The sequence below is a fragment of the Ochotona curzoniae genome, unplaced genomic scaffold (assembly GCF_017591425.1).
Source record: "Ochotona curzoniae isolate NIBS_2020 unplaced genomic scaffold, NIBS_Ocur_1.0 scaffold_3208, whole genome shotgun sequence".
NCBI lineage: Eukaryota > Metazoa > Chordata > Mammalia > Lagomorpha > Ochotonidae > Ochotona > Ochotona curzoniae.
In genome coordinates, this window is record NW_024467106.1 from 44060672 (window position 1) to 44204850 (window position 144179).

The 144179-nt window shown below is 40.9% G+C and overlaps 1 protein-coding gene and 1 pseudogene across 1 annotated transcript; both read right to left on the bottom strand.

Moving 5' to 3' along the window:
• Window positions 1-29885: 29885 nt before the first annotated feature.
• On the bottom strand, window positions 29886-82100 carry SH3GL2 (SH3 domain containing GRB2 like 2, endophilin A1). The gene is made up of 11 exons (XM_041004591.1): window positions 82096-82100; window positions 75168-75178; window positions 66997-67002; window positions 64850-64918; window positions 55666-55738; window positions 43053-43196; window positions 42013-42146; window positions 40162-40320; window positions 37170-37273; window positions 33226-33356; window positions 29886-31392 (listed from the first exon to the last, which is right to left on the bottom strand). The coding sequence occupies exons 4-11, from the start codon at window positions 64856-64858 to the stop codon at window positions 31193-31195; spliced, it is 954 nt and encodes a 317-aa protein (XP_040860525.1). The 5' UTR covers window positions 64859-64918; window positions 66997-67002; window positions 75168-75178; window positions 82096-82100; the 3' UTR covers window positions 29886-31192.
• A 29909-nt stretch (window positions 82101-112009) lies between these two features.
• Window positions 112010-112103, bottom strand: LOC121145182 (annotated as a pseudogene).
• Between the last annotated feature and the right edge of the window lie 32076 nt (window positions 112104-144179).

A 144179-nucleotide genomic window follows, 5' to 3' on the forward strand; every position in this document is an offset into this window, starting at 1 on the left:
AAAAAGACAATAAAATGGGTTCAGCCGTCTCCCAGGATAAATTGGACACTGAGCTTGAAGAACTTCTACATAAAATGGGGAACACTGTTGGTCAGAACAGGCTGACCAGAGAGTTAAGCAATTCAAGCAAGGTAGATTCAAAATAAAAGAAAAAAAGAAAAAAAAAGAGTAAGAAAGAAAAACAAAAAAAAATGAAAGAAAGACACGTGTTCTGTAACTTAATTTAACAAAAATAATCTGATGTAGAGTGGTCCACTGTTGAATCAACCTAAAGCATGAAATGAACCTAAGTACTTGTTTTATAAAATGTCTCCAGGTTAAAGTATGTCAAAGAAGAGGTTGGAAATCGCAAAGTGTTTAAGAGTTATATGTCTCTGTTCTGATGTGTTTGGTGTTTGTGCATATGTTTAGTCATTATTGTTGGTGTTCTATTATTTTTGTCCGGACAAAAACTAGATTTTGTTTTAACATTCTTTCTCCAGTTCTGTCTTTGTCTTGAATTGTTAAGTTGTTCTTGTTCAGAACTGGGTGCGTGTGTGACTGACTGACAGACAAGATGGGATGGACGATGACCTACCCCTTTTTCTCTCCTGGTAAATAATTTTAGAGAGGTCTAACAATTTAACAAGACCTGGCCAGACCAGACTCCCCACCTCCACTGGGAAAAGTTCATATGATGTTTTCTTCTAATGTTTGATCCTCAGCTTACAGTGTTGTCCTGGTATTGAGTCAAGTCTAATGCAAAGTTTTTTAACTTATTTAGTCCTCTAAATTCTTCAGAATTCTAAACCAAGTCTCATGACTTTGAGCGTTCTAGTAGGATCCCTGGAACTCTCAAAGATTGAGACAAAAATTTGAGTAGTGTAATTGTCATTCAAAATAATTTGGATTATCAGATGTTTCCTAATTATGAAACTGGCCCTGATTGTGAATTATTTATATTCTTATTTACAAAGAAGTATGAGATTTTGCCTTACAGGAAAACAACAAATTCATTTAAATTGTATAGTGAAATTGGTTATGATGTGTATGATTTCTGAATTCTGCTTTTAAGACCATGGAGTTGGAGTCTGATTCCTTGTGAGAAACAACAGTGTTTTAACATCTCTTTTAAAGTTATTTTCACCTTATTGTTAACTAACTTCAGTAAATTCCTAGGTAATCTCCCAAGACAATAGCCAAATTGAAGTTTTTTTCAGCTCTCTTGACTTCAAGAAAACAAAAAACTAAGGAAGAGCTTCTGGCCCTCCAGCCACAAAACAAGGGAGGGGCATGCATGGAGTCTGCCCTTCCAAGAATTTGAGACCTTGTTCTTGTCCCTGTTGTAATGATTCTTATCTGCCTTCATTTGAATGGGGGTAAATTGCCAATTCAGAAGAAGGTTGTTTGAAAAAACTTCTCTTTCCCAACTTTAAGGCCGGTTTGTGTTAAAATGTGTTTCCATGAATTGGGAGAAATGGTTGAAAATTGCTTAAGGCCATTGTATTTAAAATTTTGAAAGGTGTTAAAAAATTGAAGCATTGAACTTTAGATAGTCTCTGTTTAATTGGAAACTTTATCAAATGTCTATCCAGGTTCAGTAAGCTCTATTCTTGTTCTAACCTTTGAACTTGGTAAAATTCTTAAAAAGTTATAAGAGCTGTGTTTTCAAGGATATTCTCTGTTATGTATTTATTTTGAAATATTTGGGTGATCATTTACATGTGATAAAAATTTCTGATATGTCGCTGTTCAAATCAGTTTGGGTATTTTAACGCTTCTTGGCATATTTAATAGACTTAACTCTTCTGGTTTTGGGATTTCTAGATGGGCCCCTAGCAGCCTCAAAGTCAGAAGAATGTTTCCAAGGTTGTATCTTTCAGTTGGAAAAGTTAATTGTAGGACAAACAACTGATTCAATCTGTTAAGAAAAAAAAAAAATGGGGGGCATTGTTAAAGTTTAATAGTAAACTATAGGTATGGTTTATTCAAATTATTAAGAGTAAAATGTAATTCTAAACAATTGGTAACTTTAACATACTTAAGAGAAATCTCAAGTAGCTGTTACAAAAGCAGTTTGTTTTATAATGTGTTATCTGATATACATGTACATGTTTATGTGGCAAGCTATGTAGTCTATCTTAGTTGGCTTACAGATGAGAATATTTATAAATGTCAATTGCTAACCTAAATCCTTTTGAAAATAATGTATGGATACACAGTTAAGCTCTTGGAGAGGCATGTCTGTTTCTGTTTTCTCAGCACCTACAAAGTCTGTTCAGCTGAATGGTTCTGAATGAATTCAGATGGACTTACTACTCAGGATTTCAACAAAGAGAAGTCTCAAGTGCCAGGACGTACATCAAACACCTGATGACTTCTGCCTTCCATCAGGAATCACTAGATGGACTGACCCCCAACTGCTGCTGTTACCCAACTGCAGCCCCCACTCAGCAGGAAGAAGCTAAGACCAGATGACTACGCCCCTTTTCCCTAAGAACTTTTGGGGTCCATTTCTGTTTGGAAATGTAAGAGCCAGATGGGATGATAGGTAGTTGGGGTCTCCGGTTCCTGCTAAAACTGTTTGTGGTATACATGTAACATTTTAGCTCTGTGAGATTCTTGATTGTTAGTATTTTCAACAATACTTGTACATTGTTAAGACCCGAGTTCCCCTCATGTCAAGGGAAGTTATTGTAAATGGCATTAGACTGGCAGCATGGATGTTTAAGGAAGGGAGTGGAGTCTTAGCCATGGGACTAATGGCTACAGCCATGATTGCAGTACTGTTTACTCTTCTTTGCCACCTATGCAGGCAACAAGCCCGGGAGCAGGTCATCATTTGACAAACTATGATGACTTTAGCTGTGGAAAACCCTAGAGCTCGAGTCCGGTTGAGCATGATGTGTGATGGGCAGCCAGAGACGGGTAAGATCTGGCAGAGCTGATGACCAACCTAAGACAGGGATCCCACATGCCCCGGGTGGGGCTCCCCATGACGGGTAAGGCGTCAACTGACTGCTGGACAACCTAAGACGGGCGTCCATTAAAAAAAAAAAACAAAAAAGGGGGACATGTAGGCCCCGGTCTCCCAAGGGTTAACTCCACAGCTTAACTTCTTTATCAAGGTGTAACAGAATGGGCAATCATGGCCTGATACATTTAGCCTGTGGCTTGACTGCAATCTCCTTCCTTCCTGCTTCCCCTTGTTGCATGTCCTTGGGGGAGCTTAGGTGTGGCTTAGCAATCTCCCTCCTTCTTGCTTCCCCTTGTTGCATGTCCTCGGGGGAGCTTAGGTATGGCTTAATCACTGGGAGGATCCTGGGAGGGGCCAAGCAGACTATAAAAGATGCAGCTTGACTTCAAATAAATTGGCATTCTCCTCACACGAATGACCCACTGTGTGTTGTGTGTTGTCTGTCTTGTCTGTCTCATAACCCTAGTCCCTCCGCTCGACTCGGAGCTCGGGGTACGTGGCGACGCGGGCGTTGCCAACACCCAGCCTCATTTCCTACTTCTCCCTGCCTTTCACCTCTCTGTGTCTTTCCCTATTTCCTTTTTTTTTTTCATCCCCTTCCTGGCATTCCACATTTTATAGAAAAGTTAAAATATCAGTAATTATTAAATAGGAAGCTTACCCATCAGACAAGCATATTCTCCTGAAGCAAAGAATGGAGTTTGCACTCCATTCTTAAGGTTGATCTTGATTTGAGTTTATGACATTGACATTGCTTTACTTAATTGAAGAATTACAGTGAGGAGGTATCACCCACATACCCCTGCTAGCTTTGCTATGTTTAGTGCAAACTGTTTCTGGATAAAGCAATTGCTAATCACCCTTTCCAGTGAAAAATAAGAAAATAATGGCAAAAGCTAACTTTAAAGCAGTCGCATGATCTCTTGTAGGAGCCTCCAGGATTTCTGTCGTACTGCTCTATTATCAATGCAACACCATGCATCTGGAATGTCCTGCTTCGTTGGGCATGCTCAGGGTTCTCTTTCCTTGAGACCTGGCTCAGATTCTGAAGCTCCAAGTTGTCAAACAGGGGGGAAGAGATTGGCTGTGTCCAGCTTTATGTGGAAATGGTACTTGGCCATATATGTTTAGAACTGTTCTGTAGGCTCTGCTTCTCTCGACACTATCCCCAGGCCATTCATTTTGTGCTAAAATTTTTCTAACTCCAAAACTTCTAAAACATTATATATTTTCTCAGTTATTATTGAGTAGCATTCTACTGATTTTTAAACTTTTTCTCTAATTTGATTTTTCCTTTTTTAAAAATAAAATATCCAAGCAAAAAAGAGAACATCATATCCAACTTCCTTTGGGGAGTACAGACATGAGGAAACAATGGGAGCTTTATATCCTGGAGAAATGCAAGGAATCCTGAAGATGGACACTGGCTGCCTGAACTAAGTGCTTTTTTATAACACAAAACACAACAGCAATGAGAGTGGCATGAATCCACTCTGTTCAACCAGGAAAAATAGACTCTGAGATAACTGTGGGTTGAAGCCAGGAAGGAACTGGTACAGAGAGCAGATAGAGCACCTTAATTCCTTAAATATGTTGATTTTATGAAATCATAGTGAGAAATATATAAAACACAGACCTATAAAAGGTAAAAAGCTTAGTACAATGAAAACCCATGGCATTTTCCATACTTATTACATTGTCATATGCATTTTCATATTCACCCTGAGGGCTTTCATTTCTAAATATTTCAATCTTTATTTCCAAAAAATAAAATCATTTGTAACCTAGTAATACTTTTATTACTCTTAAAATCAACAACAAGTCCATAATGTATGTAACATTCTATTGCCTAGTAAATAGTCCAGTACTAAAAATAAGTTATTTAAGTTGTATTCAATGACAGCATGCCAACTATCTGAATAACAATAACATTCATTGTGCATTTGTCTGATTGCTTCATCTTCGTGTTATTTCACTTATCTCTCATCCATGAATTTCTTTGCATAGATATAAATTATTGATTAGAATCAGGTTCAAGATTATTATGCATGTTTTAAAAGCAATGTTGTATGGTTCATATTACAAACAGTGAGGAGGCATATAGTATCTGATTTTATCATTAGTGGCACTAAGTTTGATCCTTTGGTAAAGTGCAGTCAGTCCTATGGTAACACCACATTTACTTTCTTTATGACTGGGGGAATAGAAAGGGAGAGAAGGAAAAGGAAGAGGAGGAGACAAAAAGATTGTATCTGCTAGTTCACCTCCCAAATTCCCATGATCCCTCAGGGCTAGACCAAAGACAAAGTTCGGAGCTGACAACTCAGTCCAGGTCTCCCAAGTGGGTGGTGGAAACCCAACTACTTGGGTCATCATCACCTGCTGTCCCTTAGGGTCTGTATTAGCAGGAAGATGGAGCCAAGAGCCAGAGTCAGATACTAAATACAGATATAGGTTGCAGGTATCTTACCATCATCTTAACCACAAAGCCAAATTCTAAGCACACGCATCCTAACAGTCACTGTGGTATACAGAACTGCACCTTACAAACTACAAGACTTACAAGGAAAACATGGGGTTCGGAGTACAAGACTCAATAGCTTTACTAATGACAAATTATCCATGAGTGCCATAAGGAATGTGACACTTCCCTTTGGAAAACGTCTTAAGTTGTCTTGTAGAAGTAGACATCAGAAAAGTTGCAACTTCAGTGTTATCATAAAATGATGCAGGAAAGATCAACTGAATTTGGATGGCAAGTTTCAATACCAAATATGAATGTTTCATCACACAAGCAGATGAAGATAGGTATGTGCACATGCATGAATTTAACTTATTCTTACTTAGTTCATTTGGGTGAAGTTCTTTGTCCTTTGTGTATTTTTTTAAATAAAGTGTCTGCCCTACAGATACATGAAAATTCATTATTCTCCAAGTATTTCCTAGTATATTAACCATTCTTGGGATTTATGTTTCATATTAAATGTATCAGATTTGATTAGGTAATTTAAGCTTTTTTAAAAAAATAAGTCTAGCTTGAAATGTATGGATTTTATTGATCTTGTCAAAGAGCAAGTTATTGATTTTACTGAATTTCTCAGTTCTTATACTCTGGTTTATTGACTGTGGTATTTATTATCTCCTTATAGCTACTTAAATCAGACTTGATTTTTTTTCAGCTTGAATCAAGTAGAGGTTTTGTTTACCTATTGTAGATAATTTGTTAGTTTTTGTAACATTATATGATTATATAGCTCACAAATTCTGATAGCTTATGTTTTCAACAGCACTGAGTTCAAAATATGCTCTATTTCCAAATCTGCAAAGAAGAACTAGTTACATATTGCCCCTATCTTTCATTTAATGCAGACAAAAATCCTGAATATTTTGTAAAAAAAAAAAAAATCAGAAAACTCTGGAAGGTGGAGACCAAAGGGCAAACAGGCTAGGACATCCCACAGAATGACACCACAGCTTTATTCAGGATATCAGCAGAGGCATGGAGGGGATCATTAACCCCAATTCCTGCCCAGCAGTGAGGAGGAGGCACTCATCCCAGCCTGGAGCTGGAGGAAGGGAACCTGTGAAACCTGAACTTTCCTTTCTCTTCCCCTGCTTCATCCATTAGCAATTAACCCATGCCTGATTTTCCCCATTAGACCAGAGTCAGAGCAAAACAGTTAAACAGAATACATTAATTGAATAACATCAGGAATCTTGTAATAGCCAGATGTTCATATTTCAATTGAAAAACACTTGTCATACCACTAATTAGGAAAACCTTCTTGAGACGAGACAAGCAACAGACGTCAGCATCAGGAAGATACGGGGGTCAGGCTATCTGACACTTGGAAGCTGCCATCATAAAAAATGCTTAAGCAAGAAATTCTGAACACCTGAGAGAGAAATGGAAAACAGAAAATCCATGCTAAGTAAGAAAATTACTCAACAAATAAATGTAAGTTATAAAGAAGGACCAAATGAGCACTGTAGAATCAAAAACACAACAATTGAAATTAAAAGAGTCAGCAAATGGGTTCAATGGAAGAAAGAAGAAGACAGAAAATAATTAGTGAGGTTGAAGATACAACAGCGAACTTACCCATCTGAACAACAGAGAAAAACAATGGTGAGGGCCTGGGAGAATATGTGCTACTTTCACAAAAGATATAATAATCATGTCACTGGGTCTCAGAAGGAGAGAAGAAAATTTTGAGACTAAAAAAGTACTCGAAGGAATAATGACTGGAAATTTCTCCAGTCCAAAAAAACTTAATGAGTATCAAACATGATGCCAGCGCACGTCACAGTCAATCTTATGTAAACCCAAGGGAAACAGAAATTCTTGAAAGCGGTTAAAAAGAAATACCACCTTACCAATTTCAAGAAAACAATTCAAAGCAAACTTCTCGTAAAAGCCATGAAAGCCAGAAGGAAGTGACACAGAATTTTAAGTGCTGAAAGAAAAAGTTGCTGTCAGCAAAGAATATTATATCCAGTGAACATATCTTCCAAAAACCAAGGGGAAATCAAGACACTGTCAGCTGAAGGAAAACCATGGGAATCTGTCAACAGAGAATTACCTTAAAAGACTGTGTAAGGGAGAGTCACTAAACAGAAAGTAACCATACAGCGGAGGAATCTTGGAACATCAAGAAAGAAGACAGAGCCTTGGAAACAGCAAGAATGTAGGTGAAGGAAACTTCACTTTTCCTCCTTGTTCTCTAAATTGTGACAGTTGAGGCGAAAATAATATCTCCTGATGTGATTCCCAATACATGTAAATAATTTTTAATTTATTATTAATTTAGGACACTGATAAGTGGAAGAAGATAAATGATGCAAAGTGGAGGTTTCTACACTAAAACTGGTAAAATATTGAAAACAGTAGACTATGATATGAGGTCTAGATATTTGCATAAGTATATTCTCTTAAGTATATACAAATTTCTAAGTAACCTCAAAGTTGAAGTACTTTATGATATTATAGCTGGACTTAATTTTTTTTTATTTTAGAAAGCAAATGTATGTTGAACATCTGTCTGTGATTAATCTCTTGATTTCCTTAAAGTCTGTAGAAATCAGATTGATAAAGCTCAAAACAAGACTACAAATGTGGGATGTCTTTGAAAGATTCATGGAAACTAAAGGCTTTCAAAAACAAATATCAAATGAATTTCATAATTTCACAACAAAATACTCATGTTGTGATTTTAACTTCCTCAAAGCAATTTTGAAGATTACTCAAACAAGTTGGTAAATAGATTAATTCCTATGTATTCAGAAAGGAGAATATGTGCTTAATCAAGTTCAGAGGAAGTTCCATCAAAGTTAAAGGATAGAAAGTGAGACTAAGAAATGGTTGAACTTTAGCAAAAAAAGCAGGGAGAAAGGCAGTGAATTGGAGGATTTAATTGGAGTATAGGTACACAATGAAATATTACTCAGTTATAAAAAAGAAAAATCTGTCTTTCACAGTAAAATGGATGCAACTGGAGAACATAATGCTCAATGAAATAAATCAACCCTACAGGGCAAATGGCACATATATTTTTTCTGATTCATGTTGACAAACAGAAAATATAATAATGTGTATAAGTGGAATTGTTAGCTTGAGATGATTATTGATAATAGACCTTGTTTCTATGCCCAAGGAATAGTTCGTTCTACTTACTAGTTTTTAAATTCTCTATTTAGTCAAGGATTAAACTTGTTGCTATAAATTCAATTATGTCATCAAAAAATTAAATTAAGACTGGAAGGAGAGGGAGGGTGAGAAGTACCCTTATGTTCTTAAAATTGCAAACATATAAAACACATGATAACTGTTCCCTTTATGCTAATTAATTAATCAATTAACTATTTTTAAAAGCATCTATTTTCAAAGGAAGAATGCCATGACCCAATGCAGCTCCCAACCGCTACTGACCATCAGACAGGCTTGGAAAAATGTAGATTTATAGAGTCACCCAGAAAGTTCCTCAAGTGTTTCCATTGAGTAATTAGGTATAGTAGCAAAAGCATAGAATGTATTTAGCATAACTCAGTAACTGTGTAACAACATTTGGGTGTTTCCATGAAATTATTTGGCTTCTATAAAACAAAGTCTATAAAATCGCTATAGATACAACACCAAGTATGGATAATGGATTATATATTAACTATGTCTCCCACTTAAAGTGAGTCTAGGGACAATATATTAATGAAAATATCTTATATGAAAACACACCATTTCTGTTTCCTTATTTCAAGTGGCAGCTTTAGCTTTCATTTTGTTTCCGTTAACTCCCATCCTGGTAGCCCAGAGGGAGTCTGGGAGTGTGTACTCAGTCTGTGCTCTTCTTCAGATGAATGGAAGATATCCTGAACACAAAGTTTCATTTAGCATCTGGCCCTTTTTCTCTCTTGGGATCCTTTTCCTTGAAATAGCCCTCCTTCCTCCATATGGATAAGTTTCTGACATGTGAGATCTCAGCATGAACCTGTGGAAAGGGACCCCAGGACATCTCCACACCAGCTATGGCATTAACCCTTCACATGGTACACTCTAAGGATAGCCTGAGTCCATGACACCTGCACAGCCAGACACCAGCTTTGGCCAGAGCAGGTCCTCACCTGGAATCTTTTCTGTCTTTCCTTGGTTCCACAGGGATCACGGCAGGGGCCATATGTGGTCTGAAGTTTGTGGGTCACTGAATCATTTACACATCTCTCTCCTCAAGCAGCAAGTCCCTTAGTGTCTTGCAGATGCACAGAGACAAGCAAAACTCATTGAATTCTTAATAGTCATAATTAAATAATTTAAAGCTAACCACTTTAAAGTGCTTAGAATAGCAGGCTAATCGTAATGTGCTGAAAAGCAGTTGTTCGGGCCTGGCAGCGTGGTCTAGTGGCTAAAGTCCTCACCTTGAACACACTGGGATCCCATATGGGCGCCGGTTCTAATCCCAGCAGATCCACTTGCCATCCAGCTCCCTGCTTGTGGCCTGAGAAAGCAGTCAAGGATGGCCCAAAGCTTTGGGACCCTGCACCCGCATGGGAGACCAGGAAGATATTCCTGGATCCTGGCTTCGGATTGGCAGAGCATCGACCGTTGCACTCACTTGGGGAGTGAATCATTGGATGGAAGATCTTCCTCTCTGTCTCTCTTGTCTCTCTGTATATCTGACTTTCCAATAAACAAATAAATCTTTAAAAAAAAAAGTTGTTCCACTCCAGTACATGCTAAAATAACTACAATATGATAAGGTGTCTTCATCATGTTGGAATCGGAAAAACTTGCCAAATAACTTCCAATAGTCCTAGAAACAAGAACAGAGCTCCTTGTTGTATTTTTTGGCCAACAGAGCCCTCATTCAGGGATTCTCAATACCCAATCCATAAGGTAAGTTATCTCCAATTTACTTAGGAAACGCCATGCTTTTCATCAGAAAAAACAAACAAACAAACAAACACACGTTTTCAAAGTTCTCTCCACTGGCATCCAGTCTCAAGGAGACTGGGTCTGAATGTGTAAAGGAACTCCACAAAGCTCTCTTCTTGCATTCTCTCACATGTTTGCCTAGATTTTGGAGTTATGTTTTCAAAACCAATTTGTACTCACAAATGTTTTAATGATGGTAATGTTAACAAGGCTATAATAAAACAAAGCAAGTCAACAAAAAGTTACTGATAATTTGTGCAATCCGTTCTGAATTTCATTTTAGCCACCCATACAAGCCATGTGTTTTTTGACCACGCATTGCTTTACATTCCTTTTGTCCCACCTATTCCTGATGTTTGGAACTCATTTGAATTCTTGGATGAAGGAGCTGATTTAGAGGTGAGCAATGCTTTGATCTAACCTCAGGGCTGTGGGAGGCTGAGCTGCAAATAGGGCATATTTGGAAGCAAAATGCAAAAATGCAGTCTTGGTCTCACACCCACTACAGAGCCTTGTCAACCATGGATTCTTTCCTGCCCATCCTACATAAATAATCAATTACTGTTAATTTTACATCTTTAAGATGCAGGGGTTATGCAGGCTGTAAACAATTTCAGAGAATGAGGAAACGTTCCACAGAAAGCAACATGTGGAGTCCCACGTCAGTGGCAAAGCAAGTCCTGATGCATTCATCTACCCATGCATATATAAATTCATTTACTCACTCATCAAGATTTGATTATAAAGCAGCAATGCAGGTTTTAACTTAGGTTCCAGATTTACCAAAGTGAATGATAGGTGCTTTTTATCTTTCAGCAAGTTCATAATCCAGCCAGTGAGACATGTGATACAACACCGCAATCATAGCCATAGATGCCACTTCTAACACGGGCACACACCGGATTGGCCTGGAAAGTCAAGTCTGCTATAAGACCTGGGCACCACAACTTACAAAGATTTTGGTGTGTAGGTGTGTTTTCTTTCAATTCTTATGCTTCCTTAATGCTTACATAAATAGGGCTCGGCGTGGAGGCTAAAGTCCCTCACCTTGCACAGGCCAGGATTCCATATGGGCGCCAGTTCATGTTCTGGCAGTCCCACTTTCCATCCAGCTCCATACCTGTGGCCTGTGAAAGCAGTAAATGATGACCCAAAACCTTGGATCCCTGCACCCACATGGGAGACCCAAAAGAAGTTCCTGGTTCCTGCCTTCAGATCGGCTCGGCTCCAGCCACTGTGGCCATGTGGGAAGTCAATGAGTACATGGAAGATCCTCCTGTCTCTCCTCCTGTCTATGTATCTGACTTTTCAATAAAAATAAATACATCTTTAGAAAATGCTTATGTAAATAATCTAACTCTGGCTTCTCTTGGGCACCAAGGAAAAGCCGTGCATCTTCATGGCCCCTGCAGCTTCTCGTGTCCCTCCTCCCCAGGTGATCACAGAGGTGCTCCTGGGGCCAAGGATGTTTCTCTTTGCTTGCCTGTTGAAGGTCTTCCTTTGGCAGCTGCTGTACATTTTCTCTACCATAATCCTATTCTCAAGAAGTCAGGGAGGGCTTTCTTTTACACATATTTCTGGCTTCCTTCTAGACTTCCGGACAGGAATATGCTCCTTCTGGTATTTTAATCCCTTGTCTTGGAGAATTTCAGTCCATCGTTCCTGAGGTTGGTTTGGAAAGCCATTTAAATGCTATTGTCTAGTTTTACATAAAAATTAATTTCTGTCCTGGTCCTGAAATAGAGCACACTATTTTGGCTTTCGGTATCTGCCAATTCAGGGTACCAGCCCAGAAGGAAGTATTAATTTTGATCTCCCCCTATCATCTAAGAGTCTTAACTGAGGTATCAGACACCTTACTAGATTTCTATCAAGCAATGTATCACCTAACCACTTACACTTTCTTGGCCTTCGCTTTTTCCCTGCCACGCAGTTCCCATAGAAACATGGAGAGCAGCCTCTTCACTCTGCAGAAACACCAAGCAGGTGTTCCCAGAGGTTTCATCTTTCTGAGTCTAAAGCAGCAGGAGAAGCAAGCTGAACCCTGGCATTCCCCTACATTTGTAACTTTGCATATTCCAGAAGAGTACATAGAAAATCCTAGCAAGCCTTGAAACCTTTCAGAGCAAAGGGAAGACATTTTACCTGTGCTCTATTTTTAACACTAAAATTCTAATATCATAACAAGTAATTTAATTAAATTTCCTCCATTATCTAAAACATGTTAAGTCTACAATCAATGCGAAAAGGACAGAAATGCGCTTGCTAGAACACAGGAGTGATGTGGCTTGTTTCCGTGACTGAGGCATGACTTGGTTTATAAAGTGAAGCATTCTCCAAACTAGTTCTGGCAAAATGGACATTTTTTCCCTATCTTTTCCTTATTCTTACACAGAATCTTCAGGGAGAGCTTTCATATTCATCAGGAAGTGACCAGATCCAACAAAATCAAAAAGTATTTGCTTCAAAGGGCAATTCAGTGGTATCTAGCACCCCCGTGAACATATTACTAAGGCCCCCAAAAAACTGCAGAACAGAAACATAATTTGGAGTTCAAACATTCTCACATAGAAGACATAATTCGTAGCAAAGTAAACAGAAAAGGCCCTAAGGAGCTCCTGGCTCCCGGAAATCCCTTCACACAGTGGCTTCAGTGGTAGCTTGTGTGCCGGCTTTATTTTGCTTTGCTTTGTCTTTTACTTTCAATTTTTATGACCTTGAAAAAATCACTTTATTTGTGCATATTTTGATGGATATTTGGATAGGAAGTTTTGGGTTAATACAAAAATGTGCTCTAAATTTTCATATAGGTTTCCTTGCTGCTTTGTAATGTTCCAAATGCTTTTTTAGAATCTTACATAGTTTACACATTTTACAATGCAAATTTAGGAGCTTAGTGATACTTGCCACCCTATCTTCCCTCTTGTCAGCACTCCCCTCCTTCCTTCCTGTTTCTTTCTGTCAATCACAGCGGGGTTTTAGGCCTTGCTAAGGCACCACAGAGAAGGCTGACTTGGGGTGAGTGAAGGACTTCAGAGCAGAACACTGGGGCCTCCATGAAGGGTTTCCCCATGAAGAGGAAAGTGTACTCCAGGCAAAAGGAACAGTAAAAGTAAATGTCAAGGCTGGAATGTACATCTTTTAATTATTTTATAAAAAAAACGATCAAACAACATATTTCATAATATAAAGTTTTAAGAGCATAATTATAAATCCCAGCCCCTCCCTCCACGCGCTTTCCTTCTTTTCTTACCTTTCCATTCATTTTTTTCAAGATATATTTTCAACTTCCTTCATGGTCACCAGCTTCACCTTCCACTAAGCACAGAATTCAGCAAACAGTAAGTAGAAAATTTGCTATTCCTCAAGAGTACAGACAAGAGCTATAAACAACAATCAAGTCTTAAAAATGTTCATTTCATTCATATACATTATTTTGTGTTATGTATATCACTAGCAAAAATCAGGGGAAACATATGCTATTAATTTGTTGGTGATTAGCTTACTTCACTAAGCATAATATCTAATTTCATACATTTTGCTATATACAGGATTTCATTTTTGTGGTTTCATATATATATACATATAAATATATACACACATATGTGTGTGTTAACAAAAGTTCTTATCTAATCATCAGTTGATGGGCATCTAGGTTGATTCCATATCTTAACTATTGTGTGTTAAGCTGCTATAAACATGTGTGTACAGAGAATTCTTTCAAATGCTGATTTAATTTCCATTGCATACATTCCCAGGAGTGGAATGGCTGGGTCATATGGTAGATCTATTTTCAGATTTCCATATTGTCTTCCATAATGGCTACAGTAGTTTATATTCCTACCAACAGCAAATTAAAGGTACCTTTTCCCCCACATCCTTACCAGAAGTCATTGCAGTTTTATTTCCTCTTTGTTTTGGGATGATGATGGCATTCAGGTGAAACTTCACTACAGTTTTTTTTTTATTTATTTACCTCATAGCATAGTGAACATAGTGAACATGAGCACCTTTTCAGTAAAAATCTCATTTGAATACTATAAGCTGCTAAATATAAAAATGAAAATAGACACAAGACAGCTGAATAGTACCCTATAACCATTTTAAGATTTATACCAGCTGGTTGTGTATATATTGATATCAAGGAAGTAGTCACAGGATGTGGTTAAGAACTTGCATTCTCTAACATATTGGTTGCTCAATAACATGTTAAGTAACTTTATGATGTTGTAAATTTCCATGTTTCTTCCTATTGTTGAAGTTGTGCAGTGGCTTTTCATTGGAGGGGATGATGTTCTGCCAGCTCTACTTTTAGACCAAGGATGGTCTCCCAATGAAACTGCTGAATTTATCTGGACAATAAGATGCTGGACTCTCCGCATGGTCCATGCCAGCAATGAAGGCATCATGACTGGTTATGAACTGTATAACTGTAACAATATGGAGGAATTCAATACGGCTGGGGGGGGGGAGGATGGATTTGGGGAGGGGCTGGAGAAATTCCAGAGCCTATGAAACTGTCATAAAATATTTAAAAAAATAAATAACAAAGAAAAAAAGAGAAGTGATTGTATTTTTCCCTCTCTTGGCTCGGTTCCGAGCCTGGGGACACTGCTCTGCTAAGCTTTGCAAGTGCATCTTGAGACAGCCCACAAACTTGTGTTGGTGGAAAGTACCCAAAGCCACTATCATCAGGACTGTCGCAGTGGTCTTACGTAATGCAACCGCGACCTTGAGGACTCACAGCACCTGCTCAGAGGTGACAAAGCTGGTTCTTGGGTTAAATGGCTAGAGTCAAGGGTAGCCTACTTTCATTAGCCGTGTGGACGCTGCTGTAGCCTCGTGGCTGGCCTGTCTGCTTTCCCGATGAACAACTCTCCCTCAGCTACTCAGGCTGTATAGATCTGACCCTGCTCAAGTCCTCCTGTGGCTTCCCACGCTGGGATGGAAATACCCACACCTTAGCAAGACCTGTGAGGCCCTCACCATTCCTCTAACCTCACCCTTCAGTCCTCTCAGCCCACCATACTACTCCAGATCCTCTAGCCTAGTGGAAAACCCTAACATAGCTTTATTGCTCTGGAGTTTTTGCACTTGCTGACCCTCGGTAGTATATGCCTTTGAAGCACCCTCTACCTTAGTCCTTCACCCCATTCCCCCCATAGTATTACCGATATTGTATTAAACATTTCCTTAATCAACCACCCATGACCCTCTCTGGAGCATAAACTCCACGAAGCACAGGACTCCGTCTGTGTCCTTTACTAGTTCTCAGTTCCCCAATAACCCCAAGCACATAGTAGGCCGACATATATTAAATGCATGAAATAATGATTGATACTCTATCCTCATCTCCAAACCCAGACCCATTCCTCCTCCATTCCTGAAACTGCACTCACCTTTGCTCTCACAGCAGCCCACCTGGCCCACTGAAATCCCACAAAGTGAGGGAATGCAACAGGTTCGGGAACAGATGACAAACCAGCACATTTTCAAGACACCACATTGTGCTCCTGGGTCCTCAACTGCTGTGCCAACTCTGCCTGAGGGAGAGAATGTAAAGTGTGTGTCTCTTTGGCAATACATTTCAGAAGATACAGTGAAGGTATTCCGTAACTCTGAATGACCTCAGTATGTTCAATGGACGCACTATATGAAGCCTTATTTTAAAGAACTAGTGCAGGGCCCGGCGCGGTGGCGCAAGTGGTTAAAGGTCCTCGCCTTGCACGCCCGGGATCCCATATGGGCACCAGTTCTAATCCCGGCAGCCCCGCTTCCCTTCCAGCTCCCTGCCTGTGGCCTGGGAAAGCAGTCGAGGACAGCCCAAAGCTTGGGGAACCTGCACCCGCGTGGGAGACCCGGAAGAGGCTCCTGGCTTCGGATCGGCATAGTATCGGCCCGTTGCGCTCACTTGGGGAGTGAATCATCAGACGGAAGATCTTCCTCTCTGCCTCTCCTCTCTGTATATCCGCCTTTCCAATAAATAATAATAAAAATAAATCTTAAAAAAAAAAAAGAACTAGTGCAAAATTTCAGACTTGTATTAAGTAACTAAAAAAATATATATAAGTGTTTTTAGTTTCTTTTGCTTTGTTTTCAAATAAAAATAAAAGCAGGTTTAATGCTGCAGGAACCAAACTAAATCTAAAAGCACTGTAACTAAAGGTTAGAGTGCCCTCTACTGGCCATTAGTAGATAACAAAATTAGGGCAGAAAGGTCACCAGCAGGAAGCAGCTTTGTATTCAAATCCATTAAAAGGATTACTTAAAAATATGTCAGTCCCTTCAAAGAAAACTGCGACTGTAATAGGGATAATGATTCAGCCTCAGTTTTCAATTGGCTTTAGTATGAGTATGAGGGACAGAAACTCGGATAGACAAAGGGCTAGAACCAAGGACAGGCAAAGCCTTTGCCCTGGTTGGGGCGCGTGGGGCCTGCCTGGGCTGAGGTGTGAAAGGGGGCTGGCAGTTGGCCAGGTGAAGGGAGTCCTGAGTCCCTGGGGAGTTGCGAATCCTCAGATGCAGAGGTGTGGGAGTGAGAGAGAATATGATTCGAGATTTCAGGAGCTGAAAGTTGTGACAATTACACCTGCTTGCCCACACATGAACCATGCCCTGCTTTGTCTTCCTTATCTTCTTTCCTCTTCGCATTTGAAAGTAGCAGACTGATTTTCTTGGCCATGTGACCCAGTCCTGGTCAATGAGATGCAAAGATACCTTTGTTTGAGGGGTTGCTGCAATAGAATCTCCTCCTTGCTAAAAAACAAAATAAAGCAAAACAAAACGAAAACATACTCCCAAAGAGAGTCCACTACCTCCTGTCTGCTGGTGTGAGTTGTTATCCTTGGCACAGTTGCAGCCATCTGATGACTCCAAGGAGGAACGTCGTCAACGCTGCGAGGACCGTCATCTCCAACAGAGTGGCGGAAGCACCTCCGGACAGCCTATCCCAGGACACCTCTTTATGAGAGAATAAACACATCTCATGTGTCCAGTGATTCTCACGAGGCATTCAGCCATCTGTAGCCGCAGCATAAAGACGGACAGATTCGCTCCTGGTCTACGACATATGGACGCAGTAGGTCCAAGAAATGCTGCAATACAATAAAATTTGCATTGCCGAAAAGTCCATTTGATGAAGCTGAATAACCTTTGAAGGGTGAGAACAGAGACAAGAAAAGCAGCAGGATACCCCCACTGTAAGCAGGGATAAGGAGAAGGGGGCAGAGGTTAGGTCCTGACCTCTGAACTCTCAGAACAAGACAGAAGAAATATAAAAAGAAAACTGGAAAGTGACATGGACAGGATTTGGTCATTCATCTCTAGAAGATGAGATAACAAATTTTTAATTTTGAAGTTTAGGCAACAAGGAAGCCTGATGAGTCACCTCTTGATGTGTAGAATTTAGGAAAAGGAGCAGCTCAGAGATGGAATGGGAATGATGGATTTTGTTTGGGACACAGCAGGTTTGAGAATCCAAGTGGATGCAGCCAATGGGGAATTTTATTATGAATTTCACAAAATCTGTACTTAATGATTTCCAACATATCGATATGTCCCTGGTAACTGAAGTCTCAAAAGTAAATCTGGTCACTCTATACAGAGTATACTACACATCTATACCTGCATATAGAGTACCAAAATAGTAAAGGAGACTACACAGAGTACAGGATTCCATAGCTGTATAGAGAGGCAGACCATAGTGTAAGGGTAAAGGTTACATGCTAAATAACATCACGAGCAGATACGAAGAAGAGCCATGTAAGACTACAAAGCAGTGAAGCAAGAGAACAAATAGAATAAAGTGGCTCCCATGGCAAAGACACAGTCCAGACAAGGAGACAGGAGGTACCTAATGTGGCCAGATGGCTGAGGTTTCAAATGAGTGGTGTAGGCTTGCAAACAAGCTCAGATCGTAGTTCTTAGGAAACAGCTTAAATCTATTGCTTTGGTAGAAAACTCACTCGCAGTTAACACCAGGCCTCTTCCCTCCACGGGAATGAAAACAAGGGTTCTAGCACTTTGTTGATCATCTGGGGATGCGGTCCAGTTGTTGATCATAGTGGCTACCATCGTTATGCTCGTTCTTCACTCCCACAGGGCTCACTCGCCTCTGTTAGATACTGGGAGGCTGTGTGCCTGGGAAGTCAGCATTATCGCATGGACAAAGCCCAGCATGCCCTACAGGACTTCCAGTAAGTCTTCATAAAGATCAGAATTCCCCCTCCACCTACAACTGCTTCCTAATGTGTAGGAATCCACTCCACTCCTACAAACGGGGGCCTTGGTCTTATTATTTATTTGGCATAAATAAGCTGCTTCTCTCCCTCAGAGCAGATGAAAAGAGCTGAAGTGAAGATGAAGCAAAGCTCTGTGACAACTCTCACCCCAACACACATACACACATTGAGAATGTCATGGAAACAACCTTCTCAAGCAAAATATCAGGGACCAAAGGGATAAGCTTTCTTGTGCTGTTGGCAGTGACGCACAGAAATGGCAGCACTAAAGATTCCAGTGATTTTAATATGAGCTGGAGAATGATAAAGTATCATTATCTCCGGCTTTGGCTGTCATCTCCTCAAAATCCCTTGTCTTATCTGGTCTCAGATGCAAGCAAACACTACAACACACAGAAGAGCCATGGCGAGTCAGCTCCATGGATCCAGATGTTCCTTCTGAAGGCTTCACTAGCAGTCTGTGGAAGAGCAGTAAGTTAATCAGTATTGGAAACCAACATCAACGATGTCTTCAGACGCGTGGACAAGGATCACTCAAGGGAACTGCTATGGCCCATAGATTAATCCGCCCCTTGTGATACCAGCATCCCATATCACAGTGCTGGGCTGAGACCCACTGGCTGGGCTTCCCATCTAGTTCTCTAGTTAACTACTAGTTCTGGAAGGCAGGGCATGAGGGCCCAAGGGCTTGGGAAGACCTGGCTCACTCCCAGCTCTTGTCAGCCGGAGAGTAAACAAGATAGAAGATTGTTCCTATATCTCTCTTTCCTTCTCTACTGTTCAAATAAATAATACATTTTTAAAAACATTCCAAAGTATTTATGCATTGAAACAGACAATGACAGCATGGCCTAGAACTCACCCAGGTAAGATTCTAGACCTCACATCATAAAATACATAGAATGCCATATTTTTAAGAGAAAGAGGAAGTTGTATTTATTTATGAAGAGAAATCTTGCTCTTTATGCATTTTGAACATTGTCCAGCAATGTCCAGTGAAGGGGAGCCTGCCTAGAGGGAAGGTGCATTCCAGGCCTCCTCATGGTGGAAATAATTGCACTGGCTCTATGAGAACACAGTGAAGCTGAACACTGCCACCAACACCCAGCTCAACTCAGGTAAGCACGCTGAGTTTATCATTTAGCTGTGTGGATTGCTCACCTACTCAAAGACCACGCACATTGGACTACGCAGTGTTTTAGCCTGTGTAATAGTTTTCCCTACCAGCTGGCATCCCACATTGCATGGCTGAATGTTTAACCAATGTTAAATAAACAAGTCCTTGCTGCTAGTCCTCCTGAGGCCTGTTACGCAGGGCTGCCCATGTGAGCAACAGCTTGCTCACACAAATCAAACCCTGAAATTTGAAGCATCTGGCCCAGTGACTTCGATTTTAGGCTTACATAGAAAAGCATGGCTTGATTGCTCCATTCATTTAGCATCTCTCACATAATCAGCAGTCCCACAGGCTTCTCATCAGACCTCAGCCTCAGCGCCACTGGAGGATAACAGCCTGTGTCTTTGAGAAGCTCCCAAGGACTTCCAAAAATAACTGGGGTGGCATTCCACAGATGTATTTAAACATAACCAAACTGTCCAACATTCCCAGCAATTTTTCTGAAGATGCATGAGGTCTTGATAAAGGAATGAGTGAGGTCAGGACTTGTGTATTGCCTTACATAGGCTGTAGTGGAATATCTTCTCATTATTGTTAATTCAGTAAACAATGTAACCCTCTAAATACCTGGGCTGTGCTCCTGAAACTTTATCTCCTGTTAAAAGGAATCAGGAATTGGCCAATTTCAGCTCCTGGGCAAGAAACCTACACTATGATTCTCACCAAGTTATATCAGAAGTATTCAGAATTCAATTTGAATGCACTCCATTGGCAAACTAAGCAGCAGTTTGACTCTCAGTAAGGATGAAGCCAATGGGTTGAGATATATTAGTGTACATATAATCCACACATTCATGATTCATTAAAAACTTATTGGTTACCGCCAAAGCTCAGTTAACTCACTGTTTTGAAAAAAGAAAAACGGAAGGCAAAAAATAGTCCACAAATGTTGTTGTGTCCCTTTATGTAAAATATACTATAGAGAAATGAAAAGAAAAAAAATTATAGATATATTGTAGTATACAAGGAAATATTCTAACAAATAAATGAATGGCTATTTAGAATATTCTTAATTTGCAGCTCCTGCAGAATGAACTTATCTAAAGAACCTATGCCTGCCAAAGTCACAAAAAGAAATGATGAAAAGTTACACTTTTTGTGGGAGAACAACCCAGCAGACATTTTTGCTAAAAACCCAACGTTCTTCTCACCTGCCAACTGGATGGAGACAGAGGATTCTGGAAGCAAATGAAGCACCATGAGACTGCAACAAGCAACACTGAGGCCACTGAGGTTGTACTAATACTCTGAACAAAATTCAAGAAAGAAAAAAAAAATTACGGACAGGAACTTGACTGAGTCTTGAGTGACATACCAACTCTTCAAATAAAAGCAAATTACAGATTCCCCTGTGTTTTCTATTGGCCCCGGAATGATATGTCCGCATTCAACCATGAAGTCAGCTTTCCCAGGACCTGAGCTACAACAACACTTACTCAGCCATCCTCATGTCCTATTTCCTGCCCCAGGGTCCTCAAGGTCTCACCACTCATTTCTCCCAGTACATTTCTACAAATTGGTACTGACATTGTGTCCTAAGTATGCTGATGTCACACACGATGTGTGTGTCAAATATATATGTGCTGATGTCAAATATAAACGTTATATCTAAGGACCAATGATATTTAAAACACAATCAAGAGCCAGAAACCCAAGAGGACCCAGACTGAAGGACAAAGAGAGAAACAGAGTATGGGCAGGATGGACAGTGATTCTGCCTGTCCAGATTCTCCTTTCAATTTTATAGAGCTGCTGCCTTTCCAACTGAAACCTTGACCTTCCTCCACAAGGGAGGTAATGGGAAAAGCTGGGATCGTAAGGCCACATGCACTTAACCACAGCAGTTGGACCATGACAGGCCTGAGTGAAGACAAGACTGAAAGGCCAGAGTTCTGTTATGACATTTGGATATTAGAGAGAAGAGACACATTTTCTATAATGATGAAGAGATGAAGTTTTTAGCAGTCATTTTCCCTATGATGAACAAAGAACTGTGTGGCAGGAGACAACTGAACTATTATTTGGTCTTCCAAGTTTGCCACCTCCAATCTTTAAAGTGCCATTGACTTTTGCCATATTATAACTTATGCTTTCTCTCTAGCCTCAGTAATAAATGAGTTCTCAATGAGTGATTTTGGATTCTCCTACACTGCAGTCTCCAAATAATCATAGCCACAAAGCCACGGTTTTACATTTTCTGAGAAGAGGTACATAAACAGTATTTGTAAAAACACATACACCTCTACATTGATTTAAATTACCATTTCAGAAATGTTTTACAGTGGCAGATTTTACAGCAAGAAAGAACAGATTCTAGGGCCTGATCTAGGAGTCTCGGTTTGGTTTAAGCTTACTCAATCATGTGGTGTGCTGCTTCTGTATCTTGAACTATTTAAAATACTTCACATATAATAACTCACTTAATCCTCAATAACTACAACAGTGAGCCTGTTCAGGAGCTCAGGAGATGCCAGAAAGAATACCTTTCCTCCAAGTCAGGTACTTCCCATGATGTGATGGAGGATTATTCTTGCAAGAGTTACATAAGCTGGGGAAAGAAGGGCAGAAATGCACTGAATAGAAGCTGCACGGTGTGGGATATGGTATACAGTGCACATCACTTTGAAACTATCTTAGCATTGTGGCATAGCTGGGAAAGCCTCTACCCATGACACCTGCATCCCATATGGGCACTGGTTCTTTTCCAGGATGCTCCACTTCTGATATAGCTCCCTGCCGATGCACTTGAGAAGAGCAGAAAATGGATCAATTGTTTAGAACCCTGTTATCATGTAAGACATCTGGATGAAGCTTCTAGCTCCTTGCTTTGGCCTCACCTAACCCTGCTCATTGCCACTGTGCAGGGAGTGAACTGATGGGTGGAATATTTATTCTCTCTCTCAAGTAAATAAAATCTTTAAATATTAGGAGTACTACAAATGATGATGGTACTAATAGTATTTACATATGCTGGCTCTGCTCCTTTTTCCAGCCAAAGCAGCAGCATCCACTTGGACCAGCTTGTCTACCCTTGGGCTAGGGGTGTCTACTTCACATGCTGAAAATCCACTTGTCCTCAGCCAAACAAAGCACAGAAGCATGGCAATGGGAGTCAATAGATAAATTCACCTTGATTTCTTCCTTCAAGTTAGTCCTTAGTATACTGCTGTGGGGTCAAACATTAGTTGCCAAATCAGAAATCTCAATAATCAGACACCTCAATAATATATCCTGTATTGGCTATTTCTGACTCTATGTGCCAGTTTGAAAACCAAAACAAAGCTACCCACTTGTAAGCCCTTGCCTCACGCTGTCAGTAACCAGAAATGACACTATAACATAATGATTTAGAATGGGATTTTGAAGCAAATTACCCTCCAGTCAGGTGACAATAATTTATGGTGGTCATTGAAGGGCACAGAACCAAAACAATTATTTAGTTTAACCGGCGGGGCTCAAGTTTAGGTAAAAGTGGATAGTGAGGAGTAAGCACAGCGCTTGAACAGTACAGGGCAATGGTAACTACAGGAATTGTGGATAACTGTTGAGTATCTTTAAAAAAAAAAAATAAGATGATGGCTATGAGTCAGCCAACCTAAAAAGGAAAATGGAGAGCTTCAGGAGAGAGCTTAGCAGACTAACATCCTGCATAGCTGTAGGGTAGATGATAGGAATCAGGCTCAGAATCTCTCAAAGCAGCACATTTACAAAGAAAATAGAAAGCACAGTCCCAGCAATTACTTCATGTCCAAGCCAGGAGGAGTGGGCCCAGAAAACTGTGATGGCATTGTCTGGGCAGAGCTCCAATCCACCCTCGTCACCACTCAACTATATGAGAGCACTCTCCCTTTGGTTGGAAAACCTAAGGCTGGCACTTCGCAGGCTCTGTCCCTGCTGCCTCTAGGCTGATCAAGTGCCAAGGTAAAGTATACCTGAGACAGAGAAATACAATCCCTGGTCTGGAAGAGGGGTCATATCCTCTACAGGAAGAGCGTGAACTGGAAAGAATGGGAGAAGACACCTGAGAGTAGATCTGCAAAGTGGTGGAGTAAGGACGGCTATGACGAATAAAAAAAGTTGAAGTGGAGAAACAAAGCATGGGGTGTTGCATCTTTCATCTTCCGCACATAGAGCCAGTCTTGGTGTGTTTTGGGGTTAGCTCCTTGAAGCTTGGCCATAACAGACTCTATTAAAGAGACAGAGATGATTCTGCTACCTTGCGTAGTGTTAAGCACAAGGTGAGAGTTATGAAGGTGAGCTTGCACTGGATGGATAGCTAATTATGCTAATATTATTTAACAACAAACCCTTTTCAGATCTAACTAGAACTGCTCCTTTCTGTACTTCAGAACATTATGATGGTACACTGGTGTATATTGTGCCTGCTTGAAACAACCGCATCCCATACCAGAGTGCTTGGGGTCATGTTCCACCTCCACTTCCAATAGCTCCCTGATACTGCACACGTGAGGCAGGAGATGTGGCCTCAGGACTCGGATTTTTGTCTCCTTCATTCTTGCAAGTACATCTATCTTAAAAAACAAATACACTATGTTCGCACGTGAATGGCTGCCTAGAGACAGGGTGGAAGCTGGGATTGGCTGTGCATGGGCACATGGTTCTGTGGTGGTGGGAAGGCTTCAGTTAAAATTCTGTGACAGTTTCACAATTCTATGAATTAACAGAAAATCAAGACTGCAATTTCGGTGGGTACATTTTATCATATGGAAATCATACCTCAACTAGATGTAGGCATTGTGAGTACTGTGCGTACCGTAACTTCTGTTACTGTCTCTGGAGATGGCATTTCTTTCAAGTTGCTATGCACCATTGAAATACTGTAACACAGTCATCTTGCTCCGCCTAATCCCAGACAATGTGGGTGAGGCCATGACACTGCAAGGCATCACGCAGTCTGAAGGGTTTGGCCAGCTTCTGTATTATACCCACGAAGCCATAGGTTTTTAACTGAGTAAATATGGCAACTGATGAACAAGTTTGCTTTTGTTACAAAAAAAAAAGCAGGAACGTTATCCCCTTCTTTGAACAATGCCAATCTGAAAAATGAGACTCACAGGTTACAGCATCAGTAGCTTCAACAGCATGTGTGCAGGAATAGGCGTATTTACATCCTGGGTGTTTATAAATCATCAGAAAGTTTGCCATATTATTAATTAATTAACTTCATCTGACCAGCAGAGGGCAATCTAGGCCCCAGGAAAAAAACTTTTTGAGTTTTTGTGTTTCTAGGAAAAAGGGGGTAATGTATAATCATCAGAAGTACCCAAACTTGTGATTGGGAATGTTATGGCAGTCAATCCAGGTCTGCTGACTTCTAAACCATGTTCTATTTCCTAAATTACTGATTGCAGAACTTTAGCTGTTTCTAAAGAGACAAATTGAGACAAGGATGTTATGGCTCATGTCAGGGGTAACATTTCAGATGCCTTTAACTGCCTCTTCAAGGAAAGCACCTGCATTACAAGGTGAAAGGAACATGGGATCCTCTTTCCTGGTTGCCAACCCACATCTATTCACTTACATTCTTCCACAGACTCAACAACCAACCAACCCCCATGTGTGAGCCAAGGCTGAAGACCATCTGTGTAAGAACTAAGGCCTGGAGCAGGATGTGCATTGAACATGGAGCTCTTGAACCTATACTGGACAACCAAATCCAAATCTCCAGGGTCAGGATCGTGCAACCTGCATTTTGCCACATGCGCATTTAGACTCTGCAATCAACTGCAGTGTATGATTCATGGATCTAAATGAGAATGAGAGAATGCTCATCTTAGGAGCTGGTTTCTAACCGTAGACATCTAATTCCCTCTGGAGACACAAGGAGTGAGTAGCAAAGCACCAAGGAATGGCCAGGAAGATGGTGGGAAGTTCAGACCCTGTACACCTCTTCTAACAACAGTAAAGTTCAGAAAAGCACCAGGAAGCCTGAGATTTGCAAGACTGCTCAGACGGAAGGTGGACATGCGTACACATAACATGGCTGAATCAACAGACATGCCAATATCTCAACTGAAGCAAAAGCAGTAAATAAGAAGTTGAGTAATAATAATGAGTAATAATGAGTAAACAATGAGTAATCAGGGCCCAGTGTGTTAGCCTAGTGGCTGAAGTTCTTACCTCGCATGTGCCAGGATCCCATATGGGTGCCAGTTCTAATCCCAACGGCCTTGCTTCTCATCCAGCTCCCTGCTTGTGGCCTGGAAAAGCAGTTGAGGACAATCAAAGGCCTTGGGACCCTGTACCCATGTGGGAGACCCAGAAGAATTTTCTAGCTCCTGGCTTTGGATTGGCACAGCTCCAGCTGGTGCAGCCGCTTGTGGAGTGAATCATCGGATGGAAGTTCTGTCTCTCCTCCTCTCTGTATATCTGACTTTCCAATAAAAGTGATCTTTTGAAAAAAAGTTGGTGAGTTATCAATTGCTACTTAAAAGTTTTGTATAGATTAGTACATCAGGATACATCCCAAACTTGCTTGTCTGGTCACTCGGGAAACTGCTATACTAACTGACTCAACTGCTTCAGCAAAGGAAAAAGCAGCCAGCAGAGCTTGAATGCAGGCTGAACCAGACCTCACATTCCCCAGCCATCATGCTCATTAGAAAGCTATATTTGGTGTGTAAGCAGAAAGAGCAATTTAGTGGGGAGGGGGGAAATTACTCAGCAGTGTATTCATGTCTTATCTCTCTCAATGCCAAAGGCAGGGCCTCCACACCTGGGAACAGCTGGGTCTCCCTGGGCAGTACCACCCCACATCAGGCCAGTAACTGGCAACTGCACCTGCCTGGATCACTGGAGAAGTACATACTGCTGGGAGTCCAGTCCGCATCTATGAAAAGATCAGAACATCTAGAGTCATAGTCAGGCCATCTGTTTTAGCAAGACTCTTTTTCAAATTCATTTTTTAAAAGCTTTCATGCTTTCAATCCTATTTTTTTTTGTCAGTTTTCAGATTACTTGTTTGATTTTTCTGTATGGAGTTCTTACACATTGTTTGTTTAGCTATTTTCTTGATCATTATTTTAAAAAGGGATTCATTAATAAATTGAAGTCTCAGGGTCACTGCAAATACATAACCACAAAACAGTTCTTTCCAATTCTCATACTAATGTGATGTTAACTCCTAGAGAACAGATTCTGTGCAGTTCATAGCTACAGTTCTAAGAATAATACTCTCCCTCTTCTTTGGGAGATTATATTTGGAATGCACATTTACAAAGGCTTTTATGCTCCACTAGATAAAGGGTTGAACCAGGAAATGGAAAAAAGCAATAGATTCAGGAAATTCTGATACACATCAGTGTCACGTGGACTGTGGTTCACTTCCTAGCCTTGTCTGATGGCAAGTACAATTCCTTAGGCCCCCTCATGGGGGATTCTGAACATCTGGTGTGCAAATCAGGAAATCCAGCAGGCACAATTACCCGGAGGTGACTTCACTATCAGGTAATTTTAGGAGACCCGAGGTGCCTTTCTGATTTCTTATCTCCATGGGTCCTAATGGAATTAGATATTCTGATAACAGATGCACTTATGAACTGCTGGTAAGAATTGTTAAGAATGGATTCTCTGACCTTCTCCCAGATTCTAGTGAGTCAGTCAGTCACCTTCCGTTTTGGACAGCATGGTACTCAGATACTGCCAGCTATCCTTGCTTCCAAAGTTCACACAATCTGCTCCATTTCTGTCAAGAATCAAAGTTCTCTCCTGCCTCAGCGGAAGGAATGCAGGCTGGCAGAGCAAGGTTAGCAAGATGGCTGTTGGCAGTTGAAGTCCTTGCCTCACACGTGCCGAGATCCCATATGGGAACTGGTTCTAATCCTAGTGGCCCCACTTCCCATCCAGCTCCCTGCTTGTGGTCTGGGAAAGCAGTCAAGGATGGCCCAAACCTTGGAACTTTGCACCCATGTGGGAGACCCAAAAGAGGCTCTGGGCTTCTGGCTTCAGACTGGCTCAGCTCCAGCTGTTGCAGTCACTTGGGGAGTGAATCATTGGACAGATCTTCCTCTGTCTCTCCTCCTCTCTGTGTATCTGACTGTCCAATAAAAATAAAATTAAAACATCTTTAAAAAACCTTTTTTTTTTTTTTTTTGCTTGACAGTTCCTTTGACCTAGGGTAGTAACAGGTCCCCAGTAGCCAAGCTTGAAATTGCTGGTTATGCCCTTGCAGGATGGTTAGAGTCTTCACATATCACCTGACATTTCCAACAGTGGCTCAGCTACATCCTCCTTCCACATAAATCCTTCCAACACCACTTTATCAACTCCAGAAGAAGTAAGGCAGTCAGCATGTGGTCATGCCATAGTCTTTAACTGCCTAACGTGTGCACTTTAAAAGTGTCCATGTGGTTCCATCCAGAACACTCAAAGTTGTCTTGAAAACCCATACTTGGGATAATTCTGATCTCCTAAGCAGTGTATGCAGAATAGGACTTGGCACATGCCAAGACTCTGTTCCAGGCAACTCTCTACTGTTGGTCACATAATTCTGATGCTCTATGTTTTCTAAAGGAATCAAAGTGTTTTCCCAGTTTTCTCTATAACATCTATTAAATCTCTTAGAAAAAAAAAAGAAATTTACATATTATTTTAATTTAGTTCTACGAGTTCGGTCTGTGAGAAAATGAAGAAAAAGCAAGTTAGAAGTTTAACTTCCAATAGTATTCCACAATTGCCTATTCTTTTCTGTATTTAAGGTTCTGTATTAAGATGCTATACATCAATAAAAACAACATGTTCAAACTGTTCTGAATTTCCTACATACATCCTTACCGATCTCCAGAACACTCCTTTAAGTAAATTTCATATTCTTCCTGGGATTGGCACTCATGGCACTTTTGTTTTGACACTGATTCATAATCCATTTGACGCAGGATCTTACTGTTAACTTCCCTTTGGAGTCATGAAAACAAATTAAATAGCCACATTTGAAATGAATGTATAACCTTAAAGATAATGGGATGACTTACTGGTCCAAATATGGTTGAATGCATGTGTTCAAAAACACAAAAACCAAATTTCAGATGTTTTGATTGAGACTGTACTGAATTCACAGGTGAACTTATGGAGAAATAATACTTCATATCCATGAATACAGAATGTCTTTTCTTAAACATGCGTCAGAGTTTTCAAGCAAGATTTAGGGTAACCTAGGTAGATCTATATGAATGACATTTTTGATTGGTAGATATTTGCAAATTATATTTTCTAAGTAATTATTTGTATACAAAAGTATTTTTATAAACATCTCAAATTTAGAAATTGTATTAAATTCATTTAACTATTTTAATAACTTATCACTGGATTCTTCTGCATTTTCTATATGCACAATGTCACTGGAAGTTTCTATTTTTAAATTGGTTTAAAGAACTGATTCATAACACACTAAAGCTCATATAGCAAGCAAAATACATTCATCCTAAACTAGCTCATACAAAGACCTTAGTAGATTAAAGCTATTCATACCAGATTAGAAAATATAAAACATTATCCTTGACACAGAAGAATACAAAGGGTCATTACAATAGAACTTGCTCATTCTCTTGGGAGTTCAGTAACTACATGGATATACTCCATGTATACCACTTCCCTGTCCCCACTTACCTCCTCCAGCACCAAACATACATATCAAGAACAAAGAATTCAGCTAGTTCTTTCTCTTGAGGAAGAAAAGAAACAGGGTGCCACATAATTCAAAATTCAAAATAAAAAATAAATATATAAGAAAAAGAAAAGAAACAGGGGCCAGCTTGACATAGTGTATTTTATTTGTCACTTTACATATTCTTCTGATGTCCCACTGATGATAATCTCACTGACGATAGTCCTTGTTAAAGGACTTTCTCTCCCCACCTTCTTAGTCCGTCTCCCAAGTTCTTTTTTCAGAGGTTACCTAGAGGATGCCAATGGTGAGGCTGGCTCAGTTCATGCTGCCGGAACTTCCCCTACATGCAGAGGTGGATTTGACATTGGAGCTATGCCTGCATCAGAGAGCAATGAGGATGAACCTTAATCCACCCATTATCGGACCCAAAGAACTGACACCAAATGAAGGGACACAGCCTGTGGTTCTGTCTTCAGCAGTATTTATTGGAAACAGCGATGCTTCCCATGGTGAGAGTTTATACATTAAGCAGTAAGATTTGCCTTTCACTCCACGTGATCCACTACCGGCAGGTGGCACATCAGAAGCAGCACATTTAAACCTCTGAAAGAGTCTGTACAGCTAGATAAATAGAACTCTGGATACCTAACAGGACTTTCATGGCTGATACAGGGGAAAAACACTGAAAGCTTACACACACCATTGTATACGAAATGGGCGTGGAAGAGGAAGGACAAATGTAAAAGTCATGACTCAACTGGGAAAGAGTTTTGCATATGCAGCTACATACCTTAAACTGCTAAGCACAAAAACCATCCTTATTTGGTCCTCATTGAGGGCAGAATACACACAAATGCTGTTCAAAGAACACGAGGTCAAGTCGGGAAGGAGACACGGACTGTCTGTGGAGTGGTGGGGAATGTTACTAGTACTCTTCTTACATCTCTGTGCCAAATGGATTCATAACACACGTGATTCATAAATAAAACCAAAGTGAAGATAGTTGTTCCCCCTTCCCTGTGCCCTTCAGACGTGGCCTAGATATATATACATGGTTTCTGTACAGCAAGAAATGTAAGCTTGGAAATCAGTTCTCTTCCCAGGTCCTCTCTTTTCAGTCCCTCCCACAGTATGCTGTCTTACTGAAAAGTAAATGGAAAGATGCTCTCTGACTTCAATACACAGGTTTGGGCAGAAACATGGCCGTACCACAAAAATAAGCAGAAGTGGGAGGAACAAGCTGGCTGTTCTCAGAGAATGTTGTGAACCCACAATGAATACTTCTCGTTCAGACCAGAAGACAATTTGCTGGTGAGAGGCTTTCTTCGACTACTCTGTGACTCACATACTTACTCGGGAAGGGAAGATGTGAAAGCAAGACCTTTCCCCTCTTTAAATGGAGAACTCGAGGCCTTGGGACAGCTCCTGGGTGATAGACAATATCTTCGGTAGGATAGTTTTGCTGTGATGTGGCTCATGGTCATATTCTAAGGAAACCACAGCCTCCTGAGAACTGTGTAAACTGTAAACAGACTACTAGCTGGTCTCAGGTGGCATTGGAAAAAGCACATGCCATGCCCACCAGGCTAGGAAGATACCATCCATCACCATGCCTCTTGTGGGAGTACACAAGTCAACCAGGACCCTGGCGAGGCTTGATGACTCGGACCACTGCAGCCTGCACTTGAGATGTGTTGTAAGCAGCGTTACCAAAGCAGTGGTTAAACGTAACTACCTGGGTCAAGAGGAGGAGAGCCAACCACGGAACTCCCTAATGGGGCAGAGCAACCAGGATTTCCACGTAATTGATGGGGAAAAAGCCCGACTGGCCATGAAGCATCCCTTCATACCAGTTTTCATCGATCTGATTAGTGAGTGTGATGATATCACCCTCCTTAAAACCCAATTCCCCTTCATTCTCAGGTTCAAAGTCGTACAGAGCTCGGCAGCAGGGCTGATCCATGGGGGCACCTAGGATTCAGAGCAGGAGAGAAGAACACAAAAGCACGTTTAACTCACAGCATCCAGCACCTGTGATACCCTCCTTTCTCTCCTCCTCACTCCTCTTCTTCCTGAGGCTTCTATTAGTGACTAAACCCCAGGGTCTGCTGCCTGGGCACCTTGCCCTCTACCAGTCTAGGAGAGCTTTCTCAGATCTTCGCAATTTCTGTTGTCAGAATGAAAAGTAGTCCTATGTATTCTTATGAAGGAAATTTTTGTAAAATTCTTACAGCAGAGCTCATTAATACTTGCCTTTATGATAACACTGACTGATGGGAGACTCAATGCCCCAAACTCTAACAAGATCTAGGTTCATAACACAGCATGGCCAGAATTCTTGCACTTTTAGGTCTCTGGGCATTTGAAATAGCACAACTAATTACATGGGTGATGCTTAGCTACGTCAGGATAATAGTTCTGTTTTCATGTAATATAAAATGTTAGCTCCAAGTTATTTTGTGTGATTCTGTACAAGGTGCTTTACTACATTTATCTAAAATTTGAAAGTAGACACTAATTCACATTATTACTGTGGCTGTTAAGCTAAATATAAAGCATATAATTTGGTAATATGTTCCATCTATAAATACGATCAGCACATTGAAACCATGGCATATAAAAATAACATATTTTATCCTGAGTAAAATACTGAAGGACAGAGTCATACCTTAAAAGACAGTTACTGTAAATGACCAGATATATTAATACAGCATGCAAAAATACATGCACATAGACTGAGACAAACGCTATAACCCCAGTACCAAGTAGACAACCTAGAACAAAACAATGGAATACATTTCTGATGTAGAGACACCAGAATATTAATGAGTCTCCCAGGCAAAGCGAAAAATGGGGTTGGTTTATGGGTCAGAAGAAGCACAAGGATAACCAAATTAACTGACTGGCCCTGGCAGCTGGCTAACTTTGTGGTTTGCACCACACACTGGGAGCTGCAGAGTGGAGCAAAAAGGACAAGAATGCCTCCTGGTGGTTCGGGCATCTCTCCTTTTGTTCTTAGGTTTCCTGAGAGCACCTTGACAAAAGTTTTCTATTATGGAACATCAAACAATGTGGAGACAGGAATCTATTATAGAACATCAAGCAATGTGGATACAGGAATAGAAACAAGCCACATCTTTAACATCCACATCTAGTTTAACACAGCTCCCACTTCAACTCGCTAAATGATAAGGTTCAAAATGTCAAGCACAAGCTTTTATTCAATCTGTGTTGTAGCAGGTGGAGCATGTGGCCACAGAAAGACTGTATCACCGGATTAGTAACAATATTTCTGATAGAAAAACATAATATAGCTACAATACAGCACAACAACCTTATGCTCCTGGTCACTCAATGTCCAACTCATGTTCCTGGAGCTACTGTCTGTGTGCCACAGGATCACATGTGGGCACATACGGCCAAAGTCTTTCATTTTGGTGCATGCTGGATTCACAAAAGGAAACAAACAGGAAGAAACAATGACGCCCTCCCAGCATCATACCTGTACGTTAAGGCGACTTACGACTGCAAATGAGGGTTAAAGGGTTAAGATGTTAGTGTGTACTGGCAACTGAGAATGAGATTAAGGGAAATACAAGGAGAGTTTGTTACAGATGTCTACAAGATGTGGGAGGTGAGGGCAAGAATTTCTTTACCATTGTACCTGATAAGCCACACTGCAAGAAATAAATTATGGTGTATTTCTTATGCAGCTAAACCTGACTGCCCCTAGGATTTCTGGAAAAGTGGCATCAGACTCACCAAAGGTGCCTGCAATGAAATCTGCAGGCCTAAGCCCCTTACCTGCTGGTTTAGGGGTGCCCGTGTGGGAGAGACCCCCATTGGGTTGAGTACTGTCTCCAGTGGGAAACTCCAGGCTCATTCGGGGTTTAGGCTGGTACTCTCTCCTAGGCTGAGATGAAGCTTGTCTTATTCTGCAGTGAAAAGAAAGAGTGGGGAGGAGGCTGAAGCCAAAGTAAAAAGAAAAGCAATACCACAACACTCGAGTCTCCCACAATCTTCCATGAACACGTGCAGGCAATTTGGGAAGGACACATCCGTGATCACAAGACGTCTCACCAGACCATACCCTTACTGCCTTCATTCTTTCTCTCCATTTCTCATTTCCTCCCACATACATATGGAGCTCTTTTTAAAAATATGTGTTTATGGGCCCAGCGCAGTGGCCTAGTGGCTAAAATTCTTTCCTTGAATGGACTGGGATCCCATATGGGCACCAGTTCTAATCCTGGCTACTCCACTTCCCATCCAGCTCCCCGCTTGTGGCCTGGGAAAGCAGTCAAGGACAATGCAAAGCCTTGGGACCCTGCACCCGTGTTGGAGACCCGGAAGAGCTCATGGCTCCTGGCTTCAGATTGGCACAGTACCGACTGTTGTGGTCTCTTGGGGAGTGAATCATCAGATGGAAGATCTTCCTCTCTTTCTCTCCTCCTATCTGTATATCTAACTTGGCAATAAAAACAAATCTTTAAAAAAATTTTTTTAATGTGTTTTCTTGAAAGGCAGAATGACAGAGATCTTCCATCCACTGATTTTTCCCCAGATGGCCACAAGAGTCAAGATCGGACCATGCTGAAGCCAAGAGCCACTTCCTTCACGGTCTCTCCTGTGGGTGTCACCATTTCTAGCACTGAGCCATCACCTGCTCTTTCCAAGGTACTTAAGCAGTTTAGACAACTTGGATTCTGATATGCAATGCAGGCATTCCAAATGGTGGCTTAAACCACTGTCACAACTCCTGCCCCTACTAAGAGTTGTTTTTGCAAATGTCTACCAGACTAGGAGCTACAAACACAAAATAAGATACATCTCCTGCCCTCAGGCAGCTTACAATCCACAGAGAAAGAGAAATGTAAACAACTGGATATCCTATGCTTAAGGAAGTTCTGTCACAGAGATGTATTTGGCAGGTACCACACAGGAACATGAAGGGTAGGGAGAGGGAGGGGTCCAGCACTTATGGGGAAGGCGTAAAAGTTTTAAAAAAAGAGAGAAAAATTACGCAGAAGTCAGAACAGAATACTAGGAAGGAGTAGGAGAACTGAGTTTAAGATACAGGGAGAGGTAGGGAATGAGGATGATAGGAGCAGAGTGGAAGGGTACAGACCAAAAAAATGTATCCTTTTAAAAAAGATCTATTTCAAATAATTTTGTAAATATTTTTATTAGAAAGAAAATCAGATGGAGAAGGAGAGAGAGAGAAAGGTTGGTTGGTTGATCTCCAAATAGCCACAATGGCTAGATCTGAGTTAATCCCAAGCCAGGAGCCAGGAGATCCTTCTAGGGCTCCCAAGTGTGTGAAGGGGCCCAAAAACCTGAGCCATCCTCCACTGCTTTCTCAGACCGTAAGCAGGGAGTTGGAAGTGAGAGCAGCGATCACTACAACTAGTGCTTACCTGGAACATTGACACTGCAGGTGGGGGAATCAGCCTACTGAGCCACCATGCTGGCTCCTTGACTGATTGGGTAGTTGGCTGGTTGGTTTATTGTTAAAGAAAAAAAAGAGAGATAGAACAACCTTCCACCTGCTTTTTCACTCCCCAAATGGTCACAAAATCCTTGATCCTGGGTCAGGATCAAGACAAATGCCAGGAGTTTCTCCAGTTCTCTCGTGTGAGTGTCAGGGACCCAAAGACTTGGGTCATCTTCTGTTGCTTTCCCAAGCATATTTCCAGAGAGCTGGATTTAAAGCGGAGGAGGCTGGCCTTGAAGCAGTGCAATGAGACCTTGGTGCTACAGGCAGTGACTTAACTCACTGTGACACAGCAACAGCAACAACAAATTCAATCTTACACATCACTAAACATCATTATGTACTTAGAACTACACCTCCAAACCATGTTGCACCTGTTAAAAACTAACTGAAAATTAAAAATTTTTTAAAAGCTCATTATTTTCCAGAATTTCAGATATTCAATAAATAAAATTCACAAGTGATCTGCAAGGATGGGGAAGGCTGAGGGCACAGTGCCTGCAGAATAGCACTGACTGTGAATTTCACGTGTGCTGTAAAGGAAGAAGAGGAAAGTGGTCCTTTCACATTTGACAGACAACACAAACACATAACACTTCCTGTGTGTTTTCATGGGTATGGTCTGAAGCTTTTTCTGGAAGCTTCAGTGCTGCGTACAGTTCCACAAGTGTGCACTGAAGGAGGTTACACAATCACAGCACTAATCCAGCAGATCCCAAGGAGAGGAGACAGCTGAGAATGCTAACAGGTGACGGTCTCAGCACAGTGGCTCTGTGTGACTAGCACCCCCATGATGTGATGAGCCATCTAATCAACCCCAGGAGTCTCATCTGACCAGGACATGACAATATCAGTCATTGAGGCAAGCCTTGGAAGTATGTTACATTTAGCAAAATCCTCCAGTTAATCTAGCTAAAGAAGATAATGCAAACTCCCAACTTAGGATGGTCTGAGTTCAGATTTTTCAATTTGATGATGGTGTGGAAGTAATACACACTCAATAGGAACTGCACATCAAACTCTGATCTTCACTGGGCTGGCAATGCACCATTGTCCTGCACTGTTATCAGGCTGAACAACAGCAGAGACCCACAGTTCTTAGCCAGCCTCACAGAAGGACAAAGCAACCGATCCTCTACAGTGTGCTAAGCTGTGCTCTACAGTAAATACAGTGTATTAACTGCATTTTGGACTTTATATTTAACAGGCTGCAAGCCTGTTGTAAGTCATGCCATATGCACATTGGGCCCCACAACTCCACAGGGCCTCATTCATGCAGAAAATGACTACAGCCTTACTGTGCAGTGTACCCAAGGAAGTGGAACAGGCATTTGGACATTACTGTCTCTGACTGTGGCAGAGTTTATCACTGTTCAGAAATACACATGGTCGAAGAGCTATAGGTGTTAAACCAGGTTATGTCTGACCCTGTGACGTGACCCTAGGCTAGCTACTTTATTTCCTGAGCCTCAGTGTGCTAATCCATTAGTTTATGCTAAAAATGTTTGGTTTGAGGTGGTTGGAGGCAGAATGGGGAGGATGAGAGGGGAAATCCCAGAGCCTATAGAACTATATCATGAAAAAATATATATTAGGGCCTGGCGTGGTATCCTAGCAGCTAAGGTCCTAAGCTAAGCACACACCAGGATCCCATGTGGGCACCAGTTTTAATCCTGGTGGCCCCACTTCCCATCCTGCTCCCTGCTTGTGGCCTGGGAAAGCAGCTGAGGATGGTCCAAAGCCTTGGGACCCTGCACCCACATAGGAGACACGGAAGAAGCTCCTGGCTTCAGATCAGCTCAGCTCTGGCTGCTGTGACCACTTGGGGAGTAAATCACTTGATGGAAGATCTTCCTGTCTCTGTCTCTCCTCTCTGTATATCAGACTTTCCAATAAAAATAATATTTTAAAAAAATTACTAGGCTTGCATGGCTAAGACTGACAATAAAATGTACTCAGCATTCACACGGAGTATCTGTTCTGCCAGCTGCGTCAGTTATTATCAGTAACATCCTGCAGCCCCACCTGTGGTAGGCAAAGGAAAATCAAAGCACAACTTTCATAAATACAAGATTAGATTCAATGTTACAAAATATAAATGGAACAAAGCACAAGTAAGTAAAAACAGCCTAGAAGATATCTTTGCAGGATCAGCAGGAACCTGGGCATTAGTTGGCCTACAACTGCATAGTCTTATTTTCATTTTTGTATCATTTTCTAATACAGAGATGAAAAAAATGAAAGTGCAAAATACCTTTCTTCCAGTCTGACAGTGACTTGCTGGAGGATCTGGACTGCCTGCTTGTGGTACTCCAGCTGGGCTTGCACCAGTGCAGAGAGCTGGCTCACCTGTTCGATCTGCAGATTGAGGGGGCAATCACTCATTAGTAACCAGGTCATGGTCTGTAAGAAGCAACTGCTGCCCTACAGTCTCCACATACATGATCCTGACACACAGCCCAGTGCCTGGGACTGCCGAGTCAGGCTAGGACAGACCCCGACACACAGCCCAGTGCCTGGGACGGCTGATGACTGCCTGCCGAGTCAGGCTAGGACAGACTGCTGGGTAAGTTCCAAACTGATTCAGAATCAGGAAGCATTCTAATTCTTAGAACTGTGTATACCGGTACATTAGTACCATGAGATGAAGCACAATTACTAAGAATCCTCACCAATATCAGTTAATCCTGTTTAAAAAGTCACATGCTTTGCTTAAATCTTGTCATTAGGAGTTGATTTCCCTAGATGATTTTTAAATTTGTATTCAAAGGTCAGATTTATACAGAAGAGAGGAAGATCATCCTTCCACTGGTTCACTCCTCAAGTGGCTGCAATGACCAGAGCTGAGCCAATAAGAGGCCAGGAATCAGGAGCCAGGAGCCTCTTCTGTGTCTCCTACGCGGGTGCAGGGTCCCAAGGCCTTGGGTCATCCTCCACTGTTTTCCCAGGCTACAAGAAGGGAACTAGATAGGAAGTGGCACCACTGGGATTAGAACTGGCATCCACATGGGATCCTGACACATGCAAGGCAAGGGCTTCAGCCATTAGGCTACCAGACCAGGCCCTGTATTCTTTTCAAACTCAGTTAACACAAGGCACAGAGAAGGCATTCTAGTATGATGGAAAAACCCGTGCTTCTGAGTGCCATTTGTTATGTCAAGACATTGAATCACGTGAATCTTGAGTTCATTCCAGTTTTTATGTTCTAAGCATCCTTGCCTACTTTTTTCGTGTATCTGTCTTGTGTTGTGACTAAGCTGAAGTGTGGCCTCCACATCAACAGAGCCGACGATGCCTCATTAGTGTGGAGTTGGGGAGCCACACTCTTAGGTCACCCTAAGACGCACAGTAATCCTCTTGAGTGGTTAGCAGGGCATGCATTCGTTCGGTTAATGCAAGTCATGCTGTTTATGCAGTATGTTCACAGGTGACACAAAAGCTATGATATGCTCAGCATGCCTCCCGTGCTACTATTACCTGGAGTCAGGTAATGTGTTGGTTAATGTTAGGTGTCAATTTGACTGGATTAATGAACACTAAAAAGATTGGTAAATTAATATCCACAAGGATACTTTCGGGAAGGAACGACATATGGAATCAACAGACCAAGTAAGAAAGATCTTTCCTTACTCAATGAGCCTGTTAAGCAAGAACTGGGTTTAAAAAAAAAAAAGCACATACTCTTGTCCACCCTCATTCTCTCCTTCCCTGTCTTGGGGCTGCTGTTCTCATCTTTTCCTGCTCTTGACCATCACAGCTCCTGGTTATCCAGCCTCGAGGCTCTCACACTTCACTAGTGTCATGCCTGACTCCAGGCTCTCAAGCTTCCACCTTCAGGTAAGTTACAGGATGAGTAATAGGCCTAGCAGTTAGGATGCTGCTTGGGGTGCCGCCTCTGGTTCTATCAGAGTGCCTGGGTTCCAATGCCACCTTCCTGTTAATGCACAGCCTAGGAAACAGCAGGTCATGATCTCCAGCAGTTGAGTCCTAGCCCCCAGTGTGGAGGACCCGGATTGAGTTCTTGGCTCACCACTGCCATGCTGAGCATTTGGGGAACAAATCATCATGTGGAAACTCTTTGTAACTCTACTTCTTTCTGTGTGTAAAAGAGAAAGAGAAAGAAAGAAAGAGGAAGAGGAAGGGAAAGAGAGATTGTGAAAGAGAGGAAGAGAAAGAGGAGGAGAAAGAGAAAGGAAAAGGAAGAGTGGGGACAAGAACCAAAGGAAGGAAGGGATAGAAGAAGGAAGGGATGGAGGGAAGGGAGAAGGGAGAGAGGAAGGTAGGCAATAAGGGGAAGGAGAGGGAAGGGAAGGTTAGAGGGAGGTTACACCTTCACGATCCCAGGTTCTGAGGCCCTCAGAGTTCAACTAGCCTGGGCCTGGCCATCAGCTCCTGTGATTCTTTCTCTAGCAGAAACCATATTGTAGGACTTCTCAGCCTCCATAGTCTGATGAGACAATTCAACTGATAATCCTGTCTTACGTATCTACATCTATATGCATATCCTCTTGGTTCCATTTCTTTGCAGAACCATGACTAACACAAATAGTAAGTAGGCTGAGGATCTCTACAGATCATGGCAGAAACTGGTCAGAAACAGATGGGGTGCGAATGGGAGATGGACAAGAGCAGGAGAGCTGCCTTAACAGGTCTTTACACAGGTCAGAAGAAACTGCCCGTAGCTTTGAAGTAAGCACTGTTTAGCATTATGTTAAACTACAGAGAGAAATGTTTACATGTAGTTTCCTGAAAATATGAAGGTAAATATTAAAGCATTTGCCACATGTAATATCCATGCTATAAGCATTTATCTCAATAAAAAGTCATTTGTCAAATGAAATGTCAATTTCTAAATAGAGAAAACCTTCATCCATGTGGCACACTCAGTTCTGAATGGATGTTCATGGGTATTCTTGGAGAATCTGGACTTTATCTGCCCTATATTTCAATAGAATATTTTTTAAAACTTTGGATTTATGGTTCATCAGAATCATTTTTAATCTTCCCACTACTATTAATATTGTAATATTGAGTAGTAGACAAAAATGGGTTAATGTGACCGATAAGAATATTTATTCTTTTTTTCAATCTCCTTTATCACTTGAAATTATTTCAAAGTACCATCTACTGAAATTTTCCTTACATACCGTAAGCAGGTATCAACATTTTCAATGAGACAATGTTTACACATTAATCTTGTACCCAAATGATAAAATTAAATTCACGGCCACAGGAGGGTTACTTACATCCATCTCCAAGAGGTTGAACATGCTTGACTCAGCAATCTCTTTGGACTCATCGAATTTCTCCAAGGCCTGACGGAGCTCTTCATCCGGAATCTTGCCTTGCCGTTTCTTCTTATAGTCAAAGTCCAGGCGACGACCTTCCAATTTCTTCAGATGATGCTAAAAAAGTCCATGGCAAGACAAAGCCTTGGGAATACTGAACAAAAAGGCCATTCACAGCTCCTTTCCCCTCATGCATATCAGCTCGTGAGATGAGGACAAGCTATATTTTACAGTATTACATCATTAGAGAAACGAAGACACCTGCATCTGTGAGGCAATTGGCTTCCAAAGGCAAAATGAGGGGAGGATCCTTAAAAACCATTAAGAACAAAAAAAAAACAATTATGGGAAATACCACTGCCCTTCTTTTCTTTGCAAGCTGGACTACACCCTTTCCAGCCCATGACATCAGCAGGCAGTATGTATAAACACCCCAAAGACACCTCAGAGGATCATACATTCCTGTCTTTGAGAGAAACAGCATATCATGAAAAGGGCAAGGAAGACACTTTCCTCACAGTCATGTGAGAAAGAGTGATATTATTACATTTTGGCTGCTAGAATGTGAAGGGACTTTAATCTTTGAAGCTGTCTATTAGAATCATGTAAATTGCTTCTGCAAAATGTAGATTCCTGACTGTGTGAATAGGAATATGCTGCTGAGCCAAGGCCTTAGGAAGCCATACTGTAGCACCTGACTGATGGGGTTTCCAGGGCACCACGGGCTACATTTAAGCTTCCCCCTCAACAGATGATGCAAATAAATCACAACTGTACATCACAAGAGCATGTCGCTAATGTTCCACACAAACATTCAATCCCTCCTGGCATCACTCACAGCCTCTTCTCAACCTCTCATGAACAGGGAGGAAAAAAGCAATAGTCGAGTATAGTGAAGAAATGAGAAAGAGGGAAGGAAAAATAGTATCCTAGGTACTTCCTCCCACTGCCCCATCCATGCCCCAACCCAGATCAACTTTTGGAAGGAAACACGTTGCTTTAAATCATCTGAACTTATTTGCAGTAATGTATAGGGCAGAGCACTGAGGTCTGGCCAGTACTTTGGATCCAGAGTATGGTCTGCACTAACCATGTGTCCCTGAAAAAAGCTGTAGGACTGGATAAAACTCAAACTAGAATAAGGAGATGTACGTTTATGGTCTGGCTGCACATTTTACAGTAATCAAATGAAATTTTATACAGGTTCAATAAACATATGTACATGACTGAGTGAATAATCAAACACCACAGGCCCAGCTACAAAGCCAGTTCAAATGTATTATTAGAAATATGAACAGCTTCATATGCTTTCAAAAGGAGATAGCTGAGTATCTTCCTAAATCCCAACAGCCAATACAGAAATTTAAAAAACATCTGCTTGTAGAGTGAAGGAGGTAGAATAGTTATTTATTTAGGCTAATAGCCAGTACAAGAAGCATTCTAGGGAGTAAAATATACCCAGGTAACCACTCTAACAGAATTTTATATTCTCAGGGGAAAAAAATACTATAATTGTGGAGAAAAAAAAGTTTGGAAAAAAAACTATTCAGTGTGAAAAATAAACTTAGAGAAGTAAAATGTAACTTTCCTACGTGGTACATCACAAGGAGCCAAAGCACACTGAATTGCTGGCTGTGGGCCCGGATGATGTTCTGCAACTACATGCCCAGCACCAAGAACAAATACAGTAGCAAAAAGCAAAAGATAAAACAAAACACACAAGAATAAAACACAGGGCTTCCAGAAGAAGCAGGCATGGCATCTGCACGACTTCAAGGGCCTGCCTCCCAGAGGACTAGCTGCACATACCTGAATTTCCCTCAGATCTTTGTCGTGAAGATTCTGAAGGGGGTCAATGAAGTTCTGCTTCACTTCCATGTCCAAAGAGTCTTTCACCTCCGAAAGTTCCCGCATAGCCTCGCCTACCTCACCAAGTGCTGGGCCTAGGAGAGGAGAAGCAAGCTTTTGGCATGAAAGAGCAAAGGTGGCAGGCATCTGCGAATTACTACATCCCTTCCCAGGCAAAAGCTCAAGACTACCACCTGTCACCCAGGAACGACAGGCAAGAGGATGCTTTAACAGTAAATGTGCAACTGCTACTCTGCATGGAGGTGAGTCCCAAAGGAGAGGAGGTGAAGGGATAAATCACATCTCCCCTGGGGCAATGGAATTAGGAACACCTCACAAGTGAGCTATGACATGAGAGAAAGCCAAGGGACACAGTTGAATCATTCTAACTGTGATGGCTCATTCTGCCTCAGTCTTTGCCTGACACACCCACAGAATGTGCCGAGGGCACCGGGATGTGTCAGCCAAAACTGTGAGGAAGACTGGGATCACAACATGGAAAAAGCAGAAAAGTCAAACTCCTAAAGCTAAATAACCCTAAGAATGATGTAAGTTTGGCCTAGAGGATAAGACCTCCACATGCCTCATTGATGTGTCTAGCTTCAAATGCTAGCTCCAGCTCTGGACTCCAGCTCTGTACTAAAACGTGTTCTGGGAAGCAGTAGTGATGGCACAAGTGGCTGGCTTCCTACCACAGATGGAGGCTCCCAGCTTTGACCCAGTCCAACCCTAACCATTTCAGGCCTTTACGGAATGAACTAGTGGATGGCACAGCACGTGAGGTTGTTCACATTCACCTTCTCTCTAGCCTCCTGCCCTCTTCAACAGTAATAAATAAATAAACAAACACATACATACAACAGTAACAGTTCTGAAAATAAAATTTTGACCCCTGTGTAAAGTTCTAAAACCTGAGAATCAAAATACAAAACCTGCTGACTCCATTCGCAGACTGATTCCTGGATGATCAACAGAATGAAAATATGAGAAACACTCCTTACCAAAGTTGCAGTCATCTCCAAGCTCTCTCCCAAACTTGAGCATGGCCTCTGCAAGCAGAGCCTCCGCCTGAGGGTAGCCTGGCCCCTTCTCCTGGCCACGGATTTTTGACATGGTGTTGATCATGCTGAGCTTAGCTCGGGAAGCTGAGGACAAACAGAACAGGCTTTTAAAGGTGGTGAAGTGACACAGTGACAGCAAGCTCCACGTGGCCCATGGAGCAGCTCAACTACCGCAGATCAGTCCACTCCCTGCAACTGTGCAGTGGAGGGTAGGGGTATGTCTACATTAACAATAGAAAGCCCAAACTTCTGTTTTCACTTGAAATCTTTTGCAGCACTAGACAGAAAGGCCAAAGCTATTTCTGATGAAAGATGCAGGTCTCTGATCTCATCACAATTTGGTCATCCCTGACCCCTTCTTAATGTAGTGATGGTGCACACCACCTCCCCCTGTGATGAATTCTGGAGAACAGTTTGAAAACTCCTGGATCATCTCTGTGGCTAATTTTCATTTTATATCTCCATTCTAACTGTCTCTGGATAGAAGAATGTGATGGTAAATACCTGCAGCGTAAGCATTACATCATTATCTATATTATAACATTATTACTTTATGCAAGTTTACATACTACTTCTCAATGAAGATTCTGATTATAAACAGACACTAAAAGCAAAAAAAAAACCCTGCATTAATTGAACATTAATTGCATCTGAAAAATTAGTTTTGCATCTAGGCATCTAACTTGCTTTCTTTAATTTTTATACAGTACCTATAAAATTTCTATAGTTTTTCATATGAGAGAAATATTTGTACCCCATTTCTGCTAGGGCTTATTTCATGATAGCTAAGATAAGGAACCAAGAAGAAGCCTGTTTCCCTACATTGCACCCATTTTCTAGATCTCATACTTCTCACTTTTCCTAATTTATAACCTCTTCCCTCTTTTCAGCAGCATTTACAGTCATAATTTTAATCCACTGGCTTAATGTGCCACTAATCATAATATTCAATAGGTAAAAAGAAAGACGACAGCACCACGTTCCGACTAGAGTATAAACATAGGATAAAATGACAAACCTATCCAAAAGTGACCATTTCATTCCTATACGATTTTATGTGTTTGATATTAGCTACACCATATCAGAGAAAACATATTTGGCTTTTGAAACTGGTTTATTTTGCTAACCCTAATGGTTTCCAATTCTATTCATTTTTTTAAAAAAAGATTTATTTATTTTTATTGGAAATGCAGATTTACAGTGAGAAGGAAAGACAGAGAAAGATCTTTAATCTTTTGGTTCACTCCTCAAATGGCCACAATGACCAGAGCTGAGTCAGTCCAAAGACAGGAGCAAGGAATTAGGAGCCAGGAGTTTCTTCTGAGTCTCCCATGCATGTGCAGGGTCCTAAAACTTTGAGCCATGCTCTACTGCTTTCCCAAGCCACAAGCAAAAAGCTGGATGGGAAGTGGAGTAGCTGCAATATGAACTGGTGCCCATTTGGGAACCTGGCACTTATAAGGTGAGGACTACCCAATTGAGCCATTGTGCTGGGCCTCATTTTATCCATTTTCTATCCATTTTGTTACAAAAGAGGATTTCATTCTGTTTCGTGGTCTAGAGTATTCCATAGTATATGTGTATAATATTTCCATTATCCAATCACCCACTGATGTATTCTTGGGTTGTTTCTATATCTTAACTATCATGAAATAAGTCCTAGCAGAAATGTGGTACAAATATTTCTCTCATATGAAAACTTTATAGGTATTTTAGGTGGGTCTCAGGATGGGGCGTCTCATGCCTGGATCCCAGACGCCAGCCACCATGTGCACATGGTAAACTATCCCCAGGTTTGTCTGGGCTCCAGGAGCTGCTCCCTTCGGGATGAGTACATGAGGGAGGAGGTCTCTGTGACTGGGCAGATCTGGAGCCCACCCGCCGACCTCATTGGGTGGTGAATGGGATTGGGGAGGGGCATGATCTTGGGCCCGGGAGTTTAAACTTCCAGCAGCCCATATGTGGGTATAGAGCAGCCATAGCTGGGCTGAAACATCCAACAGCAAGGACCAGTTTGGGTTTAAAACCAGTCAGGAAAAGCCACTGTTTCTACTAGGACAGGAGGTGAACTGAGTAGGGCTGGTCCATGGACCCACTGGTATGCGCAAAATCTGGCATGGGGAGAGGTTTTGACGGAGGAGCTCCACTGTGCTTCTAGGACTGGGCAGGACTGAGTGAACCTTAGCCCACAAGCAAAAGTAGAGACCAGGATGGAGCACAGGTCATGCCGAGCTAGGCTCTTGCACCTGCTGGTCTGTGTGAGACAGGAATGCTAAGCCACAGTGTCTGATAAAGGGGTCGGGACTTATGAGAGGCTGAGTCACAGCAACCATTGGCATGCACGTGATCTATGGCTAGGAACAGGCCTGGTTGTGGAGCTAAGGGGACACCCTAGCTGGGTGGAGGTTCCCACCAAGGGGCGCATGGGATGGAATGGGGGCTGTGTTCTGATCAGGAAATGGTTGTATCTCCTTTGGCACAAGTGTGGACTGGGACTGGATGCACCGAGCCGGGCCAGACTCCAACACCGTCTGGTGTCCTGGAGGACCAGGGTAGACATGGGATAGAATAGGCTAGGTCTCAACCCCTACTGAGCCATGTGTGAGCCATATGTGGGTATGGACAAGCCATGTCTGGGATGAAACATCCAACAGCAAGTACCAGTTTGGGTTGAAGGCCAGTCAGGAAAAGCTACTGTTCCTACTAGGACAGGAGGTGAACTGAGTAGGGCTGGTCCATGGACCCACTGGTATGCGCAAAATCTGGCATGGGGAGAGGTTTTGACGGAGGAGCCTGGGCAACTCATCTGGCAGGACACTGACCTGGCAGGTAAGCGCAAAAAACATGATAGGAAATAGCCCAGAACAGGCCATGGAAAGTTACCCACTGGCATACATTTGGCATGGGTTGGAGGCAGACCAAGCTGAATCAGTTCACATCATCCACTGGCGAATCCGAGCACCAGAACAGTGTGGGTTGAGCCAGGTTCGGTCACAACAAAAACCAGTGCACAATATGGAATGCCAAGGTGAGGTTACCTGTACAGGATGTGACCGCAGACCCCAACAAGCACTGTGAGAACCGGGAAGAGAGGGGGTGCAGCCAGCACGGGGATATGAAGGGATACCCTTGCTGGACAGCTACTCCCACTGGAGAGCATGAGCTGGGATGGCGGCAGACCAGACTAGGCAGGGCTACAACACCTGTGCGCCTCATGTGGACTTGATCAGGGAAAAGCCAGGTTGGGCTGATTACTCCTACTGGTACAAACAAAATTAGAGTGGGTGAGGGTTGTTTGGGCTTAGCCACAGCATTAGCTTGCAGAAATTGGCACTGGGGTCTAATTCTGTCAAGTCAAACCACAGAACTACCTGGAGAGTGCATAATCTGGGAGTGGGAGAGGCCTGGAAAGGAAATAGTGGGCTCCTCCCTCTTGTGTTACCACTTCCATGGGAGGGCATGAAAACTAGGACAGGGGCTGGGGTGGCTAGACAGACACCCAACAGCATTGTGTGGGCTGCATAGTGGAGCTGGTTTGGTGGAACAAAGCTTTAATATCCATCGACATATACGAGAGCCAGATGGGGTATGGGACAGACTGGACTAACATGCTACACATACTGGCACATCAGGGTAGGGGGCAGGCCTGGTCGGGTTATAGTGGGTTGCTCCAACTAGGCTGCGGCTCCCACTGGTTTATGTGAGGGCCGAGTATGTGCTGGGCAGAACCAGGCTGGACTGCAACACCCATTGGTTCCAGTGGAAGCCGGGGCTGAAAACAGAACCAACCCAGCACTTGCAACTACCAGCTGATTAGGGCGATGGACTGTGCTGGGTCCTGTAATTGCTAGTACATACAAGAATCTGGTATGAGAACACTTCAAAGTTTCTTTGGAGATATCCCCAATCAAAATGCTGCACTCAGAACCCTAACCAAGAAAAGACAGAAGACAGAACAGGTCAATCAACCATCTCAGCTATTATGTTGGCATCGAAATACGAGGCAAATAGAGACTCTATGATGGACTATGTCAATCATTGGATTCTACAAAGACTTCATCATACTTGGAGTGGCAAGATTGGCAGTAATTCAGAGCTATTCAACTATCTAAACGTCTTGAGCAGGACTCTTGGCATGCACCCCTCTTTGGGAACTCTGGGAAGGCATCAGGTGGCTGTCCTCCATCACAGGATATGGAGGCGGTTGGGAGGCTGGGTGTGGCTTCTCTCTTTGTATCCCCCTTCCCACCTAGATGCAGGTAGGAAAAAAAGACAGAAAATGTGAAAATTGTGGTCTCACCTACTTTCCTGCAGCCCTTGACCCTTTGCACCCTAATCAACTATGTAAAAAAATCATCAAAAATAGGGCCCAGCACGGTGGCGCAAGTGGTTAAGGTCCTCGCCTTGCACGCCCGGGATCCCATATGGGCGCCGGATCTAATCCCGGCAGCCCCACTTCCCATCCAGCTCCCTGCCTGTGGCCCAGGAAGTCAGTCGAGGACAGCCCAAAGCTTTGGGACCCTGCACCCGCGTGGGAGACCCAGAAGAGGCTCTTGGCTTCGGATCGGCATAGCATTGGCCGTTGCGCTCAATTGGGGAGTGAATCATCGGACGGAAGATCTTCCTCTCTGTCTCTCCTCTCTGTATATCTGCCTTTCCAATTAAAAAATAATAAAAATAAATCTTTAAAAAATCATCAAAAATAAATTTTTTCAAAGGACATATTTGCAAAGTCTTTTCCACAACAAGCCATGTCTGGACCAAGAAAGCCATTGTCTACCTTCAAGGTACTCACAGTGAAAGGAGTCATCAACATAAATAGTGGCCAAAAAATATGGTCAAGACTGACAACTAGTATGCACAAGGTACTAGAGTGAATAACAGTGCAAAAGGAATCAAACCCACACAAGATGCTAAGAGACACATAATGGAGGAATGAACAAAGATAAACAGGGATTGAAGGAACACAGAATTTAGCCCACCAGAGTTAATTCCTTGAAGTTCTGCTTTGAACAATCTACTTGCCAAAGCATGACAATTGGTTGTTAAGCTGCTTATATCTTGCTTCTGTTAGCTGCTCTCTGGTAAGTGGTAAGTGTGTGTGTGTGTATGTTTAACATATTATGATTGATCTCTAAATTCACATTAAATACTATTCAATTATGATGAGTCTTATTTTTAACCAATTATATTTTGTATGTGTTCTTTTTCAAAAGAAGAAAGAACGTCATATTCTATTATTTCTTCAAATGACCTAGAGTGCTTTTAATCCAGATTATTTTAAGAAATTGAATAGTAGGAATCAAAGAAGATCTGTAGGAAGTGTATCTACTCCTGAATAAAAGTAGGCCCCCAATAAAACTGCTAAATATTCCTAGACAGTAAAATACTTGACTCCCTACCACTGTCTCTATCTGTAACGCCATGACACACATACAGCAGGGGCTGGAGTCAAGACGATAGCTGAAGGACTATATTATGGTAAAACATGGGGACAACGGGGAGGAAAGATCAGGGAAGGAGGAAAGAGAGGGCAAAGGGAGAAACCCTATACCCATAAAACTGTAACACAGAAAATTTGAATATTTTTAAAAAGAAATTGGCTTTTAAATTCATTCAGAATCTCACTGAATTTTTACTAAAATTTTTGTTGTTAGTGAAAATTTTGTGTTCCAGAGAAAATATCAAACCTCTGCATTAACTGTCTTTTAAATATGAGCTAATTGTTTCAAGTGGTACTTTAAGAAACTGATAGTGGGCCTGGAAAATAAGAACCTATGAGAGCCAAATTCCCATGATGCAGCCTCAGCCTGGGCCAGGGCACATGCCTTTGAACGACTAAATTTTGGTCTTCTGAGTGATCCAATGCTTCACTTGTGAACTGACTTTCCCTCAGAGTTTTCTCATGTCTGAAAATCCACTGTCATTATTCCACTGTCCGTTTGCTTAGTTTCAGTTGCCCACACATGGTTTACTGCAGGCATAGACCCCTGACAGGACCTCTGCCCTAGGCTCTGAGATAAGCTCAGGTGTTCTGATGTATGGACATCCCAGTGAGGCTGGCACACAGCCGTGCACACTGGGGGGGTGGGGGGGGCTTGATGCGTATCTGCTGACAGCATGAAGTCAGCAAAGGGCAGCTATGCATGCTCACGAGCAGGCTCATGTGACTGGCAGTCTCCTGAAACAAAGCAGAGGACATGAACTATGCACATTTTGCTTCCTTGAAAAATAAAAAGGTACAGCAATGTGATAAACATTTTGAAAGAAAACACTTGGCCCTGTTGACAGCAGCACTGTACTGCAGTCACTAAGTGAACAGATAATAATTTTGAAAATTGCAATATAATCCAAGTTTAAGTATAAATGCAAATAAAACATGAAACATTTAAAAAGACTGATTGATTTGTTGATTGATTGACATTGGAAAGGCAGACTGATAGAGAGAAGGAGATAAAGATCTTCTGTCTGCTGATTCACTCCTCAAATGGTAACAATGGCCAGAGCTGAGCCAATTTCTAGGCCAGAAGCTTCTTCCAGGTCTCCTATGAGGTGCACACACCCAAAGCTATGCGCCATCCTCTTCAGCTTTCCCAGCCTACAAGTAGGGAGCTGGATGGGAAGAGGAGCAGCTGGGCCATGAACTGGCACTCATATGAGATCCCAGGATGTATAAGGCAAGAATTTAGCCACTGGGCCACTGCGCAGGGCTATAACACAAAATTTTAAAACCAACAGAATCATGGATCATAAAGTTGAGACAAATTCATCAAAAAGCAAAAAGAAACAAAAAAAGAAGCAAAGAATCATCATCAATCCTGCAGGTCTAGTAACTGAAGAACAGAAGTTATGGAGAGAAGGAATGGAGAAATAGGAATTTAAGTGACAACTTTTGATAAATTCAAGAAAACTTCCTGGAACCCAAGAACAAGTAGTTTCAGTACAGACACACCTACTAAATGTGTAGCCAAATGATAAGAAGTTCACACCAAGCACTATCAATATGAAATTTCAGAACAAGGAAGGCAAAGAGAAGTTCCTAAAATTTCTGAGAAACAGATACAAACAGCAAGAACAAGATGGTGACTGAATATGAGAAATGAATGACTAACAGAAGAAATTTTCTTAGAAAACAATAGACACAAGTCCATACACCTTAAGCAAAATAACTCCTAAGTCTATACTTATCAATAAATTATACAAGTACAATGGATTACTCTACCAAAAGAAGGCTATAAATTAGGAAAAGTGGGAAGTATGAGATTTACAAAATTGGTGCAATGTAGGGAAACAGGCCTTAGGAATCCACAAGACAATGACACAAGTAGATTTCAAGATAGTCCCTGCATATCACACGTCCAGGGCAAACACAGCAGGTACTATACACAAGTAGGTGTGTGGCTCAGGGTACTTTGAACCAAAGGGAAGCTACATGTTCCCTGCTGTATGGGATGATTCTGAGGTATGCATCATGACCCTCACTCCTCCAGAGAGATCAAGTTGCCAGTGCACACCAATGCAGCATTCATGGGCCTCCATCCATCACTGCACTCCTACCAGGGGTTTCTGGAATCACTTCTCATACCAGCCATGTGTGCTCACACTGGTGCTTCAAGCTTTGCTTCTGAAGAAACCAAGACTACCCAGAGCAAGGCAGCAACCAGTGTAGTATGAAGCATCTACGTATCTCATACATGATGAAGACCTGACATGCTGTCATGTGTGGACAGGGAAATTCATATGCATGAAAGAGGGAAGAATTCAGAGAGGTTCACAGAATTTTAAAGAAAAAAAATGAGAAAAAGATGAACTTCAGGAAAACAAAGAAGTTGTGCAAGAAAGGAAATGCAATGCTGTTCTGCACATCTCAGCTTCGAACAACACTGTCAGTGGACAAAATTTTAACACTGAAAACTACTCTAAAATATCCTACCATAACAACTTTGGCAAATATGAGTAGAGAGCCATCACTAGTCTCCAAACTAAAAAAAAAAAAAAATCATACAGACAACACCTGAAATGGGAAAAGCCTGTGGCGCAGTTTTAGGACAGGAAGCAAAGCCACCGACATTGGAAGTCTCCAACGCATCGCCTCGGGAACCGGCAACGAGGGAAGACCTGCTGCTCCATGGAGACTGCTCTTCTTAAAAACTGGCCTTGGCTGTTTCTGTCGTTTTAAATAAAATGTTCATGTCATGCCAGCTCCACGTTTTCACAACTGACACCCTGGTTACCCACCCTGGAAGGCAGAGACGATGGATCCATTATTTGAATCACTGACGCTCTTCTGTGAGGTCCAGATGTTAATGCAGGCTTTGGCCTTCCTACTGTGAGCACTGTGAGGGATGTGTTTGAGGACTGAACCAGCAGATAGAAAACATTCTTTGATCTCTCTGTCTTACTCTTTCTCCCCCACTCCCAACTTATTAAAAAAATTTTATTTTTATTGGAAAGTCAGATATACAGAGAGAAGGAAAGACAGAAAGGAAGACCTTCCATCTGTTGATTTGCTCCCCAAGTGGCTGCAATGGCTGGAGCTGAGCCAAACCGAATCCAGGAGCCTGGAGCTTCTTCTGTGTCCCCCAGACAGGTGCAGGGTCCCAAGGTTGTGGGCTGTCCTTGAATGCCTTCCCAGGGCACAAACAGGGAGCTGGATGGGAAGCGGGGTCACCGGGATTCGAACCAATGCCCATATGAGATCCTGACTCGTTGGCTGCTAGGCCACCATGCCAAGCCCCCAACTTTCTTTCAAAAGAAAACAAATAAAATTAAAAGTTAAATATTCCTCACTTCTTTTTTTCCCCTCAGAAAAACAGGCTATTTAAAATAAGAGCTAATCTGGATGTACCCTCACAGCCTGGACACTTTCTCACCTGGGGTCTTTCACCACAAAGTTTGTTCACTGTGGTAAGGACAACTGGCCAGGAAGGCAAAAGTTAACAGTGTTTATTAGCAGGTGAAATGCTCCCAAAAGAACCTGATTCTGCACCCTGGTGATTTCTGGAAGGCAATTTACTTGGTGAACTGGAACAGCAGGAAGCAATCCAAGATGACTGTACAGGGCTGACCTATTTCCCCTGAATGGACATTTACGATTTGTCTTCAGCTTTTTGACCTCAAAATCTTAAAGTCAAATAAATTGGGTGAGTAGAAGCTCAGCCTTAGTTACCTGCCAACTCCATGACCCATAGCATCTGTGATGTGTTTTCTAACTGTGGGGACAGCTGAGGTTGTACAAACCCTGGAGGAAGTAAAACAGAGGCTCTGCTCATGCTGAGTTATTTCCCTCCGACCTAAATAAAAGTGTTGTCTGTGTGAGTCACCACTCAGCTCTGCTAAAGCAGCCTATCTGGTGTGGCAACTAGCTACGAGTGCTGGAAACTCGGTATCTTGGCTATGTCTTTTATTATTAACACCACCACCATCATCATCATCGTCGATATTATTCATTCTTAATCAAGTTGAACAAACATGGAAACAAGCCACAAGATCTTGCCATTCACAGAAGCCAGAGCAGTCCAGTAAATATTAGCTTTGAACTCATTGAGAGCATAGGTAAAACTCTAAGCTATAAATCCTGCTAACCGTGTAACCATGAAATTGATCTCATTGACACAGTGAGCATCAGGATTCAATGATAAACAGCAGTCTTCCTCCCAGAGTGCAGAATGGACATCACCCACAGGGGCAGCTCGCCGCCTTCTCCCTCCCAGGCTTGCTCTCCAGGAGTATGTGCCAGTAGGTACTTGCTATGCTGGTAATATGGTTGTGCAGGGAGCTGTGTTCCCTCAAAAAATCTCTTCCCTGCAAGTTCCATGGACCAAAGAGAATTCAAGCTTGTGCAAGATTTGGGAGAGGACAGTGAGGCAGGAACCTAAATACCTGGAAGACTGTCCCTGGTTATGGTAGATCAGAGGTAGATGCAGAAGTGTTCATGAGATTGAAATTTCATCATTCCTTCCTAATGCAGACTGAATTACTTAAAGTCGTAAATTTGGGGGCTGGAGGCTTATCAGCTAGACACCAATATTCCGTATCAGAGTGCCAGGATCTGATCCTCAGCTCTGGCTCCCGAGACCAGCCTGCTGCCAATGCAGACACTGGGAGGCAGTGATAATGGCTTAATCACTGGGTTCTTGTCACTGACACAGGAGATCTGGGCTGGTTTTCCAGTCCCTAGCTTTGGCCTCCTGTCCAGTCTTGGCTGTTGTAGGCATTTGGGGAGTGAACCAGTGGATAGGGGAGTTATGCATCAAGTTCTTTTAAAAAAGTGTTTAATTCTATATAAACTTGGTATGTGTTCACCATTTTTCTAATCCCCTGAAAATATTTCATAGTTAAAACGAACAACATTACACTGGGCTCTGAAATGGAACTAGAGGCTGCTGATAAAATCTGCTCCCATCAACAACTCTGGCCTGACATGCTGTTTGGAACGGCTCACACCCCCAGCAGCTGTGCCTGCTTTCCTCTTTCCCATATTAGATGTTATGGAGTCCAAGGCTGCTTGGCCTTTCCTGGTTCTCCTGACTTATCAAAGTACAGAGTGTAGGATCCCTCTCCTCTAACCAGATGTCAGCAAACAGATTCTGAAAGAGGAAAGCCCCAGCTTCTGCTCCTAAGAAGTTAATTGCCTGGCTGGAAAAAACAGAGGGTCCTCCGCTCCCTCTTAAGGGGCACAATGTGGGCCACACTGAGGACAAGCTAATAGCGTGTATGTAACAGATTCTACCCAGTACAGCAAGGCTGGGAAAACCACTGAAATACTTAAGTTTGATGTTCTGGATGTGTAGACTGTAAAAGCAGAAAGAGAAGTCAAGAAAGGCCATTTTGGGCATCTGGAGGATTTGAGCAAAGGCACATTAAAAAAAAAAAAGATGAACTGTATCAAGTGTTCAGAGGGTGTGGAACAACTAGAACTCGTAAGTACTGCTGGTGGGAGGACAGACTGGTAGAACATCTTGGGCAACCATTTGGCCCCACTCAAGAAGGCTGAATTCACCCTGTGATTCCAGTAATTCTACTTCAAGGGGTAGATGCACCAGGAACGCACACATACATAATAGGCATGTATACAAACGTGTTACTCCGAATAAACGGAGAATAAAAACACCTAAATGCTTGCTGCTGGGAAGATAAACTGTTCTCAGGAGAGAACGCCCTACAGCACTGAGACTAAATGGAAGACAACTCTACATTACAGAAATAAAATAGAAATTGAACAAAAGAAGCCAGAGCAGAAGAGTACACGATGGATGGTTCTATTTAAGCAAAGCTCTAAAGCACACAAAGTGTACAGTGTCAGAAGGCAGTGCATTTAATGCAAACTCTTGAATTAGGTTAACTTTACAGAGAACTATCCACTTGCAGTAATCCACTGAGCAATACTTAATGCATGAAAAGCATAATACACAAACCATCAAAAAATTCAAATCCAGGAAAAAAATACACAAATGCCACCTCATGCTCACCAAGATTTTTGCAGAAATGGTTTGGCATATGCTCTGTACATCAACAGATGTTAAGGTCTCAGTGGTTCCAATATGTAATCCAGTTTGAGAGTCACTATGCTGCATTCTTACACAAAAAAAATCTGGGAGCTGATGATGCAAACTGAGGAAGAATACAAGAGACAGATGAGACTTGGAGAGGCAGAGGGTAGGTGCTTCAATTTTACAAACAGAAAGTATGGAGACCTGTCCTGTGGTGTACAGCCCTGAACAACATAGATGGGACTGGAGTGGACAAGGGGAGTTGAGTACACAGTGGCAAGAGGAGAACAGACATGGTATCCCTGGATTATCCTGAACAAGAGGAAAGTTCTCAGAGTTGTTGCATGTATATACAAATATCTGATGTTGTCTCTACTGCACCACTGAGGATTGATACAGGACAGCTTCATCCAGTCCAAAGAACACAGTTAATACAGATGAATGCAGGAAAGGTTAGAGGACTACTATGGATTAAAATATGTTTCTTCTACGTTCCTAAGTTAAAACTCTAACTCCCAATATAACTCAAAGTGGAAACAGAGTTGTCAGGAGGAAATGTCAGATAAATGAGGTTAGAAGGTTAGGTCCCCAGGCTGAAAAGGCTCACAGCTTTACAGGAACAAAGAGAGAGAAACATCTGTTACTCTCCACACACACATGCCCCAAGAGCCCACACTGGAAAGAGGTGGCAGTCTGGAGGCTGGGAAGACGTCGACAGAAATCAAACTAGCCAATGCTTCATCTTGGACTTCTACCCCACAGTTCAGAGTGCAAACAATTTCTGTGGTTTAAGCAACCTAGCTATGGTATTTGGTTATGGCAGCAGGAGCTGGCTGAAGCTATGAGCTGACTGTATGGCCACAGGCTCCATGATTGTGATGGGACATGAAATTTAATGGGGCGGAGGTACTTGTTTAGCCCATGATGTATTATCTTTAACAGACTTTACATCAAGCCAAGTTCCATTAAACTAGTTGAAACCTTATATTTGTTTAAAAAATTTTCATTTCCCAGTATAACTTACCACAAGAGATGTTCTGAGCGTGTAAGACACTCCTTACCTGGGTTAGGCTGAAGGTATTCAATTGTTTTAGTCATTATTTCCATCACGGCCCGGCTGGTGACATCCACTTTCTGAAATGAAAACGTAAACATTCTAAGTGACAAAATCTTTATCTTTGGATGCTTAGCCTCTGCTTGAGTCTCTGTGTAATCAGTGGCACAGCAGAGCAATGACTTTCAGTAGGTGCTTCGGTAGAAGCGGAAGGCATCAGAGAAGCTGCTAAAGCTGGTAAGGGTTTTGCCCTCAATGGTGTTCTAGCAAAACCTGGAAAGCTTATTTATCCATAGAGGAAGCTGATGACTTTCTTTTTATTATATATATAATTTATTTTTTAAATTATTGGTTACATTGTATTATGAGATACAGTTCCATAGGTACTGGGATTCCCTCCACCTCTCCCCCCATGGTGGATTCCTCCGCTCTGTTGTAAGACCTCAGTTCAAGATCAGTTGAGACACCTTTACCGCAAGCATATACCAAGCATAGAGTCCAGCATCTTATTATCCAGATAAGTTCATCCACTTCTTGGGGAGACCTTCCCTGGTCTGAAGGTATGGCCAAGAGAGCAAGATCCCGATCAATTAAAAGCCCCAGCAGCAATAATATATATCGTTATGGAGTTAATTGACATAGTATTGAGTAAACAATATGTTAAAATTACATATAAGTTCTTAACAACCTCCTGCGAATATTTCAATGACATTTTAACAATTGAGGTGCATAACAGGTTTAGAGGAGGTATGCAGAGAAATCTCTCATACCTTGGTGATGAGTACTTGTTCTTTATGTTCCACGTAGTAGAGTATGTGTGTGTCCTTGATGACCTATCTTTCTTTATTGTTCTCTGCTTATCTATTCCTATTTGTGTGTGTGTGTGTGTGTGTGTGTGTGTGTGTGTGTGTGTGTGTGTGTGTGTGTGTTGGGGGGGAGGGGGTTCTGGAGCAACCCTGTTGGTGATTGTAGAGGGTGGAGGCCCAGAGCTGGAACTAGGTAAGGACTGGAGAAGGCTCCTCTCCCATATCCCGAAGGAAGTTTATTGTTCTTCTGATTCTGATGACTGATCGTGGTTCCTGGCTGTTGTTCTGATGACGTTGGATCCTATGTGGAAGGACTCAGGCTTTTTTCATCTCATGTAGTTTGTCCAAAGAGAGGGGATGTCTGTCCTCTGGGTTCTTGGCCTCCGGAGGCATTCCAGTTCCCGTGTTCTTTTTGGCAGTTGTGATGACGTCCGTGGTGCCCATTCTGATAGACCTTGGTGGGAGTCCAGGAGTCCTTATGATTGGGATACAAACCTCCTCCTGTCCCGCTGCTCCGCTCTGGGGTTCTCCCCTTCTCTGTGCATATGACCCCCTGATGATAGCTTATTGGGGTCACTCCTGATTCCCCCTGTATGCCATTGTAGTTTTTACTATTGTCTAATGCTGTTCTGAATCTATCGGCTATAAGATACCTGTCCAGTTCCTGCAGGTTACACTATACGGGTTCCTCACTTTTTCAAAGGAGATGAGAGATTTTTCTGTGCTCCCACCCAGTTATTGTGTATCACAAGGAATTGGGAGTGTATTGGGTATTACAATCATTCAAAACACGTGGGATGAGACCGTATTAGTTACAGGTTCATCTGAGGAAGATTTACCATCATTGGGAATCTTTAGATTTGTTTCGTGCCCCCAAAACACTGCAGATTCGGCATGGAGCTGTCTGAGCAACATTCAGAAAACCAAATTCCCAGGGCTCCCTGGCCGGGCGGCCAGCAGGCAAAGCCAGGCACCAACTGGTGCACTGGCCACCCGGAGTGGCTCCCCGAGTGGGCGTGGGAGCCACCTGGTGCTTACCGAGTTAGAGGTGCCCTGGCCGGAGCCCCCCAGCCTCCGCATGGCACTGAGGGACCAAATCTCCGGTGCTGATGACTTTCTAAACCTTGTTTTAAAATAGACTTCATTGCCCTCTGACAACAATGAGGTGGAGATAATGCATCATATTTTCTTCTAAAGACACTGGCTAGATACCTATAGGGGGCCACACATAAGTGGCAGGTCTCACTGCCCTAAAGAAAAAAAGCATGGAACATCAACTCGTTTCATCAATAGATCGCATTTCTATTAAACTTCTAAGAAAATCCGACAGATATAAAGATCCTGAGCAAATACTTCTGGTCAGTTCAGGAAAATTCAGTTAACTCTAAGCAATAACCTTTGAGCTAGAGTCAATTCCAGCAGATTCCCCAAGTGCCACTGTGGGCCTTCAGCAGGTCGCCATGCTGTCAGGCCACTGTCTCCACAGGGAGGGCAGTGCAATGGCAAGTGTTCCATTCATCAAGTGATCTCTGTCTTCACCCACGAAATCCTCATCCTGTCAACACAAGTGCAGCGTCACGTGCAGACACTAGATGGTGCAAGCGCAAGAAATTAATTTTTTGGTGGTAGAAATTCAGGTATCAGTTATGTCCAAGGGAATTTTTTTTTAAAAATCGTTTTCCCTTTGTAGTACAACAACTCTTTCTTCCCTTAAATCAGAAAATTTTTCCACAACTTATCATACCTGCAAATAAAATCAGGCTTGCATGGAATATGTCTCCTCTGATTTTATCTTTCAGCTTTTTAATATTTAATAAGTTCCCATTCCCACAGTTATATTTGTGCATATTTGCCAATACTGGAATAAACAGCGAGTATTATTGTCTATGTGAGTCTTTTCATCCTTGCAGTGGATGCACCCAAATTTTAATTTGAATATATGTGGTATCCCCCGGAGTTGTACAATGCACATGTTGAGCAGCCATTCAGAAGAATTTCACAGTGTGTAGTCTGCTCTCACCTTTAGTTTTGCTTCTAACATTCAGTTTGTTCTTTCTTCCTTTCTTTTTTTAAGATTTATTTTTATTGGAAAGCTAGATATACAGAGAGAGACAGAGGAGGATCTTCCGTCCAATGATTCACTCCCCAAGTGGCCACAATGGCTGAAGCTGAGCTGACCTGAGGCCAGGAGCCACGAGCTTCTTCCAGGTCTCCCATGCAGGTGCAGGATCCCAAGGCTTTGGGCCATCCTCAACTGCTTTTCCAGGCTCAAGCAGTGAGCTGGATGGGAAGTTGGGCCACCGGGATGAGAACTGATACTCATATGGGATCCTAGCATGTGCAAGGTGAGGAATTTACCTGCTAGGCCACCACACCAAGCCCCTTTTATTTCTTTTCTAAAAAAGATTTACTTGAAAGAATGACAGAGAGAGTTTCCATCCACGGGTTCATTCCCCAGTCAGCCTTAAAGCCAAAGCTGGAGGTCAGATCAAACCTAGGAGCCCAGATCTTCATTCAGTTCTTCTGTATCAGTGGCAGGGAGTTAACTACTTAGACCATTATACACTATCTTTCCAGGCATGTCGGCAGAAAGTTTGACTGCAAGCAGAGTAGCTGGGAATTGTTCTGGCATCTCACTGCTGTGATGTGAGTTTCCCAAGCTATGGTCTAATCTACTGTGCAAGGCCTACTCCTACAACTCATTCTATCTCAATTGCCGTAAGGTCACTGGTATCCCAGTGTTATAGCACATGCCGTATGTCACTCATCTCCATTTATTTCATCAGGTAGGTACTGTATCATCTCCCATCATCACAAGAGGAAGGGTGAGAATGATTCCTTAAGTTGCTTTGGGAGAGACCGTACTCAAATACTTCTCATTATGGTACTTGCTATAACTGTCTTAGTTCATTATTAGCTATCGCTGTTAATGTTTCACTGTGTCTAGTATATAAAATTTATAATAGGTATTAATGTTTAGAAGTAAAACAGTACATAGAGAATAAATGAAATAAGGAAGAACAGTGGGTGGAGAATGTAGGCAGGAAGGAGGGTAGGGTGGGAACTATCATTACACTCCTAAATCTGCATTTCCATATGCATGAAATCTATCCAGTTTATATAAGTTTTAAAAAGCAAAAATCAAACCAAAGCAAAACAAAAAGCCATACATGTGGAGTTTGTTGTTATCCATTGTCTCAGACATCCATGATGAGTCATAAAATAAATCTCCTACAGATAAAGAAGGTTTTATCAGAGTATCAGTCAAGCACTATGTACTTAAGTGGTGGGATGCCTTACGCCAGGGAAGCAGAAGCAGAGGCCGCACAAAGCACATAGAAAGAGGATGAGACAGATCTCTCACTGACTCCGTGAGAGGGATTAAGGAATCTGAAAGGAAAATAAGCTCTCTAAATCCAGACAACTGATGTAAGAGTCAAAGGGTTTCTAAGAAAATGCCAGGGGGTCAATGTGAACTGTCCAAAGACTGTCACTCTAAAGTCACAAGCCATGGCAAGACTGACCAAGATCTGACTTTCTCTCCATCTTTGTTCCTCAGTATTAATGTCCAGTACGCTCCCTGCAAAACCAAACAGTGTCAGTCTGTTAGGATCCTGGTAGCCTTTTGGTGAGTATTTCCAAGGACTGCTGAGTATGTTTTTAGCCTGGTGGCAAGCAAGTACATATTCTCATTTTAACAGGACTGGTAAAATTTGCACGAAAAGAATTTCCACTGAAATAGTTTAATATACCTGGCAAAAGGTTACGACCACTTGAGAATAATAATTCAACTTTGAACTTACCAGCACAATGCTGATGGCGTCCTCAATGCCCAAATTTCCTATTTGAAAAAAGCTTTTGACACATTCGAATTTACAAATTCCATCTGCATGCATTCCTGAGCACCCTGGACACTGGGTGTCTGCCCACACAAGGCAGCTTTCCTATGTATCCTTTTGCTTCCGGGCTCATTGTCTGGTCTCTGCTTTGCACAGGCTTTGCCACCATCAACCTTCCCCAAATGGCACTCTGAGAGGTCCACCCAGTCTTGAAACAGGTACCTCTAATGTAACGTGAAATGGACCTCTTCCTTCCTAAGAGGTTCTTTTCAGCATTTTAGTTGAAGCAACAAGGTGACTAACACAACCCCGAACATATATATATAAGCACTATTTATGAAATTAAAATTTCCACATGAAATACGATTTTTTCTGAAAGTGCCAGCATTGTGACTCACTGGGGTAAACCACCACCTGGGATGCTGGCATCGTACTACAGCACAGCTCAGAGCCGTGTCCTGATTCTTCGGCTTTCCATCCATATTTTTGATAACCTGTCCATGAAGGCAACAGATAATAACCTAGGTACTCAGATCCCTGACACACAGGTGAGAAACCAAGATGATCCCAAGCTGATCTTCCTGGCTCCTGGCTCCTGGCTTTTCTGGCCTGACACAGCTCTCACTGTACTGGTCATCTTGGAGATGAACCAGCAGATGGAAGGTCTGACTCTCTGTCTTTGCCACTCAACACTTCCCACCCCTAACCCTGCAGCACTATCAAATTAGTGAATGAATCTTTTTAAATATCTTAAGCACCTATTTTTTTGTCTCTCTCCTACAATATTCTAAATGCCAAGATTTTAATAGTTTTCAATTTCAGAGTCAGAAGAACTGGAACAAATTTACATTTTTGTATAAGGAGAAAAATAGGTCAGTCAGCCTTCCTTACTTGTAACATTTTTCCTCTTCATGCTAAATCAGAAGATGACAAGCAGGAGCCTGTGAGCCAGGTCTGGGCCATATTTTTATATATTTTATAAGTGGTTGGAACGTTGCACAAAAAGTCAACATGCCCTGCTTTCTGTGGAAGCAATAGGAATGATAACAGATAACAGAAAAGATGTGTGAAATAAGACTATATGCACAATGGACTGAAATCTTTCTCTCTCAATGAAGTAAAAATCCGAATGCAGAACCATAAATATGCTCTTCAAACAGAAGCTGACTGCAGGAATACCTTAAGTTTTTTCTTTGTTTTTTAAAAGAAAAGCTTCATATACTGCTTGACAAAATAAGAAAACTAAACCCTAGGATTTAGCTTCAGGCTTAGAAAAAATGTTTGTGGGCATTTCCTGAACATACTGGACATGCAAGATTCTCTCATTTCAGTCATTTTACAAAACTGACATGGACTTTTCAGGAAAATGGGTCTCCAAAGATCTAATCAGTTGCTCCTTGATAACCTCCATTAAGTTCTCCAAAATTCCTACTTGAAAGTCTCATTAACGGTGAATCTGGCATTGTATAAATAATCAGCTTCCAAGTTACTGCTCTCACCGTGGCAGGCAATAAAAGCAAGGCTAGCACTCTGACTCTGGGCTACCAGTTGTAAATTCCTAAATACCCAAATAACCTATCATTACAAACATGGTAATAGCCACGTGGCACACTGTACATGCCACTGAGAACAAGAGGAGGAAATATGGAGCATCAGAGCATAAGGGGGGACCATGAAGAGGGAATACAGACAGCAGCTGATACAAATTAAAATAACCAGGGCCCAGCACAGTAGCCTAGTGGCTAATGTCCTGCTTTGCAACCGCCAGGATCCCATATTGGCGCTGGTTTGTGTTTTGGCTGCTCCACTTCCCATTCAGCTTCCTGCTTATGGCCTGGGAGAGCAGCAGAGGACAGCCCAAAGCCTTGGGACCCTGCACTCGTGTGGGAAACCCAGAAGAGGCTCCTGGCTCCTGGCTTTGGATCAGTTTGGCTCCAGCCAGTGCAACCACCCAGAGAGTGAACCAGCAGACAGAAGATCGTTGTCTCTCCTTCTCTGTGTAAATCTGATTTTCCAATATAAATAAACAAATCTCTAAAACAAAATTAGAAGACCCACCAAGAATGTAAACTGATGACACCATTATGGAAGACAGGGTGGGGATTCCTCAGATACTTGAAAATTTATCTGCCACTCCTGACAATTCATCCAAACATATCAGCATACAAGACAGAGAGACCTGTGCCCTCAAGTTTATTGCAGCTCAATTCACAATAGCTAAGAAATGGAACCTGGATACACACCATTGGATAAAAAAAAATATGCTGTATACATAGCCTATGAAATATAACTCAGTGATAAACAAGAATGAAATCTTGTCTTCTACACATAAATTGATCCAATTAGAAATCATTGGGCTTAGGGCAATTAGTCAATCCCCAAAACACAAGTATCACATTTTCCCTGCTCTGTGAAAATACACACAACAGAGCACATGAGTGAGACTGACAAGTGATGTGATTACAGTTTACAGCCTCTGTCCACACGCCTGAGGAATAACATGTCTTTTTTCCTCACTTACTATGTATTGACAGCTCTACCTAATAAGGTGTTACAATTGTGATTCTAAAATGAAATGGAAATTTGCCACTGTAAAAACTAAAAGAAAAAAAAATAAATAAGGAAGGAGCAGGGTGAGTGGGGAAGCCAGGTAGGAGGAAGGGTAGGGTGGGAAGTATGGCTATGCTCCTACATCTGTATCATGAACTACATGAAATCTGTTTACTTTTATAAATAAAAACAGGAAACCAAAGAGAAAAAAAAAGGGCCACTAGGCTGTTTTTAATGAGGACTGAGGAACTAAAGTAATATGAGAAGTAGCAGAATCATAGTCAAGTATGCAGAATCAGACATGGTAGAGGACAGATGGGTAGAATGTTATTTTCACAACCAGTATCAGTGGCTTCCAGCTTTGGCTGAAGGCCAGGGGTTATTCACAACCATTCAGAGCTGAGAAATAAGGGCCCAACACAGGTATCATTCCAATTACAAGTGGTTGCCAGGCATCAGGTGTAAGCTTTTGCTTCCTGAGATCGCTGCCTGGGACTCAGGACTCAAGTAGAAAGTTTGTTCATCACAGGGAAGATCAATACCAAGAACGGAGCCGGTGGCCAGCTAGCTCAATGCCATGCAGTCCCATTTCACAAGACCCTTGCCTCCTGGCAACTCCTCTTCTCCTTGGGGGCTAATGTTAGTTTCTGTTGTCTGCTTGCATGCTATTTCCTGGACCAGACACCGATCACGCTCTGCTGTTACTCTTTGTACACGTCTTTTCCTTAGTATCGGCAAGGCTCCCTGACAGCATATTTCTGGGAGAGTAGATAGAAGGTAAATTCCCTTTGCTCCAGGCATCATTAGAATCACACTTTGACAACTCTGCCAATCTCTGATTCCCACTGGACTATCAAGTTCACATACACCGAATGTAGAAGGTACAAGGCAAATATTAACTCATCAGCAAACTCAGTAGGAATAAAACACTTGCATAAGGCAATAGCATCTAGGAAGTTCTGTTGTTTGACCTTTCAATCTGACTCACACTAACACAGCGAAAATGAGGCAGCCGACAGGACTATGCAAGGCTTTTAGTAGCAACAAACTCAAAACATACAGAAATCACTTTGAATAATTATGTATAAAATACTCTTATTAAGGCATAGGTATACACACATATGTATATATACAAACACACACACACACATACACACATATATGATTGCAATATATGATTGCTCAAATACAGGATTTCAACTTCAGATCCATTAGCTCCCAGAAATTTAAAACCTAAGATATTTCTCTTCACACAATTTCAGTGTACATGCCCCATCCTAAGGCTAGAGTCTTAGAGTGAAAAAAAAGCAAAAGAGAAATGACTTAAGCCTCAAGAGAACTGAAACAAGATAGTTTGTTCACCACTTCTACTCATACTTGTTGAAAATGCAATCGTCAAGGCTGAATATTAACTGATTTTCATTATTTGTAACCATTAATAAAAATCACTCCCGAGCATGAATATTCTCATTTCACAGTTACTCTAAAAGTGCAGTCTCAAAGAAATAAATGGACTTTCACCATCAGTGGAGAAAGGGGAGTGCGGGCTCAAGTCAGGTTCCAATATGGCATTCGTTTATCCACGGCTGCTGCCTCTGACTGGCATCACCTTGTCAGCATGGCCTCCAGATGGTGACTCAGATTCTCCTGAGAACAATCAGGGCATCGTTCTCTACCATCTCCTTTCCTTTCAGCTTCACCCAAACTCAAACACCAGCTTTAGGCTCCTCCTAGTTTGGAGAAGTGAGATAGACTCCACCGAAAGTGTGTTAGTGGAAATGTGCGATGAGTCATTGTTTAGAGGACAGTAAAACGAAACAAGGGACATTTTCCATTGCATGATGTAGATACATTTAAAAAATGCAGAATACTTTTCAAAATAATATGGTATATTCTCCAATTCCAATAGAGAAGTTTTCTTCTCCCTTCCCACTTACTGTCTTCCCACGGGGCACAGGGTTATGTCACAGGGAAATTCTAAGCAGTGGGGACTTACCCTCTCCATCTCCTTGAAGTCATCATCTAGCTTGGTCCCTTCGGCTCCTCCAACCTTCTCACTCACTTTCTGTAGAAATAATCACAAAAGCAAAATTACTATAATTTCTGTGAGAATGATTTATTTAGGATTTTAAGCACTTTCACAATCATCTATTGTAATCTCACAATCTTTCTCTAACCTAAGTAGAGGGTCCCGTTTTCATAGTAGGAAACCATGGCTCAAACGATTTAAATAACTCACCAAAGGTTATGCACCCAGGGAGCACTGATATGAGAATCCCAACTTCTAACTCAAAATTTCAACCACAATGTTCTTTCTATTAGATAAATCATTTTATAACTACCTAATCACTAGCATTTTCCTGTTGAAAGTTTTAAGGGACCATAACATCATACAATCATCATTTGCCGCTGATAATTAATTGAAAATCCTAGCTAAGAAGAAAATTGCTACTTTTTCAAAGCCTATTTACTCCTCAAAGGGCTACTGAACAGAAAATTTCAAGTATTATCAAACTGGTTGTTCAAAAAAGCAGCTCTGCTGATTTTCCGCTGAAAGCTCTCGAGTCTTACAAAGTTCCTTATGGCTATTAACCACCATATGCACATTCGACAAATCACATGGAAAATCTTTAGATCATTTCTTTGCTTCACAATCATTCCCTACGATCACATATTTTACATTCACCAATTAACATACATGAGAGGTCTTAAAGTACACAGAAAATGTACATCATTTTTTGAAACCTATGTATGGATTTCAACTCCTGCAACAAAAGTAAACTTATTATTTTTAAGTCAATTATCTGCAAACATTTTGACATATCTTCAATTATCACTTTTCACATGCAAATTTCATGTTCACATAAAAGCATTATCCTAATGGACATTGGGAGGGTGACATCATCCTTGGGTCAGTGAAATCGGCAGCATTTGAGAACTATCCAAGCCACTTGGACAGAACCCTCGGAATGTGTACACACTGAAATTCTGGGTTGATATGAGGTACCAGTTCCTCATCCCTGGGTATTAGGACGTGTGGAAACTCATGAGTGGTTTCCTCCTTTGTCTCTCCCTTTCCCACGGAAACAAAAAGAAATAGTAAATTTGGAAGCAATGAATACACCCAATTTTCCCTAAACCTTGATCCTTCCCAACCTGATCAACCATGTAATCATTATAAAAAAGGAAATTTATAAAAAAAGGAAAAAATGAATTCATTCATTCTTATTTTAGAAAAAAATGAATACATTCATTTTTTTAGAAAAAAAAATCATTTATAAGAGGCAGACTATAGGGCAAGATACACAAGCTGAGTCCCCTCCCCAAATACTCAACAATGTTTGGATCTGCCTTGGTGCAAGGGCTAAAGCCAGGATCTAGAAAATTAATCAGGTCTCCCACATCCCACATTTCCCACATCACATGGGTAACCGGAAATCAACTACCTGAGCCATCACCACTGCCTCCCAGGATTTGCATTAGGAGGAAGCCAGAGTAAGGACATGAGCTGGGCCTCAAACCCAAGCACTAAAATGTAACAATGAAGGGATCACACAAAAATACTTCGGTTTTTGTCAAAGACAGGAATCTGATAAGTGCTACTGACACAAGACTTTCATCTCACCTAAAATGGTATAACTGTAAAGGTAGCTAGATACGTTTGTCTGAGATGTTACTCTATTACATAACAATTCACAGATATCAAAGCATAATTTCCCTTCATTAACCACTGAAGTTCACTGAGGTTTTCCATTATGGCCAACTTTGGAAAATCACAGCATGAGCTGGGTCATACAGGAGGCTCACTTCACTTCCTAATACTAGCACCCCTAAAGACCTTGCTCTATCTCCTGACCATGAAAGATCCGATATTCATTTGCTAGGGCCTGATCTGTTTCCCATCAGTTTTTCTTTCTGCCCTTCATTTCTGCATCAAGAAAACCTTCAGGAAAATATCATTCTTGGAAGGTAAGAGTCAGATTGTTATCACTCTGTCCCACTGCAGCATATGCCAGCCATCCCACTGCACCTGTCATTATAAAAGGAATATATTTGTAGTGGAAGAACATGTTGATGTGTATATTCCTGGTCTAGTACAGAGAATTGTTATAAAACTTACATTGCAAAAGAATTTTTAACAACCTGGGTCTGAATTTATAAGATATATATACAACAAATTCTGATTTCCTGATATGACGCAGCTATGGTATGTTGCTTCCAATATACATAAAGCATTTCTCCCAATATAACAGCATTGAAAACTGATGTGAACTTAAGTAGTGGAGATAGTGTGAGGTAACTGAGTCACAGCAGCACCCATGAAGCAATTAATGCTGGTATCACAGGCGCAGATCAGCTCCCACAACAGTGGGTTGCTACAAATAAGTGATCCTGGTCTCAGCTGACTCCTTGTTCATCATGTAGCCATGCCCTTTTGCAGGCTCCTGCTAAATGCAGCCACCTGCCATGTTGTGATGCAGCTAGGAAGTCCTTACTACATGCTGGAACCAGCAACACCAGCCAAATACACTTCTTTTCTTTAAATGTTAAACAGAATTACAGTATCTCTAACAACACAACATGAAACAGAAATCCACGCTCTTGTCAAGAAAATGAGTTATCTGCTTTGAGTACCCTAATTTCTCCTGTTTAACTGCTGTTGTATAATTGAAACGTGGTTGGTGGTTTTCTTTAACATAATACAATCTTAGGTAGAGAAGGACCAATACTTCAGAGGTAAAGGTTGACAAATACAATATTCACATCTTTAATTTTTATCATTGACACACACTTTCATTTGTACCTGGGAACTTAGGAGAACAGATGTTATTGCTGTAAATGAGAAAACTGAGGGTTCTATACATTAAACTGCCCATCCATGGAAAACACATTTGATTAGGAACAGGGGAAATTGGCACTTGAAAGCAGCATTTTTGTTTGTTTACAATTTTTATTATCATTTTATGATACGGTTCCATAGGGCTTGGAATTTCCCTTAACCCCACCAAGTACACTCCCTCCCACTGAGTTCCTCTATGTTACTACTATAGTATAGTTCTTCAAACAGTCGCATGTCCATCATTGCGGGCATGGAAATGACAGAAAGCAATATTTCTAAGATAAACCCCAGGCTTCCTCAGCTGGAAATCAAGGTTTGGGGAGCTGTCCACGGTGCTGGCCATCTCTGCTCTAAGAGTCATTAAATTCAGACTTTTTGAGGTGGATTCACTGCTTTATGTCTTGGCCACTGGCATCTGTTCTATCACTTATCCAATTCTCTGAGTGGTGCTGGCTATTACCCACAAGACCATAGGTAATTCTTACAGAGCCAGGCGTTGTCTGGCATCTATACCACCTAATTTAAATTCTGAGCCAATTGTGAATTGTCCGCCTCCTTGACTATACTTACAGATTCTTATCCAATCAGAAATTAGAAGGATTGATAAACAATTCACTTTAGAAACTCCTAATGGAAATCCAAGTGCAGGTGATCTGACCTGCGTGTTCAGGCCTAAGCTACATAAAATCAGACACAAGAGTCTCACAGAATACTAACAATTTTCACTATGAATGAACAGGCCCTTTAATTCTGCCATACCTTCTGTCTCACTTGTCTCAAGGCAAGGGCATTTTGAGTCTGATTCTCAAAGCAAATGTCATACAAGATGAAATCATACTTGCTAGTAATAGCTTAGAAAGAGAGCTGGTGGACCCAACATGATGGCTCAATTGGCTAATCCTCCCCTTGCAAGAGCTGGGATCCCATATGGATGCCAGTTCATATCCTGGCTGCTTCATTTCCTACCAAGCTCCTTGCTTGTGACCTGAGAAGGCAGAGGAGGATGGCCCAATGCCTTGGGACCCTGCACCTGTACGGAAACCAAGAAGTTGTGGCACTTAGGGAGTGAACCAGTGCATGTAAAATCTTCCTCTGACTCTCGCTCTCTCTGTAAATCTGCCTTTCCAATAAAAATATTAAGATCTTTAAAAAAAAGAAATAGTGCTGGTAACTCAGACCAACTCATCAGTACATTCGCCTTAATTATTAGGCTTACAAGTAATTGGTGTGTGTGTGTGAGAGAGAGAGAGAGAGAGAGAGCATGCACGCACACATGTGTATATGAAAGATTCGGAAGAGAAGGAGAAACAGGGAAGGATGCGTAAGTAACAGCAAAATGCTAAAGGTTAGATAATGACACCAGTCTGATTGGTGTATTGATGCAAAATTTTCTTGTTCTAATTAGATTCATGTGAAAATCATGTTCACATTGACATCTACCCTATTCTCTGAGCTATTTTTCAAAGTTTTAAAGGACATAAATATATTAAGGAACTGAATTAAACGGTGGGCTACACACAAGTTACTTGTTGCTTAGATTATGTGGCAAACGTTTCTTTCCTTGTTTTCCAATAACATCACTTATCCCACCCTAGCCAATAAAAGGTAGTTTTGTTTTCTTAACTGGTAACATTTCTTTCATGCTATTATTTGGTAGAAGCTTTCAGAAAGTTGAATGCCTGCAAATGCTGTTTAGTATACATCAACTAAATGCTTCCCATCTGAGAAATTGAAGAGAAAAAAGGGTAATGTACTTTTGCAAATATCAAGCTTAAAATGAATGAGAACTGGCATCAAGCGACACAAGTAAGACTGACACAGGACTCTGGGATGCTCTTTCAAAAGACAACATATAGGTAAAAACAAAAGGAAACAACCAACTAACAATCTAAATTAATGTCTTAATTTTGAGTCTGCAGTAGTGTCTGCCTCATGTTACTGATCTCCATATACCAAATGAGAAAAATGTCAACATGAATCAAAAGCAAGAGACAGCTTAAATGAATGACCACGATTGCTAGCCCAAAGGATGCTGCCCTGCTTTCCAATGAGTCATGCCCCTCGAGGCTGTCACCTCCAGCCAGAAGACACTTCATCCTGGATGCACCTATGATACTTTCCAGCATTGTTATCTCATTGACCGCACATTTCAGATACTGTAATGCAGTTTCAACTAAAGGTACCCTTGAAAATCACATCATCAGTTGAGTCAATAGATGGAAGACCAAACTCATTCACACTGCTTACACCAGCAAAGTTATTCACTTTTTGAATTTTCTGGTATGGCTCAGTTTCTTTTTTTTGGGGGGGGGAGGTGGAGGGTTGCTCAGTTTTACCACGCACTATCATATGGAATCATGTTTCTTTGCCATCCACCTAATGCATTGTTTATTTCTTCTGCTTTGTACCTGGACTTAGTTCCATTTGTACACTTTAAATCATGAATTATTTACACTACCACTCAGATGTCACTTTCCCCGCCATCTGTGACCACTCAAAGTTCTCAGCCTTCTTGGGCGCCCATCTGTTGGACTACCTGGAACCAAATCATAATGAATAAAACTGCTGAGGATCTGTGCTCATATAACTTGTTAGATGCTAAAGGCAGAAATCACACTGTTGCTTTTTAGAATGTGTGAAACTGAAGTAACTGACACGGTGCTAACAGAAGAGAAACATGATTATCCTGATGAATAACTGGGACCATAATCTACCGGAAGGTTAAACCAAATCCTTAGTTATTAGTCATCACTGGTTTCAGATCTCAATCCTGACAGTTAAATCTCTAATAGCCTTTGTCTCAAGTAAAACAGTTAAAATTCAAAAAATTAAATAAACACATAAGGAATTTTATTTACAGCTAAGGCTAAATAAAATTCAACGACAGCTATTCTATTCATTCATAATATTAATATAGGTACAATACTACTTTGGATAAGAATTAGTGTTAATAATATATATTGTTTCAATGAGCCACTGTGGTGGACCCAACTGAATAACCTCGAATTTCATATTCTGTAGTTAGCTTTCAATAGCAAATTTAGAATGCATACATTAACCTACCTGTATGAGTCCATTTTCTGTTACTGTGATACAAAATCTGAGAATAGATAACTTGATGAAGAAATCTGTTTAGCTCACAGTCCTGATAATTTTATGGCATGCTGCTGCCACGGGCTATTCTGGTAAAGGCCTTACAGCAGGTGTCATCATAATGACAGGAGTACATGTGGGAAAGGAATCAGGAAGCAAGAGATGGCAAAATTCTGTTGTGTACCTTTACAAGAATGCACCCTCATGCAAATGAACTCATGACAGTGCCTCCACTCACCAAATCTAGTCTCCTTAGCCCCATTAAGATAACATGATCCACCTCATGACATGATCACACTGGGAACCAAGATTCAAACACACAACTATATTCAGACTAAAGTAAGCATTCATCTATGTTCTGGAGCAGTCCAAAAATAGATTTACAGTGAGAGAAGTCCCACTGACAGAGCCATGTGAGGCCAGGTTTTTTAAAGAATGTAAGTTGGAGTTAAGACATGAATTTCAGTGCTGAAAAAGATCACCTCCTAATTTTATGGAAGAGAAAACACATAACTTCTTACTGCCTCTAGTTTTCTATCTAAGAAAACAAAAAAACAAAGTCATTAAACACCAATTTTGGGGGGACACTAAATTATAAAACATATGTAAGAGAACTCCATAACTTATCAAAACTTATTATTAAAGTAAGACACAGGGGCCTATGTGGAGGCCAGCAGATTAAGACAATCCTTGGGATGCCTGTGTCCTGGAACAGCATGCCAGGCCTTGAGTTCTGCTTCTATTTCTGCTCCAGCTTCTACAAGACAGCAGACAATGCCAATCCAAGTACTTAGGTTGCTGTCTCTTACGCAGAAGTGGTGGGCATTTGGGGAATGTCTATCTTTCAAACAAATAAAGCAAATTATGCCATAATTGGAAGTATTACTGATGAAAAAAAGGTAGAATTTTAAGTTGGCGTTTTACGTGTACCCCCTTCCCAAATTTTTAATTTGAATATATTACTAAATAACTTAGTATGCAAGCTTTTTAGAAAAAAGATAACAATTGCCCAGTGGGTCACTGTATGAATTTTGCAATATTTACAGAAAGACACTACCTCTTTCAAAAAATAGAAAGTCGTCATCTGACACATCATGAATGTTATTTTTATCATTGAAATGTAAAATATTCAATCTTATTTCAAATATTTGGAGCTAACATCAGAGGCAGAATTTCAGCAGTATTTTCTTACTACTCAAATACATGTGGATCTTGTTTCCCCAGATGGAGTATTTCCATGTATGAAAGAAAGGATGGAATTTCTTTATGGGACACATGTCTCACACTTGCTTTTCTCAGCTGTCATTAAACTGGAATGCTTAAATGTCATGATGTTTTGAAAAACATATCTAAAAATACATACATACATACATATATACTTACTTTTCCCATCCACAAATTTTTCTTACATAATGAATAGATACTCTGGTTGACTAAATAGAGCTAATTCTAACTATCACTAGCAAGATGAACTTGCAGTAATTTAGAATTTCTTTTCAATTTGGAGAAAATGGAAAAGGTTGTTTTTTATTTAATATAAAAGCCAATAATTCCCTCCATACACACACCACAATGATTCAGCAGGATGAAGATTTAGTTTCTTTGATTACCTAGAGATGAAAACTTTACACTGAGATTGCAGAGTCCTTTTTCTAGCTTTGAACCTATCTTCCCTGGTCAAATTTTATACATAAAATGCAAGAAAAAATGCATTTGTATGAAAATCCAATTGTTTTTGAAGTGGTTAATTTGGATTAAGAGTCTCATCCTTTTAAACTATTTTAGCAAAGTGAGAATTTCCTGTAGACTATGGAAGTAACTGCACACTTATTCCCCTCAAACGGGTTGGCAAAATCCATCATAAAAGCATCATGAACAATTTTCGTCCACATTCTAGAAAGATGCTTTATAACCAACATACACATTTATTTGCAACTGACCTTTTTTTTTTGCATCATTAAGAAAACGTAGATATACAATGCTCAGGACAAAACAGACAGCCACTGTATTTCTGTATATAGACTCCCTCAAATAATTAAGATATACATCAAATAAGGGGTCTTGTAAGACACTAGGTCAGCTGAATGGACAGGTATTTCTACAAACTTTTCCTATCTCTAGAAATATGAAAAATTCACATTTCTCCATAATCTACTGTGACAAACTACTCAGGATAAACCAAACACAAGATGGCAGAATATTCTGAAAATACATCCTAAGACTTGCGACTGGAACTATGTCATTTTGTTCTGCCTGAGAGAACCTGGGAATGCTAGCCTGTTCTAAAAGTTGGGTTGTGGCAGCCCCTCAATCCATAATCACAATCACATTGAACAAGTTCCTAAAAACAAAAATTGCTTCTAGGCCCAGCATAGTGCCCTAATGGCTAAAGTCCTCCCCTAGTCCGTGCCAGGATCCCATATGGGCACCATGTCCTGGCATCCCTGATTCCCTTCTAGCTCCCTTAGGACCCTGCATCCACATGGGAGACCTGGAAGAGGCTCCTGTCTTCAGATCAGATCAGCTCCGACCACTGCAACCACTTGGGGAGTGAATCAACAGACAGAAGATCTTCCTCTCTGTCTCTCCTCCTCTCTGCATATCTGACTTTCCAATAAAATAAATAGGTAAATACATCTTTAAAAGGAAGGAAGGAAGGAAGGAAGGAAGGAAGGAAGGAAGGAAGGAAGGGAGGGAGGGAGGGAGGAAGGAAGGGAGCAGTAACATAATGGCTCTGTTTTTCTAGAATAGTATCTGGTACAATAGCAATCTGCTGCAGTACTATTTATAGCACAGCAAAAGCAGGCCATAAACCAAGAAAGGAGGCAAAAAGAATATTCTGCAAAGTGCTTGAAAGGGAAGTCTTACAGCACATTTTTTTCAGATTATGTTTACTTTGTTATGAATTCCATTCTTTTAAAAACAACAACAACAAAGCATCTTTCCTTAAAATCCATCAAACAGAACAAACACAACAACACAAAATTTAAATGTCTACTAGTGTATGGCAGACTTCATGATCAATGGAGGTTTCATACACAAATAGGACAAGGTACACAGTCTTTGAAAACCATGGCAAGACCTATGAACACATTAACAACCACTCAAGTACAACAGCAAAGCACATTTTTAAAAGCACAGAGCAGAAGCTCGCATTGTGACAGAGCACCTAATGTGGGTTTGTGTCCTGGCTCTTCTACTACTGATCTGGCAATCCACAGTATTAAGTATATGGCTTATTTCACTCAGCATAATGCAACTGAGATGCATCTACATTGTTACCTGTTTCAGGAGCTCAATTTCCTTTTTATACATGCATAGCATCTACTGCCAACCATGCCAAAGTCTGCTTTTCCTCTTGCCAGTTGATAGGCATTTTTATTGCTTTCAGGCTAGGATTATTTTGCTATGAATTTTATTTTTTTAAAAAAGTCAACAAAGAGTCCTTAGATGAAGTCAATCAAACAGAACAAATACGGGGGAACAGAAATTGGATGCTGTCTAATATACAACAGACTGGTCTCCCCCTAAAGGTTTCATATGCAAATACATTAAGATACACATTCTGCAGTAACTTACACTTTGGTGGCCTGTATGAATAATGCTGCTGGAAGTATGTGCCAACAAGTTAGTGACGATATGCTTTAATTTCTTTGAGGGAGAAACCTATGAACAGAAGGGTCCTGAACTAAGTGTATATTCAATTTGATATGTAATGATCAAAATGTTTTCCACTACAGCTTACCATAAAATCATAAATTTTCATCTTAGTATTCATGGGGAACTGTAACAAGTTTTGATCTGGAAAATGACATTACTAAATTAAATGTCAAGTCATCTGATTACAGAGACGAGATGGACTTCAAGAAAACAAGAATAGGAACAAAAACACCAGCTAAAATGGTATCAAGTGAAAGATGAAGAATTTTAAGAGTAGGACAGACTCATTATATATATATAGGGTCTGGACTTCTGAGAGTGATCAGGGAAAAACACAGATATACAGACCATTGAACCATATTGAGAAGAACAGATCGGCGTGCTTAGGGCAAACAGGCGCACAGCGTGCTGCTAGGGGTCAAGGAGGACCATGGACATCACAATTAGGAGTTTGGCAGGGGAATAACCAACAAAACAGGCAAAGGCTTTCTCTTTAAAAAAGAAAGCTGGAAAATAATGAAAAGGGAAGAAAAATTAGAAAAGCAACACCAACAACAAAGCAGAATAGACAACAGGTCACGGGAAACCTGCCACACGAATGCAAGCAAGTCAGGAGGATGAGCAAGAAGGCGACAGTTCCAACATTCCCTCAGGTCTCACGCGTCAGTGCACCTGCCAACCGCCAGAGGTGTGATGTACTCTGGCGCAAGCGGCACCAAACGGCTTTAAGGACTGGACAACAGCAACTACATTCTCATATTTACTAGAAGACAGTATCTCTCACAGCTCATTGTGTGCCTACATAAGTATGACCTGAAACAAAAGGAAATACTCTTGAAAAGCACAGTAACTGACAGCCACTGAGTTCCAGCTTTGGGGCAAGTAGAGCAACACATACATCATCTCTCTCTCTCTGGTTTTTTTTTTAAGATTTATTTCATCTTTTTTGGAAAGTCAGATATACAGAGAGGAGGAGAGACAGAGAGGAAAATCTTCCATCTGATGATTCACTCCACAAGTGGCCACAATAGCTGGAGCTGAACTGATCCGAAACCAGGAGCCAGGAGCTTCCTAGGAGTCTCTGATGCAGGTGCAGGGTCCCAAGGCTTTGGACCATCCTCAGTTTCTTTCCCAAGGCCACAAACAGGAAGCTGGATGGGAAGCAGGGCCGCCTGGATTAGAACAAGCACCCATATGGGATCCCAGGACATTCAAGGTGAGGACTTTAGCCACTAGGCTCTTGTACTAGGCTCAAACATGCTCATCATTTCATCAGGATGTGAATAGTCTTTCATCCAGTCAAGGTCATTGCTGCAGCTTTGCAGAAAGCAAACTCAGGAACAAATTGCAAACCACTATATAACTGAAGACATCTGAGATATTTCTCACCAGTGTTTCATAGATCAATCAGTGTATTTAGTTCTCCTTCTACAGCATTTTGTCAAATGTGGCAGTGCACCCTGGACAAATGCCCTTCTCTTCCCCTAAGCCACAGGACACTACCGCCAGTCTCAGAGCTGCAGTCATGATCACAGGCTCTACCTGAAATAACAATAATGGAGAGACATCAGAGACCCTCATGAAAGTGAAAGGGCAACTGGTCCGTGTGTAAAAGAGGCTCCAGACATAACATGCATTAAAAAGGAAAATCATTAACCTTTTCATGAAGGAAATAAGAGCACTATTTACTGACAAAGAAATTAAATGAAGACAAGAAGAGCAGGCACATGCAACTCAGAATATTGAGTCCCTAAGGCATCACATTTGGCAAGTCCTATCTACAGACTCCTGTCTCTTAATACACAACTTTTAAGATGTTAAAAAAAACAAGCACCTGATAGGATGGGGATACACACACACATGGTGTTTCATTTATAAGCCTGAATGATGAAAACCCCCCGATGCCTGACAGCACTGTGCATTCCCAGGTTTGCCCTTCTGCTTCCACCCGGGCTCCTTGGTGTGTGCACAGCGGCTGACAGTAGCACACTCACACATCACAGAGCCAGTGACGTCAGATGAAGAGAGAAATGGAAAAGCTTCCTGGCTATATAAATTCTTGGTCTTCATCCACTGTCTCTGAGATGAGGTGTCTTCTGCTGCTGAGCAACAGAGATATGTGACAGAAAAGGTTGCTGCAACAGACATGTCACACAGTGAATAATGTCACTGCATTTCTCACCACCAAGGAGCTAACCTGACTGTTCTTTCCCAGTAGGTTTGGAATGTGTTGAACGAAGTACAAGTTTTATCTACCCCTTTCCTTGTGCCTCATTCTAGTAGCCACCGACATTCGCACATAGCATTTTATACACAATAGAGAAGCATCTGCTTTTTCTACAGGGCCACAGCTAACTGAAACTCTTACCCTGACTTGGGAACAGATCTTGTGAGCCTGTATTTAGGTTCTGGGTCTTGGCTCTATTCCTGATGCCTAGTTACTCATCAGCGACACTCTGGGAAGCAGCAGGTGCTGGGTCAAGTCCTTGGGTACCTGCCACCCACACTTGAAACCCAAACTAGATTCCTAGACCACATCTTTGGCCTGCCCCAGACCCAGCCACTGAAGGAAATACAACTGTAGATGGGAGGTTTTCCGTGTGTCTAAAAAATATTATTAAACACAGTTTAAAATTCAGGAGTAGATGACAGAAACAATTCTAGAACTCCAAACTGGCTCTAGTAGCACCTTATTCTTTTCAGATTCTGCTAAGCATTTTTTCAAACCCTGTACAAGGCTCGATCTTGAAGTGATCAGGTACAGAGCTCTGATAAAATCATACTCCAAAATGAAACTTCAAATAACCCTTCCCCCTTGTCTATGGTTTCAATTCCTGCAGTTTTAATTCCTGATATAAACATAGCATGTTAAACTGCTTTCTCTTTGTTCTTTTTATTACAAATATTTCAAATTGTTATTAAATATTTTTGTTCAGTTTTAAGATCACATTTTAAGAACTGCAACATTATATACATGACTTAAATGTAAAAATTTTAGATATCAAATTAGATATATCTTGAAGAAAGAAATCATATGTATATTGACTTCTACTACACATACATCTAAGAAAGCAATTTTGTCAAAAAAATTAAAACCACTTAACACTCCTTTAGATTATAAACTTGTCACATAGGTTTGAATTACTTCCTTACATGCCATAAATTAATAAACCATGGCTTCATTTGATCGCCAGGTCTTAAGTCTTTTGGCAGTTTCAACATAACCAAATCGCTCATGTTTTATTTTGTTTTCTTTGATTCTTTGCTTTCAGAAATTGGCTTGGTTCGCTTTAGAGCTGGTGTAAACATACATGCTATTTAATGGTACAACAATTGTATTGCTTGCTTTCCATTTCTGATGCAATTTCATGCTGTTCCTTCCACTCAACATACATGAATCACTTCTTTTTCAAGCCTAGCCATCCTGTATACACTACCTGCCCAATAGTCACTTCACCATCTGGGTTATCACACCAACTGTTAAGGTGCTGCTTGCACTTGTGCTCAAGCAACCCTTTCTCAATGTAGTGATGACCCAAACACCAGTCTAGTGATTCTGGCCTTTGGAGACACCAAAGAGAGGATATAAAATACTTTCTTTAAGTGAAAAAAAAATTCTCAAATCAATAAAGGAAAAAAACCATTATATGCTATCTTTAGTAAACATGAATGCTCTACTCATAAAATTGTGAAGAAAGAAAATATATAACTATCAATTTTGTCACATCACCACCACGGTGGCTGACAGGAATTAGTTAAGATGGGAAAATATGTTAAATTTTTATGTGTAGACAGGTTGGTATGTACATAGGGGAAGCATAGCACATATTCAGTTCAATACTATCCACTATTTAGGCATGCTCCCTTCCTTTGACTAAACATCATTTGAATGTTTCCTGTGAAGATTTCAAACCCACACTGTCCCTGAACCTAACTTTACCCAGCACTGGCTACACTGTACTTTGCACTGCCACTGCTTATTTAAATGCCTCTCCAAGTGTTCTGAGCTCTTGGGAGGCAGCGATTTTGACCTCATTCTTGCCTGTTTCTCAGGGTTTACTGCAGCCTGGTTCGTGGTTAACCGGCAGTGGGCACCCTCACAAGGCAGAAGTGAAACAGTATTCTAAACTCTGCCCTGATCAGGTCTCCTAATTTTCCTTCAACTTCCTTCTTTTTTACTCAGTTCCTTTTCATTACAATTTATTGTCTTTTCCACTTTCCCACTAACAATCATTAGTAACAGAAAATAATTAGAAGCACTTCTAGCCACATTCTCTAACAGCAGTACTTAAATTTGTTCTTTTTCCTAATGGATAATATGTTAGTGTGATTACCAGTAAGAATATGATGAAAGATAAAGTGAGAAATCGGGGTGAATGCTTACTCAGTTCCCAGGCAAAACAGTAACCATTAGGCAAGGCCTTTTCCAATTGTCACTTTTTCCATATGCCCATTTCTTTTCCTTACCAGAATCTTTCTTCTTCTTCATCACCATAAGGTTAGAACCTGGCTACCTTCTAATCTAGACCACTCATCCACTCAAAAAAATATTTACTGATGCCTTTTAGGAAGGCTCTGAAGACACGAGGAGGAGGATGTGTAAAGGTTCTGCAGTACATGAGCAAAGCACAGTTCCTTAAAGGGGCCATGGTGGATGAAGATGAGAGAGGGAGGGAGACAGCACTCAAAATGGAGCTGGAGGGGCTGGCAGAAGTCAGACCCTACAAGCCCTTGTGGACTATAATGAAGCCCTCCATCCTAGGAGCGAGCAGTAAGGAGGTAGAGCAGGAAGCTAGGGAAGCCATGACAGAAGCTGTACACTGCGTGGCTTAAACAGCACTAACTAGGTTTTCACAGTTACAGAGGCTCAAAGTCCAACATGGCAGCTCTCTTCCTGCCTTGTTCTTGGAGACATATGCTTTCTCATAGTATCTGTACATGCCCTTTCCTCTGTGCTCGAGGGGAAATCATGGCCCATCTCTCCACCCACACATCTACACACACACACACACACACACACACACACACACACACACACACACACACACCCTATCTCTTCAGTTGATAAGGACACAAATTCCCCACAAATGTCCCATCGCATCTCACTGAATTCCCTCCCCAAAGCCTAATGCCTCTCCAAAACCCTCACTTGATGGGGTATGCTTTTCAGGGTACATTAACACTTAGTCCATCACAGGTAGAAACACAACAGGATAGGTCATGCAATTTTGTAACATCAACCCAGATATACTTGGTGTAAAGTCACTTGGCTAAATGAGAGTCCAGCATCACAGCAGGAAGCAGCTCTTGGAATAGGTTGCACTCCTACCATGAAGGCTATTCTCATTTGCAGAACTACAGAATCGTGACAGTCACAAGGCTGGCATGCACAAAAGAACATATGGCTTCTTTTTGCAAAAAATCCTGCATGCCTCAAATCCCAAATTTGCTAATAAAAACATCCTGTTCTCTAAGTGCAGCAAACTCTTTATTGTTGCTGTCCTTTGAGTTTTTTCATTTTGGTTTTTTCCCTTTGGTTTGGTTCCCTGCCTTATACAACATATGACATACTCCACTGGGATTCAATTTTGCAGAATTCAAGAGAAATTTTCCCAGTAAATTGTTTTATAGTTTCCTACAAACTGTTTCCTAAATGAATTACTATCTATTTTTAAGAAATGTTTCTCAACTGAGAACATGCTTAAACCTGTCATTTAAAATTCAGGAAAACAATGTTACTAAAGAAATTCCTAGCTATCACACCACGAAGTACAAAACAAAATGGAAGAAGTACAAGTATTTTTATTCTTATTAACCGCACTAAAAATATGATGAACATGTCAAGACAGAAACCAAATTCTGTCCACAAGGCAAAGTGGCAAAAGAAGGAAGAATATCTTCATGCAAAAATCTGGCACATTATTTCAAACTCAAAAAAATTTACTGTATCTGTAAAACATTTCCTTTGATGGACAGATGACACGTATGTTATACATGTGTGTGAATGTGGAGAGAATCAGAGAGACGGCACTCCTATCCAATGGTTCATGCACCAAAAACCTGCAACATATTTTTAGAATGGATCAAAATTAGGAGACAGGAATTCAACCTCGGTCCCAGTGTGGGTGGAGAGACTTCAGTTATCACTGCTACCTGCCAGCATGCACATCAGCAGATACCTGGAATCATGAACACAGCCAGGTATCAAACCCAGGTATTTCGTATTTTATCTGTCTATGTAAAATTTGGAAATACAGAGAGGATCAGATTGGAAGAGGACGATGGAGGGAAGGAGAAGGAACAGAAGGAGAGAAGCAAAGAAGGAGAGAAGCAAAGAAGGAGAGTGAAGAAGGATGCAGGGAAAGCCAGGGAAAGAGAGAGATGTCCCATCCACTGGTTCACTTTCCAGATGGCTGCAATAACTGGGGTGAGCGAGGTCCAAGCCAGGGGCTTCTTCCAGGTCCCCCACATGGCCCGAACATTTATCCCGCCTTGCACTGTTTCCCCAAGCCATTAGCAGGTTGCTGATCAGAAGAGGACCTACTTGGACAGACTGGCAGCCACAGGGGATGCTGGCATCTCAGGCAGCAGCTTTACCCAACGTGCTGCAACGCCAGCCAGGATCCAGGCATTCTGATAAGAGACATGAACATTTAACTTCTGAGACAATGTCTGCACCTAGAGATAGTTTAATTTTAAAAATGTAATGTATATAACTTAAAACCCACTTATTCTCCCTTTCATGAGAAAAATCATTCTCCTTTCCAACTGCAGTTTTACTCTTTTATATGCTGCATGACTGATTAAGTGTGGACCCAAATGAAGGGGCAGCTGCTTCCATGCATGATGACTCAAGTAAGCCAACTCATGGACAGGAAAAGGGGAGCAGAAGCAAGGAAAGTCAAAGCCATGAAACGGTGTGCTGTACAAAGTGTGTGCCCATTGAGCTGGGCAATGTAGCTCCAAATGCTGGCATCCAGTGAGCTCCCATGTAGAGCACACCTCAGGGTGCTCCTTAGGCCAACACGGAACTATGAGCCTCAATGGCTGGTATAAGTTCTCATTGGCTGAAGGATGTCTGCAGGTGCATCAAGAAGTGAAATGGAGGAGAGACTGAAAGGCAGCCAAGAAGGATGTTTGTGGGATCACATGCATTCCCCATGAGTTAAGGAGGTGAAGCATATGTCCCACATGGCATGCACGAATCTCCTGTATTTAACCAGGATCAAGCAGAGGGAAGTAGATTAGACCCAAAATATTCCCCAAGGTAAACACAGACACATCAGCAAAATGGAGAAGCCTTATGGATTCCAAGTATTTAAGCACAGTGTGTGGCTGTATCAGCTGAAAACTAAACTACTCTAATAGAAGATGCTTCCTAGGAAGTCAGACTTACAAATAAAGCCACATTAATTTCCTGTCATCTGAATATGGTATGTCCACCCGTTCTCAAAGCTACCACAAACTGCTTCAACTCAGGACAAGCTGAACTATGAAGAACACACGTATGTAACTGCTTAGGAAAGTAAGTACAAACTGTGACCAATATACAGTTTTGGCAAACCTGATGGTGGTGTTTAATATGCATCACTAACAGATAAAAATAACTACAAAAAATTACCCATGATGCTTTGATGGAATGCAAACACACTGGTTCTTCCTCAGTAACACTGGAGGCCAGCAGGGAGTCAGCTGACATATTCAAAGTGCCAGAAGAAACTGAGGAAGAACATACACTTCTATTTTTGGAAAAATGTCTCACCAAAAAATATTTGAGAGAAATCTTTTGGGTAGTAAAAATTTTCAGGTAAAGAGTAAGATCAAGGAAGTAACAGCAAGGAAATCTTAAGAGAAGACAATAAGGAAAAAGATGATGTCCCTTGCCAAAAGATTTCTTCTGAAATACACCTTCCTACTAAGACTTAAGCAGAGAAAATGTGTCAAAAACATCTTTGGGTGCTATCAGAAATTAACAGCTCTTCCATCCCCATAGACTACCATAATATATTTCTCAAAATGGTTTGCCAGCAAATCACCCTATATTTAAGCTGATGTATAAAATCATGTTATTTGCAAAAGCAAATCATTAAATCATTAATAAATGCTTATAAGGATGTGCCATGGAAGTGACAGAGGGCAGAATTTAGTGATATGTTAATTACATAAAAAAATCCACAAAAACCCTCTCAGATATTTTATTAACAATGTACCAAATTTTGGCAAAAAGAATAAATACAGAAGATATGTGAGAAGGATCCCTGAGGGGTTGGTGCTGTAGTACACTGGATTAAGCCGCTGAGTGCAACATCAGCATCACATATAAGTGCTGGTTTAAGTCCCTGGAGCTACCTCCAATCCAGCTCTACCCTAATGTGTCTGGAGAAGCAAGGGAAGACACCCAAATATGGGGGCCTCTGCCGCCAACATGGGGTACCCACACAGAGCTCCTGGTGTTTTGCAGTGCATGAGAGATCACACTGGACCCAAGTGTAGGATGTTAGGAGCAGTCTTTATTTCCCAAGCCTGGTGACAGCAACTCCAACCACACTCCAGGAGCCACTGCACCAAGTTGCGACAAAGCCAGTGGTTTTAAGCTCTCATTCTCCAATCAGAGATTGAGAGCCATGCAGTACAAAGCTTCAGCCAGGCAGGGAGTTGCCAGAGCCCAAAGTTTTCCTATAGTTCTTGCAGTTAACTAACCTAAGGTAGCACAACAGGAGGCAGAAGGGCCAGATGGGTGGAGCCTCTGGAGTAATTTCTGCGCTGTCCATTGCTGTGAATGGTGCAGAAGGCAGGAGGGGCAGGATGCACTTTTCGTGCCTTCAATTAACTTGAACAATGTGAGAGAAGCGAGGAAGAGCGGGGAGCAGAAACAGAGCTTCTATGCCCTTTCTACTGTCAATTAACCTGACAAGAGGTGTGTGCCATCATGGTAGCACCCCATTACACTGGTTCCTGGCTTCTGCCTAGCCCAGCTGTAGCCATTGCAGCCATAGCCACTGTAGCCATCCAGGGAGTGAATCAGCAGATAGAAGAATCCTTCCTTCCCTCTTTCCTTCCTTTCTTTTCTTTCTTCTTTCCTTGCTCTCCTCCTTCCTTCTTTCCTCTCTCCCTTATTTCCTTTACTTCTCTAACTATGCATTTCAAATAAATCTTTTCTTAAAAGGGGGTTGGAGGGATTCCAAGAATGCAATACATAAGGGAAGAAAACTCTGATGCAGAAACATAAAATTCAAAATCCATAGACTGTTGATTTAAGCAAATAAAATAAGCTTGTCTTGACATCTGAGAAAACAGCTTTTTGTCTTGTTTACCGTAAGCATGTTTTACGTGTGCTGTTACTGTAGAGTGCTGTTCATGTGTTACTACTGAAGCAAAATTACATTCTTGGTCACTGTTTTAGAGAAAGGACATTTGTGATAGCAAGAGACACGGTGCCCTGGGAAGCTGATGTAAGAAGCTAGCACAAAGAACCAACTCATTCTATTTACATGCCCTGGACAAGCACTGCTGACCTATGCCATCCACATCCTGCTGGAATCCCTGTGGTTTTCATTGGATATGGACATAAATTACTGGTAGAAGAAAATGACTAACATACGAAGAAAACAAGTGGTGATGGTAGTAGCCCCATCTGTTGGTACAGGCAAGTGACCCACAGGTGTATAGATGCTAATGAGGCATTTGATAAACAGAGGGATTTTTGTAATTAACATTTACTGCATATTAATGGCCACAGGGTTTGATTACAAATATGCAATGAATGTCTTCAAGAGGAAATGAATTTTCATGACTACACTGCTAAATTGTTTTCTCCTGAGTAATAGAATATTAACTATATCCAACAAGAAAGTGAGAATAAGACACACACACACGTGTGCGCACACACATACATACATATATACACAAACACATACCCTTGTGAAGCCATGAGAGAGATTTTGCATTTGTGAATAAATGGCACTTTAATTGTAAGTAAAGACTAATAAAGATTACACACAGATTTTTCATGATCATGTTTGCTTTCTCTACACAGATATAAATGAGATCTACGCATAGCTATAATAAAAACAGGAAGTGCCCAAAGCTACTTTCTGCTTATGTCATGTTGGGCAGATTCCTCATCCATGAAATAGACTGTACAGAGGGTCCTTCCATGTGGAGGTATAGCTTTGTTATTTGCTCTTTGCTGCCACTACTGTTTCCTCCCTTGTAGTGTTCATTGGTGCAATGATTAGTGAAGTCAGATTTATGCAAAAATATCTAGTAATTTAAGGTGTCATTTTTTATATTACAGATCTGAAAAATATATAAAATTTTGTTTTGCTTAGTAAGTTAATGGAAACATGGTTTGAATATTGCCTAATGCTTGCCAAGTACTTTATGTATTTGTTAATTTGTAATCTTACCAACATTTATATTATAATGTAATCATATGACAATATTACTGCATAAAGACACAACGAAGAGTATCCTGCTCTTATTTTGCCCACAGGACTTATTATCTGAGACACCATCACCACTTGCAGGAAGTACTATCATTACTGCGATATTACTATTGGAGTCTCACCAGGTCTGCTCCAGTTTCACTGTATTACTTTTCCTTATTAGTGGTCCTATCAGTTAGTGTTCTACCAACAGGAGCTATTTAGTTAGAGAAAAATGACAAGAGATTTATTAGGGAACATGGAGGCTAAGTATCATGGCAGGCTATCTGAAAGCTAGAGAACCAGTAAGCTTAATAACAAGGTTAGGTCCAAGTCCAAAGACCTCAGAACCAAGGAACCCAATAGCACAGCTTTAAATCTAAGACCAAGGGCCTGAGAACTTGAGAAACCGCTGACCCAAGTTCCAAGATCCCAAGAGCTCTGACAGCTAAAGGCAGAAGATGGATATCCCAGTTCCAGAAGAGAGGAAGAAAATACAGCTTCACTTTTTCTTTGCATATCTCCTTGATCTAGGTCCTAAGCCTACTGAATAGTACTTATCCACACGGGGGAGAGCAGAGCTTCCATATTCACGTCACCACTAAAACAGGACCAGAAGCAAACCTAAGGCAATCAAGAAGAAATCTTTACCAGTGAACCCACTAACCCTGCATCCAGTCAAACTGACACCTAAAATTACTTACCATGTGCCCAAAGCTACCCAAACCCAACCATGAACATCTTTGTTCAGTGCATGGGCATGTGATAACACAAAAAATATACCTTTTACTTTAGTTCAGCTAGAATGGTAATAATTTTCATATAATTTTCCTAATAAAACAACGGTAAAGAACATCCAGACAGTAGGTTATATAAAGCGGTTGCAAAATGATACAGTCAGACCTGAAAAGGTAAATGCAGGTTGGGACTCAAAACTTAATCTGTAACAGCTTAACTTTTTAAAAGATTTATTTATTTTTATTGGACAGGCAGATATATAGATAGGAGAGACAGCCTAAGTTTTTAAGTTGATAATTTTGTTTGGTCTGTGAATGATGTTATAATGACCCAACATGCTGTTATAATGACCCTACTCATGCTGTTTAAAAAAAAAAGTAGTTAAGAAAACTGGACATATTCACACAGCAACTACTTAAAACATGAAAAGATATGTACCATTATGCTTAAAGAAAGAAGAAATAAGCCCTAAAACAGTATGATCCTGTTAAAAATACAAAAATCAAAGGAACAATTTTTCAATGCATCTAAGCTCCCTCTGTTGAAAGAATCATAAATTATGAAACTTTTCTTTGGTTTGCTTATTCTTTCCAAAACTAATATATATTACTTTCATAATACTAAAATACACTGTGAAATGATCAAGTTAAGTGGAAACCCATGGACTTGACCACTTCAATATTAATTCCCTAAACCAAGTAACAGGTTGGGTGGGTCTGCATTAAGCAAAATAAAAATCAAAAGCCAAGCAGCGAAGTGAATCACGCTCCCAGTCTCAAAATGCCACATGAGACAGAAACACAGCATGCCACTGAGAAAGGGCAGGATGGCAGCAAGAGGGCTGAGGGAGGAGAGCAGCTGTTCCCTGAAAGACAGACCTCCTTTTTTCATTGGATTCAACCTCTAAGTAACTTCCCCACTTTCGTGAGAAACTTTACCAGGGTCCACAATACACTGCCACTCTGTATATTCAATGTGCTGCTTCTAGAAGACAGGAGAGTGAGGACAACACATTCTACACCTCGATCAACTAACATGGACTCATTTCTAACGGATGACAAACAACAAGGCTCAAGAACATTGGTCAAGAACATTGCTCAAGAACATTGCTCAAGAACTGTTGATAAGACTACATTTTACATCTCTGAAACGATGGAGCACTTTTATAAGTTTAATCTGGAAAACTGGACAGTATATCTTTCATTCCTTACATTTCTCCTATCTCAATTCACCTGAAGTGTCCTAAGAATGAAGGAAAGTTACTTGCTTCCTTTGCCTTTTATGGAGGCAGATGATCATGCACTGAATTCACTTTCAGGATAATTTCTCTGCTGTATTTTTTATTGGGATCAATCTAACTTCATTACAGGAGAAAATGCTGCTAAAATGAAAAATTTAAACCAAAATAATTTTTTTCTATTATTGCTAAATTACAAGATTACTTTAACTGTCATTGGCAGGTTTCTGTGCTTAGTTTCATTAACTAAAATTCTATGAGCCAGATATTGAAAGTATCAAAGATCTGATAGTTTTTATGCTCAAGTACTTTAAAATGTTAAATTCTGCATATCAAAAAACATACTTTATTACATACAGATGGAACAAAAACAACAAAAACTTTGGATTTTGAAATATTTCATACTGGATTTTTGCATTAGAGTACAGTGAGAATTATGCAAAGATTTCAAAATCTGAAATATTTTTAATCCAAGTATTTCAGATAAGGAACACTCCAGGTATAGTAAACTGTATATATTAACAACAAAAATATTAAAAATGTCAAATGACTAAGCAATATATGGTTTATCTGAGCCAAAAGTTTAATTTTATAACACAAGCAAGACACACACACATAAACACATGTCTGTAACCCTGAATTTGACAAACCATGAAAAGATTGACTAGAGTTAGCCTGGAAACAGTTTCTAGAAATAGTCCAGGAATAGTAAAGTTACAGGTTCAAGACTTTAAATTTCATAGTCTAGAAAGTATTTAACTTATTTTGAAACAAGGCAGTTACTTAGCAAAAATCCTGCTAGGGACAATGAGACATTTTCCACACTGTGGTAAAGCACTTGATTTTCAGTTGTTTTTTGATAACCCCAAAGAATATGTACACTGTATTAGGTCAATTATTCCAGTAAGTTTAAAATTAACACTATTGGTCATACATGAAAGAGGCTGTATCACAAATGAGTTATGAAATCTCTAACTCACCTTTTCTGACTCCTCAGGATTCAAATCACTGATAAAAAGCAGATCTTCAGATATTACAAGGGAGACCAGAAGGACAAAAACAAAATCCCAGACAGGACAAGAAAGCAATGTTAGAGCCTAACCTATGCCTCACCCCCTGTAAACACAAGACCAGTGTTTGTTACAGTGGGATCTAGATGTACTAGAACCACCCAGAAACTATTCAAAAGTTGTGGTCTCCACTCTCTTCCAGGAATGTGCAATTTTCACATATTCCCTAAGTGTAAAAAATGATGCCAGGCTGTGTTCTCCCAAGGCTAGGCCTCAGTAACACATGACAAAAAAACCCACAGCCTTTTTGTCTCATTTATTATATTGTTGACAATGCAATGAGGGTTTTTTTTTTAATCATAGGATGAAGCTAACACCTTGTGAAGAAGGCACAGGCTGATGCACTGTTTTAAGCCATGATACCTGGATTTGTGCCTCTGCTTCCTTCTGAAAGTTGTTTTTTATTTTCCCATGTGGTAATTACTGGAGTTTTATCATTACCATCTGGAGCTGTAAAGGCATTAAACAACAAAGCAACAGTGGAGATTCACAGTGCCCCATGCTTGCAAGGTTTGCATTCAGGTAAATCTTCACTGGATATTAAATTTCCTTCTGAGACAGCCAAGACTTAGAAGAGCAGGAGGGGAATGAATGTATTGGCCTGTCTCCACTCCCTGTGGAAACCATCACATATCGTAACTCATTAATTATGTGGAATCCAGTGGTTCCAAATACAACCTTAAAACTGAAAAGGTCAAAAGCCTAACAAGCTTCAGAAAATAGAATGTGTATGATCAACTATGACACATCTTTAAACAAGATTAAAAATACCAAACTTTGATAGTTCTTTATTGTACAGAGCATGCTTCATGTACCTGCATTAATTGGTGTTCTCTAAAATCCTGTGAAATACTCAGCATGCTCTGTGCGTTTTTCCAATCTGTGTCACATGAATGAATTTCTCTTCGCCGTCTGCTTGTGAGCTACTGCAAGGCAGACAAAGCACACTGCTCTGACTCCTTAGTGCCCAGCATGATGATTTATTCATTTTAAAAAAGACTCATATACAGAAATCTCTTTCCAGTAAGTATTGTGTCTTAAAGATGAGACAAGACTCAAAAGGATCAAAGCGGTGCAGTAAAGCATGAAATATGAGTGTGGATACTGCATGTGGAGAAAGGATTATGCTAATTTCACTTGACTTCATTAGACAGAGTTGGGTACAATTCAGTGTAAGACTGACTTTAGCTGATACAGCAAAAAAAAAAAAAAAAAAAAAGCTCCTATCAATGAGAGATGTCTCAAACAGGAAGCGCATTCTTCAAAAGCAGGAGCTGCCCAACATAGGGAAACAGAAGAGAGTACAAAGGGGTTTGTGCAGTGTTGGAGAATCAGTCACATGAGTTAGAAGCTTCCTTTATGTCAACAGACTATGAATCTGTTCCTTGATATGGTCTACTGCTAGAAACTGAGAGCCACTGGATGAGACTTTCAAACTGTACCTCCATTCCTTATGGATCACAATGGATACTTCTGGTGACCACCTAGTCAAAAGATTTTTTACCAATTCAGAAGCAGAGCATTAGACTCCACTCCAAGGTAACAGATACAGAACAAATTCTTATTTTTTGAAATCAGCAGGTAGGGTGTGTGTGTGTGTGTGTGTGTGTATGTGTATCTATGTTAAGCAACAACTACTTTCCAGTCTGAGTTACAGAACACAAGTGTCTGAATAACAGGAAATAAGTGAGATTACAAAGTGTCCCGATTTACTTTCATGAGAGATTTTATAAGTCACAAGAACTGAGATCACAATTCAGGAAAACATTGGAGATGAGATTAGAATCCAAGGAGATCAAGGAACTTAGAATTTATAGGAGAGAGAACCAAAGCACCAAGTATCTCAGACAGAGAACAATAGTAACCTGCAGCCACCCTCCACTATCCAGCATGGCACTGATGAGCGCATGTGAAGAAACAGACCAAGACTTGACACAGAATCACCCAAGAAAATGGGAAACAGTACCCAGTCCTTCCACAGGTCAAGGAGTAGTGCCTATTCCTTCCAGACATGATGGAAGCTCTCAAAAATCACCTGTAATGCTGTAAAGAATTTAGGGGGCCCTATCCCAGTAGTGTGAAATAAGGTGCTTTAGCTTCACACTACACATAAAGACAAGGGAAGGGAGAGATACAATATACTCCTCCATAGGTGTCTAACCCTATATGTGAAGTATCACTATCACTGTAAGACAGACTATGCTGAGTTACATTACCTAAAGTAATGATCAAAATAACAGTAAGTACAATCAATACAGTAACAAGTGTGAGAAAAATTGGAATCACCAAGATGCTGGAGGGGAAATAAAGGAGGAAGAAGGGAATAGGAAAAGATAAACAATACATAAAGTAAGTTGAAAGTATAACGCCACTGATGGGTTTAAACATAAAGACATAATTTACTATATTAGAAGTAAATACTCAAAATGTTCCCCACTACAGAGCTGATATTCTAAAACTGCACAGAAAAGCTTACTGGAAACATAATTTAGGGGCTAGCACTGTGCTGCAATTACTCCAGCCACTGCCTGGGAAGCTCACATACGACAACAAACTGTAAGGCCAGACCTAAGTCATCCCTCAGGATCCCCAAAATCACCAACCCTGGCAAAAGTTCAACCTGCAAGAGCCCTTATGGAACCTGTGAGCTGAACATTTTACCTATATAACACACAGATCCAGTTTTGATAAGAGTGATAATCATGGCAGCCACAAAAGAACCAACAAACAATAGTATGTCGAGGCAAATGGGTCAATTTCTGAACATGGGGAAAACAATTGCATGGTCAGCCATATCTCAGAATGAAAGTAGTACTGAAGATCCCTTTCACCTAAAATACGCTGAAGAGGGTAAAACTGAGCACTTGCATTCCAGCAAAAACTAAAACGTATGGTAGCAAAGCACATGAAAAGGAAGTTCCATTTCCTTAAGCCTGATTCTTGCATTCAGGTTTCATTTGCATAGCCTAATTTCTTAAATGAGGCCATGCAGTCTCTAAATAGCATATTCTAAGCTTTCAGAAGTGGACCTTCTTCACATAGCAGATTTAAGGCACATCAAAGGGAATTGTCTCAATCACATGGGGCTAAGTAGGCCGCTAAAACCTCTCGAGATACCTGATCACGTGCCCACCATTACTTTGGGAGCAGAATCTAAGACCATCTGATCTTATTTTCTAACCATCATTTGTTGAAAACTCCCAATGAACTTAAGATTCTGCAGTTCCCACCCTCAAACTTCACATTTAAAATCTCAAGTTAGAATATTTTAAAATTGGAGTTGTTCTACTCCACGGTTGCCAAATTACTTAAGGTAGAATTTCTGCCTGAAATCGTGATGCTCAGTTAAGCTGAGGCACAATTTAGTACAGAAACCACACTCTAGCACAAGTGAAATGGCAGAAAAACAAAGGGGAGAGAAGAGGAGAGATGAATGGAGAGAGTAACAAGAATGGAAAAAAAAAAAAACAGGTGCAGCTGCTATGGAGAGAAACTGGGACCAGCAAGAGAAGATACAACAGGAGTCCCAACCTCAAGACAGACCTTTCCCTCCGCAGTCAGAGAGGCTCCAGGGGTTATCTTCAATCATAGATGATTCATAATAAAACTGCTGCTTCCTAGCATGGCAACACCAGGCATAAATCTCCAAGCTTCCACAAGGACAGATGTGAATGTGTCTTCCTGAGTCTCACCTCATATTTGAGGGTAACTGGAAGAGTAAATCCAGGTGTGTGAAATAATATGCTGTCATTTATTGTCAGTTTGTATTAGGTCAGGCAGGATGTTTACTATCAGTAGCAAGTGTCAACAGTCTGATGCACAGCCTGTACTTTACAGCTTACAAGTCGGGATTTGAGAATTAACCCCAACAGCTATAAAGTAAATGTCTGGCAACAATGATAAGTTTCATTTCCTTTGGTGAAACATGTACATTTCATTCAGAAAGTAAAGTATTTTCCACATCCATTAGTGATAGAAATGAAAGAGCTTTCATTTGAACTTCTCTTTCTAAATTCACCCGATCCACAGGTGCATCTGCACTGCACAAATATGGTACACCACCACCAAGTACAGGGAGATCACAGCAAACACAAGGTGCCTTCAGCATATGAGTATCTTGTCTGCATGTGTCAGCTTGCAGATGCACAAAAGACACCAGATTGCCCTAGAGAAACAATTGAGAGCTCAAGGGAAATTCCCTAGAGGACAGCTAGTTAGAGTGCAAATGCCTTCAGGAGGTACAGTGAGAAGCAAGAGATGAGAACTAGTGGGAGATGCATTTCAGATCAACTTCAAAGCATTATGCAACAGCAAGGGTGGACTGACAGTAGCACTTGTTTCTGTCTCATTTAATTGGGCAGGTTCCAGCCCCAGTCCTGGAGTCACCTGGGGAGTAAACCAGTGAACACTATTCTCTTTTTCCTCTCTTCCCTCGCCTCTTCTTTCCTCCCCTTCCCCCACTCCCTCTTTTGGTTGCTTTAACTCTGATTTCCAAATAAATAAATCTTAAATTTAAAGACAGCAAAGAAGATCTAAGGATTCTGAGATACCTATTGAGGTAGCTAAAAGAAGGTAATAAAATAGTACACAAATTTACCTTCATAAAACAAAGATGACTATTCACAGAAACAAAACCAGAATAATGAAACTAGAATTAAGACATGTTGTGCACATCATATAATTTAAGTTTTAATAGATTGCACTCATTTATTTTTATGACAAAGATAAATGGCCATAAAAATTTTCCTGAGAAAAATTCACAAAGAAAATAACAAGGGCTTCTACAACATCTGGCAGAACTGGTGCAGCCTGGAAGATAGGAAAGCTCATGAAAAGGTGCTAACATCACAGACAACATGGAGAAAAAGAATCTAAATTTAAAAGTGTAAAAGTGCACTCATACCTATCAACACATTCTGAAGGTCTCAGCACCCATTCAATTGAGAAGAACATCTACTGAAAAGAACAGAAACAGGAACGCTATGGAAGAGACACAGACGTGTGACAGGAAGGCCTGCAATCCAGCCCAGCACAGTGGACATTCACAGCTCCTTTAAGCCATTCCACAATAAAAGGAGTAAATTTCAAAAGATACCATTCCAGGTTTGACTCACAATATGTTATTTTGGTATCTGTGTTAAAGACATATACTACTTTGATATTGCTGCCTAGAATTGTGTATGGATTAATTTTGATAAAGCCATTAAAGATATAGTTAGTTTAGAAGGCAAGTTTTTCTACATTTTTTATTACTATTGTAAAGGCAAACAGAGAAAAAGAAAAATTCCATTTGTTGGTTCATTCTCCAAAAGCCCACAACAGACAGTGCTGTGTTTGGTGAATTCCAGCGACCAGTAACTCCATCTAGGTCACCGTGTGCATGGCACAGATGCAAATACTTGAGCCATCATCCAATTCCTCCCAGGAGACTACAACTAGAAGTGGAGCCAGGATTCAGATTGAGGCACTCAAATGTGGAAAGCAGGCATCCCATGCAATGGCTGTGACAAATGCCCATCCACATAGAAACTACCTTCCATTAGTCTTCATTTATATCTCTCCACTGCCTCCTCCCACACACCAACATACATTTCTGAGATGCTTATTGGTTTTTAATTTGTGTCTTTAAATATCTGATTAACAAGATGTCTGCACATTTTTATGGGGTACAGTGCAATATTTCACCACCTAAATCAGGCAGCCAGCTTTTCCACTTCCTTTTCTGTGAGCTAGAAGTCTGCCACATCTATTCTTTCAATTCTTTTATACAGCACATAAATTATTATCGTGAACAACAGCTGTCCCATTATGGTATGGACAGCCAGAATGTGTCACTTCGATTGGTGTCAAAATCTTTTTTTTTTTTAAGATTTATTTTTATTATTTTTTTTTATTGGAAAGGCGGATATACAGAGAGGAGAGACAGAGAGGAAGATCTTCCGTCCGATGATTCACTCCCCAAGTGAGTGCAACGGGCCGATACTATGCCGATCCGAAGCCAGGAGCCTCTTCCGGGTCTCCCACACGCGAGTGCAGGTTCCCAAAGCCTTGGGCTGTCCTCCTCTGCTTTCCCAGGCCACAGGCAGGGAGCTGGAAGGGAAGCGGGGCTGCCGGGATTAGAACCGGCACCCATATGGGATCCCGGGCGTGCAAGGCGAGGACCTTTAACCACTTGCGCCACCGCACCGGGCCCGGTGTCAAAATCTTAATCTGATTATTTTTAGAACAACATAGAATATACTGCTACATGTTATTACCAGCATGTGAAACATTTACACTCATTTTGGAACACTAATTAATGCCTATAAAATAGAAACATTTCAATTTAATCACCTAACTAGTTGGTCTCATAGCTTTTTGATATAAAAGATTAATTCAAGCTGAGTGTTACTAAAGCTACTAGATTTAGTGATTTTGCTTGAGCCATGTAAGCATTCCCTACCTGTAAAACCCAACCCATCTCATCCAGGTAAAGGGAAGGAAACCAGAGTCACCCAAGTGCTGCCTCCACATTTCATCAGAGTTAAATCTCCCTTCCAGAGCCTGGGGTTGCTGCCTGTGTCAGCTGCATGCACACCTTGAGGGATTTGCTAGAGACTGCTAGGCTGTCCTGTGCAGGAGTCCAAAGTGAAATGACTCCAGAGGGCAGGATTCAGGTCAAGTGATAGAGCCAGTTGACTGCAAAGTTCCAACACATTCTGCACAGTTTCAAAAAAATGCAGGAGGGATGTGAATCTAAATTCAGTTTAGCGGGATATCCTGCAGCATATTCCTAACTCATTATGCTTTTTAACATTCCCAAGCTATAAAACTGTGTTTTTCCATGCATAGATTTTAAAAGTGGTTATAGTATTTCTAGAAAATTCACTTTCCTATATTTAAAAATGATCACGGACATTAGAAAATTGTTCCATTTCTAGTTATGATATTGACATTTTAATGTGTTACAGAAAAGATCTTCTACACAAATACAGGTACAGGAGATAAGATCATGCAAGAGTTACCTACAAAAGAAACAACTGCCAGTCGTGAGTTTAAAATGATTGAAATTGAGGTTAGGAACACTCATGTTCAGTAGGTTTTCTCTGTTTTTCCATTTATAAGTATTTTATAACATACAAATAGGTATAAAAAGAAACCATGAAGTATGTTGATTTTGCTTCTTTAGTTTCTTGGTCTGGAGGTATAATTCATTAGTCTACTCAGGAGCAAAGCCTGAAGCCATAAAAGCATCTTACAGATTTTTTCCAATATAATCTCTTAAATTACCTGCTTGTTAAAACTGTTTTAATCTATACTTGTATGTTATATTAAATTCCACATGCATTTGGATCTCTGTATTCTAGCTCATTGCTCTATTTGTTCATCACTAACACTGTTTAAAATACTGAGAAATAAAAAAGTGTTTTCATATATATTATGGAAACTATTATCCTTCCTCATATTTTTGCTTGTAGAACTTAACCATGTTTCTAAACATTTCCATACGATTTTATCTTATACATACAGTACTTTCTGTATGTAGGTATCACACTCGATTCCTAGTTTAACTTGGAGAGAATTGACTCCCCACCCCACCAAACAGGAATATGTCATTTTTTTCTTAAGCTTTCTTCTAAACAAATATTTTACTTGTAATATTTTTATTTTTAAACAAAAACTGCATTCCTACTTTAAACTTAGGCAGTCAACTGTCTTTAATGCTACTGCTAATGACTTTTTTCCACCTAACTGGTTATTATTTTGACTATGTAAGTGATTGTTTTATGTTCAGATTTCTGTATTTAAATTGCTTACATTTTCAGTTAAACATGTTTTTTCAGATAAATAGTTAACACCACATAACAGTCTTTTTAAGAAAACAAATTAGGTTCATAAATTGATTCACTACAAATTAAGTGATAATACTGATGGTTCCGGGTGTTTAACCCTAATGGGAATGTTTTAATATTGTGGTATCAAGCTGGTTTAGGAGGTTGTAAGGCAGATAATGAAACATTCATCTATTCCCATTATGAATTATTGTAAGGGTTGAACACCAACTGTGATCAAATAACACTGGCACTTACAGAGATATCTGCATACATAACCAACAATAAATGCAGACTACATTAGTAACTTCCCTAATTCCTCAGAATAAATTCAAAAACACTTTCTTATCCAAGTTCCTAATTATTACCTATTCTTCAACTTTTCTAAAACATTATTATTAAATGTGCTATCTCTCCTACAGTGTATAACATGTTCTTGATTTCTGATCAAAGCAACATCTCTTTGGAAAGCCAGTTTAATCCAGCATTTTTATTAACTGCATACCATTATGAGCTGAAGTTTTGTTCTCCAAAACAGATGTATGCTGAAGTTCTAGCCCTTGATACTGCAAAACAGGGTCACATTTCCAATTTTGTACAGATGTCATCAAGTCAACATGAGGTCTTGATTAATCATCAAGAATGGTCTCTTCAGCAAACGTGGTTGATGTCCTTATAAGAAGAGGGTAAGAGACTTAGAGAAGCAAGCAGAATAGCACATGGCACCATAGCCAGAGACCAGAGTGAAGCTTCTAGTGATAAAGAAAGATCAGGGGTTGCCAGCCACGACAGAAGCTAAGAGAAAGGTCTGGAACCAAGGGCCTCCAAAGAGAAGCATGCTGCCTGCACCTTGATCTGACACATTCAGAGAAAAACAGAAAATGGAGCCAGAATTCATTTCTATTAGTTAGCACGACCAAGGTTTACCAACTTTTTATAAAAGCTTAGGAAAACTAAGATGCAATGGTTTGGTCTTAATTCTATCATGTCTTAGGAAATATTTTGGTTTTAAGCAGTAGGTTTTTTTTTTTTTTAACCACTGGCTCTTTTATTTTATATAATCACATACCTATACAACCTGAGTGTCCTGAATACAGAGCAGGTTGACTGACATCCACTTGCTCCTTTTAGAAAGTGCTCAAATCACTTAAGACTCTGGCCTTCCCCCAACTCCCCTCCCCCACTGCTCTAAGAACAGCTCAGATCTGAAGATCACTCTTGATTTTTTAAGCTCCTGATGTTTCTTTGCTGGCTCTGCATGAAATACACTTGTCACACTTTACCTAAAATTTCTAGGCTTTTGTAGCAAGATCAGTTAAAGCCCTCTTGTCCTTCTCACACCCCAGGAGAAGCCTGTGTGAAGTTTTCCTATGTGGACAGAGGATTCACTCACAGAACATAGGAAGTATTCCTTGCTGGACTTGGGACTCCATCTTCACAGCTTCCCTCTCTTCATCTGTTTGCTCATTTCAGTCCGCAAACCTATGGGATCATCTTCCTAATACAATGAAAGCCCAATAGGAAATGTCTGGCCCAAAGGCAGACACACTTCCTCAAATATGATGGGCCACACAGAAAGCTACATCCATCTCTTTAACACAGACCTTTGACATGAGTTCATCTGCTCTTCTGTTTGATATGGTTCTAAATAGTTAAAACAATTTGCCCAGCATTCTTTATAGCACATGTTTAAATCCTCAGAGTCTGAATCAAAATATCAGCGTAACTGCTTAATCTATAAAATATCAAGGAAACCATATGGTCTTGCTGCTGACAGGATTTTAACACTGGCCTTGGTAATTTGTAGGTGACACTTCAAATCAGTGGTAAGCATGCACTGCACAAACATTTGTAAAGACAAAGGACACCACGTTGGGAAATCCCAAAAAATTCAGAATGGTAAAAGATGGACATAACTGGTCATTTTCAGAAAAACAACTAAGCTTGTCGGTACTAGCTAACCCAACCATGGAGGGCAGGAGCCTGTGGAACAAGGAGTTGGAGGAGAACTCTCCAACTTGCAGGTGGTTCTGTGGAATTTCTGGCTGATAACTTAGTTTTAGGGTAACATATGAGAAATTTTAGCTTGGAGATCCTGAATTTGGTTTTGTTACTGAGCCAATCATAGCTATATGGAAAAATACAAACGAGTCAGAAATGCTAAGGAGGCTGAAAGCAATTTGACAACTGCATCACATACAGTGAGAGAATAAAAAATAAAGAACCCATCCGTTGACTCCAAATGGGTCAAGATGACTAATTCAACAGAAACTGAGGGGAAAAATAAAAGAAGAAAATAACAAATCTCTAACAGATGGATTCTGAACACCAAAGGAAAGCACGTTCTCTAGAGATAATCTGGCCATGTGGAGGGCCATATGTTCCTCTTCAGAGAGCATGGTAGCCAGAACTATTTCCTTCTTCCACGAAGATTATCAACAGGTGTGACTGCCAATGAAGGGCACTCTAATCCACTCTCAACAACACAAGCTCTGCATCTATCTTGGATAGCACATTTCTAATAGAGGTCAAAATGGAACAGCATACAACATAGTACTTGTGAATATTAAGAAATACAATATCTATTAAAATCCTTAAAAATACCAACAAGAAAAGAAATAAAGTATCTACTGTAATCCTCAGAAATGCAAACAGCGAATATTAACTCTAAAGAAACAAACCAATGTCCAAAAACTCATGTACCAAGTGTTCATGGTAACACCACCTATAACAAACACAGAGAATAACTAAGTGCCCACCTTCAGATGCCTGGTAAGGTAAGTGATGGCACAGGTTATTGGTGACAAGCTCTGTGACACAGTTAACCGGTCAGGCACCAAACTAAAGTTGCTGTTCATGTTCAAAGAGGCACAGGGTGTTCTATGGGAGTTCACACTTTGCAGCTTTTACAGTGACACAAGCAAGGACTGCTGGCTAGGCAAGTAGGAACAGGGTTCATTAGCAGGAAAAGGTGTCACAGAAATCACAGGGCAGGGACAGCAGCAGGAGAAACATGAATACTGAGGCTCTTCCCTGCTGTGAAACAGATCTTACTGCTATTCCTTTCTACACTATGCAAACCCCGTGGTGGAGGAAGTGGTTAAGGATCAGGGGAGCTGGAAGCTAGCACAAGACAAGACACCCCCTAGAGATCAATATGAAAATGCCCGTCAGTCTGGAAAGAACGCATTTTACTTGGAGCTACACTAGTTAGAAGAAAAATATCATACACTGTCTCTGATAAAAGGCAATGTTCATACAAAATACAGGATCAACAGATTTATAGGTAAACATCTATCTAGGGGAACAATGGAGGCAAGTATACTCTGATGTGGAGATACACTGTAGTATCTGACTTCTGAACAAAAGATGGACTCCAACTGAAACTGCAAAATATATCTTTACAATTGGATGCTGGAGTTTCGACAACTGTCTACACCTGCAATGCCAGGATGCACTTCAATAGCAAAATGATGGACTTGTGACTGCTTTTGAATGTCTATACTACTGTTATAATGTAAGGGGGAACCAAAAGGGGTAAAGAGGAAGGGGGAAATCCCGGAGCCTAATGAACTGTGTCATGAGAAATTAAAAATTTTTTAAAGGAAGAATAAAATCATGGTCTATGATTTAAAAAGAAAAACGAAAACTAAGCTAAAACAAACAAAAACCTTGAATGTTATGTAACAGCCATGCTGCTTTCACAGAATACTATCACCTTTAGCAAATGATGACTGAATCATGTACACACACACAGAAATATTTCATAGGACTGTACTTTTTCCTACCTGTATGTTTCTGTATTTGACTTTGAAATACAGCTCCCTTATACAGAACCTTTAAGAAAACAACCAAAACTAACAGGACAAAAACGACTAAACATCTCATTTGCCTTCAAGGTCAAAAACATCTTCCACAGTCCTGGTGACCCACACTAAACAGGAATCAGCAAAATGTCACCATTTCCTTTATATACATGGAGATAAAATTAGATAACTGTCCAATGCCATTTTACCCATTTGCTTTTTTTCCTATTTCTTTTCTTCTCATATACTGGCTTACTACTTGTCAACTTCAAAGTTTATATTTCAGTGAGTATTTAAAGTGAGTCAGAGGCAGACTTTCAGAAGCTCAGGAGTCTTTATCCACAGGTGCATTGTTCCATTCCACCACAAATGGAAGAGTGGAGCAGTCCTGAGCAGCTATGCTTAAGAGTTCTTAAGCAATGATCATCCAATCAAAAGAGCACTGGCACATGACACAAATCATTCAATCTACTAAACTTACATCAGTGTACACTACCAATTATCCAATCAACATAGTGGCATGGAATATGAATATCCAATCAGTTTAAGCATCATGCACTCTAAACTATCCAATCAAGAAGAGCCGCATCCCAGCTAGTAAGAACAGCAGAACCAGGCAAACATGTGGTTTCATTCACAGTAACCAAAACAAGGTCTCAGCCACAAATAAGATACTGTCTTGTGATAAGCACTCTCACCCCTTTTGGAACGTTCCAGGAACCCAAGGTTATGGTAAAGGTCACATTATGGACATATGTACCAGAATGTTTCAGAAGACCTCGCCTTACTGTTGCCATGTTCTATTGGCTGGGCTCTCAGAGCACCTGGGTCAAGCTCAGCTCTGCTGTCCACTCCAGCTTCCTGCCAATGCTGACGTCTGGAGGCAGCAGGTGATGATTGTTTCCTTGTCACTCAGGTGTAAAATATGGAATGAGGTTCTAGAACCTGGCTTTGGCCTGGCCCAACCCTGGCTGTTCCAATAGTTTAGGGAGTGAACCAGCAAGTGATAGCTTGCTCTCTCTCTCTCTCTCCTCCCCCCATCTCTCTCTGCCTTTGGAATATATGTAATTTTTAAAGAATACATATACTAGACAAGTCACATGCTTTCTATCAACACAATCTGAACTGGAACTGGCAGGCCTGTCTTCTACTGGTTTAGTAATTTTCCCTCCAATATATAAAGATAGCTTTTAAAAATCAAACAGCAGTACAGAAGGCCATTACTTACTAAAGTTATATGTAAGAAATGACCAATATTCCACGACAATTCTTTCACATAAAAACATCATTCTCCAATTTCACAGACACCAACATTTTTTTTCTCCTCCGTCTTCTTTCCATTTTAAAAAAAAAGGAATAGATTTTTCTTTGCTTATTCCTGCCAAGAAGAAATCTACTCCCAGCTCTGGATAACAGCCACCCGGGCTGCAAAAACGACTGTGATTATGTAACAGCCATTTGACCCACCATCACCACCAGGGAGCATCACACCAGAAGCGCTTTTTACAGAGAAGGTCAGAAGGTCCAGGTGAGTCTGCAGGAGTTCAGCCAACTCCTGGATTCCCTTCAAAGTCATCACCTGCGGGAGTAAACTGAAATTCAAGCCATCCATTTGTTTCCCTGAAATTATGTGACACTGAAAACCTTACTGACTGAAAATAATTCACTTGCTCCTTATGCGTACAGAGGAGTTAAGTCTGCAGCCTCTTGGCAATAAAAATCTCTAATGTCTGCTGATGCCTTGCACATGTACGCAACTATGCATCATGTAGAGGTGAGACCCCAGATCCTTGCATTCTCCTATCCTTCAGCAGGTGCTTATCATCACAGGGATGCACAGGATCACATTAAACATTGAAAGAAACAGACAACACCACTGAATCTTCCAGTATGCTTACCCAGAGGACAAAGCCATGAAAGATAGCCAGAAGATAGAATAGGATGACTTTCTTTAATTAACTCTGTTTTCTAATTATTTTCTTCCATTGGAGCCCCTCTGTTAATATGCCATCACCTTCCCCCGTAGCAATCTATAGCTATTTTCTATTCTTCCCTGCTTGCTTATTCATGTTGCAAGGTTTTTTTAAATTTTCACTGGATTTCTTGACAATTTCACATTGTGACCGCTGGGCATGCTGCTATTGCCTCTTCTACTCTATGTCCTCTCCCTCCTACCAGAACAGCTTGGCGGTAACCCCGCATCTGCAAAGATTTCAGAGGCTCTATGAACACAAAGTCTCGCATTTAGTCTGATTATTGCCATTTCCATTTTACTAAGAGAAATTTAATAATGGTTCCTAATAATTTCTCTCACTTCATCTGGAGGTGGAAATTTCCATCACCAACTGTCAAACACTCAGAACATTCACACCCTGAAATATTTGCTTTCTCCTCCGAGCTCCAGCTGTGCTTTCTCAGATGACAAGGTTAAAAAGATGGCATTTTACAAATCGAATTTGGAGGGCTGAATGACAGTCAATACTGTTAGCTGCTACAGGCACAGAATACTTAGCATGGAGCAAATCCAATGATCTGGCTGTTTATTAAACAGCAATAGCTGCTTTTAGAGGAGAAGAGAAATCTCTCAGAGAATAAGCACCTTTTTATCAGCACAAGAAATAAGCAGTCAATATCTAATTCTTGGTACATTCCAAGCTCTGTTTATCTCCACTCATTTTTAACCAGGATCTTTCCTTTCTGAATAGTATGAAAATTTCCAACTAGTTAAAGAGAAAATTGCTCAAGATGTAGAAAGAAGGTACAGAAGCTCACACAGACTTCTGTAAATGCAGATCATTAATAAACTTCCTAAGTTTCCTTTATGCATTCAGTAATAAACTCTTCTATCAAGTTGAAATATTTCTATGAAAATTCTAACCAAAAAACAAGCCATTTTATCATTCCAAATACAACACTGTTCAGAGCCTCTCCCACCAATGATTTTGCCAGGCATTCCATTCTCTGCTTGCTCATCCAACACAGAACTGAAGTTCTAGGCAACTGCAATGCAATTTTTATAAAACAGTAATATTTACTGGGGGGATTTTCAGATGACAATTTTATAGTTCTTTGGTGTACAGAGAAAGAGTCTTCCTTAAGATGGCAGATTCCACATAAATTTTCACTTTATTTGTGTGTGTTTGAAAAGTCTCTAAACAAAACATTTGTGCAAAACAATAAGAAACTTTTTTCCCATTTACACAAAAATCACAATTAAACTTCTAGGAAGCATAAATGTATATATTTAACTCATCATGTTTTGAACACAGCCCAAAGAGCACCCATTAAGTTCCTGGAGAAATGCTGAGGTTCTTATCAATGGAGGAAAACTCACCAACAACCAAAATGAGAACACCAAACCCGCTGTCCAAATATCACTTTTTCTTTGCTTAAAAACAAATATTTGTTAAATTTCTAAAATCTTTCAATATTAGTACACAAACAAATTTTCAACTTAAAAAAAGTTGTTTTGATGGTCATAAGAAAATAAAGTATCAAAACACACAGTAGAAAACATTTCTTACCCATTTCTGACTCCCAGTTGCCTTACCTCCTCATACAGTACTATCCTGTTTAGCTGTCTCTAGGCCATCCTTCCCAGGTCTCTTCAGCCCACCTCTTCTCCCACAAAAAAATGCAAACGAGAATGTCAGTGTATACCGCTTCTCTTCACACAAAAGCTAACATGAGCATGTTCTGTTTTATGCTTTCCTCTATTTCATTACACAGCAAGCACCCTGTTCTTTAACAACCTCACAGTACTCCAATGAATGAATTTACCATCACCTATTCAGCTCCCTACAACACACGTTTTCTTAAGCCTTTCACAGGTTTAGTGAGACAGACAATGCATGAAAGTAGTTAATTCAGCACTAATATCAGAGCTTTTTAAAGGTGATTAAAGCCATTTTTTGTTATTTTTTTTATTTTATGATAAATTCCATAGGCTCTGGGATTTCCCTTACCCCGTCCCCAAATTCCCTGCCATCAGCCACTGATTTCCCCTATAATATTACAACAGAATAGTACTTCATGAATAGTCATTAGTCCATTATTCTGCTATTGAAGTGTATCCTGACATTGCAGGCATGCACAATGGCAGAGAGTCCAGCATCCTATTGTCAAGATATATTTAACAGTTTCATAAGGGGTTCATCTTTGATTTGGAAGTAGAGATGCATAATGCAGTGTATCTTCACATCTGGATGTAACAGTCTCTATTACATAGCTATTATACATTCACTTAAATGAAAAGCCATAAAACAAAATCAACGGGAAGAAAGTTAAAAATATACAATGCCATGAACTTAAATAACATGCTATTGAATGATCAATGTGTTGCCTAATAAATTTTTAAAATCTTCTCAAAGATTTGTTTATTGTTATTGGAAAGCAAATTAGATTTTACAGAAAGGAAGGAGAGACAGAAAGATCTTCCACCTACCAGTTTACTCCCCAAATGGCTACAATAATTGAAGCTATGCCAATCTAAAGTCAGAAGCTTCTTCTAGGTCTCCCATGCGTGTGCAAGGTCCCAAGGCTTTGGACATCACCTACTGCTTTCCCAGGCCACAAGCAGGGATCTGGATGGAAAGTGAAGCAGCTGGGACAGGAACTGGTGCCAATATGGGATCCCAGTGTTTTCAAGGTGAGGGTTAATCCAATTGAACCACTGCACCAGACCCTATTCACATATATTTAATCTGCTTCTAATACTTAGGCATTCTGAAAATGTGGTATTCAATATCATTCAGAGAGATTCTCTCACATACAATCACCTCAGAAATGAATCATGGAAACAGACAATTGTTGAAATTTTGACAGAGTATCAGAATAGGCTCCACTCTTATTTCTTCTGATGGCTAAAATACAAAGGTTTTCAGGACATATCATCAAAATACAACAGCCCACTTAAGTGGAGTATGTTGTACTTCACAACAGCTGTCAAAAGCATAAAATTATTTAAAGTTGAAATCAAACACATCTTGTCCAATGTTTTCACTAAGAGTACTGGTAATGCTTTCTTGTTGAGAAAGTAAAATACAAGTGGATTTCTTCATATGGAATTGAAAGACAATTTAATCAAAAAGCTATAAAGCAAAGACTGGAGCAGCAAATAAAGGCAAACCAAGGGTAGGAAAAAAGATCTAGACATGATTGTCAAGAATCCACTTAATCCACAGCTCTACTGAGACATATGTCCTACAGAACAATTAACATCATGGTGCAAAACAGCAGGGGCCAAAGAGGGAACATTATGAACCAGCCTAGGCCAGGCTGTAGAAAAGTCCAAAATGTTCTCACAGAGGTGTCCTCTCTGGGACACAGGTCACATGAGTTCAAGGGCTTGGCTTTCTTCCTTGGATATGCTCAGCATGGAGAGCAATGCTTGGTAGAGCAGGTGCTCATGAGGCCTGGATCAATGACTGAATTCCTCAGAGAATGTGTGAGATACTGTGATACCTTAACTGATCTTCCTCCATCAGCATGATTTGGTAGCCATAAATTCCATTTTTGTGAAGTTCTATTTATATTTAATTGAATGACATAAGTTACAGAGAGAAGTGTCAGAGGTCTTCCTTCAGGTGGTTAACACCATAAATGGCTGCAACCAGCCAGAGAACTAAAACCAGGAACTTCTTCCCATTCTCCTGTGTGTGTGAAGAATCCAAGGACTTTGGGCCATCTTCTGCTGCTTTTCTGGTTACATTAGCAGGGAGCTGAAAAGGAAGCAAAATAACCAGTGCCCATAACGGATGCCTGTGCTGCAGGCAGCAGCTTACCTTCCTATAATGTGGCTCTGTCTCCCCCATCTTACCCCAAAATTCTATTTTTATAAGTTTATTTATTTCATCTACTTAGGAAAGGGAGAAGAAAAGAGAGGCAGAGCGAACAGGCAAGAATGATGAACAAAGAGCTGCCACCTGGCTCAATCTCCAAATACCCGGGGAATCCACAACTAGGACAAAGCTCAAGTCGAAAGACAAGACTTCCCCCTGGGTCTCCCACATGGATGGCAAAGGCCCAAGTACTTGAGTCAGCATCTATCTACCAGGCACACCAGCTGGAGACTGGCTAAGAAGCAGAGTAGCTTGTACGTGAACCTTACTTCAGAAAGGGATGTGGGCATCTCTAGCTGCAGCTTCATCCACTGCACCATCTCATTCATCTCCAAGATAAAGCTCTGCTTTATCAGAGCTTCTGCTTTCAGTGTTCAACATAATAAACCTGATCAATCACATGAAAACGCTGGCTGCTCCCATGCACCTAAATAAGGGTATTCACAAAGCCTAGAATTTAAAATTTCAATCTTGGTAGTTTAGGATGCTCATAAGAAACTGGAAAGAGGCATAAAAATTGCATTTTGAAATTTGTATCCAAATGACCTTCAATTGTGTTTTGGGGAAAAAAGCAGGGGATTGTAAATAGTTTAGATCAATTTCATCAGATGTTTTCAGAAAACAGTTTTGTCATTAACAGAGAATAGAAAATGATGAGATGTATGACAAAAGGAAATAAAATTTTGCTTCTGCTAAATTCTTTCATAGATCAAACTTGGCATCTCTGTACTCTGTTAAGAGTCTGATCCATGAAAAATTAAAAACTAAGACTAAAATTGGGTGTAAGAAATTATCCCAACAAATAAATTATCGAGAAAAGGACTTGACTGATCAAAATTCAAGTTTTTCAAGGATGAACTCCTGTTTCACAAAATTCAACTGGGTAAAACTGAGCTGCTTTTCATGATCACAAAGTTATTTGGAACCAAGGGAGACACCCAACAGGCACAGAGAGATCTAAAACAAAGGAAGGCTTGTTACAACAGAGCTCAAGGGTTCATATAAGGAGACATTCTAAAACTCTGCATCCTAAAATGAGAAACACAAAGTGTAAAGTTAGCAGACTCTAGATGGTGACCCCTCAGGGAAATTAGTTCCACTGGAAGACGGCAGGTGTGAGGAAATCTTTTAAGATTTATTTATATTTACTGGAAACTTAGAATTACACAGAGAGAAGGGGAGACAGAGAGAAAGAGCTTCCATCCACTGGGTCACTCCCCAAGTAGCTGTAACGGTGGGAGCTGAGCTGATCCTAAGCCAGGAACCAGGAGCTTCTTTCCAGTCTGCCACATGGGTGCAGGGTCCCAAGGCTTTGGGCCGTCCTCTACCGCCTTTGCAGGCTGCAAGCAGGAAGCTGGATGGGAATTATTGGCACCCATATGGGATCCTGGTGTGTGCAAGGTGAGGACTTCAACTGCTAAGCTATTGCACTGGCTGTACATGCAGAAATCTTAATCATGTGGTCACTATTGTCTCCAGAACATCAAAAGGAACAAGTCCCTTATTGGCAGAGTAAAATGATAACAGAAAAATTGACAACAAAAAACCTGGTGTGTACCCGCAGCTGCAGGGGCAGACTCATTACCTGTAAGTCTCCACCATGCATTACATGACCCTTTTTTTCATAGGAAGAGCTTATTTAAGAAGGCAGTAATTGCCAAGTCTTTGGGAATAAAGTTGGGGAGGTCAGGAGGCAGAAGTCTGCTTATATCCAACTTATTACAGGGTGTTCAGTTCACTCAGGCAAGACCTACAAGGTGGGCAGAGGGCCCAGGATTAAACTTCATGAGCAAGTGCCCTGGACTTGCACAGGGAGAGTAAATGATTCATGTTATTTGAGAATCACTTGTTTGCATTGCAAGACTTCGGTATTTTCTTCATCTAGAATTCCCCGAACGTTGCACTCTGCCTGTTATGCATTTATGTAAAGGACTGGAAAAGAAAAGGAAGGAGTAAATCTCCCATTCCACAGATTACCTCATGCAAGCAAGACACAGAAGACATGCACAGTAATTCCTCCCTACACCGAGGTGCAAGCACGCGTCTTGGGCTGCCCCTGCTATTCGAACTCAGGTGCTTCGTAACCACAAATACTGGACAAGAAAAAGTGACACCCCACCAGATAAAAAAAAAAAAACTAACAGCAATTCCTTCCATTATAGTGAGGTTATCTGATGTGGAGGACACCTAGAGCAAACGGAAGCAACAGAAAAACCCAGAAAAGTGAAGCAGGAAGAACTTCAGGTGGTGGGTGGAAGGCGAGGTCTGCAGGAGACCCAGAGGAAAGTCAGAGATATCCAATTTTCTGTACAGTGTCAACAGTCTTCACTAGGGATTGTGAAAACATTAAAAGCAAAACATATTTCTCCCACGAATGCTACTGAGTAGTAAATTCCTGCTAAGCATTGAGCTGGAGCCCATGGGATGGAAAGATCGACCAGAGATGCAGACCTGCCCAGGCAACCAAGAAGAGAAACAGTCTCATTTGAACAAAATGGTAATGCACAGCAGAGATCAACTGTGAGAAGACACACACAGAATGTGTCGTGAGCAGCCAGGGGAGAGGAAAAATGCAGCACTTCAGGGCTCATGGCCTACCTACCACGTGCCACTAGCTGTCGCAGTTGCTATAGATGCAGGAGTCATTACCACTACCAAAGTGCCTGATTTCATGTGACCTATTTTCTGCCTTGGGAACAAAAAAATAAACAATAACTTCAGGAAACACAAAGCATTATGAAGGGAAACAAACATGTTTTGTAGCTACGCCTGTAGAAGGTACTACATAATTAGTGTGTCAGGAAAAGGAGGTGGTATTTGCCAAAAAAGACAAAAATGTACAATGCATGGGGATATGTATGGAAAGTGAAATGCAGAAATAAGCTGGGCATTTTCATGGTTCATGGCAGCAAGGCCAATGCAGCTGGGACAGCAGTCAGGAGGAGGGACTGAGAAATGGAATTAACAAGATAGTAAGAGGCAAGGCCATTCCAGGCCTCACAGACCCTGCTAAAAACAAGGTTCATAGGCACTAGCCTTCAAAATCATCGCATCTCATGTTACACATACCTACCATTACACTGTTACATTCATTTTAAGATTTTTTTGTTTGTTTATCTAAAAGGTAAACCTAAGCCAGGAGCCAGGAGTTTCATCTGGGGTCTTCCATATGGATAACATGGACTCAAGATCTGGGCCATCTTCCATTACCTTCCTTAGGCAAATTAGCAGGGATCTGGATGAGAAGTGGAGCAGACAGGAATCAAACCAAGGTTCATGTAGAATGCTGGATGCCACTGGTCCACAATACAGGCTCCATAATGCCACCTTTGCTTCCATTAATGACCCAACAGTGATCCACTGTTATAACTAAAGTACTTGGCTTATTCAGATTTGCCTCTTGTTAAACTAGAGGTATTTTTTCTGTTTTAAGTTTTCATCTAGGGTATAATTATATATTGTCAAATCTCCTTTGAACTCCTCTTGTGACAGTTTCTATCTTTGTTTTTGATGACTTGAGAGAGAGAGAGAAAAAAAAACACCACTAGACTTTTTCTACTCGTTTTGCATGTTTAGATAGTGTTCCAGGTTTGAGGGAAAATGATCATTTTCATCACATCGTATCAGAGATACATATTGGCAGCAAGATTTATACACGCTGATTTAACTTCTGACACCTGGCCAGACAGTGCTGGCCAGGTATATTTTCAAGGTATGCTGACCCTGTCTGTGGCTACATCCCACACTGCTTAGTGGAGAGCCTCCATGGGCAGTGCACACAGGAGACACAGGGCTCTGTGCTCTCCTTCCTTTAAGAGTGTATCAATGATATGGAATCCTTCACAGGACATTTCCCTTTCATCCATTCATTACTTCATTTACTTATTTATTTACATTAGCATGGGCTCACAAATATTTAAATGCATATACTGGGTTATGATCCAACACTACTGTATTTATTTTCTTGCAAAAGCACTCTACCTTTGACTACTGAGGACTTTTACTCTACCTTTGACTACTAAGAGCTTTTTGAATTGGTCTCCACATCTTTTTGATGTGGTCCTCAAAAATTTGGAGAGAAGAAGGGTGCACACAACGTGTGGGGTTGGTGGTTTCAGGGTCATCTCATGTTCTGGCACAAAAATGCCGCAGGCTCACTTTATCTGTTTCCTTGCCTGGTGCTATAATCAGTCATTTTCCAAAGGTGTCCTGGATCTTTTTACTGGATGCGCTCATGATTACTGCTATCATTCAATAGTGGATCTGATTTTCCTTCTTCCCCACCTTATAAATAATGTACCTAATGTCCCACACTGCTAAACACTATATTACTTCTCTCATATCCAATAGTCTCCTTGCACTCAACTTCCAATGCAAATTGGATTTTTCAACTGATGACACAAAGAAGCTTAAAAAAAAAATACTGCTTAAAACAGGAAATTACTCTACAAAAGACCAATTTGATTGAAAACCTTCAGACAAAAATGCCGCCATATTATGCTTAGTCTCCCGCAGAGGGGAACACCACACACACAACTGGACCATCCTGGTACCACTTGATATTAATCACTCTTTTCTAATTACCAAGTCTGAAACATGTCCAGAAATATTTGAACTTTAAAAATTTTCTGAGTCTGGGCCCGGAGCGGTGGCGCAAGTGGTTAAAGGTCCTCGCCTTGCACACCCAGGATCCCATATGGGCGCTGGTTCTAATCCAGGCAGCCCCACTTCCCTTCCAGCTCCCTGCCTGTGTCCTGGGAAGGCAGTCGAGGACGGCCCAAAGCTTTGGGAACCTGCACCCGCGTGGGAGACCCGGAAGAGGCTCCTGGCTTCGGACCGGTATAGTATCGGCCTGTTGCACTCACTTGGGGAGTGAATCATTGGACGGAAGATCTTCCTCTCTGTCTCTCCTCTCTGTATATCCGCCTTTCCAATGAAAAAATAATAAAAAAATAAATCTTTAAAAAAAAAATTTTCTGAGTCTGGAACAAATGAATTTTGACAAGTTGTAGTGACCAGAAGGCTCTCTCATGATAGAAAAGCTGTCAAAACGAACCATTAATGGTTCATTAAATGAACCATTCCATTTAATCTCTGCCCTGTTTTTCAAATGCTAGAGTTACAGAAATTCAACATACAGCTCTAAAACAATGGTGTTTATATAACACAACTGGTTTAGGCAGTCATTTTCACCACAGTATCAAAATAAGAAAATGAGTTTCCAAGTTAGAAGTCTGAATAATAAGTGATTTTAGACGTTCTTTCCTCATAAATCCTTAACATTCACATCATTACTCCCTGCTGGCTCAGCTAGGGTAAGTGTAAGTGATACTCTGCATAATAATGGTTTTCAGGGGATAGTTAAATCCTCATTTCAAGTTAGCTCATTGCCAAAACAGAGAAATATCATTATTTTCCACAGCAATATGAAATTTTTATTTTAACTATATAGACATGTTGCACTTTTTTTTTTTAACCACCTGGCATTTTTCGTTAGAACTTTAGGTCTATGCTTTGAAAAACATACTTTTTTGGGCCCGGCGCGGTGGCGCAGTGGTTAAGGTCCTCACCTTGCACGCCCGGGATCCCATATGGGCGCCGGTTCTAATCCCGGCAGCCCCGCTTCCCTTCCAGCTCCCTGCTTGTGGCCTGGGAAAGCAGTCGAGGACGGCCCAAGGCTTTGGGACCCTGCACCCACGTGGGAGACCCGGAAGAGGCTCCTGGCTTCGGATCGGCATAGCATCGGCCCGTTGCGCTCACTTGGGGAGTGAATCATCGGATGGAAGATCTTCCTCTCTGTCTCTCCTCTCTGTATATCCGCCTTTCCAATGAAAAAATAATAAAAATAAATCTTTAAAAAATAAAAAAAAAGAAAAACATACTTTTTCAAAATTTTATTTATTTTCAAGAGAATAAAGATGGTGGACTAGGGTAAGGACACATTTTAAGCAGACAGAGAATCATTAGCCACAGTGAAGCAGAGAGGGCACATTCCATGAAAGAGCAGAGGACAGGCCAACGAGAGAGGGGCACCAGGAGACTGACAGACACAGGAAAGCAGCGAAGACAACACTGTGCTCTTGCAGTGACCAGATATTCCAATGGCAGTCAGTGAGCACCAGCCTGAGCTCACTGGGGACCAGAGCTCCACCAGCAGCACAGCAGGAAGGGGAGTTCACTGGGAGCTTAGGAGGTGAACTCAGGCAAAGAACAGCTGATTTGTTTGTTTTGACAAGGAGTGGAGTTAGAGCAGTATACCCCAAGCATGCAGTGTAGGAACAGGGTGGATTTCACTGCCCACGCTCCCACCAGAGCCACATCACATGCCATTTTGTACAGGGAAGAAAAGGCTGTGGGATGGAACTGCACAAGCACTATATTGGGAATAAACTCATTTCTGGCTACTAGTGCATTGCAACATGGCATTCTACAGGTTTTACCCAAAATAGGTTGAGGTATCCCCCACACCTAGTGGTCAGCAGCAGATCCAGTCACTCACCACTGCCATGTCAGGCCCCATTTTGTATAGTATGGCAAAGGCTATGAATCTAGAGGGACAATAGTGAGCTTCACATGCACTGAACTGGGAGCAAACTCACATCCAGCTTAGCACATTGCACTGGCCCCACAGGGAATATGGTACCGACTTTGGACAGAGGATGTATTAGATATTAAACTGATAAGACCAGATACTACACTTGATCTTAGCCAAAAGGCCGAGAAGCAATAATAGTACCGAGTTTGGCATCCTATGGGCCAAAATAGGTCCAGATAGCCCTCAGACCTAAAAGCCAGCAGGTTCCAGCAAGATCAGCACACACACTTATTTAGGACAGCTAGTGTACCCCTAATTGTGGGAACTGTTCCAACCAGAAACACAAGAAAGGCTATACAGACAACAGTGCAGCCTTTGTAGAGAGTCACAGGATGTGAAGCTTGGTGAGTCAGGAGCTGGGACTACAAAGACCATGGTAGAAGCTGAACACAAGAATCCAAACCTGAAAGTCACCGGAGGGAGTGGCACAGTGACTGCATACAAAGAACTGGGCAGCAAATGCAATCAGTAAAATAGAATTGTAAAAATAAATAATAATTTTAAAAAGCAGAATTGTAGATCTGTGAGTGACTCAGCTTAGAAACCTGCCCTACAAGTGGAGATACTAATGTAGACTATGCCAGTTAATGGATTCTGAAGAGATACCATCATGCTTGAAATGATGAGATTGGCAGCAATTCAGAACAGTTGAACTGAAACCACCCTAGCAGTACACTCAGAGCATGCCCCACATCGGGGACCCTGGGATGGATGGGAAGGTGGGTGTGGCTTTTTCCTTTGTCTCTCCCCTTCCGCCATATACAGGAAGAAAAACAGATTGTACACAATGGCCTTACCCACTTTCCTGTAACCCTTGACCCTTTGAGCTCTCATCAGCTATGTAAAAATCATCCAAAAAAAAAATCCTTAAGAAATTAAAAAAAAAAAAAAACAGAAAAGAAAACCTGCCCTAAGGAGAAGAGCAATGACCAAGAGCAAAAGAAGAAACAGGCATGATGAATATACCTGAAGACTCCCCTGCAAAGGAGCAAAAGCCTCTGCCAACCTCAGAGTTCACTGAGGAAGACATCGAGAAAACAGGGGATAAAGGACTTTAAAAACTTGCTATAAAGCTTCTTATCAATAATGAGAAGCACATGCATGAATTTAGGAAGTATGTCACTCAGGAAATAGCCTCACTACAACAAAATCAAGTGGAATTACTGGAAATGCAGGATGAAACACAGCAAAATGAAATTGTGTGGAAAGCCACAAAAATAGAAAAATTAGGCAGAAGAAAGAATCTCAAATTGGAAGATATTTCTTGCCACAATGGGGAAACAATCAAAAAGCCGCAAGAGGAACTGAGTCAAAATAAGAAGAATTTTCAAGAATTAAGGGACAATATTAAAAGGCCAAATGTAAGAGTTATGGGAGTTGCAGAAGGTACAGAAAGAAAAGCTGGATTTAAAAAATGTATTTAATGAAATAAAGGAAAAATTCTCTTATCTAGAGAAAGAACTGGGAAACAACATCCAGGAGGCATACAGAACTCCCAACAAAGTTGACCAAAAGTGATCTTCACCAAGTGATCTTCAACCTCTCTTCAATCAAGCATAAGAAAAAGATCTTAAATGTGCACATGAAAAAAAATCAACTGACATATAAAGGAATGCCAATTAACCTCAAATGAGACCTCTCACAGGAAACTATACAGTTTAGAAGACAATGGAGCACTATATTCCATGTGTAAGAAGAAAAAAATACTGTCCCAGAATAACATACCGAGCAAGGCTTTCCTTTGTCTTTGAAAATGAAATAAAATTCTTCCACAGTAAAGAAAAGCTAAAAGAATTTGCCTCTTCCAAACCTGCCCTACAAATAATACTTCAAGATGTTCTCTTGACAGAGAAAAGGAATAGCACCCAACAAAACCAAAGGCAAATGTGAAGAACATCCCAGTAAAATAACAACAGAAGACTAAGTCAAACACTGAATGATCCATTGCTAAAATGACAGGACCAAATTACCACCTATTTCTATTAACCCTGAATGTAAATGGCTTAAACTCATCGATTTAAACGTAGACTGGATTAAAAAACAAAACTCATCTATATGTTGCCTACAGGAGACAAATCTCACCAACAAAATCAGCAGAAGCTATCTCTTATGAATTTCAATGTTTTTGTTTTTATTTTCATTTTTTCAAAACTGTTTTTCCTCATATTAAAATTTTCACTGACTCATAAGTCATAGAGTAGCATCATCTTGTTCAAGAAGGTTTGGTATTAATTTTCTTTTTCATTTCTTCAATGCCACATTAGGCATTCAGTAGCATGTTACTTAACTACATGGCATTGTACATTTCTATTTTTCTTACTGTTGTTGATTTTGTTTTGTGGCTTTTCATTTAAGGGGATATACAGCAACTGTGTAATAGAGACTACCATACGCAGATGTGAGCATACAATGCAGTATGCGTCTCTACTTCTAGATCAAATATGGACTCCCACTGAAACTGTTAAAATACATCTTGACAACAGGATGCGGGACTCTCTACCATTGTTCATGCCTGCAATGATGGACTTATGACTGCTTATGAACTATACTATTATATAATATTGGAGAACTCAGTTTGGGGGAGGAGAACTTGGGAGAGGTTTAGGCAAATCCCAGAGTCTAAGGAACTGTACCATGAAATAATTTTTAATAAGAAAAAAAATTTTAATAAAATAAAAATTTGTTTTTATTGGCAAGCCACAATCACAGGAAGAAGAGACAGAGACACACCCATGCACTGGTTCACTTCCCAAATGACTACAATGTATAAGAGATAAACTGATCTGAAGCCAGGAGCCAGGAGCCTCCCCCAGGTCTCCCATGAAGATGTAGGATCACAGGTTTTGGGCCACCCTCCACTGATTTCCAGAGAGCCTGATGGAAAGTGGAGCATCCAGGACAGGAACTGGTGCCCATTTGGGATCCTGGCACCTGAAATGTTCCCGTCACCAGGCCAAGGCCTAAACAGGTCACAGCCTGCAGCCAAGAATTTTGAGGCCCAAAAACCTCAGTCATCCTCTGCTCTTTTCACAAGAACATTAGCAGAGAACTAGATAGGAAGTGCAGCAGCTAGGACTCAAGGTAACATTCACAGGGGATGCAACACTGCAGGCAGCAGCTTCACTCAATATACAACACAAGCCCCAAGAACATACACTAACCTCAATTGCTTACTGCATCTTCAGTTTAGCTCCAATTTTATAAATAAGTGACTAAATAAACAAACGTATTCATTTGATAGAGCAACAGAAAGAGGAAGAGGAGAGAGAGAAATATTCCATCTATTTAGTCATTCCTTAAATGGCCACAGCAGTCAGGTCTGGGCTAGGCCAAACCCATGAAGCAAGAACATCATCAGAGTCTCCCACACAGGAGAACATGGACCACCTTCCTCTCTCTTCCCAGGGGCATTATCATAAATCTGGATCAGAAGAACAGCCAGAACTTGTATGGGTACTCCACTATGGGAGGTTAGGGGCACAAGCTTCAGCTGGCCCACTGCACCACGATGCTGGACTCAGTTCATAATATTTCACGGCATTTTAACGTTCATTTTCTAGCCCATGTGATCTACTACTGGCATAAAGTCAAATGAAATCTCCACATTACCATTTAGTTAATCTAATACCTGCAACACTATCATACTGAATGATTTTTAAGGCTCTCATGTTGTCACAAAATCCTAATACTTGTTCACTTGCAAACAAAAGTTCTAAGGAATCACAACTTTTCAATGCCTTGTATCAATTTTGTTAAGATGACAACTTTTAATAAAGCAACAAGCGTGCAGACTGAAACGATATGTAAGAAGTTCGGTACATGAAACGGTTGTTAAAACATGCATGCACACATTTATAACATAACGGTATAGTGTAAACAACACTTCCAATTTTTCAATAACCATTTAGTCTTGCAATTCTTAGGATCATCAGCTTCTTTAATAAACACCTTCAGATTTAAGTCATACTTATCACCATAGTAAAACCTTAAATCATCATGACATAGTAATTCCACTTTTTTAGGTTGCTCTGTCGACCTATCTTTCTACAGTTCTACCAAGGGATCCTATAACAGTTTCTTTTCAGTGGCAACTTGGCAAGGCTACGGTACTCAGTTGTTCATTTAAGCACTAAGGTGGGCACTGCTGTGAATGACATCTGTAGATGTGATTAAAAATGTGCGTCCCACTGGGATCCTGAGCCAAGATGCTTCTTGTCAGTCACGTGGAGGATCTGACCCAGTGAATGCAAGGTCCTTCACAGCAAACACCAGCATTACCTCCCACCCACAGCACCAGCTCCTGCTGCAGTGTCCATCACAGTGTGTCCTGGGGACCTTGGGCTGGCCAGGTCCCACATGACCTGATTCCTTGAACAAAGTGTCTTCATAACCACACTGAGACATACATGCTGACACTCCATCAAGTCTCCTTTACCCTTTATCCAGATCCCAAGAATGCTGCCTTCATAAACCCTCATATATAACCATGCACAAAGATCTAACTAAACTCTAAATTCATAGGGAGACTCCGGCGCTGAGACACACAGTTGAATTTTCAGTTATCAGCTAAGTTCCAATGTGTCTCTGTTTCTTATCCTCCATATATATTTAAGTGCCAGCCACAAAATGAAGAGTTATAAGTTTACTGATAGACTTGCCTTATTTCTTTAATTTTGGATGGTGTTTTTGCTGGAATTGGATTGTTTATTCTTTAGTACTTTCATCTTGCCTAATTAATGACAAGTCAGATTTGAGGTTTATTTCTGCTCCTCTGTTAATTCTGTAATCCGACCCCCACCCCCCGAAGCCTTGAGGTTTTTGTTAGTTTTATGGTATTCTGAATGTAGTAACTCTGTGTGTTTGTGTGTGTGTGTGTGTGTGTGTGTGTGTGAGAGAGAGAGAGAGAGAGAGAGAGATCTAACTGCTTGCTATTTACTGAAGGTCTTGAATGTTTCATTTAGAACTGCCTTCAATTTTGGAAAATCATGTGCATTCCCTAGCGCCCATTCAATCCTATTTCCATGTCTACCATTCTCGAATTCTAACTGCAAACATTTTTATGACAGAACCATTCTGACACTGTCCCAGAACCCTTGGGAGCTCAAATTTTTGTTTGCTTCAGCCTTTTTCCTCTGCATTTTTATGGAAATTTTCTTTGACTTACCCTAAAGTGCACTGATCATTTCTTCAGACATCTCATCTGCATCAACAAGCTGGTAATGTCATTTTAATCTCTTATTTCCAACACTTTCCTTTCTCATTCATTTTCAAATCTTCTAGTGAAACACCACCCCGTTTTTTTTCATTAATATCATCCAACATTTGCAAAAGAACTTGTAACATACTGATCAGAGTTATTTTTAATTCCCTTTCTGGTGGTTGTTATCACTTGAGTCATAGCTGAGTTTGGTTCTATTGCTTTGTAAGACTTTTCCTGACTTCTCCATATGTCTCAATAATGTCTACTAGAAAGACACCTTGTGAAGGACTACAGAGACCCAGGTAAACAGTATTTACACTTGGGAATGAGCATGGCTTTTTTATTTAGTGCTATGTGTAGCAAGTTGATGTAATCTAATAGAGAATCAGGAGCTAAATCTGAGCCATGCTGTTTCTATGATTACCCTCTGCAGAGCAGTGCCTTGGGTTTAAAAGGTCGGGGTGCCAGTGTTGTTACTGATGCTGGCTCCACTCTCAGCTTTAAGTATTTCCCTTTGTGTCTTTCCCTCAGAGAAAATCCATGTTCTGCCCCTTACTTCCACATCTGCCAATCGTGTGTGTGTGAGTGTGTGAGAGAGACAGACAGACAGACAGACAGAGAAACTGACTTATGTCTTGGCAGGAACTGAATGTGCTTCAGTATAAGAAAGGCGCTCCAGCGTCCTTGCTGCTCTCCCAATGTGAGGAGATCCCTATAATTCAATAATCCCCAGGATTTCTCTGCCAATGCACCTGAGGTAGAAGGATGTTCCTATTTTTTTACCCAGCAGCATGAGGACTTTAGTTATGCCCTGAGCTAGTCTGTTGGCCCTCCCTGAGGAGCTAAAGGACTTTGTCCAGAAGGGAGGAAGATGGCAGAAGGGCTCCCTGCCTTTCTCACAGCAGGTGCTGCTATCCTGCCCACGGCCTGCCCCAAGAGAAGGGCATTCTTCAGGCCACCTCGCACCTTCCCCAACGTCTCAGTCTGGCTGAGCACACTGTGTCCTAAATCACTGGGTGGATTCAGGATAAGCGGTTCTATAAATGATCTGTTTTCTTTGTTACATGGTGAAAGCAGAGGAGCAACACTTTTTCAGACTACCACATCCCAGCAGGAGCCTCTTCAGATGAGGTTCTTCTGCTTGTTCATGTTTTTAACAGGAAAGGTCTGGTGTTTGAACTACACAAATGCACATCCATCACATATCCTTCCAATAAAATATGCAAGTGGCTTGGACTTGGTTAAAATGATGCCCCAGCCCACTGGGTTTAGCTAAGCAAGAATGCATCTTCTGATCAGTTTAACCTTAAATCAGAACCAGCAGATTCACTGACTTGACTTCACTGTGTCACACAAATGATCATTCCACTTAAGAAATGTATTTGTAGGCTTTGCAGGTAAGTTAGAAAACAGAGGAAAATGTGAAAATAATGAAGAAAAACAGACCAAGAGCAAAACAAACCAGCAAAGTTATTCAGCAACACTCACTGCAGTTAATCTTCCACATCCTCAGAGCTGACATCCCTGAATTCAACCAACTGCACATCAAAACTCTAGGGGAAAAACATGTCAATACGGAAGGGGTATAAATGTTTTTCTCTGTTATTCCTTAACAATACTTCATAACAACAATTACTACAACATTTATATTGGATTATGTACTACAGGTAATCTGGAGATTGATTTAGAGTATAGTGAAGGACGTACATAAGTTGTATGCAAATCTACAGGCAGTCCTAAAGTCAATTCTCTAAGGATACAGCAAATGACTGCTTGAGGACGGCATGGTTCAGGAACACTGCCCCTGTACAGATTATATATTAGATATTTTTCCCCATCCATCCCCTCCTCCTTAGTTCTAGCCTTAAAAGTAATACCCAACCTAAAAATGATTTGTACAACTTCTTGGTCTAAGCTTCCACCTTTCAGGAAAGAAAAAGCCTAAGCAACTTGATGATTTGGTGAAAACCACATGAGATAGTAACTCACAGCCCAGCACGATAGCGGCCAAAGTCTTTGCCTTGCATGCACCAGAATCCCATATGGGCGCCGGTTCTAATCCCAGAAGCCCCACTTCCCATCCAGCTCCCTGTGTGTGACCTGGGAAAGCAGCCTAGGACAGCCAAAAGCCTTAGGACCCTGCCCCATGAGGGAGACCCGGAAGAGGTTCCAAGCTCCTGGTTGCAGATCGGCTCAGCACCGGCCATTGTGGCTGCTTGAGAAGTGAATCATCAGATGAAAGATCCTCCTCTCTGTTTCTCCTCCTCTCTGTATATCTGACTTTCTAATAAACACAAATCTTAAAAAAAAAAAAGAGCAACTCATCAATTTCACATAGTAAGAAAAATACTGTAGACTCCAGAACAAATGTTTGGTAGTGTAACATAAAATGCTAAAAGCTGCTGATTGATCATTTTGAAAGCATTCACTATAAAAGCATTACCTTCCCAACCACCACATCACTGGAAAAAATATCTAATCCATGGATATTTTGGTAATATGGATAAAGGTCAAAGATAAGCCAAACCAAGACTGTACAGTGAGCTTGAACACAGAAATGGGCAGACACAAGAAACAGTGAGTGTATCTTAGTGTTCATACAGCTGGGAACTCTTTCAGAAAGTAAATGTTTAAGCTCTACTCAAGAACAAGTTGGGATATGAATCTTGGTTCTTTCTAAACAGATTTTGCTCATGCTTTTCAACATGATTTGACTGCTCCATCTAGATGGTCACACCTTGTGTAACCCTTGAATTCAAGTTGACCTGCTGACTTTTCCTGAACAGCTGAATGTAACAGAACCACCACTAGATAATTCTAGGCCTATGCCCCAGCAGTCCTTGTACAGGTAGCATCATCCCTTTCTTGCTCCCTTGGGATTACCACAGAAAGCCCAGGCTTCCTCGGATGTGAGAAAAAGGCAGAGTCAGCATGTAATAACAAACCTGGGGGAGGTCATTCTAGAACAAGCATCAAGACACACGAGTGAGCTCAGAAAGACCAAAAAGCACACAACAGAGTCCAGTTCAACCACAAGTCAATGATTAAAAAAGAAGAACAAAATGAATAGAGAAAAATTTTGTTGTTTTAAGTCACTACACTTTGGAATGGTGTAGTATGCACCAATAGTTACCAAGAAGAACAGAAAGATTATATTGCTAATTGTCACTGAAAAGAAACACGAAGTCAAAGACACCTCTAATTATTTATCTAGTTAATTCTGCATATGTGAACGCACCAGAAAATTCATCTTGCTTTCAGGAGTGAAATATAAAAACCAGATGCTCAAATCAATGAAATTACACATGGATTTAGTAAAATAGAGATGCACATGGACTGTCCTGCAAAGAACCTGGAGAAGAGCCAACAGACATTATCCTGGGTGACAGTGGTTGGATGAGCCAAGGAAATCACAGATGGCTTCCTAGAAAAGCCACACTGTGTTGGCACAGCTGGTTAAGCCAATGCACACAATACTGGCATCCCGTGTCAGAACAGGGATTTCTGCTTCTCTGCTTTAAATCTAGCTCCCTACTAACACACCTACAAAGGAGCAGGAGCTGGCACAAATGTTAGTGTCCCTGTCATACATGTAGACACACAGGGGAAGTCCTGGGCTTCTGGCTTCAGCTTGCCTCAGCCCCAGCCACTGCAGCTATTTATGGTGTGAGCTGGCAGATGGCAGATCTCTTTACATCACTCTGCCAATCAAATACAGCTAGCTGGGCACAGACAAATGACAGATTTTTTTAAAAACAAGAAAAAAGAATCTAAAGAAAAGTCTTAACAGCAAAAGTATTAAGAGGAACCTGGGTCAGTAAGAAAGATAGTTATAATCACAAGTGTAAATAAGTGAAAAATCATAATTTTTCATGATGATTTCAGGGAACCAAAAGCAGTTCCTCAGTGTAAGATCCTAAATTATATATGGAGAATACAAGTTTAAGATGTAGATTAACACAATAGTGAGACCACAGTACACTGTTAGGTTAAGCCAAGAAATTTGGACTTGTTAGCGATCAACCATTATCCAAACGCTTTTTTAAAAAGCAATGATGTGGTCAGAACAGTTTTCAAATGCAGGAATTGTGGCACACTGCATTATGTCGCTCCCTGCCATGCTGGCACCCCATATGGGTGCGATTTGAGGACCAAGAACTCCAATTTTGATCCAGCTTCCTCATAACACACCTTAAAAATCAAACAAAGATATCCTAAGTACTTTGGCTCCTGCATGTACCTGCAAGGGCTAGATAAAGAACCTGGGTCTTGGCCTACCCCAGTCCTGCCATGGTGGCCATTTGGGAAGTAGAAAAATATGATAGATGCGCTCTCTATTTCTGCCTCTCTATCCTTGTTAACTCCAGTTTCAAATAAATAAATAGATCTTGAAAAAGTGTTTTTAAAAATCATTATAAAAATTTCAGTACAGTTTCAGTACAGAGGATGAACCTTAAAGATTTATTTTTATTATTTTTTTATTGGAAAGGCGGATATACAGAGAGGAGAGACAGAGAGGAAGATCTTCCGTCCGATGATTCACTCCCCAAGTGAGCGCAACAGGCCGATACTATGCCGATCCGAAGCCAGGAGCCTCCTCCGGGTCTCCCACGCGGGTGCAGGGTCCCAAAGCTTTAGGCCGTCCTCGACTGCTTTCCCAGGCCACAAGCAGGGAGCTGGAAGGGAAGCGGGGCTGCCGGGATTAGAACCGGCGCCCATATGGGATCCCGGGCGTGCAAGGCGAGGACCTTTAACCACTTGCGCCACCGCGCCGGGCCCCAGAGGATGAACCTTAAAGGACAAAGACCAGAATTAAGTGAGAACAGTCAACAATGAAGTCAAAGACCTTAAGAGAAATAGGATGGTAGACTGTGGGGGAGGTTTGCTGATGCAGCATTGTCTAGCTGTGATGAATGACTAGAGCTTAAGGGTAATATGATGAGAAAAGGACCAGTGATGTTCTCAGGTATCACCCTCAGACAGAATACCCAATAGTCTTCTTTGGAGGAGCTGCTAGGTAAGCAGGGAGGTAGGCAGTTAGACTGGAAAGACAGATGGCCAAATTGATGACCTGATCAGAGGCCGATAAGTCATAGTGAGTTTGACCCAGCAGTCTAGTATCTGCTGAAATACATAATTTTAGATTCTCAAAAAAGAGAATGAAGCTGAAGGTATACATTTGAAAGTTATTTTTAAGAACAGGAATTAACACAACAAGCCTAGATAAAGTCAGAACTAGAAGTAAAATTATCATAGAGTTTCACACACAAAAAAGTAGAATACATTACTCTACGCATCTTCTATAAAACCCAGCACTCTGAGTGTTTGGCATTGTCAGGGATTCTGACAGGACAGTGAGAACACAAGGATCTGATGCAGCTCATTCCCTCCCAGATGGGTTGCAGATCAAGACCCTTGCATTCACCAATCCAAGATCCGAAAATAAATCAGTCCATAAGTTCCACTAGCTTTTAAAATCTGCAAGCATGCCAAAGACTATCTGAGCTCCTTTTCTGGGAGAATTCAGCCAGTCTATCCACTAAACCATAAGCAAGCTCAATTCAAGGAGCTTAGAATTCAGCAGAATATAATGGCTGTTTTAGTGTCTGGTCACATTTTTGCATTAATCAAGTGGTTCACAGACTTGATATTATGTATTTGGTTGCTGGAAAACAAAAAGATTTCTCAAATTTTTCTTCTTTGCTCACAATTTTAACTGTTGCCATGCTTTAACATCTGTATGTTTCATATCAATAAGCAAATTCAACATCTACATTTTCAGGATCTTTAAATAACTGCACTTATCTCAAATGCCAAAGCACGTTTGGGTCAAAATAAAACATCAGTTTGCAGAGGTCAGTTTCTGATGAAGCCCAATGTGGCACAGCAGGCCCTGACACGGGTGAGTCATCCCTGATCACTTCTACACACACTCATGCAGTTTTAATCTGCTACTGTAATTTCGTTTCAGTCAAGGTGTAGGTACAGTCTTTCATGTTTTAATACAGTTGATGAGCCATGATAAATCGCTTAGGAAATAGTGACTCAACCAAAGGTCTGTTATTTCAAGGCAATCAAGCTGTCATTATCAATTATACAGGCCATTATTGAGTTTGTGAAATTAAATTCCAGCTTTAACTCTCAGTTCCACAACAGTTAATTATGTGCAGAAGCTCAGAGCTGTAAAGGTAATTCAAATGGTCCTTAAGTCAAGGGCTTTTGTTATCAAAACACACAATGCTGGAAAATACATTTAATTCTTCTTCAATAAAAATTCCTCAGCATGTAAAACAGAATCCCTCTCACTGTCTGGCAAACATTGTTGGAAGCCATTTAATGAGTCAGTAACAAGCGACTTAAGGCTGGACTGTTTGTCTCCTCCCAGAACTGATTTAAAAAGCTGGTTAATACTGACATCATATGTTTTGCCTCTTAAGCAGTGACAATTATAAGACCTAGCAATCTTCCCTGAGATATTCCATAGAACAGTCCACTAATACAGACCACGGATTCTCAAAGTGATATGGATCTGAGAGTCTTAATTTTCAATCCAGGATCTTACGTCCCAGAGATAAGAATTCTATAGAGAAGCCCTGTAATGTGCACAGGTAGGAATTGGATTTATCTAAGGCGATACAGAAAACATGCAATCACACTTGTGCAAGCAGCCCCACATGAAGAAATATTCACGTGAGTGGACCAGATGTTTGCTTAGAAAGAAAATCTCAAATAGCAGTCCCAATTGTAGCCAGAAGCAAAAAGATAGGATAGCTTCTCCCCCAACCTCTTTAATGAGGCAGGAATAATGTTTTAGCATATACTGAGACAACTGGAAATTTTATGGCACCTCCATATGACGTTTAATACCCATTTGGTAACTATACCTGGGGTCTCCTCCATGTTGGTCCAACTTGGGAAGGAGGGCATTTTTGACTAGCATGTAAACAGATGACATTACATTACAAGGCTGCAAGAGTTTCTATCCACTTAACTCCAGCTATCTGCCTATTGCCACCATATGAAGAGTGTGATTCCCACACCAGCAGCTGCAGCATCAACTGGGAGGGTAGAAATGCAAGTGTCTACACAAATCACTGAACTACAGTCTTTAGAAGAGGAGCCTGGCAACCTGACTTAAAGGACCTTCTGGATGACTGTTAGTCACTAAAGTCTGAGACTCACCAACAGAAAAGGAAAGTTCTACCATCTCAAGACAGTGAGCAGAAAAGCAGCAGCAGAATTAAACACCACTCGATAGCTTAATTTCCTTAAAAAGCACAATTGTGAAATTCACAAAAGGTACAAACAAATGCAACACATTAAAGTAACTTACCAAGTTAAACTGGATTAAAGCTAGTGAGAGTGGAACTGGGGAAAACAAAACAAGAGCAGCTTGACAACTCACTTGCATTCTATAAGCAAGGCAGTTAGACATAAGCATGCCCTTGACATCAGTAATTATTTCTCTCCAGCAAAATACTTAAGCAAGAAAGCTGCCAGAGGATATTAACCCCACTTGACATTCAGGGATACTAAAATGCTTCTGAAGTTTCTGAAATGAAAACAACTTGGCAGTTTCTTTTGGAATAAAACATTCTATTATCACCACATAACTGCTGAATGGACAGGTATTTATCCGAGAAGTAAAAAATTTAAGTCAACAGTTACCTGAACATGAATTATCACATGCAGCTTCATTTTTAAGTATAAAACCTAGTAACAACTCAAGTGTTCTCCAACAGGTGAATAATTATGGTTAATCTATCCTATGGAATATTACTCAACAATAAATAAGAATCAAACACTGATTTGTACCACAACTTGGAGAAAATCTAAGTTAATGCTAAGAAAAAAAAACACATTCCCACACCTTCCATGATTCTGCCTGTATAATATCATAAAAATTACAAAATCTTAGGAAACAGAACACTTCAAGGAAAGCCAGAGATTAGGGAGATTGGAACTGACGGTAGCTGTGACTAAAAAAAAAAAAAAGGCAACATAAGTGACACAATGATACACTGCTATATGGGCTGATGGTGAACACACAAACCAATACATCATAAAACTAAAAAGAACTAACTGGACAAATAGAAACACACATACAAATTCAAGGAAACTGGACAAACCCTGGGGATTGTTAACACTGTTAACATCCCAGGTTTGATACGGTATTAGTCCCATTTGGGAGGAAAAAAAAACCTGGAGGAATACTCCAAATCTCCACTATTTCATGCAACTGTGTATGAATTTTAACTACCACAAAATCAAAATTTCAGTTAAAAAAAAAAAAAAACCAGTACTGGTTTACTTGTATTTGGTTTTTAGCCAGGGTGTCAAGAATGGTCAAAGGAAAAAGCACAGCTTCCTCACCAAAAGGTGATGGGAATATGGGGTAGCCATGAGCCAGAGGAATCAAGCTGAATGCATACCTCACACATTCTACAACATACAACTCAAGGTAGATCAAAGATATAACTAGAGGAGGCAGAACTATAAAAACCCCTAGAGGAAAACACAGGCATAAATCTTTGTGAACCTGAATTAAGCAACAGCTTCTCAGATTAGACACCAAGCCACAAACAAGTAAGCAAGTAAATAAAACCTGGTGAGTTGGACTGCAAAACTAAAAACATTTTGTACTTCCAAAAAACGTGACTAACGAAGTCTTTGTAAATTAGTGGTATGGCTTCAAAAGAGTAAACAAAGACTTACAAAACATGCATCCACACAAAACATGCACACACTGGTTGTAGTAGTGTCACTCCAGGAAGCCAAAAAGTAGAAGCCATCTCAATGTGTCAACTGATGAGTAAATGCCATAGTGCCACACAACAGAATGCCTTCCTGTTGTAAAAAGAAAAACCAGCACGCAAATCTATAGAATAGATTGTCAGGGCATGATGTAAACAAGAGTAGCTACTAACCAACATTTTTACGGTGATGAAAATGCCTGGATTCGATGCAAAATGAGAGTTGTACAACTTTATGGGTACACTGAAAGTTACGGAATTATACACTTCTAAATGATGATTTTCATATTTAGTGAATTACATACTAATAAAAAAGGACAGATTATCAGAACATTTTCAACATGTCAAGGAGCTAGTAACATATCAAGTATGTTTAAAAGCGTAAGAACAAGCTCAAAAGACAATTCCAAGGAATATCAAAAAACAGAAAATTCACCAAAATTTTTAAAGCAAAAATTTATGTGAAAATTTTTAATATATAAGAAAGCCAAACTACTGCTATACCATTTATAATCTTTCAGAATGACAAAAATTAGAACATTTGCAGCAGATAATATTGACAAAGCTGTAAAGAAAGTCTTTCATAACGTTGATTAGCAGGAACATTGGTACAACTTTGTGGTAGGGAAACAAGAAACTAACCCAACCAATTTTTTTTCTTTTCTTGAGCACAATTCTGTTAGTGTATACTCTGTGTGAAGACAAACAGAATCATAAACAGTAAATTATAATTACTAAATTTACTGTTCACAGTAGTACAGATCAGAAAAGTTAAGCATGCCTTGTAGGCATGAGTAGTTAAGTGGACAAGCTCAGAATAATGAAGCCAAGTTGCTCACTGATGATGAAATGGGTTACAGATCCAGGATGGATAAAAGCTACAATACACCCTGCGGTTTTGCACTGAAATTCAAAGTGTCAGTGTGAAGTCATGGCTTCCGACGAACAGATGGGTAAAGAGAAAGACAAACACATGCCGCACAGATCATCACATTTATAGTTGCGTGGATATATATTCTTTTCCCTATCTCTGACCTTGGAGAAAACCTAAAAGATACCATGGTACCATGTTAGCCTTAAGCATACCTGACACCAGGATCTCCAGGTCATTCTCCACTAAAAGCCATCAGGGAGCCCTGAATAGGTGGCTGACCCCAGTGGTGCAACAGCAAATTCAGGTAGGTGCTCAGCGTCTAACATCATGTTGTGTCTAAAGTCAGGAAATGTTGACAGTACGTCAAAAGCAAGAGGAGCCAAACTCACGGGGTTCTTCATGGTCACACCCAAAACAGTTCCAGCACCAAAATAATGGGGATGACAAAAATTCATGGTCGACTGAATAAGAATCCATGATTCTACAACAAGTATGCAAAAATATTTTTTAAAAATCAGGCAATAACTGAATACAATTATCAATAAACACTAGAAAAATCTGTTAAAATACATTCTGCAAAATAATTTCCCTATATTTAAAAACATGAAGCTCATGTAAGGATTAGGATTGGTTCCACACTTAAGAAACTTAAAAGCATTGGCAATTTAAAAAACAACGCTGCCAACATCATTTTAGGGGCAACTGGAAAACTTAAATTCAGAGTGGGGACAGCTAGACAACATGTACTGATTTTTATCACTTAAGTTTAGGTCATCCTAGAAAGTGTCCTCGATCTTAGCAGATACGCACTGAACTAGTTAAAGGTTAGTCTAGAACTAACTCAAATCATATACACAACCGCCACATCTATGCTACAGGAAAAGAGCTCATGATAAACACAATGGAGCAAATAGTTAAAAACCAACCAATCTGGGAACTGCTTTTTCATAACATGCAGTTTCATGAGTTTTTGATGAACATATAGATGCACAGATTTCAAAAATTCTTGCATCAAATAAACCTATCTTCAATTTCACTGGTTATGAACTTTTTGTAATACCTTCATACATGAAAGGTTTCCATGCCACTCCTAACTTTGCTTAATTTATGTCATTTCAAAACAAATAGTTATCTTTAAGGTATCAACATTCTTAAGTTAATCAATACACACCTTTTTCCCAAGCAAAAACAAAAATCATCTTAAACCTATCTATTTTTGAGTGAAATTCCCTCCAAAATGTTACTTTTCTCAATGACAGTGGATGTAACCATGCTTAAAAAAAAAAACCAGGAAAGGGCCCAGCGCGGTGGCACAAGTGGTTAAGGTCCTCGCCTTGCATGCCCGGGATCCCATATGGGCGCCGGTTCTATCCCAGCAGCCCCTCTTCCCTTCCAGCTCCCTGCCTGTGGCCCGGGAAAGCAGTCGAGGACAGCCCAAAGCTTTGGGACCCTGCACCTGCGTGGGAGACCTGGAAGAGGCTCCTGGCTTCGGATCAGCATAGCATCGGCCGTTGTGCTCACTTGGGGAGTGAATCATCGAACGGAAGATCTTCCTGTCTCTCCTCTCTGTATATCTGCCTTTCCAATTAAAAAATAATAAAAAAAAAATCTTAAAAAAAAGGAAAGAAAAATCATATGTAAATGTGGCTAGAAACTGTTTCGATGCAAAAGGCATTTTTTGATTTACTACATAATTATGCATTTCTATTAATATTGCAGTCACCACTCAGTCACCACTACTTTGTCAATTTTCTCTTAAATTTTGTGGAAAAATGTATTAATATAGATTTAAATGCTAAACACTGACTTTCTTAACACTGACTTTTCACAACTATGTGAGAGTTCGCTTCCTCAGACTTTTTCACTTCTAAAAAACAACAAACTAAGGCATAAAGATGGCTGTACATGTAGTGCAGAGTGAATGATGCACAGCAAAGCACGATCTGCAAATTCCAGAAGACAGAACCAATTGCCTTCATTTGGCATCAACATACTTCTGCATATTATCAATATTAACAGCAACTAATCATAGAAGCAGTCCCATTTCAATGGCATACTCATGAGTTCAGTTTTACCCAGAAGAAATCAGCAAAATTTTTCCACATTTTAATCAGTTACATTTAAGCCCAATAACATTCCTATTAGCTGTTCCTTTAACAATCAGCAATTCCATTAATCACATTCATTGAAAGCACATTCATTACCTGTGAACCCACAAAAACTAAAAATAAGACTTTCCAACAGACAAGTCAGAAAAATACTCTGTATTTCAGTAACTTTTTTAAAAAAGATTTATTTCTTTATTGGAAAGTCAGATATACAGAGAGGAGGAGAGACAGAGAGGAAGATCTTACGTCCAATGATTCACTCCCCAAGTGACCACAACAGCCGGCACTGCACCGATACCAAGTTAGGAGCCAGGAACTTCCTCCAGGTCTCCCACATGGGTGCAGGGTCCCAAGGCCCTGGGCCATCCTCGACTGCTTTCCCAGGCCACAAGCAGGGAGCTGGATGGGAAGTGGAGCTGCCGGGATTAGAACTGGCACCCATATGGGATCTCGGGGCACGTTCAAGGCGAGGACTTTAGCCACTAGGCCACATTGTCGGGCCCTCAGTAACTTTTTTGTTAGCATTCTTTTAGCTACTGTTGCCAAAGGTAGTAAAAATAAACAGAAAGGCTGACTGAAGTATCTCTCCAAAACAGAAAAAAACAAAAAAAATTTCACTACTGATAGGCAAGCCTATCAGTCAGGTTATTACAATACTTTCTCTTTAGTTTCATTAAGAAAGGTCTATTTTGGCCAGGCACAAAGCCTAGTGGTTAAATTATTGCCTTGCAACCAATGGGATCCCATAAGGGTGCAAGTTCATGTCATCATTGGTTGCAGCCACTTGGGGAGTGAACAAGTAGGTAGATCTTTCTATCTCTCCTACTCACTGTGAATGCACTTTCCAACAAAAATAGATAAATCATTTTTATAAAGAAAGGTGTTTTCTTGCTTTTGTTTTGCTTGTTGCTTCCCCCCACCCCCAACCCTGTGGATTTTTAAATTTGCTAACTCAGTTCAGCCACTGGAGTAATTTCACTTTGATTACAGAGCCATTACCAATAAATCTGTAGTGCTGAAGCCTGGATCAAACAATTTTCTGAGGCAGATATACACCACCTCTGACACCCCAAGGATGCAGCCATTAGTCAGACTGTGTTTAGGAAGTAGCTGTGAAACATCAGAGAAGTCGCAGAACGTAGCCATATTTCTGAAGTCAGAAATAAAGTCCACCAAAATAAATTCCCAGGATTCTGTCAAACTGTTAAAAGTTCCTTTACCTTTCTTAAAAAAAAATAGAATACATGTGTTGCTATTTAAGCTAGTACAAATAGAAAATCATTTGAAAACTGAAGAAAATGGAATTAAAGTTTTTTGTTTCAGTGCAAAAACATTTTGAAATCCACTCACATTTTTTTAAATATATCCTCTGCAGATACTTTTTGAAGACCTGTACTAGTTACAGATTTCATTTCTCAAAATAGCTTTCTAATCCCATTTTCCATGAAATTCCTCAAGCACCTAAAAGAATGTAAATCATACAAATCACTGTAGGGAAAATAAAATTGATGAGAGGGGGCGGGGAGGATAAATTCCAATATAACAATCAACATAACCAGTGTAGCTGTTCCATTGAAATCAATAGCTAAAAGATCATTTGGGTTTTTCAGGTGCTTATTTTATAATGCCAGCAATGTGCTATTTAAAGGAGACTCACATCTAAATGTGGCAATGCTTTCTGCTAAACACTAACATTAAGACCAGAGTATGTTTATGTACCCTTTTTGACATCCACAGATGCCTGTTTGCATTCCTATTCATCTTGGAGACGAAAGAACCCAAAAAAGTAGATGACTTTTCTCCAGCAAAATAGAAACAGAAATAAAGTATGGCACTCCAGAACTGCTGCTTTAAGGCACAAAGCCTGGGGTTTTTCTCGGTCACTTAACAGGAACTCTTCTCTTCCATTAGTTTATATATTCTCCCCAAGAGGTTTCTTAAGAAAGGATTTTGCCAAAGAATATAAAGCACAGACTTTCACATGTGCTACTGGGAAATGTGAAAATGGGTTAATTCTATGTGCTAACATGCCAGAAGAGAGGGCCAAATATTCCTGCCTGTTTCTGATTTAAAGAATTACTAAATACCAGAAGCCTGACCTTAACGAACTCATTTTATGAAGGAGGAACTGAAGATTCTGGCTTTCAAATATGGTGTAAAAAAAAAAAATCAGAGGGAAGACAAAGCATTATAGATTTCTAGAGACCCCAGAGAGCTAATGTAACTTACTGAATTCAAGAGAAACCACAGGATGAAAACACTCCCTCTTGCATGGAGCTGAATAACATCCCCTACAGCTTCTGTGCATTTGTTATCTCTAAATATGAAAAAAAAGGGAGGGAGGGAAACCACCATTTTCCACACAGCTGCCTTGTAAATTATCTGAAGGCCTTATAGCATAAAAGTATTCATTATCTAAGAAGTACTATGCTATGAAACCAGAAATACTGAAAAATATCAACATTATGCAAACTAAACATCCTACTCTCTGCAACTGACATAACTACTAGATGGAAAAGGGACAGAGACAGAACTGACATCAACCAGTGGGCTCTGACATTTACTGAACCTGCCACTCAACAATGACACCACACACCGTTAGGGTGCACCTACCGAATAGTCATCCAGAAACACCTTACCCTGGGACATCAGCAACTCCCAACAAATTCAAAACGATGAAATTATACAGGGTATATTCTTTAACTTTAATAGAATATCACTAGAAAGTAATCAAAGGGCAATAGTATAATCATCTTGCTGTAATAATCTGAATAAACCAATAAGGCAAGTATTACGACACTTATCACTTACTGAAAGTGACATCCAAAAAAAGCTACTTTTCAAAATTAACTGGAAAATCCACGCTTTATGCTCATCCTGACTCCAAAGTGTATAAATTCCACTATATTGTGCACTACTCAAAAAGAACTTCCAAAATAGCACCTCAAAACTTTAGATCATACACTGTCAGTTTTTCAAAACTAAGTCCATATTCTAATGCATATCTGTGTTTTTATTTGCGTACTATTACTCTATTATGTAAGCCAATACACATAACAAAGATACAAATGGTCTGTCTAAATCAAGATGAAGTTCCAACATGTCTTGATATAATACAGTGACATCTAAATATACTGCTTGAAGCTAAACATTCCATCTGAAACCCTGTTTTCACTTATTCTTGGGTCATGTGCTTTTTCAAACTCAAATTACAGCAAAACACACTTGATGTATTCAGTCAGAGTCTACCACTCCATCCTATCAAGCTATCTTTCCAAGTTGAGCCTACCATCCATCATACAGCTGCAACACACTGATAGACCTGCTCGCAACACCCTCACAAATCAGCAATAAAAATGCCAACAGTATACAGCCAATTAATTCTCTGAGTTTTCCAGACTGGTGCTGACAACTTGGAACACCACTGTTATAGAATAAGGGATTTTTTTTTTCCCTCAAGCAACCTGTGGTAATTTTAATAAGATACATACACTTCTCAGACTAGGCCACTACTGAAAGGAAACCGAAATAATTAGCTAGTACAAATTCCACTGTGCCTAACAAAACACTGATTAGAGAAATCAAGACAATTCTCTACTGTCACACACACAGCCAACTAGTTAGAATCTCCTTGTTCGTGAAATCATCAAGATTTACTTCTTCTCTTTATTATTATATCATCAGGGACCTAACAGAGGAGACAAGGATTGAGATGGGCAGACAGCCAAGCAAGCAGGTGCCAGCTGCCAGATCTTTTGATTTCTGAAAAGGCAGATGACTGCGGTGACATCCTCCAAAGCTTAAATATTGGCAACTGCTTCAAATGTAATGTAACCCTGGCCAATTAAGCCACCTCAGAACAGCAGGCTCACTTAACACACCTCATGTATTTGCACACCATTCTCCCACTAAGGCCTTACTACAGATAGAGTATCAACGGATGTGGCAACTGTAACTCAAAACATGCACATGAAATTGTTGACAGAACTAACAAAGACATAATCCAAGCCAGTTAAGTAAACACATCCACTGTACTCCTAACCACTATCAGAGGTACTTTGTATCAATATGTGGAGTAGCGACAGTGCCTCTCCAAACCCAGGTGTGAGCACTGACAAGCCTGTTTTTACAAAAACAAAAACAAAAGAAACAGAATATTTTTGTCTTCCAGTCTTCAGGGAGAAGTACTTTCAAGTTATGCATTATGAATAAGGAAATGTTTCCTGACTTTCTGATTTTTTATTTGATTTGGCAATCATTTAAAACCTTTGTGATTCTAAGTATGTCAAATGCAGCTTTTATGAAGCCACAACCATGAACTCCTAACAATACCTAATGAAAGGACTAGTAAGCCCTAAGAATAAACACACCAGATTACCATCAGATCCTAACTCCACTTTCAGGGAGCATGCCAAGTCCCCTCCATATACTACCAAGTGTTTACTAATGCAAATGTCCTATCAATTCATCCCTCGGAAAATATCCAGTTCAAGCAAAAAGTTGCTGTGACCTATCTCACAATTTTCATACACAATTTAAATAAGATCATGTATTAAAGTGCCAACACTGTGGCTGGCACACACAGTAAACATTTAACATTTATTATTTACCGTTTTTTAGAGAGATCTGTGTGTGTACTAATCTATTTATCTGAAGGCAGAGCAACAGAGAGAGAAGGAGAAGAGAGAACAGTGTTTTACTGTTAACCGGCTTATTCCAGCAAAATGCCGATCAGACCAGAGCCAGCAGCCAGGAACTCCATCTGGGTCTCAGGCAAGGAACGAGGCACTTGGGACATTTTTACTGGTAACCTTCTCAGTCCCATTAGCAGGAAGCTGTAGCAGAAGCAGAGCAGCTAAAACTCCCCAGTGCTACACTACTGGATACTGGTGTTGCAAGTGCTGGATTTGCTACATCATAATGCCAGTCCCCTAGGCGTTGTTTCTTATTAAAAATTATTAAAAATACTTTCCATTTCATATACCCATCTTAAACAAATTGCCTTATGTTCAACATCCCAAGGAGAGGCTGGGAGAGTAAAATTTGTCAACACTAACAGTAAACACATGAGAAAGCTTTGTAATTCACTACTAAAAAGATAAACCATCAGAAAGGACAACTTGGATAATCGCCTGCTTGCTGTACCTGTCTACATAGAAGAGACAGAAATTTTCCTTTTCCCTGTGAAAGAAAAAGTACCTGGAGGCAAATGGAACCCACAAGACAGAGCCCTCATAAGCAAGGAACATGGCTGATCCCATGAGCAGCCACCCAGTGGCAGGGCAGCAGCAGGTGCTCCAAACTGTGCAATCAATTAACAATTTATGAATGACGGTCAGAAAGGCAGCACCTTAATCACAGTTCATTAAACCAACTTTCTGCAATAGGAGAAGAATGTCTAATGTTAATAGCAACCTCAAGTATGAGCTAATAAGCAGCAACTTATTTCCGACCTGTGCTATTAATTAGTAAACCAAAACCTGGATGGTTATTCACAAGAGTTGGATAAGAGAGAGGCTGGTTCAATCCCCTCTGCTGTAAAAATAATTAAAATAATAACCAAACAACTGACTGTGAGCCCAGTAGTTTTAAGGACTTCACACAGTTAATTTCACTAATCCTCACAATTACTCAATTTGTGGCAACTTTGGTCCTCCTTTACAGATGATAAACTAGAGCAGCAAAAAGAGTAGGAAACCTGTGCAGTCACACACTGAAAACAATGTCAGGCTTACATACATGTTTCTCTGTTCAGAATGTTCATATAGGCACATTATTCCATAAGGTCTTTGTAATTGGCTTGGCATTTTTTTTTAATCACTTTCCCTAATTCTTAGAGGAGTAAACAGACCTGGAAAGGTAACTGACATATCCGGAGGCACAAGTCAACCGTAACAGCCTACCCACACTGATTGCTTAGTCCCACAACTGCCAAAACTGGAGATCTTATTTCTATGTGGTATTAAGGGTAGGAGGGCCTGGAAGAGAACCTGATTCTATTATCCATATTCTATCCTGCTTGCCCTGCACCAAATTATACAATAGGTCATTTGTCTGTATCTCAATCACAATGTTTGCTATAATACTTAAATTAACTGCCCATGAAATTCTTTCTCCTATTACAAACGGAGCTACTGAAAAGCAGAATGCAGTATTCACCACTCAATCCCACACTTACTGAACACACTGCACCTTGCACCACAAAAAAAGATGAATGGAGACAATCAGCTGGCCTAAGTTTATCAGGCCACATTCTTCCAGGTCTCTTGTTCCATGAGGTAGATGACTGAACAGTGTTGTATGGCTATTCCCTAACAATCACGTTTTACTTGGACACAGGAAGTCTCATGTCTACAATATGAGGGAGTACTTTTGCTACTCAATTTTTCAAACATCTCTGAAAATCATTTAATGAAATCAGTTTCTCAGTCTTCACCACAAAAAGGGGGAATGAGGGATTGCTTCTTTTCTAAACCTGTGTTCCCACACTCCACTATGTGTTATTTTACTTATCAGGTAACCACATACTCTAAAGCAAACAGGAGAGTGCTTACTGAAGTCTTTTTCGATAAAGGTAAAATATGTTCAGAGTAGGTGTCTAGCCTGGTAGATGGGGCATGTGTGTCCTACACTGCAGTACTTGCGTTGGATGCCCAGCTCTCACTCATGACTCCAGCTTCCTGCCAATGCAGACAGAGGAGGCAGCAGTGATGCTCAACTAACAGGGCTCCTGCCAATCACAAGGGAGTCCTGGATTGAGCTTTTGGTGCTCCAGGTTTCAACTCTAACCACGGCAGGTCAACTGGAATATGGGGGAGATCACTTTCTAACTGTATCATAAAATAATAATAAATAAAACAGATTAAAATTAAAAAACCAAAAAATTAAGATTTATTTTTATTAGAAAGGTATATTTTTTTTTACAGAGAGAAGGAAAGACGTAGAGAAGTTTTGCATCCACTGATGCTCTCCCCAGATGGCAACAACAGCCAGAATTGAGCCAATCCAAAACCAGGAGACAGAAAATTTTTTTGTCTGCTCTGTAAGTGCAGAGGTTTAAGCACTTGAGCCATCCTCTGCTGTTTCCCTAGACCATAAGCAGAGAACTGGATCAGAATAAGGCAGACAGGACACAAACTAGAGCCCTATGGAATGCCTGCACCATAGGTGGAATATTAACATACCACACCATTCTACCAGCCCCCTCCGAAATATTTTTTGAAGGTGCTCAAAAATGTCCATTAACAGAGCTAAATGAAATGTATACAGCTTTCACTAACAGTTTCTTTCTCTCGTGCATAATCTTTTGTCAATTTCTTTTTCATTCCTTACTTATGGGACAGCCCATACAACAGATCATTTCCACCAGTGGAGCTCCAGGAAGGTTTTCCATGTTACTGGTAATCTAAAGATACAAGGACACTCAATGAAGTAGTCACAGGATGTGGTTAAGAACTTGCATTTTCTACCATATCAGTCAATTAACTCCATAATGTTGTAAACTGTTGCTGATGCTATGTTATGGCTTTTAATTGGTTGAGACGATAGTCTGCCAGCTCTGCTTTTAGACCAGAGATGGTCTCCAAGAATCTGTTGAATTGATCTAGACAATAAGATGCTGGACTCTATGCATGGTACATGCTTGCAATGAAAGAAGCATGACTAGATTTGAACTGTAATACTGCAACAAGGTGGAGTAATCCACCATGGGGACAGGGTACGGAGAGGGGTTGGGGGAACCTCAGAGCCTATGAAACAATGTCATTAAATGAAATGCAATAAAAAAAGAAGAACACTGAACTATATCTCTTAATCATGTTCTTCTCAATATCATTCAGTTTTTAAAAAAATCAACTTCTAACAAACTGACTATTTAGTAGGCCAATACACGACTGCACTGATACACTAGCGGGTCACTTACTCCTCTTAGGAAGATTACACATCACAGTATCAAAAAAAGCCCTATCTATCCTTGACTAGTTTTCTTAGTTAACCTGTCCAAACCAAGTAAAATATTCCAACAGAAAATTGTCATGAGGTAATATTGGACACAGAATTATTAACAATTTACAAAGATATCAGAGTACTGCCTCATTAGCAATGGAATCAGTTTTTAGAGATCTTAGTGAGAATGAGGTCTAAATTTTTCCAGCTCTTGCACTCCAAAACTACGAAGCCCTGCCTTGCAGGATGACAGCCACCTCCCACTCTGCTTCAGGTGCAGGGGAAATGTCAAGAGGGCACAGGACCCTCCCCAATATTCTTTCTGTAATGCTCATTCCTTCTTCCTTTTGAGTCCTTCAAAGGGTCTCTTTGAGTACCCAAGAGATCTTTTATCATACGTTTCATTTTGTTGAGAAAATAAAAATCCCCACCAATTTTTCCAAAGATGTATTTTTATTCACTTACTTGTAAGGAAGAATGACAGGACAAAGCGGGGAGCAGGGGGCAGGGGGAGGGAGGGAGAGACAGGGAAGAGAGAGAGAACAAAGAGACACCAATCTTCACGTGCTATTCACTCCTTAAAGAGACAAAAATGGCCAGAGCAGGGACAGACTGATGTCAGGAGCCAGGAACTCCATCTGGCTCTCAAATATGAATGAGAGGAACTTAAATATTTGGGCCATTTTCTTTTCCCTTTCCAGGAGAGTTGGCATCACACTGGATTGGAAGACAATGAACTAGATTAGCCAAGAACAAAACCAGTAGTACTCCAATATGGAAAAGCAGCATTGCAAGCAGTAGTTTAACTCACTGTAAAGTCTGGCCACACTCGCTGTGTTTTCAAATCAACTAGCACTGTCTTCCCAGCACACACTGACATTTCTTGTAAACAAACTAATGGCCATAAAAATTCATGTGACTGAAGCTTCTGTGTGGAGGACAAGCAGCTTCTGGCTTTTCGTGATCCTAAAAACATTATTCAAATTTACCTTCAATACCTTTTCATCTGAAGCAAGAATCTGTTTACAAGTTTTTCTTTCATTCATTTTCCCCTCTTAAGTGCATTTCAGAAAATGAACCAACCACTATAAAGTTGGCATCAGTAGAACCAGTCTTCTTTGTCCTGAGTAGCTATTTGTCCATGAAGATAAGACAATTGCTGAACTTTAGAAGTATTGTTCTATTTTTCACCGTTTCTGAAATTAAGTTGAGCTTATAACATCAAGAGCAAATATTTCAATGATGAATACACACAGTCTAAGCACTGGTCAGAGCATGCACAGACTTTTCTATGTGGCAACAAACCCCCCAAAACTATGTTAGAACAGAAGCATATTCTAGGAATCAGCACCCAGAAGGAGAAAATGAACCACGGATACTCATACCTCATTGCAAAGATTTCAGAGCACTGGGACAGAAAAAGACCATGTGTCAACCCTTTCAAGTTCAAAATGTGACTCAAAAATGTGCCAGGTTTGGCTTGAAAAATGTTCACCTTCAGGGCCAAGGAATGTGGAATCCCATGCAACCCTGGGACACAGCAGGCTGGGACTGATGTGAGCACTTCTGGCAGAAGGTAAGCACGCATGGCCAGGTCTGGAGATTCCCACAGATTACCAGGCTTGAACCACAGAGGTCGGAGCCGGGCTGAGTGCTCACAACCAAACACAAACCAGGAGAGCAAGCCAGAAGAGGCAGGCCCAGAAAACTGGGACAGCAGCCCCACGAGTCAGAGGAAATGACAAAAACATGCTTCAACACCATTTCAACACATCTGCTTTTGAAGTAGAATGTGTAAATAAACATCATTGTTGGCCTGTAATATAACATCATTAATCTAAGATGTAAAACAAATGTGTGGGACAAGCATGACAGCACAGCAGTTTCAGCTGACATTTGGAATGCCTACATTCCATATCAAAGTGCCTGTGAATGAGACCCACCTCCAATGTGAAAAGCTCCCTGGGAACAGCACCCTGAGACACAGCTCAAGTGCTCGGGCTGCTAGTCAGAAGGGCGCTCCAGGCTTCTGATTTGGGCCTGGCTGCTGTTGTAGGTATTTAGGGGCTAAACCAGAACACCTCAATTGACCTCTCTAACTCTGCCTTTCAATACATCTTTATAAACAATATGTATACATTTGGTAAGTCACACTGCTGTGTCCTCCACTACAAGTGATTCAGTTCCTATCACCACTTCCTAAGTCACGTGCTCTGGGTAACCGAGCCAGGGAATGCAGCAACACACAGCCAGGTTCCCTAGCAGAGGACTAGGTGTGGGGAGAGGATGGGAGGAAAGCCTGCCTGGATGCCTTGTGCTGTCATCTTCCTGGAGCTATTTCAGCAAGGAAGCACCTCACAGATCCGGGGCCAGACAACGGCATGTCCAGGTCTTCTCTTTATCAGGAATTACAGCCTTCTGACTGACTTCATCACAGCTTTTCTTCTTTTCTCCATACCTCTTTCTACCCTTGGACCCTGGGTTGAAGCCCTGCAGGTGCCTGCATCATTTCCAGAGGAAAAGGACAGTGTATGTTGATTCTACACCTCTTCACCACCTCCCTCTGCTATAGGATTTTTCACAGGATGCCAAAGGAATACTACATCTAGGAACATCTACAAAACACAGCACCATGGGCTTTCAAGCCTTAATTAAGCTCACTGTGGAGCCCTTGTTGCATCCTCGGGGAATGGCATGATTCTGTCACAGAAACAAAAGCAACAACCTTTAGGAGAAGGCTCCCAAGTTACCAGGAGCATGCATTTTCCTTATTCTCACTGCTGCCTCCCTTTCCTCTACACACCCCGTGTTGTCCTCTAATACTGCTGTAGTCGGATAAGATACTTTTGTCACATCATAATGAATTCTCATTCCTCTCAAGTGCATGATTTCCTGTTCACGTGAGCTAGCGGTTAACACAGTCACTGATGAATAAGTTCATCTTCACACCTCTATTTTCATAAATCTTTCTAAACACTTTCTTATTTCTTCTGAGGAGACTCCTGGATGTGATATATTTTATCATTGAATTCTGCTCATTCTGAGTTCTAATCCATGCTTTCGGGATTAACTCTACTGACAGGCACACTGGCTCAGGGACACAGCGCTATAAATACATCCCAAGCCGGAGCTGTCCAGCCAGAAGGCACCAGGCATGTCTACTGCTACATTTCAATGACTGTTTAGCCATTCACTGGGTTAGAAAAGCTCCAGGGAACACAAGAAATCATTCAACACTGCCCCTCCTCTGCAGGAGCAGTTATTCAGGAGGGAAGAGCACAGAAATGTCTAAGAGACACATTATCATTGCCCCAGCAAAGAAAGAAGCCTGAGCAAGACACAGGGACAAGGACACAGAGAAAAGATGATTCATCTGCAGTGGTCCAGCGTGGTCAGCCAGCAGAGAGGCAAGCAGCCAGAGGAGGAGTCATTTTTCCATCCTGGTTGTTTTCTTTCAGCTTGCAAGAGAATTCTCATTTGATCCTCAATTTCCCCTCTCCCAAAGCCAGCTCTCTCCTCGACTTGACACTTTAAGAAGCTGGCTGCTAATTAGACAGGCTCAAGCAAAAGCTTAAGACACAGAACAACTAATGGGCAGATGGTCTTCTATGATAAACATGGGTCAGGGTTTAAATCACTGTCTGGTTGCTTCTTTTGTTGTAAATCTGATGATTCCTACTGTGTTATCACTCATGCTTCACGCAGCCTTGCATGAACAGTCCTACAGGCATTTGCTGGGGCAGCCTCTTCTTTCATAGGACTACTGCTCTCGTCAGGCAGGGTCAACTCACACTGCTCATTCCATGCAGCTTCTGTGGCAGAGTTATGCTTCTCTGAGCAACAAGTCATGTCAAGCCATGATCCTCTTTCCTCACCCACACGTCACCACTCCATGAACACGGAGCCTCAGCAATGTGGCTTCTGTGCCATTGTTTCTTCCTGGTGTCTGAATGCTGGGGACTCGGCTCCAGTCTTGGGCCTTTTACCTTTCAAGAATGTGCAGGAATTTTCTTTCGAGACCTATCTGTAAGATGAGTGGCCACTCCTGACACCCAGAAGAGTTCTGTTAAACTCAGATGGAATGTGGTGACCAACACACAGATTAAGACAATGAATTAAATTACTCAGAAGCTCCTTTATCCCTTTTCACCTCTACCAAAAACACCTTACCTCATGTAAGTTTTCCCAGACAATTACAGAAGTCTTGCTTCAAAGTGGATCTTCATTTCTCACTTACAGAAGGCTAAGTGATTCTAAGTCTCAGTCCCAATGAAAAAATTCATAAAACACGGTAGAAGCATAAGATCTCCTTGTTCAGGACAGATTCAATTTTTTAGAAGAGATTTTGGCTGCATGTTGCCCTGAGGGAGGGGTGTGCATGGCGGGCCTTCAAGAACCTGCCTAGAGGCTTTTTAAACCCAGCACAGGTCTGTATAGCTGAGTACACTGGATCCCTGGCAGGAGGGAAGTTCTGCAGACCTCCAGGAACACCCCATCCTGGAGGTTAGGTTTCTTGACTCACACGGAATCTGTAGGGGCAACGTGGGCCCAATCCTGTGCAACCGCAATCTCTGCTGGCTTACCCAAATACTGTGGGTGGAGGTCAAGCCTTGCTGGGGAGCTTAGGGGGGCGCCCCAGCTGGGTTGGGGTTCCCACTGGCTAGAACTAGAGTAGGATTAAGGGCAGCAGGCAGGGCTGTACACGGCTACAGGCGACACCCGTGTGGGTATGCACTGGGATGGTGGAGCAACAAACTGGGCTCGACTCCAGCCCCCACTGGTACCTGTAAGACTCAGTTTCGGTATAGAATAGGCCAGACTAGGTCTTGACTTCCACTCAATTATGTGAAAGCTATGTTTGGGCATGGACCAGGGAGTGCTGGGCTGCAACAGACAAGAACCAGAATAGGTGTGGCCAGTTAAGCAAAGCCACTGTTCTAGTCAAGGACAGGAGGTGGACAAAGTCAACCTAGGCCAATAACCCACTGGTGTACATGAGAACTGCCCCTGGGAGGAGACTCAACGGAGGAACTTAGGAAATTCCTTTTTTCGGACATAGCCCCTACAGGAGAGTGCAAGAAGCAAGGCAAGGAGCAGCCCAACCATGCCAGGTTACAGTACCCGCTGCATACCCATGGGTCAGGTTTGGGGACAGACCAGTCTGGGTCAGCACATAATACCAACTGGCAGTTCTGAGAACCAGGGCAGGGGGCAGGAGGAGCCAGATTGGCTGCAACACCAGTCAATTCACATTAGGACCAGGACGGCAATCAGGGTGGGCTGGAATAGGCTACAGCACCCACGAATAGGAGCTAGAACAGGGGGCAGACTAATCTAGGCCAGGCTGTGCAGTAAGACTGCAGACACTGAGGTGAAGTGAATCATGCCACCCTGGGTCTAGCGCAAGCCAGATACTTGAGTCCCAGGGACAGGGGATCTGACAGGGATCAGGTAGCTTGGCTCAGGTCACAGGGCTCACCTGTGTGGTAGGGGACGGGTTCCTGAGCTCAGGGGACAGGGAAACTGGTAGGGTGTGAGTTGACAGGGCGCAGATCCTGGGGTCTGAATTCTAGGCGGGCATTGGTGTTGTGAACCACAGGGGTGGCGAATCTGTCAGGGCTTGAGTCTCCTGGCCCTGGGGTCTGCCTACCAGGTGGGACCAGGGTTCATGAACCCCATGGATAGGGGATCTGGCAGTGCTTGAGATGCCTGGCACAGGTGCTGGGACTTGCCTTCAAGAACATGCCCTACTTAACAAAGAAGCTGAAGCAGTGGACATAGGCCCTGTTGTAAAAGGAAACCATGGCAAACATTTGGTGCTGCAGTAGAAGAGAACTAATCAGACAAAAACCCCAAACAAATGATTCTAGCAAAAAAATCTCAGTGAATGGAAGCAATGGACATTGGGAAGGTGACATCCTCAGAGCAATGAATCCTGCAGCATTTCAGAACTGTCCAAGCCTTTGGAATATGTACACAATAAGACCGAGTTGATATGAGGTGGTGCTTCCTTATCCCTGGGTACTGGGACGTGTGGAAAGTCCTGAAAGATTTCCCCTTTGTTTCTCCCCTTCCCCCAGGAACTACAAGAAAAAAATAGCAAATTTGGAAGCAATTAGTTCACCCAATTTTCCCTAAGCCTCGATCCTTCCCTCCCTGACCAAACATGTAATTATTAAAATAAAATAAAATAAGATAAAATAAAATAAAATAAAAAGACAGATTTACAGAGAGAAGCAAAAACAAAGATCTTCCATACACTGGTTCACTCCCCATATGACCCCAATGGCTGGAGCTGAACTGGTCTGAAGCCAGGAGCCAGGTTCTTCTTGCAAGTCTTCTACGCCGGTGCAGGGTCCCATGGCCATCCTCCACTGCTTTTCCAAGCCATAAGCAGGGAGATGGATCAGAAGTGGAGCAGCTGGGACACAAACCAGCACCCATATGGGATGCCAGCACTACAAGGTTGAGGATTAACCAGTTGAGCCATTTTGCCAGCCCCAAGATATATTCTTATTTATACTATTCTTAACATAGATTCTGTCAGTATCTCATACAGATTTGTAAAATGTCTGTTTACTGGCCTGTAATCATCTTTTTAGTATCCTCTTTTCATCTCAACCAAGTTGAGACATATTAACCAAGGAGACATTTTAACCAAGGCAGGTGTCTGATGCCATTTGAACTACTAAAACAGAACACCAGAGACTATGTAATTTATTACAAACAGAAATTTAAGTTCTTCCAGATCTGGAGGCTGGAAGTTCACAATGAGGGCACTGGAAGGCTGGGTTGTTCGGTGAAGGCTGCATTTCCAGTGGAGCCAGGTACTGAGCTCTCAACTGGTTGAAGTTGGAGGGCAACATCTCTTTTGCAAGGGCCTTATGACCTACACACTTCTCAAAGGCCCAACCTCTGAACACCACCACACTGGCAAAATCTGCATTAGGAGTAGAAACTACAAAAAAATTAAAAACTAGTTCATGAAAACTGACACACCTGAGGCCTACAAACACTATCAAGGAAAAACAGCCAGGTCAACAGCTTCTCTTTGACGACACCAGAAATTTAACTCCCCCAGCTGGCACCTAGGAGCAAGGGAGAAAGACAGAAAATAAGATTTGGAAGCAAGAAACATTGTGAGAACAAAAGGATGGAGAACAAAAGCTAAAGTAACAATAGTTGAGAACTTTCCAGCCCTGAGAGAAGAGGAAAAGATACCTGATTTTAAAAGGTTACACTGAAAGTAGAAAAGAAAGCAAAGCAAGAAAGAAAGCATAATGGCACAAATCTAGGTTAAACCCTAGATCTAAGTGCCTGGCTTGGATTG

Bases quoted from the DNA above. Each gene is read 5' to 3' on its own strand.
- SH3GL2 (XM_041004591.1), bottom strand. The intron at 40,321-42,012 runs GTATGTGCAGCT...GGACTTTTTTAG, and splicing joins AAGATCTGAGGGAAATTCAG to CATCATCTGAAGAAATTGGA. The intron at 37,274-40,161 runs GTAAGTAACCCT...CTCAATCTGCAG, and splicing joins TCAACCTCTTGGAGATGGAT to ATCGAACAGGTGAGCCAGCT.